Below are 124,375 nucleotides of genomic sequence, written 5' to 3'. Positions count from 1 at the left end.
GTTTATAAATTTAGACTGAGCTAAAGACAGTCTAATGTTGTTTTATAGTGAATCTATAAAAGAATTACATCAATGAAAGACTAAATCTCTTTAAAGGGGTCATATGGTGTAAACACGCGGCATCGTGCAGGATCTCCGGCTTGCAGCGTTTTACTACTGAAAAAAAGATTTACTTAAAGAAAATCATAATTAAAAAGCTTTTTGATATCAGTTCGAGTTCATAAGTTCACCTACCAATGGTATGAGAGGAACCCGGCTATCACTCTCAAACAAACAAACATTACTAGCCAATCAGAATTAAAATAGGGCAGGTCTTGGTTGCGGGAGTGGAGACGTCACGTTGGAGAGCACGTTAGCGAACAGTCGGCAGGATGGAGAGTAAGTTTATAAAGCCTGAAGCGGGAGGGGGCAGCTTTTAAGTCCATCATGACAAATATGACATACACAAATTGGAGACTGTGACATAAAGATCGATAACTTTGTATTGGTTTGACAAATCATCTAACCAGACCTCTACTTCTGCGCGTCACACACACACTCTCCTGCGATTAAGTGCAATTGAGATATCATGAATCGATTTCTAAAGTGTCTAAATCATTTTCAATCTTTTTCACAGCTTATTGCATAAACATGGTAGCTTTTGTCTGAAGTGAGCTTAAAAACGGATATCAATACATTAGTGGTTAATATGGAGAAAAATGAAAAGAGAAGCACTTACTGCTGACTCCGTAACCTTTGTAGCTTTATTTAGATTTTTTATTGTTTTCGTTTCACAGTTTTCTAGTGAAAAATTTGCAAGTAGGAATTTAAAAATGGAAAATAAATCTGCCCTCACTAATTATTATTGAAAAAATCGATCTCAAAAAGGTGATCACTCTTGCTTTTTTGAGGGCTCATTTATGCTAACCTGCTTTGACCAACTATGTGTTGTGGATGTGACTTGTGCCATATCATCACCATTTATACCTATGAAACTATGGTTTTGTGCGTTATAATTATGACCCCATTTCTTTCACGCTCAAAAACGGCATGTTACAAGTTAGTTTAAGTTAATAAGTTAAAAAAAATCCTTTTCGTTTGACAATTAGACAGTATGTGTCTACTCTAGCAACCCTGCAAAAAGAAAGTTAAATCTCAGATTTTTTTCTGCTTTAACCCCTGAAGGTGGGGGTACCTGTCAGTAGAATTGCTTTGGAATTGGAACCTGATGTTCCAAATATGCTAAGAGCAAATTTCCGTCTCATGCTTGGAGTATATGACCAATCACTATGCACTGGTAAACTGGCCAATCATAGCACACCTTGCTTTTCAGCGCGATGAGCTTTGGTTAAAAATCTGCGGGGCAAAGAGGAGATACAACCCATGCACGGTATGTGGAAAATACAGCGTTTTTAAACCTTAAATCGAGTATACACATTGCATTACATCTAAAGCAAACAATATTATTTGTTTTATCTGTGTCATATGACTCCTTTAAGAGTGTTTTACCCTCTGAGAAAATCAGGGTGCACACTTCATATAAGCCCATTGACCTCTGCGTCTGCTGGTTTAGATTAAATTAAATTAACCTTTACCAAAGAAGGAAGCACAGTACTTTCAACACGTATTTTCACTTTCATTCAGTGAATGTTATAAAAAAATAGAATTCTGTCTTTCCCTCATGTCATTCAAAACCTGTAAATTACTCTTTCTTCAGTGGAACACATCTAAAGATATTTTGAGAAATGTGGTTTTATGTGCATTCAGTGGATGTCAATTGGGTCTAATGTTGTTTGGTTTATATTGTACTGCAGAAGTCATGCAGTTTTGAAATAACATGAAACGGTGAAAGAATTTTTGACGTGGCAATACTTTCTCAAATTTTACATGCAGAGAGAACCACAATATATAACATGTTTTACTGTATGTATGTACAGTACTTACTTATGTGTCTGGCAGTATAGCTGGTGTGTGTTCGTGTATACATTTCCCAAGTGTTATTTATTTAGTTTCACATTGTCCTTCTTGTTATGGTCACCAAACACACTCTAACACCCCTGGATTGGTTTTTCTTGGTAATGTGAAAGCAATGTATACATCTCCACTGAAGCGAATCAGACTCCATTCTTTTGCTCATCTTCTTTTACCTCTCTCTTGTTTTCCTCTCGCTCTCCCTGTTGTATTGTCGTATCACCACCTCTATAACTGTAAGATTGTTGTTCCCTCACCTCCTGAGCTGTCTTTGTCTGTCTGGTGTTTGGAGGTTTCTTTATGATCATGTTTATTAAGTGAGCTTTTGCTTTTTTTAGGGACCTGCCCATTTTCAATTGGGTGACAGTGCCACCTAGATGTAAACAACTGTATTGTGATTTAAGCGCTTATACCTGTGGCGGTTAAACTGCTTCGTGAAATCATTACCTGTGATGTCCAAAAATATTTAACTTTTGCAATTGATGTGCTTGGACTCTAGTAATTGCTGATTGTGGCTATATTTGTTATATTTTTTTCATTAAATTTTTCTTTTGATCAAATCTTTATATTGTTTTTTGCCTGTATTGTACTTTATTAAGATGCAAAGGAAAATATTGGCTCTGAATTCTGATAACAATAGCATAATTGATAGCATTTTGAAGCATGTAAGTATTTCCAGTTTTTTATGTGTACTGTTTTTGAGTGAGCCAGTTTCTTGGTATGGTATACTGTATCTATTTTTAAGAAGGTTGTTGTGTCCAGGGGCGCTTTCAATAAGGAGCTTCAACCAACACCGAGTTAGAATGTGAATTCTGAGTTGTTTAAAACCGAGATGCAAAACTTTGACCATACATCAAATCGTCTCATTGTTGCTTTAATGAGGTCTTTAATGTTAGGCCTAACCCACACCAAAGATCTTGAATTTTGGCTTTTGAACAAAGTGAGATAATGTGTAAGGAAGAACATTCTGTGCATAATTTTGAATTTCATACTTGTTTTGAAATTTAGATTTTTCCTTCAGCCAGTCCAAAATTACCTTTCAGAAAACAGACTTCACTTTATGTGGAGGTGGTGCCATCCTGATCTTGTAAGTACGAACATGTGTAGGCCTACCTTCCCTTAAAGTGGATTATCCAAACACTTTACCAACAACATATAAAAGTTCTAAAAATTTGATGAAAATTACAAATATAAAGTTATATAAAACAAAACAAAAATTCAACCAACAGAAAAGTTGATTAAATTTAAATATAAGCGTTTTGTCATTTCAACTAGCTATTCATCCCACAATAGCCCACTGTATTAACCAGTTTTACTAAATGAGCAAAGCTCATTCACACCCTGAGTTCTCTTGTGGTTCACTGAGCTTTAAATGATTCACTGTTCTCTTATATTCGCTAGTTACTAAATAGTTTCAACTGTTCAAACAAATCGGTTTAAATGAAATTGCTCATCAATTGTATAAAGTTGAGCAAATCTCAACTTTGTCGTGCTGCTAGACAGGCCAGCTCTCCATTGAAATGAGTTACATCGCATCGCTTTGTTGTGTTGGGTGTCACTTGCAGTGTGATCAATGTACAGTTAGGCGGAACGAAATTAGAGGCGGCTGTGTCTAATTTTTCAATGCAGGAAAAACCCTCTCTGTGACCTTACCGCTGTACTGTAGCCTACTTTTGTCCCCCAATAAATGGAGTCAGCACGTCCGACCTCTTTGTTACCCGTGGTCACATACCGACAAACTGGGTTCTATAAATCCGTTTTGCTGTGCTGCCTGAGGAATACGGATTACACCAAAGAGGTGTGCGATTACAGAGTGTAAAATCTTTTTCCATCACTTACACACACTTGTGCACAAACCTGCCTGTACAAAACGTCACACACATCCTTTATCAAACAGGTTAAAGCCTTTAGAGACTTGACCTTCATCTTTGTTCCTAGAATAATAGAAGAAAAAAGTGTTTGAAATAAAATAAGTCTGAAAGGATGGCAGACCAGAGGACGGTTTGAGGAGCGGGACCTCTAAATGTGAGACTCCCTATGCGTGTGGTTGTCATGCGAATCATTTCAACCCCTCGTAACTACTTCTTACATGTTCTCACAAATATGAATTCCTTTGCACCGGTCTCGCATCTCTCACTGAGGAGATCGGAAGCATAAAAAGATGAGCGACAGGAGTGTATAAAGAGAGAGGACCAGTCCTGGATTTTGTGTTATGATTTATGGTGTTTTTTGTGGCCGGCAGGGTGAATAAATGATGACAGAATATTTACTTTGAAGGTGAACTAATTCCTTTAATAAATTAGGTGTGACAAACAAATAGTAAAGCTGAAATCTTTGGACGGATTGCTTCTTTTTAAGACATGCAAAGTATTTTTTTAAATATAAAGTAAATACTGAACATTTTGTTGTACTTTCAAAATTAGCTGACACTGTAAAGTATTATACAGAATTATACTGCTATTTTTCACGTATAATGTGAATACTGTCATTTTACAGAATTTTACTTTACAGATTGTAACAAGATTCAAGATATGGAAGGAAGGAGGCGGGAACCGGAAGACAGTAAAATAAAGATTTAATATGAATAATAACAGCCGGCGACCCCTCACGGCCGACCGCCGGCGAACAAAACATGAATACAAAACACAAGACCATAAATACAAACGTGAAACATGTTCGGGCCCAGTCCTCTCTCTTCGACGGTCCGGTCGCTCGTTCCCTTATATGCTCCCAATCTCCTACGTTATTCGAGCCCGGTGTGCGCACAGCTGGCGCTCATTCACAATTACTCACCGCTCGAACCACGGTCTTGCCCCGCCTACTCCACTACACAGATGTTTAATGTATTTTTTTAACACAGTATAAACAAATAAATCATATTGTAGAAAAAGACTGCAATTTTACAAGCAAAACATGTAAAACATGTAATTTTACGTGTCAGGATTGTTTTATAGTGCGGGTTTGCTGTATCTTAAATTTACCTAAAGAATGGGCCATTTTTTATTCATTCAGCAGACACTTTCATTCTAAGCGCCATATAAATGATGCATTCAACATTTTAACACTTCAGGTCCTCGTTTGTCTTTTCCGGGCAAAACATTGCCAATATCAGTGCGAATGTGCAAATTTCATGTGTCAGTGAGGATGTCTGAATCTGACACTATTGATCGCCCTGTCAGCGTTGACTGTCGAGACCGAGGTCTTTTAGCTTAAACATGTCTGGCATAAAAGCATGTTGATGTTGCACAGTTTTCCTTGGCATTGCAATCTTTTAGGTTATTACCAGACTTGTCCTACAATTTGACATGCAACAATCATAAAGGATGAAGAAAAAATGTGCAATGTGCAAATTGACAGAAATCTATTTCTTAAAGGGGTGCTGCAACGATGTGTCATGGATTCAGACTTCTTTACAATGTTAAACGTCTTCTCATCCTTAACAAAAAACGATTTTGGACGAACATATAAAACTGTTTTTCTTAGTCCTTATGGACAATTCTCCCGAAAACGTGCTGTATGATTTCGGAAGTAATCGTTCAACTGTATCTATCTTTTCTAAATTTGATCAAACTAAATACTCTTCGAAGATACGAAGTATGCAATACTATTATAAAGGGAATCAAGATTAATATGAGATTGATAGAAACCGCGTGTGTTAGGGCTGCTTTAATGTTTTTAATGTGTAGACTATTGAAAAACTGGAATTTGATGTAATTTCTTTAAGACTTTGGTGAGCAAGCAAAATATAATTTCTCCTCGGTATTGGAAACAAAAACCTAGAGAAAACCAGTACCAGTTGGTATGTACACATTTAACCATTCCAGGCATATCAACGTGTCCGCCATCTCTCATTTGTAAGTTGATTTGGATATCAGCATCTGCTGAATGAATACATGTAAATGCTGTTTGCACTGACCAAAAGCTGCTAATGAGGCTCTAAACAACAATGTGGCTCAAACGGGGGGCGGCACAGATTTTGTGCCATTCTATGAAATATAGAAATGTATCATACATTTTATGCAATCAAACATCAGAAAAAATTGACCACCAATCAAAAGTATTGATGTTCCAGCATTGTGTAACAGAATATGTTTTTGATTTAATTAAAATTCTAAGTTTTAGATTCGTAAGTTTTTATTTGGGGGGCCGCAAAGCGTTGCACAACAGTTTGAGAACAACTGCAGTATATATAGAAGGTGAATTCAAGGTATTTATTTGATCAGATTGTGAAAAAAACAAACGCTGCTTATGCAATACTTTACCAGTAGAGGTACAGAAAGCTTGGTGTAATACCATCCAACAAAGATGGTAACGAGCACAATATCCATTACAGTTTTTCTCAATTGTTTACACACAAATTCTGGTACTTGAGACACAATGACCACAACATGTAACTAATTCACCAACCCCATGAACCAATTCTGCTAAACTACAAGCACAGTTCCTTCTTTACACTCAAATTGCAGTTCTAAAACACACTTTTTTCAAAACACTACACACAATTCTCTGCTTTTGGCACAATTTTCATGCAGAAAATATCTTGTTTTCATAAGGAACACACTGCCATTCAAATATGCACACTGACTTATCACAAGGGCAAACACCCGTCACACAGATTTACAAATAGCAATCAGAGCTTTAGCATAAAAGGGCAATATGTGCGCTCTTCTGTTTTGGAGCAATGGATACCAACATTGGAAACAGAGTCAGAGCCTGAGGAGTAAGAGTAAGAGGAGGAGGACGGGGAGTACAAGTACGAGGATGAAGAAGGCCAATGACCGTAATCTCTGATGAGATCCGAGCCACTTTGGTTGATCATGTGGTCAACCATGGTCTAACAATGAGGGAGGCTGGGCGAAGAGAACAGTCACATTTGAGCAGGTACACTGTAGCATCAATCATATGGACCATGTCTTGCGCAGAAATCATCTCAGGATGAAGCAGGTCTACAGGGTGCCATTTGAATGCAATTCATAAAGAGACAAAGAATTGCGATATAACTATGTGCAAGTGAGTCCCACAATTGATGCATACTCTCAACACTGTATACAGTAAATTCTTCTGTTGTTTTGTATGTAGTGTGTGTGCAACTTTATGTTGGTCGGGAATGGGACGAACTGTGTACATTGTTTTTGCGGGACAAATAAAATACAATTTTACCGTGTATTTGTGTGTTCTGAGTATAAAAACAATATTCTCAATATTTTACAACACACTTATGTTTTTACTGTCTGCAGTAAGTGTAACACTATACCAAAAGAAGGGCTAAGTCATTATGTTGAATGGAGAAGAAGTGTTTTACATTCATCATAGTGTTTTACATTGAGCACATCAGTGTTCAGCTGGTTCTTATAAATGTCTATACATATGATGGTTTGTGTGTGTCATTTGAAAACAAACTCCCATTTTGAGAAGAAATAACATTGTTTTGAATGTAAAGTTTCATTTTGCAGGAGAATTGAGGGGTTTTAGCCATTGTGTGTGTTTTTTTGGATTTGTGTGTAGAGTTCTGAGAATATGAGGCATGCTTTCAGAAAATGTGTGTAAACAATTGAGAAAAACTTTAATAGCACTAACCCAGCTGACATCATGGAAACAATGACTAAGGAGAGAAAGAGATCGAGCTCTGCCCTGCACAGGTATTTTAACAGCTCACAGACACATATGACCCCACACATTCAATCAATGTCACATTCATTTCCTCATGCAGGCTTAAGGAAAAACTTTTTAGATTAACAGACAACACAAGATGCTCAAACAGTGAGTTTCACATGTTCTCTTTACATTGCATTTTTTGTTTTGGTAAAGGGCAAAATGTTACAATAGTGAGTCAGAGTAGATTCAAGAAAAAATGCTTTTTTGAAATAGAATGCGAAAGGGGAAACATAGGGGTTGTGATGCATCGTGATAACCTTGTGTGAAAGAAAGGTGGCTGATAAGAGACAGACATGAGTTTGGTTGGTGCGGGGCAGAGGACAATGTCTTTCCCCTGAGAAAATAAGATGTCTGAAATGGATAAGGTCTGTTCTTCAAATGAAAGAGAGAGACAGAGGGAGGGCGAGAGAGAAAGCGATAAGGCTCGAGGAAAATGTTCCAAAAGCCTGAGTGACATCCGTAACCCTGAGCTGATGACAGTGGAGGGATAATCAGGAAAAAAATGTGAAAGACAGCTGAGATGTTTCAAGATGGAATAAATACAAGCATGTTGAAAGGAGACTCCTGAACATTGAACAGAATAAAAGAGAGAGAAAATGAGGACAGAGAGCCATTGAACATGCTAAAAGAAAATTTGACCACCAAATTTAAGTTTTGGTTCCTGTTTATTTGTGAATTGACCATACAGGCTGTTGAAATGAAATTCAAAGACATTAGGGTTAGGATTTAGAGTTTTTAATAGTCATACATCCATCACCATTCAGTCCATTTACAACTTATAGATCGCGTTTCACAGATGGTTTCTGCCAATCTCATATTAAAAATCATGTTCCCCGCAATCCCATTTTTCAACCTTTAGTTAGTGTGTAATGTTGCTGTTAGAGCATAAATAACACCTGCAAAATGATAAAGCTCAAAGTTCAGTGCCAAGTAAGATATTGTCTTTAACACAATTAGCTTTCAAGGACTACAGAGAACGGCTGGATTGGACTACAGCCCTCTACTTTCTGGGTACATGATGTCACTATTCCGAGTGCTTTTAATAACCTACACCCATAGGAATACACTAAAAATGGGGCGAGGCCTTCCTTAGAAAAGAGGAAGAGCCACTGGAGTAGTGTTTCGTTATCAGAGATTGTAAACGTTTGACTGAGCTACGCGAAACTACTTTCACTTTCATCGCAGTCCTAGAGCTGGTAATAAGAATTCCGCTGCACACATTCTAAGATAACCAACGGTCAAATAACAGGTTCCATGACTTTAACATCGGCTGTGAAAGCTGTTCTGTGTTATACACTGATATTGTGTTTGTGTGTGCACACATAGCCTACCTCTAAAACACTTCTATGAAATGTCCTTTGAAGTCCTGCTTGCAAATGTCTCCTGGTCAATCTGCTTGTTTTATTATCCAACTCGGGTCCAATATAAAAAGGGAAAACTAACGCTTCTGTTATTAAGGTTAGTTTATAACATCGTGATGCTATCACGACAGACCTGGGGCCTCATGTACAAAGACTTGTGTTGAATTCATAATAAAACATTGCGTACGGACAAAGCTGTAAATGCATTTTCTCACATTAATTTCACTGTTAGTACATCCGACAGTAAGCGTGAAAGCTGCTGTACGCAACGATTTGGTGCGTACGCAGCGTTAATACATGAGGCCCCTGGTCAGCTTTACCAATCAGAGTGTTTCGGAAGGAGGGACTTTATATAGACCGGAAAAAATCCAGTCGATTTGTTAGAAGAGGGACAGCGGTGAACTATAGACCTCAAATATGTGAAATATAAAGTGTTTTTTGTAATTAGAAACATGAACAAAACATAACCAAAGCCAAAGCAAAAGACTGAGACCTTTAATCTTCACTGCATATACAGTTGTATTGCATACATTGTGTCTTCGAAGAGTATTTAGTTTGATCGACTTTATAAGAGAAACAGCTGTTCGATTTTTTCCGAAAAAAAACGAGCTGCTAGAGAGGGGACAAGGGGGGAGAGTGGGACGGAACTACAGCACAAGCAAGCAACACATCATCACATCATCCCTTCGTGTTTTGTACATTATGCACATACACGCAGATTGATATTTGAAATGCAGCTATATTTTATAATTCGGTTTAAAATCATTTCAATTTATTCAACTTACCTTACAAATTGAAGTCAGCTTTTGAACTAAACAAGCATTAATTCTGATATTCACTAGAGAAAAGACTAACTGCCAAGAGATTGTGTTTCCTCAAACCATTAGAAGTTATATGGAACATGTTATTCACATATTTAAATTATTTCACACATCGGCTCAAGAGTGTGTTAACCATCTGGGCTCTGAGATGATAACCAAGAAAGATTTATTTCTTCAATATGAGGGTATCGTCAAATTGGAATGATAATTCCCTGCAATGTTACACATGTAAGTAAACACTGTCTGTGACGTAGAGCTGAGTCTTATAATTCCCACAGATGTGTATCACGCTTCTGGGCTTTGACTTTCACCTCTGATAACTGATGGTTGGAGATGACACGCTGTGTTGTCCAGAGTGTGTGAGAGGAAAGGAAAAGGTTTCACCTTTTTACTTTCAGGTTTGTGTGTGAACATAAAAGCTCTTTACCCTGAACCCTCAGGTTGTTATGGATAAAATGATTCACAGCAGCTGGGGGTCAACACTAAAAACGCAGAATCGAAGTGTTTGGGCTGTGAGATTTGCTCCATATTAAAAAAAAATGTATTGTCATATGTTTGTGGACATATAATGTACATATTTCTTTAGTTAAGTTTTTTAATCAAGACATCTTTTATTTATACAGTATATGCACAATTAAGTCTCCAATGAATGTCATACATTTTCTACACAAAACAGCAGAAAAAACAATATTGTATTAATGTAAACAAATGTGCCTATGAAATCCTTACATGAACGTTTATACAGGTGTTTTACACATTTTAAAATAATTTTATGTATGGGATGCTTGGCATTCTCTAAAGGTATTCATTGTTTATAAAACATCTTTTTATTCTTCAGATAGACAATCAGTGTCTTATTTTCTGTTCATTGTGTACGGAAATCAACAATCAGCATGAGAATGCATATGGTGTTTTATTTGCATTGATTGTGATCCTGTATATTTGCATTAAGTCTGTCTGTGTGGAGCATTGAAAAGTATTTGATTTAACCAATACATAATTTGCACAAAAATGGTCACTTCTCTTGTACAAACACAAAACCAATGCAATTCAATGGGGACCGCCTTTGTTCGGTTACCAACATTCTTTAAAATATCTTATTTTGTGTTCTGTCGAAGAAAGAAATGACAGGAAGGTGAGTAAATGATGACAGATTTTTCATTCTTAGGTGAACTATGCCTTTTAATAAAAGTATTGTTTAAAGCTCCTTAAGCAAATCAGAGTTAATGTAGTGTATCCTAAATGCGCGTATTTGTAACAAATGAAACACCTAAATAAATGGTTTTTGGCTCTTTCCAGTAAACTGGATTTACATTATGGAAAGAAACCGTGCGGCCACATCACAGCCGATAAAAGCTTTGAAAGTCCTCCCTCCTGTTTTGGGGATTCTGTGAACACAACGTGCAAGCCTGTCAGTTGCTTTGATACACAGATATGTCATTTGTGCATATGAAAGAAAGTTAAAAAGAATTGTTTGCGTGTGCCCTTTGATGTGCATATCTGTGATCACAGCAGAACATATTTTGTTGTTTCCTGTTGTGCTGATGCTAAACTTAATATTAAATATAGAAGAATATGATATTTTGGTTTGAAACTCCCTCAGTCTTTGAGAAGGTTTGTCTGTTTGAAGTTTCAGATGAAATATCAATTATGTCGTGCTATTGTCAGCTATCTATACTGGGTTTGTGGATAATTGGATGAATGTGTTTGAACGGTGAATCTCAAAGAGATTTCCTGAAGATTAACTAATGAGTGATCTGATGGTGAAATAAGATAAAATAAAACGAACAAATAAATAAAAAACATAATGATTTTGCGGCGTGTTTGATGTGGTTACCTATTTCCCATAATCTAAATATATTGTTATTTATAGTAAATATAATATTGAAAGCATTTATAAACTTTTCCACAAAGGGATAGTGTATACATTGTTTGCCCTGTTAGTACAGAACCGAGACATAAGTCATTTTAACCTCCCCTTAACATTGTCAAACACACTCTTTGTCTTGGCAAAGGCATGATACTATTAAACTTCACATTCAATTAGATATTGTAAAGGGACACTCCAATAAATGAGAAGGGATTTTGCCCGGAGCAGTGTAGAAGTCCTATCAGGGAGCAGGGGAATGATGGGGTGAAACCGTTGGATGTCTCCCATGAAAAATTGTCATATAGTGTGTCGCTAGCTCGTATATATTATGGATGAGTGCTTAATAATGCATTGGGAGTTTTGTTTCTGAGTGAAAAGGCAGAAAATAGGCTATGTTAAATATGAAGATACGGTAATGAGGGCTAGGTGACACGTTGCCGTGGTAACAAAGGGTGGCTGGGGATGAAATCTCTTTGATGTTGATTGTGGCGTGCTCTCACGGGACGGGCCGTTTGACTGGTGACTGAGCGCAGGGGCATGGAGCGCTTGACCCTCACTGCTGTGCACTTTAAAAGGGAGCACGATGAAGGAAATGGTGCCGTTTAAAAAAATGATTATATGGGATGTAATCAGATTGATTTGGACTAGGAAATAATGGTGATCTCATTTGGATTTTCTAATGTATTTTTAAGCCTTAAAATCACAGAAGTTAGCAACTATGAATATCTTGGTTGTTCTTCATGTATCTTATTCTATTAATCTCATTCAAATATGCAAGAAAACAGCTTCCAACCTGTGAGTCCTGGATACTAAATTATTAAATGTAAATGGATGGTGATAGATTGGATGTCACAGACTGTCATATTGTTTTGATCTATTTTCTCTCCATTTCTATATATATAAATAAATATGCACCCTAATTTTGAAAGTGTTCATTAATGATTTATGTCAGTGAAAAAGAAAGTCTAAAATCAGAGCTAATGGTAGTTAATGCATGTTACTGCAGAAATTGAATGTAGCCTCTTACGTCATTCTGCAAGCCTTTCATACGTTTTTGTAAGAAATTATTAAAATAATAGTATAGATGTGTTTAACATAAATTATAAAGAGCACTCTGTTTTACCTAACCAGACAGCGCTGTTTAAAAGTATTTTAGTAGAAGTAGTGGTTGTATGTATGATCTGCGTGGCCATGCAAGTAAAAACACTAATTTGCATACAGTCTCATTTCCTTCAATCTCATTTAATCTATAAAAAAACTACTCAAGGGTTGAAAGTTGCACAGTTTGTGTGTTTAGCATTGGGGACTGTGGTCTCTCTCTCGGGTTGTTTTTGTTCCAGTCAGGTTATAATGTTGTTTATGGTTCTAAAGTGCACAAAGCTGACCTGTGTTGCCCCGGAGGTCAAAGGTGATGACCTAAGTGTTCTCGGATAGCACAGGGTAGATGGGTGTTCAATTGCGTAGTCAGCAGTATAGATTTTTTTAAATCTGTGCTTCATGCTGTGAGAGAAAGGTGCTGCTAGATCAGCAATATTTTTTCATCTGTACCCAGAATTCAATACAGAATACCTGTCTCAGATCCTTCAACACCATCCTCCTGGGCTCTGGACACTTATATAAGAGCACATTTATTATTAGTCTGGAGTAGGGGTTGGGAATCGAAAATCAATTTCAATTCGGAATCGGAATCGAAAGGTTAGTAAATCGTATTGAAATCGAAAAGAATAGGAAATTAAAATTTCAATTTCTTGTATCAATTCCTGCATGCATATTTTCAGAAATGTGCATGTGTTAACTTGTGATCTACAAATATCTCAATAAAAGCACTTATGAAAATTAACCATGTTTTAACTATAGTAAGCATACTTTAACTATAGTATTTGCATTAAAGCATAGGAAACACACATTTACCACAGTTTCATTATAGTACCTACGGTTAAACCCCGATGTAGTTAAATTAAGGTAATACAAATTGTACAAAATCAAACCATGGTTGCTACATGTTTATATACACAAAACGGTGCTCATAAATATATATAATTTTTCAAAGCAGTCAATAAGCAGGCTAAATGACCATACAGTTTGATATTAAAATGTTTTATTTCAACTGTGGAATCTAAACTGGGAATCGAGAAGAATCAAAATCGAGAAGAAAAATCAGAATTGGAATCGATAAAACAACACCCAACGCTACTCTGGAGAAAATTGTTAGAAAAACTTTGTTAGAAATGTTTGTAGTTGTATTCATCTGTTCAAGAATGCATTCCCAGCTAATATCCAGATATACTCCTGCTATGTACTTTGAAGTCTGGGATCATTTAGTTGATAGGGGTATTATTTTGTGTTCTTTTGGCCAAAAAGATTTGTATCGATGTCATGATGAATGGGTTCTGTTGATGAAAAGTAATATAAATGACAAACGGTAAACCTCTTTATGTTATGAATGTTCCTTTGAATTTAGTTCATTTTACTTTTATCTATACAGACAAAATTGGTATTGTACATTACAGTATTAGGTTTGACTATCAAAGCAAAAAACGTTTTTCAGCATAGAGAGGCAATATTTTGAATTGCAATCTGCGGAGAGCTTTACTGTGGAGAGGGAGAGACTGGGAGAGGGTCAGACTTTTTGAAAAGCCATCACATAAAACATAGACATTTCTGCTGCATTACAATCCAGAATAGATCAGATCAGAGACAGTATTTGTGATGGAATAACAGGGGAGTATATGAGCATGTGTGAGCAACACAGAGAGTTTTGTGGGGGAATGCTGTATTTACATGTTGTTTTTGTGTGTCTAAGCAACGTTTCCAGCCTTGTTCTTCATAAATATCGAACTGATTTTTGAGGAAATATACCCAGAAAACCGACGCACAATGTCTTCAGTACTCGGGCACTTTTGAGGTATAACCCAAACAGCATTTCGTCATTTTTTCTCTACGATGATACTTTCTATCACCTGAGAGATGTCTGTGGTGAGGCCACAACAACTGCACTCGGTGTACGTGTGTTGCTGTCTGTTTGATCACAGTCCCAAAAGGCTTCTATTTGGCTCACAGTTTTATTGAAAGAGAGGCTTGTTTTCCTTTTTCGTTACTTTTAATAATTCAAAGAACGCTTGTTTTTTTTTTGTGTGTGAAAAAGCTGTACTTTTACTCAGCTGAAAACCACTTACACTGTTGACCCCACTGAAAATAACGCATGATGTTTAATGGTAAATTACTGTAATTACAATCTATACAATGTCATCATATCTTCTTTTGGTCTGGTCAGGTATTTATCACACTGGACCAAGCACAGTTGTGTTGCAGTAAAAAATGTTGGTTTCACGGTCCTGGATAAAGACTCAGTAAATTGGTCGATCTCTGGAGATTTTCTTTGCACATTGCCACAAGCATCAATTATTTTTGTCTTAAGTCTTTCTGTGATATTATTCATGATTTCTCTAGCCCAGTGTTTTTAACACGGGGGCCGGGTGTGTCAGCAAACTTCCACGGGGACCTCAAAATGACTTCAAATGACTTAAAATATGCATTAAACTTTAATTATAATTAATTATATTATTTAAAGCACGTTCAATCTTTCAAGTTATGCCACTTGAATATTTAATTTGAAATATTGTTATAGGACCAACCCATTTAGTTTTAATCCTGACCTTAGTGTGAATAGAGTCAAATAAATAGATTTAAGTATTTGTATTTGTCCAAACTCCTTATCCAGCAATGTTTCTAAACAAGATCTTAAGGTTGAGTTGATGATTTTTCTTTAATTATTCAAATCAAATTTACATACTAATGATAATTACATTTAATTTATAATTTAACTCTTTTAAATGTCACACTATTTTCACACAGTATGATCACAAATGACTATGGTCAAGTCAATGTATAAAATATAGTCTTCAAGTTGTCTCAAAATAGTACTATTACTAAGGTACTATTTGATCTTCAAAGTATCTAACACTTTCATCTTAAAAGTACTAAAGAATATTTTTTGTGTATTAATTACAAAATTACTGAAATACATGAAGAGTTTGTTTCCAAGGAGATCACTCTTTTATAAAAAACATGTTTTTGTTATGTAATCATGTTTTAATTGTGTTTTATTGTGTTAGTTTATTTATCTATATAATTTATTTCTTGAGTTATTATGGCTTAAATCAAAACAAACAAAGTGCATGTTGATTGATTTTAATTGGAATACACAATCCAGACAATTAAAAACAGAGTTATCCCAAATTTTTCACATATCAGTAGTTTTTAATGCATGTTAGTCTGAAAGTATGAATAACAATTTCAGCGTTAAAATATTTACAACAGATTTATGCAGAAATGTATACAGAATGAGGCCTGTGCAATAATATATGAAAAATTAATCACTGTGGTCTAAAATCTAAATCTAAAAATAAATGTAATACTCACTTTGATACTATAAGTCTGCTATCTGATTTTTCATATACAATTTCAAGTTATACAAAATAAGATCACGATCCTTGAAAGGATGCAATATTTTAAACACTCTCGATGCTTTGTGTCTGGAATAAGAGAAGTTATTAGTTTTCTTCGCCAGTGTGCACACACTGCTTTCAGTAACATTCAATACACAATGTGCCATGTTAGTTTGGTTCTGCAGCCGGCGCTCCTTCATAAAAGCACTTTACAGAAAGGCCCATCCGCCATAGGCACTTGATTGACAGGTCCTTTATACTTCACAAGAGAGAGAACGATGAGCTTTTCCTGCAGATAGGAAAGCAAGACCCCGAAAACAGACCAAGAAGGAAGTTGCTGCTCAGTTTTGGATCGATAATATCTAAAGGGAAAAGCCCAATGGGAGGCTCTTGAGAGGAAATAGCTCAGAGGAACAGGTAATAAAAAGACAGGTAAAAGAGCTTTACACTATACAGAAATGTGTGCTTTAATAAATGTACAGAAACCCCACCTCAGCTGGGTTTGTGTTCTGTATAGAGAAGAGAAGACTTGTAACATGAACAGTTGATATATGGAAAATGATCTAATGCGATACAAATCTATGGTCATAAAATATGCATGCATATGTGAGTTACTTAATGTAGCCGAAGGATAAACTGCTTTTTAAATGGGTTTTTGTCAGTTATATGATTACTGTAAGATGATTATCACTGCTGGTCACCAGCCGGTTGAAGAATATTGAGAAGCCAAAGCTTCGCTAGGTAGCTCTATTTCTTGACACCAAAGAAGAATTGCTGTTTCATTGCAACAGTCAACATCAGTTTACAGCTGTTTGAGTTTTTGTAAGGAACTCTAGGCTATAAGCGGTTTGCTGGTCTTTTGTGACGTCTTGCTCTGTCTTTCCCATCCTTGACGGATACGAGTGACTTTGCTGTCCACGCATGGAGCGATGAGAATGAGCTTTAGTATCAGAACAACGCAGGGGACCACCAGAGACAACATGTACGCAGGGGGCATACACCACTTATATTTGGACGGTCTCAGAAATTTGTCCCAGCCATACAGAAATGTGTGAAGGGTGCAGAGCAGCAGGGTGATGTAGCCCAGTTTTGACTGTATGAAAAAAACAAAGAAATAACCAACATAGTTATTTTCTATAAGTATAATGCTTTATCATTTGTTAGTGAGTTAGTAATATATCTGTCAGTGACACTTAAATCGTCACACGTGGATGTAGTACCTGAACAAATCTAAACTCCCTCCAGTTTAGAGAGTTGCTCACAGATGGGAAAGAGGTAATTCCTAAAAGGACAAAAAGGACAAATCCGAGAATTCCCATGGAAAAGTAGGAGTCATAACGCCAGGCTGCGTTTTTGTCAAACTCATAGGTTACGTTGTCTTTAACCTGCGAAAAAAGCATTAACTTAAATTAGCAGCACACAGTGATATATTTACGTTCTTATGTGCATAATCCTTTCATAACCCTTTCAGGATTTTAATCTTATGCATTTTATAGTTCTTAAGGCATGAACAACTTTATTACACATATTTCTCAAATAGAATTTCAGTGTGGATTTCTTAAGAGGTGATATTATTTATTGTTCCCTTATTGGCTGATGTGCTACTGTGTCATGAAAATCCCTGGATATGCAAGATATTGTTTTTATATAGCTGTTAACTAAAGGGACACGAAAGGGTTAATGATGTTTGAACATGTCTAGTGACTTTTGGTGTCTTCAAAGAAGAGTTCAGCAGAAAAACAGTAGTAAATATTAACAGAACCTTGTGAACCTTCACTCTAAAAAATGCTGGGTTATTTGTTTAACCCAACAGCTGGGTTGAGCCTGTTGGGTCATTTTGTTGGGTTATTTTCTTAGTGTTGGGTCATTTTTCGAGTAACCCAAACGCTGGGTTACCAGTCGGCTCCAATTGAGTGACAGTTGAGAGAGTAAACCCCTCCCACTCCTCTACGCATCAGACAAACTTTACCTTCGCGGGCATTTTGGTCCACCTCATCTCGAAAAGCTGTTATTCGGAGAAGAAAAGGTATGTTTTACGAGTTTTTAATGTATAAAACTATTACTGTACAATAAAAATGCAAAAGTATGCAAAATTTGGCTGTTCGCATTAGGTTTGAAAGTAATCTAGCTTCGTTAGCTTTGTAGCTAGTCTGTAACGTTATGCCCACGTTGTTCTTACAGCTTTTTAATCATTTAAACTTCATTTTTGGTCAACATTTCCCTTTGAAATTTCTGACTCGTGTGAGTCATTTAGTTCAGTAACTTACGCATCTTGATATTAGTTTAAGGTCGACACGAGAGAGCGTCGTGTAAAAAGCAAACATCCAACAATTTTTTTATTTTAAATACCGCTAATGTTCGGTGAGGGAACTTAGTTTAAATAGTCTTTTAGACGAGAATGTATTTGTTAAGAACACACATACGTGATATTTATATATAAACATAACGCCTCTTTGAGAATTTGTTAAGACGCTGTCGGAGGTGTGAGCATCAGGCTGTCAGCGGTCGTGGCTCCGCTGAGAGCAGCTCTATCTCGGCCATTGCCTCGGGAGTAGCCGCTCTTATAACTTTAGTGGTTAACCGTGAGATATAATTTATTTTGGGTATATGAGACGAACAATTGTTGCTCTTTTTAGACTTCTACTTATTCCCGAGTGTGTCGAATTAGTTAAGAGTTGTGTTAACGTTTATAATATTATTTTTTTAAGACTGTATTTCACTTTCTGTACTATATCCCACTCTTCTTTTTTCCCCCACTGACAGCGTGCAGAATAACAGCTAATATTAATGGATCATTCTATTCAAGACAAAGTCAACTGGAACTTGGATGTTTTCATAACAGACTTAAAGGTAAACATTATTTAGGTAAAATGTTAATGTACTTCTTTATATGTTTATTATAATCCATTGTGCTCTGGTTAGGCCAGTTTCCTTACATTCTTCTCTCGTCTCTTTTTCTCTTTATAGATGAACAAATTGATAAAGAAACCCTCCTGCTGAACATCCACTTCCAAAAGTGCACGCCACACTGTTGTCTACAAACTCCTTGGAAAAGAATCCTCTTTAGTGAGACTGCTCCGTGGATATGTCAGGTTAAGCAGTGCTGAAACCGAAAGAACTAACGCTCTTTAAAATGTTTTGTGAGTTTATATGAAGAGGAAAGTTACGGTGTCCCTTTTTCACATCCATAACGCTTGTTTATTTCTTTTTTTATAGAAAACTTGTGCATAGACTAATGTTTTATCATATAAATGTGGTTCTATCAACAAGGGTTTAGTAAAATACTTTTTATAGTGTTTTTATGCTGCATCCATAACGCTGCAATTGCCCTAAAGCATTTTACTCGTGCCACTTTGTTAACTGTATATACATTTTTGAAGTGTTAAGTTGTCTAACTATTTATATTTACTTTAATAACTTTAATAACCTTGTTAAATGTATATGTTAAAATCTAAACTAATGTAATTTATTGAAGTTAATTTTCCTTAAATATGTATAAACATACATTTCATCAAAGTGTTTTATATGCCATTTTATTGTTCATTGAGCATAACATATTGCATGCTTTTATGAATTCCTTTTGTCTTGCATTTTGATCCTTAATAAAACTTTTGATTCTTACTGATGCCTCGAGTATTTCTCTGTGATTTTGTTATTATTATTTTTAAACATTTCGGGTTTGTTTTAAACCAGCAATGTAATTTTTAAGCAAAAGTTGATATAAATAAAACAACCCAGCATGTTGGGTCAAAGATATAACCCAACTGGCTGGGTTAAAATAACCCAACGCTGGGTTTGTCCATATTTGACCCAACGTTGGGTTACCAAAATAACCCAAATTGGGTTGTTTTAACCCAGCCTTTTTTTAGAGTGTTGTTCTTAACCGGGATGCTTGTTATTTAACCTGTATGTTCACACAGCTCTTTTTCATGTACAGTTAAAAATCCATACATTATGTCCATATCATGATGCTATAGGCATTCACATACACAAAAACACACAGAAAGTTATATTAACATTTTTCTGTCCATTATGGAGCATGACAAACATGGTCATGTATGGAAAACGAAGCATCAAATTTCACCTTTTGTCTTCCTTAGAACATCTAACAGATTTACAACATCACAGTAGTTTTTTTATTTGGGTGAGCTTATTCTTGAAAAGACTATATATATATTTGCATGTGCTTGAATTGGATATTCAAAAGTATTAAAACTCACCAGCGATATAACGTAGACATTTCTCCTGTAGGTTATGTAATATCTGATGGGAATAACTAAGGTGTAGAGAACATGTAGAAAAGCGAAGGCCAAAGCTAAAAGTCCTAGTTGCTTTCTGCACAGCATCCAGCGATCTAGCCAATCAGGGAAGCGTCGGTACTTTGTTCCGTTATAAATCTGCAAGAACCCGGCCAGTGCGCCCGGCAGGTAACACAGGGCCAGCATCACCAGGGCGACGATCGGAAAGGCCTTGTTGGCTAGCGATATCATTATACGAAAAGAAATGTCTTTGCCGTTGGTGACACCCTCGTAGATGACATCTCTTATGACCACGTAGAAAAAAATGAAAGCAGTTAGACCGATGGCGATGCGGAGAGGAAGTCTCCAGAGAGGAAAGAGTTGCAAAGGTTGATCTTCCAGCTCAGAAGCTGCTTTCAGAGAGCCTTTGTCTAGGGCAGCGAAACCAAGAGCCTGAGCAATGTCCACCACCATTTGCTTTGCATCAGCCCGGTCTCCACAGACAAGCACCTTATAAAATGACAAAATAATAAGTTTATATAGTTACAGGACTCAAAATTTAGATGATCTTTTTTATAATGTCTTGTGGAAATGAACATGTTTGTCCAAGGTTGAATGTTCAGCGTAAGTTTATAACCACTGGCTTTGGCAGAAGTTCAGGCTTCAGATTTTCATGGAAGTTTCTTGCATTAGACATATTTTGTGATCTGTGTGCATATTGTGTAAATAAAGTGTTTGCTTTCGTGTTTTGTGTTACATTTGGCATTAAGCTGACACCTTTATCCAAAGCAGCTAATGCAGGAAATAACTGATTTACTATATAGAGTGCAACAGGGATCACACAATGTACCGTATTTATGTAGGCCAACCTGGAAATTGTTACACACTGGTTCCCTCAACCAAAAGCTTTTGGATGCTCTGGTTTATGATATTTACACAGTAATCTTTACAAATTAAGACAACATTTATTGTTTTAAAGCCTAAAAATATTATCTAGACAGAACGTCACAACCAATTCAAATATGTTCCCTGATAAACAACTACTCAGTGAATGAATCCCCATTCATGTTTTTTAACAGTTGTGCTCATGTTGCATTATTTATACTATTTTTAGGCAAAATGACATGTCCCAGATAATGTGTGTAGTCATTTTGTTAGCAACCTGCCTTTAAAACACAAAGCTCTAAAAAACAAGTGGGTTATAACCGGAGCTTTTGGAGCGCAGACCGTTTTTCAGGCATTTAACCAAAAACCCATTGACTTTGACGCACTGTAATCGGTGCTAATATGCTAACTTGCTTCTGGGCTTTGCATACAAAAATAAATCATCCCTGCGGCACTCTATTAATGTAGCATCATTTCTTTCTTTCTAATGTTCTCTATTTATTCTGCAGATTGTATAGTGTACCCTAATTTTCACACAGGATCTATAAAACAATCTTTCTACATGAAGTGTTAATGTCACTTTCCCAATAACAAGAAACAAGCGTCTGTATCTTCATGTGGATTGATCTATTCTTACAACTTGCCATATTTCTTTGACGTACAAAATGCTCTCTATAACACATTACACTTATAGTTTTACAGCATTTAAATAGGCTCTGGGATTTGGATTTTTTACTTCACATCAATGTGTGGGATTAGCAAGAATGTTACAGGTTATTGTCGCAGTTGGCCTTCAAGAAAAAACAATAATCAAAACAAGAAATAATAACAAGCACACTGCTTGACCGGGTGTGACTGGTAATTTGTATTTAGACACACAAACATGTGACAGTGAACATACGCTCTAACAGAGTGATGATGATAATAATATGGTCTGTAAAAACCACCTGTGAGTTTGCTACAAAACTCTCTACTTAACTAACAGAAAGAAAGATGGCACATTTCACAGACAGTGGGCAGCTAATGGAGCCTTGAGAAATTTTTATGTATTGCTCATGTAGACAGTTATACGTCATATTTGTTTGTTTTATGATGTGCGTCGCTCAGTAGAGATTTTTTTTTTGCCTGCATGTCTTCATACAAGACTGTATTTAGCTGTTAGCACTGCATCTCGATTCATTAATTTTTAAACAGATCTCTGTTCCAAACAGCTTCTCTCTGCTTTGACCGTTGTTGCTTAAATGATTAACACATTTGCAAAATGTCACATACAGTTTTTTTTATAGCTGTGATGCTCTCACGTAATTGTAGGTAAAATTACATGATAGACTAGAAATGGATTGCTTTGTTTGCACAAACCAATTTACAGTTTGTTCTTGCACATTTATAAAAAGCAAGCAAAATTACCTGTCTGTTGGCATCCAGTCCTCCAGACTGCAGGGACCAGGCTGAAATGGTATTGAAGGCTTTGACCACGGTTGCCGCTGGAACCAGGATGCTCATGTATTCGGCATTTGATTCCGTGTACATGCCACTCCTGATATTATTGCTGATATCAACCAGCACCTTTCCATCGAGTTCGGAGGCCAGTGAGCTCAAGAATCCATAGTGATCCCTTTGTACAGCCACAAATATCACCTGAGCTTCATGAGCTGCCTCTGCATGAGTCATGACCTTTGAGCCCTTAGGCAGGAATTTTGAGTTTTTAGGGTCTCGGGATCCATAGACAACATTGTAGCCCGACTGAAGCAAACGGAGCCCTAATGAATGTCCAAAGTCACCTGTCCCAAAGATGCACACTGTCTCCTGTTTATAAGTATTTGAAGGTAGGTCCACCATTGCAACTGAGTCTGACTTCATTTCTAAAATAAATTAAAGAGGATAACAGTGAACTTACATCGTATGTTACTTTCTAATAGGGCTGTCATGATATACCGTTATTGGCAATAATCGTGATATTACTTATGGAAGCATTTTGATAGCAATGGTCAATTAAGAAGGCAATGTGCGATATGGAAATCCAATTGTAAAATGACAATGCATTTATGTATTTAAATAAACATATGTGCAACATATATGAAAATTCAATCATATTATCAATATTTGAGTTGAAAGTTCCTAGATATTTTAATGCTCTTTATGTCAAATTTAAATAGAAATTCATTCCTCGGATTGATTATATATCAATGTTTCAGATTGTCAAGCAAACCTGTGGCAAATTGATTGTTCAAATGTTATTTACCCCTCAATTTATTTATTCTCCGATATTTGAGTCCTATATTTATTTATCAGAGCATCTCATTCAACATTTACATTCTATATTAATGCTCTAACATTAACTGGCTGAACATTTGGGATTGCATTTTCATTACATACAATGGGATGAGTGTGGCAAAATTCAGTGTGAATTTTGAAAATGACCTGAAAATATATTTTGAGCTGACCCCGCCCCTTCACTCATACAGTGTCATTACGTGAGGTCAGAGGTGGCATCGCTCATTACTTGCACAACATTTTTATTTGGGTGAACTTTTTCTTTAAGCTTGATTTATTGCACATGAAGTACAAAATAAAAGAAATTTGACTAATAGCATAATATATATTGCTTTAAATGCTGTTTTTTTGTTCCACCACATGGATATTATGTAATCAAGTTTAATATAGTCTACACACAATATATTTGGCTGTGCCACTTAATTCATAGTTCACTCATAGTTATTTTTCTCCTTTAAAGTTCATGCGTTGATCACTCAATACAGCAGAAGGACGAAGTAAAACTTAAAAACGAAAAATACTGAATCAGCATGTTTGCAAAGTTCATCAGCTCAGGAAGAATATTTAAATACTCACAGGTGACGCAAAAACGCTGTTATCAGAAATTTGTGCAACAATATCCACAGGTTCCAATTGGTTGAATCAGATCCTGACTGTTGAAAAGAATGATTCAGAATAAAACTTTATTACAGAATCTCTTTGCCAATAGTTGTTGTCATATCTCTGATAGCAGTATACTGTAGCAAGGCAATATGATTTTCAAAAGTTTTTTTGTGTCTTCTTTAGGTGTAGAAGTCAGAAGTGCAGAAGTCAGGCTGTCTCTTGACTGAGTCTGTGTGTGTATGCACACAACACATGTGCAAAAGGAATTTATTCATGAGCTTCTGACCCGCCCACAGCTCGGTGGGGGTTGTGATTTTTGAAGAAGGAGGTTTGTTTAGGTAATGGATAAAGTCCAATGGGAAATTCCGAATGACTGTAACTTTGTAGCTGTTTGAGGCACAGTGTTTGCTTGAGTTAACCTTGTGTGCTTTTTGAGGTCAAAGCGTTCCTGGAACTTCGTTGTGCAACAGTGGAATAACTGTGACTGTCTTGCCAAGTGTCTCAAATCAGAGAATTTGTTCCAGGAAATGAGCATCCTGTTTTTTACTTTTCATATGTACTGCTCAAGAGTTTTTTCCTTTGTTTGTAAATTCAATATGTTTTAAAGACTTTCCAAATGCTGCATAGAAACCTATTTATCTCTAAAAGAAAAAAAATCGAAACCTGTGGTAACATGCAAAAAACTGTTCTGTTCCCAGAATCATGAAGTGCATTTATCACTCTACACCTCTCAAGATCTGTAAAGCGTTCTGGATCTGTCATCCACAAGCATTAATATTTATGAATATTTTTAATTGCAATAATAGATCAATTGACCCAGCACACCACATCGGGGCATCTGTGCTAGAGATCAGGATTAGCCATACATCACATATCTGCTCATTACACACAAACTTCTTAAATACACCAGTGCAACAGAGCTTGTAATGCAGGACTTATCTCTTTGTCTTTTATCATACCTGCTTGTGCCTACTTGCACTCTGGGCTCCCTTCTGTGTGCCTCTCCTGAATATACTGTGTGTGTGTGTGTGTGTGTGTGTGTGTGTGTGTGTGTGTGTGTGTGTGTGTGTGTGTGTGTGTGTGTGTGTGAAGAAATGCATGAAAATGCCTTCTAAATGATTGTGTTAAATGTGTTTCAAATTATTCTTTCCACCACATTCACACATTCCCAAACACATGGTTCACATTCACTCTAAAGTGTCACATGTATATAGAACTCTCAATTATATCAAAGTTGTGTAACTCAGTACATTTATATTGACACGTTTCGCTCAGTGTTACAGTTCCCGTAGACTAGTTTAACTAGTTTGTGTCAGTGTGGTTTTTTTTTGTGCTGTTTTGCCTCCTCCCGTGGTTGCACTTGCAGTTAGGACATGTGTGGCAATAGGGATTTTTATTCAGTCTTGCCTTTCAAATCAAATAAAATAAATTAAAAATAATAACAGTATGTGAGATTTACAATTAGTCATTATGAACATAAATCTAGAACGGCCTCTGCAGATATGAATTCTAACAAAAGTGAAAAAGATCATAACCTTCATTTTCCTGAAATAAATCAACCTTATTGGCTTCACAAAAAATGAAACTAGAGAAAACCAGCATAATTATCAAAAAAAAGGAATGGCCAATGATGATATTTGGGGGACATTGGCCAAAAACACATGTCAATTCCAGCTTATCAGGAAATTGCATTCTAGCAGTATTCTCTAGAGAGCAAGAAAGAAATGCATTTTACGGTCCACGATAAAACAAACTTGAGGTTAGATAAAGGATAAAGGAATAATTAGAAAGGAAAGAAGAAATTGGAAGTTTTTCCAAAACTGCACTTCTGTTTATATAAAACACATTTTAAGGCACTCTTTCTTAACCATATCTGCACACAGACACGCATTGTTTATTTGGCATTCAACCTGAAACTGAACATTTAAGATCATCCAAACTTTCCTGCAATATTTATTTTCTGCTCTCCCTCCCGTCCTGAAACTCTCTTTTGTAGAACGTCATCACTCAAATCTCGATGTCTTATGCACCCTTTATCCATTCTTGCTGTACACTTAATGACAGCAGTATTGCATATAAAAAGTGTGAAGATGGAAGGTATTTACTCATAATGGGTCTGACACAAACATTATGAAACGGCTTTACATGGGAAGAATGAGAGGAAAACGTGTTACTCTGACAGCTTGATGAACGTAGATCTCGTTTTTACACGTTGTATTTCTGGAGGAGGTACAGTATCTGGAGAATACACAGTGTGTTGTTTGAAGTGTTTACAGACTGTAATCTTCTTACATAATTCATTTAAAAAGCTGAAATAGCGTCCTTTGTTTTGATACGGTTTTGGCTCCAAGACAACAGGAATACAGAGAACAGAGTTTGGTCTTTCTGCCTGGTTTTCGGAAATTCCACATATTTATTTCCTCAGTTTGGTTTTATAACCAGTGGATATTTGTGAGAAGGCAGATGTCTGTTCCCTAGTGAGCAGCAGCGATAACAGCTGAAGCAAATCAATTTTGGTTTATAGAACACAGTATTCTGCTATAGAGGATACCAAACTCCAAATTGTGGGAGACAATCCAAAAGAACATCTGGTAACAGAAGGGAGTTTTGGTGCTGTAAAACCGGGATGGTTTTCCATTCAGAGGGCGTAATGTGTTTTTTGGGCAATTTGTTGTGTTAGAGAGGTCAGGTAACACATGGAACTCAGATTTCAGAGTTCCAGTCTTATTGCAGCCGGGACCCCCAAGTTACTTGTATGTGTGTATATTTTAACTGGCACTGTTCCAAAATCCAGTCAGCTGTCTACGGAAACAGTATTTAAAGATGTTATAGGCACATTCCTGATCTAAATAAAATGTAGGCAACTTTAAAGTGAAAGTTCACCCAAAACTGAGAATTCTTTTATCGTTTACTCAGTCATTGACCTGACATCAGACCTGTATGAACTTCATTCTTATGCACAAAAGAAGATATTTTGAAGAATGTTGCACCCATTCACTTGCAGTGGTTTTGTGTCCACCGATACAATAGAAGTGAATGGGTGCCTGCCCTGTTCAACCTGAACTTCGAGTGTGAGAAAATATGTTTAACTTAAAACTTTGCACAGTTGTACTACATGACCTAACAGAACTATTCAATTGGCAAATTATGCGATTTAAAATTAAAGATAAAAATCACGATAAAATATGAGGTGGCCATCAAGAAATAGAGAAGGAAAGACATCAAATAGACATTTACAATCAGACAAACTAAATTGTTTTTGTCTTTTCTTTTTCTTTGGCCCAAAATGTAAACAATTTATTCAATAAAACTCCTTTATAATCTTAAATGGATTAAGGCACACATCACTAGCCAAGAAGTATTGGATTTACAATACTGTAGGTATTTAGTTTTGCTTCTTTTTTAATGTATACTGTAAAACTTTTCTGTTGTTTTACAGGAGCTTTGCCAGTTACTTACTGTAGATTTGATTACTACTTAATATTTTCCTATTATACAACGGTTCTTTCTGGTTCTCCAATCTGATTGGCTGAGAGCCATGCGATAATCCACCAGGATCAGACCGGGAACTGACGGTTGAACCGCTTCACTCACAGTTTGTATCACTCTGCAACTTAACTAATGCTGTCCTTGCAACTGCGTTAAGGTCTTTGCACATACAGTCCGAAATTTTCGTATGCGTTTTATCGTATTTGGCTCTCGTTTGTACGGTGTCTCTGAATTGTTGTAAAAGGCCACTCAAAATGCTTGACTAATGCGAAAAATGCAGAAAATCAAACCAGGTTTGAATTTTTTCATAACGGATGAAAATATCAGGGGGGGTATGTTAATGTGATTGACACAATGTGAGTTCGTATTTATTTTATAACGTGCGGAAATTTTGGATGCAATTTTCGGACTAAATGTACAATGGGCTTAAAGATGCGAAATGTGAATCGGGCCTAACTGTTACGCCAGCTGGAATTCGTGGATGGAAGAAGATAGTTCCCCTGTTCCTTAAAAGGAAACTCCTATGTTGTAACTGATTTATCTAAAGACGTGCCTAAACATATTGCATTATTCGTGCTGTTTTCAATTTGAGTTCAACTTTACTTTAAATAAAATTAAAACACTTTGACTTTTGAGATTTAAAATGAGCAAGAAGAGACTGATCTCATTACTGGCATTTTATTAAAGACATTCTACCTAAGCATTTTTGTTTTGTTTTCTAGTAAAAAAAAAATCTATAATAAGAATATATAAGAAATAGAAAACTTTATGTTTAAAACAAAATTTTAAATGAAATCTACAGCAAGTTACCGGGAAATCTTCTGCAAAACTACAGCAAAGTTTTATAGTGTATGTGATCTTTATTGATCTTTATAATATTTTTTCATATTTCCATTTTTTTATTTTATATTTTGCATACAGAATAACCCAATTGCTAATGCGATTCTCCAATTGTGACATAACAAACCTAACTTGAATTGGATTAAGGGCAAAATAAACACTTTATCATTCTTACAATACAGATGTTGGCAGAAGAACATCTGACTGCTCCTGCTAGGTCTAAATGTTTGTGTGTATGCCTGTGCGAGGAGATGTGAGGTAGCATTCAAAAAAATGAAGCAATGTATGACACAGACACTACACAGACAAGACTGTGTATGCAGTGAATCTTGCCAATATGAAACAATGCCATTGTAAGTATCTACCCACACTCCATCCAGGCAGCAAAAATACCTTCCCAGCTCACACCAAAAAACACACGCTATATTATAAACTTAGCAACATATTCTTTGAAAAACGTTTCCGTGGTGGTGGGTGGTATTTGGCACAAACTATATGACAACCCCAAAGGAAGGTGCCAGTGACAGGAAGTATAATTATCACATCGACAGCAGCTCCATTATGTTGTGTTCTTCCCTTGTTATGTAATTGGTCAAATAAGATAAAGATTTCCTTTTTTTCAGAAAAGGGCTACGCAACAACAGCAGCATGACGTTTCATCCACAATATGAGTAACTTGGGAGAAGAAGAAGGTTAAATTAGTCATGACAAATCCAATTAATAAGCAAATAGGTAAAATGAAAGGGGAATTATTCAAAACCTAGTTAATTCAATTACTCAGCTTCCACTGCTAAATGCTACTGTTCTAATTCCTCTCCATTAGACTAATTATTTCTCTATCGCTCTCTCTCTCTCTCTTGCTTTCTCACTCACTTTCATTTGCATTTGTGTTTCACTCTTTCCCATCGGAATGACCCTTTACAGAAAGTTGCCGGCTTAAAAGTATTGATGTGTGCTTTATGCAATAGTGGCCAAAAGTGATGTCCTGAGGGCTTTTTCGAGCAATATTTGTTTTTAATCCCCTTCAAATTAGATTGTTGTTCCTTCTCTGGGCGCTTGACTTAGTAAGATTTGTGCATGCATTGTTAAAATTCTTCTAAAAACTGAGCTCCAGTTTTTATCCCAAATACAACTGTGCAACATGCATAAAAAATGTCTTCAGTATTCTAAAGTTGGACGTCACTTTTGGACTCTACTGTACGTGCATAAACATTTTGGACAGCAACTTATTGTTTTATAAAGGAGCTTCTTTTAAGCTTGACACTCCCAGGCTTTTCATGTTTGTGTTTTGAATCACAAACTGAACCACGGACAGTGGGTTTGCATGTTGGTCAGTTGATCTCTTCCAATATATATAAAAGTTGCATTGATGACCGGATACTTTGTTTTATTTTCTATTACCACAGGATGTTGTTTTATAATACTTTTATATATTATTTTGTCATATTACCTAAAAAGCTTAAAAAATGTGGCCCTTATTCTAAACTGCAGAGAGAAGTTTTCAACACGCCAATGTCGAAAATATGTGACGAAATAATCTCTTGTATTTGTATGGTCAAATATAAGCCTTCCTTTCCAAACCCGGATTTATCATTTATTCACTTTCTCTGCCCTATTGGTGAACACTAACATTTAGTAGCATGTAGTATAAATGGAAAAGCAGAGAAAAGCACCTCATTTACCCATTCTTGGTGCTCTGCTTAATACCTTGAGATTCTGCAGCTGCGTGTCCAGATGGAAAATTCCTAATGGACGACTGAAATGGTTCCACTTCAATCTCTCTCGAGTCCCAAAATTCTCATAATCATGATAACGTCCCCGAGGGTATTTAACAACTTGGCCCATTTTGTTGAGCAAGCCATTCATAGTGTAAAATATACTAATTTTAGCAAAACTGCAGAAAGGATTTTTTGCTCCAGTAATGATATTTGGTACCACTATTTCATACAGAGAGAAATTGTAGAAATTGTCGAATTTAAGTAATAGGGAAATCTGTATTATGAGGTACAAATTACCATGCCATTTTTGGTGAGATACAAATGAATCCAGTTTTAAATAGATGCTGTAATTGATACTAGCACTATGATTAGACTTAAATTGCTAAAACTTGGAAAAAAGACGCACACCAAGTGAACTCTTTCTATATATAGATATCTCTCTATATATATAGATATCTATATGTCATGGTTCTGAAGCCCATGTTTTATTTGGTGAGAGACAATTATGGCCCTTGCGGCCTTCTATACACTCTCTCCAGTCTCGTCTCTGTTCCTGCCCTTGCGTCTCCTCATTATTGGTCGTTAATGATTTCATGCCCTGCACCTGTATCCCTCTTAATTTGTTCCCTTATTTAATTCCCCTGTGTCTTCTGTCTTGGGTTGGATCATTTTGCTGTGTGCTGTTACCCTTGCCCCTGCCTTGTCTTGTGATGCCACGTAAGTCTAGCCTATTTAGTTAGTTGTAGTCATGTCTAGTGTTGTATTAAGTCCTGTTTCCCTAGTGTAGTCTGTCAATGTTCCTGTGTTTCCTTCCTGTTCTCACCTTGCTGTTCTTTTGTTTAACCCCAGTCTTGTTAACTTTAATGTAACGCATACACACAAACACAAACACTGGGGTGTTTAAACCTCAGTCAAGCACTTGTCATTGAAATAACATTGTGTTTGTGTAACATCCCTTCTCGTCTTTCAGCCAGGCGTCAGTGCTTTCTCCCAGTTTCACCCTGTTACCTGCAATTCCCGTGTGGCTTCATCAATCAGTCTGATGTTACAGTTTGTTTATAACGTGATGGTTGCGGGTATAGAGTTGAGAGCTATAGAGTTTTAGAGCTGTCTCATTTACCTCCTAAGAAATGTGTTCTGGATACAAAAGCTCTTCTTTTGCACATCACTTATTCATAGGGGCTACGATTACTATATACTCACTTAGAATAGCTTGTTCCTGGTGTTTCTTAATGTTTTTGATTGTTCTTCCTTTTTTTTGTATTCATATTATACAAAAAAATGCAACCTCTTACCCAACCATAAGTTATTCACTCTAACACTTTCTCTAAAAAAAACCTTTTATGTTAAACTGCGTAAAATATAAGATAATTGTATTGTTCCAAATGATGCTTTTTATTTCAATCGAAAGTTGGATTTTTTTTTTTTGGTTCACAGAACTACAAAAATTATTTGTTGACTTCATATATTGTTATTTTGAATGCATTTGGATATATTTGTGTTGTTAAAGATATAGATGTGTTCATGTTTTCTCAACAACTATGATTATCTATAATAACTCTTATAACTTTCAATTACATAACCCATATATTTCAATTCTGATGAGTCCATGCTTTAACCCAGTTTAGTTATAGTTATAATAATTAAGACGATAATTATTCTTAATTAGAAATGGTGGAAATCAAAATAATGGCCAGGAGACTATACTTAAGAATTTTCGTCCCCAAATTCTGATAAGACATTCCAGCAATCATTGAAGCTTATTATCTGTGGTGGCAGGAGGCGTAATGTCTCTTTGCCACTTTATTCTGAGAAATTCGAGACATGTAGGCATGAAAAGATTAAAAGATAATATAGCCCCTCTTCAGTAGAAATGAGCTTTAATTTAGCTAGACTAAAACTTTAACTAGCATTTTTGCTCTTTATAATACGTTTTCCTTATTAAAAAGCTATTTTAAACTCCTTTGATACTCTTGCCTCATCCACATGATTCAACACAGATGCCCCCCTCTTACAGGGGTTTCTTGCCAAACTGCACTCAGGAGGATGTCCCAGAGACTAATTGTCCCTGTAATAATCTCTGGCAGTAATTTATTAGTGATGTGCTTCATATTCATATGTGCTTCATAACCCAAGTAGATCTGCACAGTTTAAAAGCAATGATTTGACTGTAATGCGATCTGATCGCTGCAAATTTAGTTCATGTTACTTTAAATCTACAGCTTTATAAAGATATAAACAGTGGAACGGAAAGTTCAGTGACAGTCAGCACGACCTGCTGTGTAATTATGTACAGTTACAAATTTAGACACAGTAATTGCAAGATAAATGTGCGTTGAATGCAGAAATTGTGCTTGGGGCTTCTCCATCGCAGTTGTTTGGTGATTTGTAATAGCACCGTACTGTTTAATGGGGAGAGCCTTTGAAGTTGTTCATAGCGTTCCGTACAAATCTTAACCGATTTCTCTGATTGATTTTTAGCTGTCAAGTGGTTACAGTAGATGCATCAAGTGGTTTCAGTATTCTTAAAAACAACCGAACACACACACTTGAAATCAAACATTTTACCTTGAGGAGGATTTCACCTTGTTTTTTTACATTTTTCATTAATTTTGTTTTTGTTTTTGAGACGGCACTCAAGTTGACATGGAGTTGACATAAGATCTGATGACACATTATATCAGCTTTGAAAATGGTCCAAAGAGCATCTTGCATCTTTTAATGAAAGCAGGGAAATGTGACCTTTAGTATAAGGTATTTAACACGTATAAAAATAGTTCACTTGAAAATTATTTTGTGATATACTCACCCTCATGCCATCCCGGACTTCATTTTACTCTGTCAAACACAACCAAAGGTTTTATATAAAAATACCCAGCATTTTTTGTCCATATATGGTTATTTGTAACTATTCGTTCACGCAAAATTGAAAATTCTGTTGTCATTTTAAACCTGTTACTTTCGTTCTTCTGCAGAACACAAAAGTAGATATTTTGAAGAATGTTGGTATCCGAACAAAGGTGATACCCAATGACTTGCATTGGTTTCGTGTCCGTACAATAGAAGTCAATGGGAACCACCAGTGTTAGGTTACAAACATCCTTATAAATATCTTCGTATATGTGTTTCGCGGAAATGAAAGACAAACAGGTTTGAAATGACGAGAGGATGAATGAATGATGACAGAATTTTCATATTTGGGTGAACAATACCCTTAAAGGGCTGATTTTTTTTTTCCTTCTAGTCTTACACAAGTGTAATTGGGGCAAAGTTCAAAGTAGGGAGGGAAGGAGGCAGGAACCGGCAAACATTTAAAAAACTTTGATAAAAAAAAAAACAATAACACGGAAGTAAAAGGCCGGCAGCCACCTCACGGTCGACAGCCGGCTCCAAGAACATAAACACAAACTTAAACATGCCCATGCTTGTTCATCCTCTTATGCTCCCGATCTCCTCCGTGATAAATGCGGGACCGGTGTGCGCATGGATGATACCCACTATCACTCAAACCACCGGCCCCGCCTCACGGCTCTCGTCCCGCCTTCCTCGTTACAGTAATATAAATAATAGGGTTCCACATAATGTATCTGTGAAGTTTCATCTCAAAAAACACCACAGATCTTTTAATATACCATGCGCTACATGCTCACTTTTGCATTTGAGGAGAAACGCGCTGTTTTGGTGTGCGTGTCTCTTTAAGTGCAAGTGAGCTGTTAGTCTCCGCCCCCTTTTCAGCAGAAAACTAAGCCAGCGCTGTGAGCCTGTGCTTCCAGCGACAAAACAATAAAGTAGATTCAAATAAAGCGATCAAGAAACAAGGTCTCGTCTTTGTACACCAAACACATTGTTTTCGATAAGCACACCGGTTTCCCCCGTGGCCATTCACAAAGCCCCTCCGGTCCGCATTCGGGAGAGAGAACCGTGTTGCATGTTAACAAACCATACACACAGTTTCTGAAGTGAAGATACTCAAGACAAACGCATCGCTATTTCAAACTAACATCACACAGTACAATCGCATCGCTTGTTTACAAGCCACATTGCTTTCTAATAATGAACGGACAAATGTGTCACAGTGACATTTTGTCTAGTTTTAAGTTGCCGCAGGTCCCTGTGGTCTTACTTAAAAAATACCGGTGCTCACAATTATTGCAGCTTTGCCTCATTCAGTGTGAATGATTTCCATTGAAAACTAAATAAATCCATTGCTCTCTTGTCTCCCGTGAGGCTGGAAACATTGTTTTGTGTTGGTCTGTGCAGCCAACAACAGAACAGTTCGTAAGCTTTGCCACTTTTGCCATGGTGTTCGAACTTCACACATTTGAAAACAACAATGGCGGTGGCGCAATGGGTGGACACGTTCAGAACAAGGGTAGAAATATTATAATTAGAACGGCTGCTTAGGTCAGTAAGAGTGCGATTTTTGAAGCACTCGTTTTGTCACAGGCTTGTAGAGATAGGCTCACATAAAAAAAAGTTAATTTTCTGAGTGTGCAGATGCACAAGAGACCCGATTTTAGCATTTAAACATTGAAGAAGTCATCTTCATGAAATCATCCCTTTAAATATCACAACTGTTCTTGTTTGATTGGTCACAGAATCCTGAATGTTTATAGTTTTATTCTGAATATTATATATTATTGTTTCATATTGAATGAAAACATTATTTCCAAACTTTTCCGTAAATCTAAAAAGCATCCATCCATCCTTCATGGCAGCTGTTTGTGTTGTATGCAGGGGTGTAAGGGACAGCCAAAACAGTCATTAATCATGAAGGATCATAACCTAGCGTGGTAGTATCCCCACAGCAGATAAATAATATATTTTCAGGATCAGGCAATATGGCCCTCTGGATAACATCCAAAATGTTTCATATTCAGGGCTCCACAGTGTGTGGAATTGACAGGGGATGAGAGACTTCCTCTGACTGGGTACTTCTGGATGTTCTGGAGCAATGGGTCAGAGAAGGAGAGGGGGTGATGCAAACACAGTCATTGATGTAATGTGTGCGGGATGTACTTCATGTCAGAGAACTAAGTGCAACAACCAAATTCCGCAAACTTAGCCCACATGCATACACCAGGCAAACCAGATTTAAGAACTCTCTGCTGTTCTCCTGTGTAGGCGTGTATCGATTGGGAATGTATAAGTGTGTTTTTATAGAACCAATTAAGATTTCACACCTCTGCAATTTGAATTAACACATTATCTCTGTCACTGATTCTGTGCCATGATCTGACTTGAAAATATGTACAGTTATATGCATTTGTTTATTTGTGTTTAAGCACCTTGTGTGCTTAACAAGATAACTGTCATTACAATAATTTAATTGAATTTGTCTTCAAACAATGTCCAACACTATATACACATACATTATTTAAAAAAAATCACTATGTATACAAATATCTTACGATACTATACCAGCTGAAGATACCATGTAGTATCAGGATGCTGTTTCCTGTTAATAATTGAAATCTAGAAAATAAACAAGATTTTTATTAATACACAGATCTACATTAAATATTTTGTATTTACTATAGTAAACTGTATTATAATATACACAACAGTATTTTGTAGTATTGGCTATAGTAATTGAATAAATTGTAGCAAATACTGTTGCATTATTGCTTACTACAATAAACTTTACTAAAATTATTTAATGTTGGTTAAACAATAAAATCCACATATATTTACATTTGAAAAGTTGGAAAAAAAACAATACATCCATGGTAAAAAGTTTCAAAGACTTAAATGTGACATTTATACAGTGTCACAAGAGGTACTATAACAAAATCTTTGGGGTAAGTTTTTAAATCTGATAATAAAAAACCAACCGATGTGACAGTAAGGGCTCGTAGTTGAGGAAACACATACAGTACATTTGTTAAATACACATGTGAATTGGTTCACGTGTGGCCCTTGAAAACAAGGTCAAATCAAGTGTACGTGAATTTGATAGCAGTAGATATTTAAAACACAGCAATCTCATACTCTTTGATTTCAGAAGGTCAGCAGTAAAATATATAATGCTTTTTCTTTTATGCAGTCTTAAAAAAGACTTTGCATGGGTGTAAGCGAGGTCTGCTGTATTCTGACCTAAACTTTATGTGTTTTTACTGAGTGTCACTGGGTCTGCAATAAAATAACACACGCACAGATTCTCTCACACACAGTCGCCTTATTGGATGTATAACCTGAGGTTGTCTCTCACACAGAAGTGGTTTTCTGTAATAAAATTCCCAGTCGGAGTCAGGGCACATGAAGCCATCGAGAATAAACTCAACTGGAATCCCAGCCTTTCATCTGGAGCTTCACTCTTCTCTGTGTGTTGTTCGTGTTTCTGTCTCTATTTAATGATTTTCGCAGGTCTGTAGTTGTGTTATCATCTGCTGTTAATGGATGATACTATGTCTCTCTATATTCGAATTAAACAAAATTAGACTCATTAACAGTCTTTTGTCAAAGAGATGTACATTTTCACCTAACTAAAAGTATGTACAGCCATCATAAAAGGAGTAGTTCACCTAAAATGGAAACCCATGTGTAATTTCAAACCTGGCTTTCTTTATACGACAATTGTGCATTAAAACGCAAAATAGCACCATGAAAGTATCATAAAAGTAGTCAGTGTTACCTAAACTCAAGTCAATTCCTATTTTTACTTATTATACATATGACGTGCTTTAACTTTATCATAAAGTAACTAAAAATATTTAATGTTAGTTGATTCCTGTCATGCTTTCATGCTCTCTCTCTCTCTCTCTCTTTCTCTTTTGCTGTCTTTCTTACACTATCAGCATGAACAGCCAATAAATTTAGTATGCCGTAATTGTGCAGAAAACCCAACAATAAATTTCTCTTACATTTACATTTAGATTGCAGAATATTTCATTTCTCTACACCTCCACAGACTTAGTTTCCAGTCATTGCTTTGGTGTGTTTGAATTTAAATATACGCAATAAATGGTTGTGGCTCCTTCTTTTCGCCCTCTATATGTGTGTATATGTACTGTATGCGCATGTGTTGGCACTTTACTGTATTATAACATGCCAGGCTTGTGCCTTGGACTCGCATGGAAGCTACTGAAGGAGCAGAGGAATACGGGCCAAAAAAGTTCTGTTTAATATTTCATAATTTCATCAGGATATATGAAAAAGAGAGAGAGAACAGATAGAGTGTAGAGTTTCAGATTTGATGCGTGTATGTGTAGGAGAGACTGAGAACCCAGCTTGGGGCAAAACTAGGAAAGATTAGATATCCAGTAACTCAGGAACACAATTCAAAGAGCTTTTTTCTTTTAAATTACAGGCAACGCTTCTCTTTATAATGATGGCATGAGGGTCTTTTCATAATGGGAAATAATATTTGCCTCCCCTCTATTTGAAATAAACACAAAAGAATTTGTACCTTGGAGATAATGGCACATCAGCAGTTCCGCATGCTCCAAAAGCACGCTGTAACTCTAACTACTACTGTGCATAGTGATAACACATTTGTGTTTTATATTCGCATAAAGGAATAGTTCTGTTAAGCCCTGAGTGACATCACCGTTTCATTTGTTGGCATTGTTTCATTGGTACAGTTCTGCTTGATTGTTCCCGAAACAAAATTGCTGTTGACTGGAAAGAAGGTACAATCAACGTCCCTGGGAAAAAAAGAAAAACAGTCCACATAGCCATAGATTTTGCTGTGGTTGTCAGAGTCATGGTTCCATAAAGACCATTACATCACATACAGCAAATGTACTCTGATATATTAAAGTGTTACATTTGCATTAACACGTTTAATAAATGCTTTTTGTCCAGGTTAACTTACAGAGGTAATTTGATATATGACACCACTATCAAATATTCTGATCTACTGGGAACAATTACAAAAATTCAAAGTGCTTACTTTTAAAAACAAATCAAATAGAGATACATAGAAAAAATATGCATTAGCTCGATAATACCACTTGTGCCCATTTAAGGGAACATAATGATCAATTACTCTAACCTGATGGTGAAGTCCAGTCTATTGAACTCAAAACCTGTGCTGACTTGCATCTACACCCCAGACCCCCTGCCAAAGTCTTATTACCCTCAAGTACACTGAATCGCTCCTGCGCAGCTCTCTAATTTCAGCACCACACTCAGCGGACAGCGCCAGTCAACTCTCCACGCGCAGAAATCACATTTCCAATTAATTAATTTGACACGTCAATCAGTTTATTTGAAATGCATTTGCTCACCAGGTGCTTAATAGGCCATTACAGGAGCGGACCATATCAAATGAATACGTCTCACGCCCAGAAAATCTCGCGTTTAAAGATAACGTAAAGTGCAAGTTTAGCACAGTTCGCAGAGCATTGCGTAAAACACACAGGACTGTAGGTTACGTGCACTTTAAATCGCTTTGGATGAAATCGTCTGCCAAATGCACCAAAATGTGCATTACTGTACATTGTGCAGTGTGAAGGACTGAAGGTGTATTTTCTTATGCTGGCTAAACTGCCCACGTTCTGTTGAAAGCATCATTACTCTCTCTCAAATCCCTCCACCAGAGAGAGAGCGGGAGAGAGAGTGAAGGAAACCTCAGCCTTACGCTCATTTGGTCTCCGCGCAGAGCGCAGATTGTTGCAGCGCAGGGATGTGGGATCTTCCATCAGATTTCCAGTGAGTTGAGGAGCATTCTTGGGAGAGTTGACACAGAAGACTAAGAACTTTCAACGAGACGGACTGAAAGTATCACATACCGATTGTTTTTCCAACACTCATGACTTTTAAACACGACATGACCTCAGTGATGTTTTCTGTATCGCGGTTAAAAAGCATTGAACATTTGAGTGGTTATATTTCAGACATCCTCGCAACATCACGTCCCGCTCCGATACCGGCGTTTGAGCTGTCAGACGGGTGAGCGGGTGTTTGTGTCTTTTTGTAAAGAAACATAAAGTGTCGGACAATACAACCGCCGACAGTTAGTATTTCACAAACAATACGATGAGATAATCTCAGTGGATATCGCAACTCCATCTAGTGCATCGATCGGACTGGCTTTCGAGCTTTTTTAAGCCAACATTTTCAAGTCCTCCGGCGACTTCCTGACGGTTCGAGCTCTGAGTGATCATCCTCAAAGCAACTTGCTCGTCTGCTCATCCCTGGAGCCAGCTCATGGGTGACGCTGCACCGGATGGCGTGCTACTACCTTGTGATCAGCTCCACGCACCTCAGCAATGGCCACTACCGGAGCATCAAAGGAGTTTTCCGGGGTCCGCTGTGCAAAAGCACCGGAGGCGAATCACCGGTAATGTGTTCAATCGCACTGCTGACGCCAATGCTTTTTAATTGCAAAAAAACGTAACGCGTATGTATCTTCATCGGTTACATTCTTACATGCTTTTTGAGTAGTGCAATGATGTTTTTGTTCGAAATGACTCTTAAAGTGGACATAGTAGTTTTGGATGAAGTGGGAAGATTGTTTCACGGGTGAATAGGATCAGATTGAGTTCACGAAGCTAATAGAGCATTCGCACAATTTTCACAAGCTGTAATTTACATGTAAAAATCACTTTTAGGAAGATTTTTTACCGTTTATTAATATTTATTAGTTAGTTAGTTAATGCCAAACAAGTTGATCATGTTAGTTTACTCTGCGTAAATTTGACTTTAAAAATGTACTTGTAAATTAATATGAACTAAGTTAAATAAATGTATTATGTAATGTTAGTTCTTGTTAGACAATGCATTGATCTTTATTGTGAAGTGTTACCAGTGATATGGAGCATGTTTATATTGCAGACAGACCCCCTAACAAAGAATGATGTGAGGTTATGCTCTGCAAAGCTCATAGCTTGTTCAGACAAGTGCTCTAAACTAAGACTTTGAGCCGTATTGTTAACTTTGACCTTAAGCACTACTATGACACTCTTGGGCACTGAAATAAATACTTAAAGAGGGAACCGCTCACTCACTGCAGGTCAGGGTCTGAACAAATCAGTTGCAACTGTTCCAGGATGAGCGTCTATGTGCTCATCTCTTAGTTATTCCAACAGTACATGGTGTAGGGATGCACATAGATAGGTAATGCGTTGGGGATCCTTGGCTTGCTTCACTGGTGATTTTAACATTTATATTTTGTTGATTTATTTTCTTATTATTTGTTGTTATTTGTTGTGAGGTTCTAAAATCTAGGAAATATGGAAATGAAAGTAAACTGTATATGTATAAGTGAAACCCGCTGCAAAATCAAGGTGCTTTAAAGGTTATTCACAGCGATGCAGTAAGAGAACCATTTTTGGTTTCACAAAGAACCATTCAGTCTAGGGTTTTAAAGAGCCTTTTTTTTCACCTTTTTATAACCCAACGAACCTTTTTTCGCCACAAAGAGCCTTGAACAGAAAGGTTGTCTGGATGCTAAAGGTTATTTATAGAACCATTTAGACAAAAGAGGTTTTTCTGTGGCATCGTGAGCACCTTTTTTGTATATAAAGTATATCAAGTTAAATATACACAGATTATGTCCCAATCAATTTAGAAATATTGGATTACGACAAGTAGATTAATGTTTAAGAGTCAAATCACGATCTTTGTAAACAAGTTTTCCTTTTGGTGCTGGTACAGTCAGTTTAAATAATGGCAAACAGTACCAAGAGATACAACAAGGTATGAAAAATTGCTGAGAAACATTTTTGTTTTGCTCTGGCATTTTTCTCATTCAGACTCTATTGTCTTCTCTGCCAGCAACATTCTCTCCTCTACTTTCACATGCTTAATTTCGACCAAGCTTGTGCATGTGCATACTCTATATTTGTGTTTGTCCACATTTTATATTTAATCCAGACATTTTCCTGTCGAGAAAATCATGTCATAATATAGACAGTCAATCAAAAACACACCCTAATATCCAAATCTGACTTATTCCTCTTTTACTTTGTAAGTAGTTGGTATAAGAAAGTATGTAAGTGTGTACTTGTTTGTGTTCTGTGTGTGAGTGTTTGCTTTCTGCACGACCCGAGCCCCACAGGACGGACAGGCAATGCAGGCTGATTGGAATGAAGCTGGGCTTCTGGTGATGGTTTTGATGGGTAATTTCAGAGCAGCTGTTGTGAAAGGTGCATTTGCTCCATCTTAAATCAGAGTGCCATGTTCACTCTAACTCTACCCCCCCCCCCACACACACACACTGAGACTAGCCTACTGACTTCAGAATGACATGCTCGGTTTTCTCAGCTGCTATGACTGACAGCCTCCATTGTCTTACATCACATCCCACCCATTAATTATCTTTTGTTTATGTTGCAAAGCCATGCTTTCAATATGTCAGATATGCAATAAATCATTTTGGCTATTCCAACAGTCTTTTACCTTACCTAAACATGTTCTTGTTGTATATTGACAGTGTGGTACATATGCAACATTTAGACTGCCAGTTCTGACTCTGGTGCTTTGTGTAAAAAGATAAAGAGCTTTTGAGGCCAACAGCGAGCTATGTGGGAACCGTTCTCATTTACCAGAACAAAGACACACGTTGGTTTATAGTAGTAGGAAATGCGCCCTGATATTATGGAGGATGAAGCATATGTGGAACTGAGACCTCACATATGTTTTCTATTTTTCTTATTGTTAGTTTGTTTACTTGTTTCCAATATTTTTTATTTTTTTCCAGCAGACAAACATCCCCCTAGATATGCGAAAGTTAAGTGCTTGTTGTTCCCCAGTCCAGCACTAGAGGGCACCTCACTGGTGCAGAGTTGCCCGTTTTTTTGTCTGAAGGGGTTAATTCAGGTTCTTTCTCCTCGCAACTAGCACGCAGATAACTGTCCTTAATGTTATGGGAGATTTTGTACAGAAACTGATCAGAAAAACCATTAAATCAGAAAAACAGCAACATCTTCCAGTGTCTTGTGGCGTATCCCTAAGACACAAACAAAACCTTACCAAAATGTTCACCATCAGTGTCTCGTGTTCAACTCATTGAACTGGAATGAGTCCCAGAGTACTTATTTAGAATCAGCAGCAGTCAACACCTGTTCATATGCCCTGCGGTTCACCCTGCACCATCACGTTTGTCTTACGGGGCTGCATCATCGCTCCATGTGGAGAAGCTCCAACAGATCTTAAGCTGAACTCGCTCAGTATCTGGGTTATTTCCTCTTCACTCCACCCAGGATGTTGTGTGGATGTTTGATGTCTGGATTCGGCAGGGACCCAGTTTGCATTCCAAACTGCCATCTCATACCACGATTACAAACACGCATGCACTGAAGAGAGGCATATTTTAAGAGTGTGTGAGATAGACACAGCGTGTTTGCAAGGGCAATGAGTTTGAATTAGATTGAACATCGCAGCTATTGCGTTAGAGTGAAGTAGCTTGTCAGATTGTATTGGGTGCAGTTGAGATAGAGTATTAGATACTTCCTCAAGATTCTGATATCTGTTATAGCTATATGGGGGCGTGTTTTAGAACATATTTGAAAATAATTATTTATTTTTGAGGGCAGATTGTTCAGTTTTGTACAGTAGAAGACAAATTTGTTGCTAAAATTCAAAAAATATTTTTTGTATCATAGTCTATGATTATATAAAGCAACAGCTAATACCACTACTGAATTATGCTTCTAAAAAAATGACCAAAGACTTATTTTGATTGTTGTAGTAAAATACTTAAATACATGAATTTGAAGTGATGTTCACCCTAAAATGAAAATTTTGTCATCATCTACTCACCCTCGTGTCATTTCAAACCTGTGTGACTTTCTTTCTTCTGCAGTAAAAAAAAGAAGATATTGAAGAAAGTCAATGGGTTACCAATATTCTTTGACAGCTATACACATTTGAAATGACGAGAGGGTGCAATTTTCATTTTCGAGTGACCTATCCCTTTATCAAAATCATTTGTTACCCTGGACAACAAAACCAGTCTTGAGGAGCACAGGAACGTTTTTAGTAATTGCCAAAAATACATTGCAGAGGTAAAAATTACAGATTTTTCTTTTTTGCCAATAAACATTAGGATATTAAGTAAAGATCATGTTCCATGAAGATATTTAATAAATTTCCTACCGTTAATGTATAAAAACGTTTTTTGTGAGTGGATGGCCTGCTACAGTGCCTCGGAATAAAAACTTCAAAGGTGATTTTCTCAATATTTAGCTTTTTTGCACCCTCAGATTCCAGCTTTGTAAACAGTTGTTGTTCCGCCAGATAGCGTCCTATCCTAACAAACCATATATCAATAGAAAGCTTATTTCTTCAGCTTTCATATGATGTAAAAATCTCAATTTCGATGAATTGACCCTTAAGACTGGTATTGTCGTCCAGGGTCAGATTTGTAATTTTAAAATTCACTTTTACGTTCATCTCTGAGTGTTGTGCTTCTTATGCCTGGTCTGGTGAAATAACAGAAAGTAGATTGGAGCAGTCAATCAGATGATGTTTTACCTGATCCACCCAGATGACCTTTAATGAATCGGTCAGAAAATGTCAAGCTCTTTTGAAAACCAATACCTCATTTGTTAGCAAAGCTATTTCATTGCTTATCTACAGGAACGATTTCTGTTAATTGTTACTGCTACTTAAACATTGTTGAACTGCTGCCAGTCAACTTATGTGAAGCAACTTAATGGCCTTTATAGTTAATAGTTGCCAAGGAACGTGCTATCAGTGATGCTGCAACTTTCATTTGACACGCTGCCAAAATTAATAAATAAACAAGGAGCAGGTGTTCCTATGGTTCTGGGTGCAGTGCTCAGGGCTGTTGCTCAACACACTAGCACACACACTCCATCTCCACACAGTTTCACATTTTATTAACCTCTTCTTTCTTTTTTTTTCTCTCATTCATACATTTGTTTAAAAAAATCAGCTATTTGACCCAACCACAAGTTAAAGGTCCAGTGTATGAAATTTAGAAGCATCTAGTGTTGAGGTTGCAATTTGCAACCAACGGCTTACTCCACCCCTCCCTTTCGAAGCACTACGGTGGCTGACACAGGACTAAGATGTCGTCACGTTTTTGCTTCTTTGCCGAAGGAGATAGCATTTTTAGATCAGTTTGTCCGTTTAGGGCTACTATAGAAACAACATGACGAATTCCATGTAAAGGGACCCGGGCTCTATGTATATAGTAATAGCTCATTCAAAGGTAATTAAAACATAAAGCTTCGTTATGTAAGGTCTTTATACACCTCTGAACACATGTGTGTTATATTGCATTTCAGTCAATAGATCCTGCAAAAAATTACACATTGTACCTTTTTTAGATGTTCATGAACGTCGGCATGTCCTTTATATTCGTACAGTGAACCAGCTTTTATATCTCACATATAGGAATTGATTCTGCAGCTCAGTGATAAAACAGACATCAGATAGAAACCTTGCATACAGAGATTTGAGACCTTTTGGCAGCAGTAGTCATCAGGTATATGCTTAATAATAAAGTTTAAGGGGTTATGCTGTAACTTTATTGGTTCTCTCTCTCTCTCTCTCTCTCTCTCTCTCTCTCAGTGGCGTATTAATGATTACAGTAGTTGTGATAATCGGTGGCTACTGCTGTACTTAGCTCAGCTCTTTTTGAGCAGGGTTAGCTCTGTTGCTGCACTAATGGTCTGTTGCAGACATCGTTTAATATTCAGCCCCAGGCCTGGCCACGGCCATCCACAGCGTTTGCCTGTCTGAAACTCTTTGTGTTTGGGTCCTGACGTTAACAGAGCCGAGGAACTCTAATCACACAGGAAAGGCTAATGAATCACTCTCTCTTTTTGGCTTACTGTGCAGAAACATAAACACAAGCAAACACACCAAGATTCAGGTAGCGCGCCGATGCACCTGTACTTTTAAACACATTATGGAGACATTTTCACACGACACACAACTCATTAATGTGCCTTTAAATGCTTTGTGAGAGCAAAGAGGGGATCTTACACTGATAGACACATTCTGTAGGCCGGCATCAGCTCAGGGAACAATCCCTTGGCTCTGAAATGTTTGTGCTTTTTTATATAAATTAAAGAAATCTTGACATGGCGTAGGAAGATATAACAATAGAAGAGAATCCACATTGTTTTCCAGCTGCAGGCAGAATTGGATGTTCATTAATGGCACTGACTTATTGTAGTTATGCTATTGAATTAATAGTAAGGTGAGGTGAAAGATGGAACGCACAAGTACACGAGAGAGAGAGAGTGCCTCAGGCTGACATTGCTTAAAGTATCTCACTGCTCAAAAGCCTCTTTTTAGTGAGTCGAGACAAAGGGAATGAGAGAACGCGCTGGGTGCAGGAAAACGGCTTACACACATGAGTCTGAATGACTTGAGAATTTTTAGAAGATGTTTGAAAGCTATTTGTCCGGGCACTCAAAGGCCATTCTAATCAGAAGGAATGATTGTTAATGGGCTGTAAGTGTTTCCAAATGGCTCTAGAGGAGAGATTATATGAGCGTGCGAGCGGGAGAGAGGGAGTACAACATTCATGTTTATCTCTAAGGTGACTCTTCCATTCTGGGAAAATCTTTTCCGAGGAACATCTGTTAATAATAGGCTTCATTTGATGAATAAATTTGATGCTGACAAACAAGACATCCAAACACAGATTATCATTAATTTATCTCAATCCGCCAAAAACATTGTGTTAGAGTGATAATGATGAAAAACAGAGGGAAAAATGACTTAGAAAATGACAGGGTAGTTATTTTGTGGGTATGTTTGAAATCGTGTGTTGTTGTATTGTTTTATTGTTGTGTGTTTGTAGTAACTCCTCGGTGGAGTGAGGTGGGGAGGCAGATTGTCTCAGTTACCACCGTGGGTCTGTTGTCATGGGGATAACATTGCCAGAAGTGAAGGTTGCGGTTCTCTCGATAAACCAGATTTTTGATAACAAATGATTTAGGATAAGCATGAGTGAAGTAAAATCACAAATGAGATCTCTGTTATGTCTCCATTATTTCTCCTAAATGCCAGTCTCCTGCTGTTGCGATGCTGAGAAAAAGTTACTAGTCATCTGACTTGTCCGGCTTTCGGAAAAGATCTTGACAATGTCTCAAAACCTGCGTTCAAAAGTCAATTATTTGAGCCCCAAAACTTCCCCTGAACCCAAAAGTCTCCAGGACAAAAGCCCATGAATTGTATTCATTTTATAGCTGTGTTCTCTTACCATATGACAACAGTTGCTTCATTTATGTCTTATTTTATTGCACATTAGGAACTGTAGAAAAAAAACATGAGAGACATTTAGGCTGATACTTAAAACATAACTGCAAACATCAAGTCTCTCGTGTTATAAAAAAGCAACTAGAGGGTAATAAAACGTCCCTCTGGGTAACGCTGTGTGGTGCTGGAGTATATGGAGAGCAGGACAGGTTTTGCCTATGTTGTGAAGACCAGTCAATGGTCCCAATGAGGAAAACTGCTTAATAAACACACCTAATTTTGTCTTAATGGTTTCTGTGAGGGCTATGATTAGGACACTTAAAATACCATTAGCACAGTATAAAAACAATGGAAAGTCTTCGCCATAATAGAAAAACAAATGTGTCTGTGTTTTTTTTGTCCTGTGATGATGACCGTAAACAAGAATGAAAGGCTGTTATTACCTGGCGGCCATGCGTCATGTGTCAGACAAATGCAGGTCACTGACCCGTCTAAATCAAAAACACATGCAGGTTAACTGCTTTAGATTGTTTGGATCACGGGGCATCAGAACAAAACGTGTGCAAGATGCATGATGTGTGCATTTTCAGTCAACAATCCGATAGTACACTGAATTTGCATGATTTCTCTCCTGTACCTTTATCCCTGAAGAAGTGTGTTGTCAGGAATGTATTCTTGCAGTTGTTTTTGAGATCTAGTAACTCAAAAGAACAGACATCCGTTTAATGCCAGGACAAGGTGAACAGGCTTTAAGCCACGCAATAACACAAAATGAACACATTAAAAGAGAGAGAGGTTTTTATGTGCATTATCCTTTCTGTGACTGTCAATAGTTGATGGACTAAAAGATTTCATTGTGTGTGTTTGTGTGTCTGTCCGTTCTAAGTGTGTGTGTGTTTGTCTATGTGCGTGTTCATTCAATGGAAACAAAAACAGAAAAGCGAGAAGTTGAGGAATACAGTGATGGAACAACAAGCAGGCCCATTTTAATTCAGCTGATAAGACTGTAACAGGGTAAATTTAATACAGCGAAAACAAAATAATATCCCTCTGAAATTTTGAGAGATGGGGGGGGGCACTTTCTCTGTTTTTCTTACTACCCAAACAGTACAATGAGCTGCTTAATGATGAAATTATTCATGCTTTTCCCATTCTCGTCTTTATTACAGACACTAAAATAAGCCACGCTTCAATTTGCTGGGCCAATACCAAACATTTCAAACTCTGCTCTGTCTCCCTAGACAATACTTTATAGCAGTTGGTTTTACACTTTCTTTCAGTATTACACAGACACAGGCAGGCAGACAGACAGACAGACATACATGTTTCTAAGGAAACCTGTTTTCCTCACAACATATTTTAAAAGCCATAAGTATGTGTTGACAACATCAATTGTTGCATTTCCACAGCAACCACCAAAAAGCTTACAGGCTGATCCTATAGGCAGTCTAATCAAACACTGCCATCATCCTGCACTTATCACCTTATCACCGCTCCGCAGTTCACAAACCAGCCTGTATAACTCTGTGTTTGGTAATCAGTGGCATGACCTCAAGTCTGGAGGCGCTCAGACACAGTTAATAAGTTAAGCAATTTTACAGAAATTTGTCTACATTCTATTTCTACAAAGGCCAGGAAAGAGTGTAAAGAACATTTTCTGTGAAATTGCTTAAAGGGTTAATTCAATTTATTTGCATAGCGGTTTTCACAATGTGCATTGTTCCAAAGCAGCTTTACAGGAGAAAATACGAAAAACTGAAAAACACAGAAAGGTAAAACACACCACAGTGAATGGTGTCTATAGACCAATCAAGATCATTCTAATAAATAATATGTAATGAATAAATACAGTTTCCCGGTGAGCATGCCAACACTGCCCTACTATGACGAGGAACACAAACTCCAATGATGAATAAATGCAGGGAAAAAAAAAGCTTGGGAGAAACCAGGATCAGCCGGGAGGGCCAGATCTCCTCTGACGTGTCATAGCTGCACTCAGTGACCCCGATCAAAAGCCACTGAGCAAACGTCCATGAAGAACAGGCAGAGCCCACCAGCCACGACCCAGGAACCCCCACCCGACGAAACCGTGCAGGTCCAACCCGGTCCATTCCGCAATCGACACCAGACAACAAACAAACAACCAGGGAATACTGGCATAATGAAACTTTAGTCTGTCTGTTAGTCTGTCATCAGTTATTCACCCTTATGTCATTCAAACCTATATGATTTTCTTTCTTCAGTAGAACACAAAAAAATCAATTTTAAAGTACCAATGTGTTGTTTTTTAGAGGATCTAGTGACAGAAATGCAATACCATATACACAACTATGTGTTTGGAGGTGTATAAAGACGTGTTATGTTTTTCACAGCTTAGAATGACAGATTTCTATCTACATACAGCGTGGATCCCCTTACATAATTTTGTTGACATGTCGCCATGTTGTTTCTACAGTTGGTCTGAACAGATGAACTGCTCTGTAAATATGTTATCTCTTTCGGACGAAGGAAAGAAAATGTGACTACATCTTAACCCTCTCTTGGCCTCTATTGAGCTTCGAAAGGGCTTGAGTGAGCCATTGGTTGCAATTCGCAAACTCACCACTAGATGCCGCCAAAAAATAAACTGTCGGAGCAAAAAATCTGTTCTATCTAAAAGCGAATGTTTACCCAGACCTGTCTAAAATGCCTTGTGTAACCACACCCCCTCAAATCTATGTTAGTTCATGGTATGATTTGACTAAGACTGCCCAAATGTATACTCAAAAGGAAGGTGGACGTACCTGTCAGTACAATTGCTTTGGAACCCGATCTTCCAAATATGCTAAGAGGCGTTACATTTCCATCATATGCTTGCAGTATTTGACCAATCACTACGCACTGTTTAACTGGCCAATCATAGCTCACCTCGCTGTTCAGAGCGTTGCGCTTTGTAAAAAATCTGCGCGTTTCAGAGAGGCACGCAAATAGAAGATACAAACATGCACTGTAATTGGAAAGTATAGCGGGTTTTTTTAACCTTAAATCATGTATACACATTGCATTACATTTAAAACAAACGTTAATATTAGTTGTAGCCGTGTCATATGACCCCATTAATATGTATGAAAATAACAGAGATGACAGGGACAGAGGGAGTCAGAGAACTATCCTGATGTCATGCTGCTAAGTGAGCGCCTGTATTGATCAAATCAAAACACACTCAAGCAGTCTCTTAGGAAATATCCTGCTGGTGTTTATTGCATTAGTGAACAGGGTTGCCTATAAACAGTGCACCCAACCACACACACGTTTCAGAAGTAATGTGTACGTGTTTGTCGATTATGGACTGTATTATTAGCTCTTCACACTGTGTTATTAAACTCATTCAGTCAGTATACAACTATATAACTTGGAATTTTGATCTCCTGGAGAGATTTCATGCATGACTACAGCTCATGCTTTGCTTGTTTGCTCCTGTCTCCTGTCCTGTCTGCCTTTCTCAGACAGGAATGTTGGAATACTGATGAAAGTCTTATTGTTTATTTGTATGTGTGGCTATGTGGCGCTTGGCCGTAATCACAGCTTAGCCTGATCAACATGATGAGAAAGAATTCTATTATAGCACAAAAAGGTAAACACAGGTATTCATTTCTTTGGCCCCTTACTAACCCCTCTGAAACGCTTCACCCCCCCTCTTCTCAAGTACACAAAAGGGCCAAAAAACTAGCTTAGTGTTTTAAGAATTTGTCCTAGTTGTTATTTAAATGAATTATTGTTAAATTTTAAAGGAGAGGTGTGTAATCATTATTGTTTAAAATAAATAAATAATGCCAGTCCAATACGCTCTGTGAAGGTGTCAAGACATTGCTCTATTGATACAATGCAGAGGGGCCGACAAGGATGCATCTCATGTTGTACTGTAACAAATACTGTTTGCAGTGAGCATAATCTTTGTTTACAGAATAACACACTAAAGTCTGAATATGTCAAGCTTTATTTTTACAAGACAAGAGTCGCCCCTGTGTTATGTAATGCAGTACACTAACAGCAGTGTGCAGTATAATGCCGGACGACTACTGTATATAAGCAGGGTTTTGTCCAATGCATGAATGAATACCGTGTCAACTTGTTCTGAAATTGATTAGTTGACGTTTGATACTCTTAATGTATTCAATTATAATTGATTTATGATTAACATCCCTGGTTCTGCTTGGAATTACAACACTGCCTTGTTTTGTCGTGATTTAATTTAAAGTGCCGTGTAGTTTATAGTTGATGCAGTTAATATGGATTGAAATATATTTGACATTGTATTTTTGCTTTAGCTCCATTTGATAAAACCGCATTCACTGTACGTCTGCTATGACTGTAAGCTTATTCGACTATCATCAGTTTCTCAATGGGGTTCAATATTTGTATTTTTCCTGAAACATTTTCATCCCTGTTAGTACTTTAATTATGATATTGTTTCAATGGATGGTGTTATTTCCCTCCAGCTTCATTAGTACATTAGCAGTTCACAGAGTGATACATTACTTACAGTTTTTATCCATGCTGACTCGAAGGCATCCACTGGACTACAATGCACAGCTTCGAGCACTGTCAAATTCATGAGGTCAAGGTTACAATGACAGCAGCATCCTGGGGGGTGCGTGATATTTGCATGTGTTTTATGTATTCAGTTCTGTCCTCATTTCCAAGTCAATTTAATTGTTTATTTAAGATCATCTATATATTTGGACTAAGGTCAATAGACAAGGGCAGACAGGAAGAGCCAGTATCTGACCATGAGAATGATCGACTATGAAGGACTTCTCTCTCTGGCAACGCCTGTGTGAGAAATGAGCAGAATTTATTATTTACAGTATATATCATATATTTCTAACACAATTATGTCAAAAGTAAAAAATTATCCAAAACAGAATAAAATGTTTTGGTTTCTTTACAAATGAAGAAATGTCAAATAAGAATGAGCTTAGGTGTTAGCTCTTATTAGAAATTTTAAAAAGTATGTTTTGGTGCCTCCCTTTGTGTATTCCCTTTAGGTTTTTCGCATAACCCCATTTTTCCCCCCATGATGTTGACTTCAAAACAGATACTCCTAACTTGTAAAGTGTTAATATTGGCAAAGGAACCTTTCTTAATCACGTTCCATTAATGTATCACAGTGTATCAGAGAAAGTTTGTTTCAGATGTCATTTGGGGCAATTGATTGTCTCTTGTTTACTGCCTTGAGTGGATTCAGATAACATCCTGTTTGTGTAAACATATTGCTGAAATGTGGTGGGGGGGGTGTTGGGTTGGGGGGATTCTTTGATCTGAAAACCATAAATAACAGGGATAATGAGGTAAAAAACATTTAAAATCATTCACAGATTCATATGTTGAATAAGATCTTCACAATATCTGTGGTCTTTAATAATGTCTGTGTCAACACATCTGAGGTCGAATGTTGACTCAGTTCTATGTGGCTGCCTCTGGAAATGTGACTGCTTATTTAATATGTTTAATTACATAGAAATGAAAAATTTACATCATTCAGTTGCATTAATTTTGTGTGCAAAATGCCTTAGGCTAGTTGTAAATGTATCAGACACTTTATGTGCTTGCATGTGTGTGCATAATGAGTATGTCTGTTGGTGTGTGTGTGTCTATGTACATTAAGCTAAAAATAAGAAGTCTTCACCAGAATGCCCAAATTGTTTAGTGGTCCCCATCTACTTTCAATGAATAAAAAAGTATGTTATTTCAATAAATCCCTTCTTCTGTGCTCAGATATGAGGGTTTATGGGAGTAAATGGCAGACTTTTCATTTTTAGGTGAAAAACCTTGTTTAGCATGCCAAGTTGAAGAATCTTTGATGAGCTCCCTTTAGTCTAATGAACGTGAGCATTTGCTGTGCTGTGTTGATTGGATCTCTTCATGTGGACGTGTGTGTTTGTGAACATTTTGTCTGATTAGCTATTCTGTTACACACAATATAGTCATCAGGCTCACACAAATAAACCCAAACAGAGTCATTAAAACCAAACGCGCGTGATTGAGTTTGTGTGTGAGACTGTGCATACAGACCAGCTGGTTTCTCTATGTTGTTTTAAGAACCAGCAGAAGAGGTCCTATTTTCCCGTGTATGTTGCCCTCGGCGAAATACCAGAAAAACAGTAAAATCCACTCCCAGACCTGTCTGTTTCTCTGACACACACACACACACACATGCGCAGGTACCAATATTCTTTAGTTGACCTTAGTTGCAGTGGGTATTCAGCCCAAAACCACATAAAACAGCAGTTTGGGTAAAACTACCCTCAATGCATTAGTGCATCGGCTCTTCAATCATCTGATAAGTCTCTGAGCTGCCCTCGTATGCAGCGCTTTTTCATTAAGATGAATAACCTGGCACAAAAAGCCCAGTTGCCATCCACATTAAGTACAGAATTATTCTCTCCTTCACACATGGTTTGTAGAAGCAATATTTTAAGGGGACAGGCACCACATTGCAAAGGCACCTATTGTGTGTCGCTTAGCTTAATTTTAATTTTTTGTTCTTTTTTTCTTTGTCTGCCTGAGAGCGACTTATAGAGCGTAACTACAGGGTAAACGGTTGTAAAAATTTGGTACAATACGGACATTTTTAAGTCTCTCTCTCTCAAACCTTCTAGCACCACCAACAGTTTCATAATATTATTTTCATCATTTTGAACCAATTTTCTTCAAACTTCTGCACAGTTTATCTTGAATTAAATGGCTCAGATCATCTCTTAACCAAGCCTTACAAACATTCATGTAGTTCATGTGTTCTTCAATTTATTTCTCTCTAAACCTATATTTACGTAATTCTAGCTCTTGAGGTGACTGTCTCTTGAACACTAGCTGGCAAGTATCACAAAAAGATATGCCCCCCAGCCAGGTATGTCCCACACATTCACTAATTTTTCAAAGCGTTAACCACCAGTGCGCTTGGCCCCGTAATTGTGCTTGCAGCTATATCTTTCTGTCTCTCTATTTCACTTGTTCTCCTAACCTAATAACCTATTTTCAGATCTGCTTACATTGTGTTCTTTAACTTGTGATAAAGTTCTGGTAAACTTGAATCACTTCTTTTTAAACTGAATTTCAGAATGTGTTTCATCTCAACTGTTCTTGATCATACACAAGCGAGGAGGAGATATCTGTTCTCACACCCTCTAAAATACAGCACTTATAATCATTCTCTGCCCCCTCACATCCATTAGTAATGCCTGAGCATCCTGACTGATGAGATGCTCTGTTCGTCAGGTCTGGGAATACTCCATCACACAGGGTGGGTGGCTGTCATTACCATAGATTACACGCTCCCGTTCCCTTTACCTATGCATGCGCGTGTGGAGGTGTTTGTATTCAGAGCTGTGGGTTTGTTTACTCATTGGCCCTCTGTGAGGATTCCATGCTGATCTGCTCTGAGATGTTGCGAGATAATGTGTGAATAACGGGGTTGCACTCCTCGGTGCCGTTTTCTAGATCCGACAAAATCGCTCTGACTCATTGGGGCAGATGTCAGTTATATAATTTCATTTGAGATCTAAGTCATATCATGATGTGACTCCGCATCCCCCGCCTCTACGTTTGTCTGTGGCAGAATAATAACCAGAAAATCGGTAAAACCTTCATTTCTCACGCTTAGACACCTGAGTCATATTTAGACCTGCTGTATGTCGAAACAATCAAATGAAATTATTATATGTTCTTGTTACATAAACAGTCTATGGCAGTACGTGATTTAAATCAACACGAGGTTAGGACCTGTAGGGCAGTGTGTATCATTAGCACCAGTGCCACAATCACAAATTGAGGCTGTGATGTGAGCTATTCTGTTTTACTGTCAGATAGCTTCTCTGTAGCAGTGTTTTCTAGTTGCAGTTTCTACTGCAGGGTACTCTGCATGCCTGTCAAGCTTGTGAATTGCTTTCAAATTCTGCTGATCTCCACATTATGTGTACGTTTTTAGAAATCTGCTTGAGTGTGGGCGTAGGTGTGCCCTGCCAGTATTGACTAATACCCTGTTGTTGCACAATACACACTCATTTGCTGCAAGAGCTGGCCAATAAATTCTAATTATGTTTATATTCACTGGTCTTGTATAAGGATTGTAGGAGCTGACACAGTCATATTGAAAGAGGAAAATGAAGTTGACAGAGTCAAGACTCCAATTTAAAGCAAGCTGATGTACAAATGATGTGAAAATGCAAAAGAGTTGCATGGCCCAAGGTTTTCAGTATTTGCAAATTCACTCCTAACACTCCTATCCAGACGTGGTGCATCAAAGCAACAAGATATTTTGTCAATAGATGGTTTCATTGGACGCACACGCTGGCTGTCAGTGTTTGGTTATTATATAACAATTTATTTTACATTTCATCTATATTCATTTATATTAATATTTGATTGTATTTCAATTGTATTTCATACTCTACAGTTATTGATTCCTTGCAGAGGTCTACCGGACGTTAAGTTTGAGCCACATAACGTTTGTTTATGTTGTTACCGCTGAAATTGTTTATACGTTTTTTTGGGAAATGAAACGCGACATTCAAATGCCTGTCCCAAACAGCTCTGTAAGCTAGCGCCACATTACTAAATGAATACACAAAATGCTGCTCACAACCAGAGGTGGGCCGAGTAGCCGAACGCTTTACTCAAGTAAAAGTCACTATTTTAAAAATTACGAGGAGTGAGTAATCTGCCGCTTCATATGTTTCAGAGATCGTGCTGCGAACTGAACAAATCATTTGAACTGATTCGTGAACCTATTCAAACGGTTTTGCCCATTGTTCAATTTACACTTTCAAAAGAATCGACCCAAAAGAATCAATCACTCGGGAATGCCCATAAAAAGAGACAACAACCTTGAAATAAACAACGCATTTTATAATGCATATTTTAAATGAAGGCAGTGTAACGAAGTAAAAGATTTTCTATTAGAAATATACTCAAGTAAATTTAACGTAGTAAATGTAGTGCATTACTACCCACCTCTGCTCACAACGTCACAGCGCTGTGGTTTTGGACTGTATGTCCAAGTCAAATTCCACGTATGTCTGAATTATTTTAAAACGCTATCGCAGCTTCGCTCAAAACGCACAAGTTAAATATAAATGCGCAGATTAAAATAGTTGTCTGTTTTTGCAGCTGATTTTGTGCTGCATGCCAAGATTATTAGGCCCATATCCCTGTGCTTTTAAAAACACCTGCTTGGTGGAAATTAAACATAGTATGTTTCTGTAACTCTCAAGTTTGAACTATTTGAGACTTTTATTTTAATCAGAGAGATAGGCTACAAAATCCTTATATATCCTCTTGTGAAATGTCAATACGATGAGTTTATGAAGGGGAAACAGATCAGGCTAGACAACACTGGTGAGCCAGTTTATGATGCTGACAAACATAAAAGCGATGATGAGGATGGCGTAGAATCACTAATCATTAGGTGTACGCGTGTGTGAGAAAGAGAAGTAAAGTGAATGAGATAGGGGAAGTTGAGTAGGCACACATACTGTACGCATGCAATTTCCATTTAATCAGAAAACATATTTTATGTCGTTGGTGCGATAGATAATTTTTGAGGTTACCTTATTTTAATTTGAATCCAAAATGTATTACAATTTTATACCTACCAAAAATACGGTAAAACACCTGAAGAATATGTAGACTGAATATTTTTCGACAAGCTAATTCACAAAAAAAAGATGTCGTAACTGCATTTAAAACATTCAAAGCAATTAAAAAAACCAGCATTCAACATTTTTATATACTGCTGTCGTCCTTCTGAAACCTGGTATCTCCATATTTCTTGGAATTATTATTAGTCACCCTTTATGTTTGTCACTGGGTTTTGCAAATGTCTAACCAATAAAAAGTATTAAAAAGTTCTTGTCCACTTTAACAACACAGTATTTCATCTTTCAGAAAGGACAGTGTTTTGTTCCATTTCCTGAAAATCTGTTTGGACATCCGAGGTTATGGAAGGACAACGGCAATATGCTATTTGTGTCTCAGTGTGACATTGTTGGTACAGTGCGATCACAACAAATATGATTCCCGTAATTCTAAATCCAACAGGCAGCTTACAATATCATTTCTGTATTTTCTTTGATATATCAATCAGTCCTACCACTGAAGATAGACCGTCTCTATAAAAAAGAGATTCATAAATGAGAACACCAGTGAGCTATTTATGAATGCTCATTGTCATCAAGTATATCTGCAGACTCTATGGATGTTCTCCTCGATATCTTTAATGCAAAAGTTAAAAATGCTATCGATGCCATTGCTCCAGTAAAGGTCAAGGCGATAACTGGCAGGCATAAAGGACCCTGGAGAAACACACCAGCAGTACAAAGCATGAAAACAACATGCAGAAAAGCTGAGCGTATGTGGCAAAAAAACTAAATTGAAGTTCACTATAACATCTATAAAGACAGTCTGCATGCCTTCAATGTTGACTTAGGCAAAGCTAGACAGAAATTTTTCTCTAACATTATAAACTGCAAAATAAATAACACTCTTTTTGCAACTGTAGAGAGACTAACAAATCCCCCTAGTCAAGTTTCGAGGGAAATGCTGTCTGATGACAAATGTAATGAGTTTGCAACTTTTTTCCTTCAAAAGATCAGTAATATCAGAATGGAAATCAGCAAAACTCCATGCGGCAGTCAGGTCAGTCTGACTCCAGTACATCAGAAATTAGTAACTTTGTCTGAATTTCAGACAATTGATCTCAAAACCCTGGAGGAAACGGTACAGCATCTTAAGGAGTCAACTTGCAGCCTTGACACACTTCCCACATCCTTTTTAAAAAGAGTGTTTAACTGTTTGGAAGCAAACCTCCTAAAAATAGTTAATGCCTCACTGCTCCCAGGAACTTTCCCAGAGTCCCTAAAAAAGGCAGTTGTCAAACCTCTTCTAAAAAAGAGCAATCTAGACAAAACCTTACTGTCTTACTACAGACCAAAATCAAATCTTCCTTTTATTGGCAAGATCATTGAAAAGGTTGTCTTCAATCAGCTGTCCAAATTCTTGAACTTAAATGGCGACCTGGACAATTATCAGTCTGGTTTCTGTCAGCATCATAGCACAGAGACAGTGCTCATAAAGATAATTAATGATATTCGATTGAATTCTGATTCAGGCAAAATATCAGTTCTGGTTTTACTAGATCTCAGTACTACATTTGACCCAGTAGATCACACCATGCTCCTACATAGACTGGAAAACTGGGTAGGGCTTTCTGGGTTGGTACATAAATGGTTTGGGTCACACTTTGAAGGGAGAGGTTACTATGTGAACATAGGCAACCGTAAATCTGACTGGACACCCATGACTTCTGGTGTTCCACAGGGCTCAATTCTTGCTCCGCTCCTCTTTAATTTGTATATGCTCCCACTTGGCCAAATAATGAAAAAGTACCAAATTGCCTACCACAGCTATGCAGATGACACTCAAATCTACCTAGCCCTCTCACCCAATGACTACAGGCCTATTGACTCTCTTTGCCAATGCATTGATGAAATTAACAGCTGGATGTGTCAAAACTTCCTTCAGATAAATAAAAACAAAACTGAAGTCATTGTTTTTGGTAACAAGGATGAAACTAACAAGGTAAACACATACCTTGACTTAAGAGGTCTAAAGACACAAAGCAAGGTAAAAAATCTTGGGGTCATTTTGGAGTCCAACCTTTGTTTCAGCAGTCATGTCAAAGCAATAAGCAGATCAGCCTACTACCATCTCAGAAACATAGCCAGAATCAGATGTTTTGTCTCAAGCCAAGATTTAGAGAAACTAGTCCATGCTTTCATCACCAGCAGGGTGGATAACTGTAATGGACTCCTTACAGGTCTTCCCAAAAAGACCATCAGACAGCTGCAGCTCAAACAGAACGCTGCTGCCAGGATTCTGACCAGAACCAAAAAATCTGAGTATATCACTCAGGTCCTTACACTGGTTACCAGTTACTTTTAGAATCAACTTAATAATAATAATCACATTATTATTAATTGTCTATAAATCACTTAATGGTCTAGGACCTAAATACATCTCAGATATGCTCATTGAATATAAACCAAACAGACTTCTCAGATCATCAGCATCAAGTCAGTTAGAGATAACAAGGGTTCACTCAAAACAGGGCGAGTCATCGTTTAGCCATAACGCCACCCGTAGCTGGAATCTGCTTCCAGAAGACATCAGACGTTCACCAACAGTAGATACTTTTAAATCCAGATTAAAAATACACTTGTTTAGCTGTGCATTCACAACCTGAGCACTGTGCTGGTTTACATCAACTGCACTTCTATTTCTAATTTATTTTTATATATACACTCACATTTTTAATCAATTTTATTGCTGTTTTATTGTTTCTTAAAATCTAAAGTATTTGTTATCTTAAATCGTTTGCATTTTAAAGATACGTTTTATTTCTTTCTGTCAATCATTTTATGTAAAGCACTTTGAATTGCCCTTGTGTATGAAATGTGCTATATAAATAAACTTGCCTTGCCTTGCCTTAAATAAGCCCCAAAGAACATTACAGCCAACTCCCCATTATTTCTGTTTCCGCTAAGCACAGGCCTCTTTAAAGTGTGTAAGATTCTTTTCACAACTGACCACCTGAATAGGGAGGTAGTAGACATGGACATGCTTATGTGTGTATATCCTTGTGTAAATGCCACTTCAATGTATGGTTGCCAGTCTATATCTGTACGTATTTGTTGTCTGCATGGGCGTAAGATTTTAGTGCTTGGCATCATGCCAACTCTTGATGTTGCGTTTCTATCTCTGTCTCTCTCTCTCTTTAATACATTTGTGATGTTTCTTTGGAGCTCAGAGGGAGGAATTGACACCTTTGATGCATTAGCAGGCAGAGAGCTATGAAGCCCCAGATGAATCTCTAAAAGCTTGAGGATGAGTCTGTAGTGTACAAGCGCATTATGAGTACACAGGAGGCCCTGCTCTGCGTCATGCCTTGTTCACAATTCTCCTGACCACACTAAAACTGCAATTTCACTGGCATTAGCATTGGTGCTTCATTTCTCTTATTCCCAGCATCAGATTTATGGCCGGTCTCAACCCCTCTATTTTACAGTATTCACGCAAAAGAAAACCACTGATCGAAAATGACACCAAATAGATGAAAATATATCTCTAGTGAGAGCGTGGGGTTTTACTAAATAGGATACAAATTGATGTTTCATTCCACTTTTTAAAGCATTAGAGGCACAAATCTAGTATGTTATTTGCTCTAGTTTTTTGAAGCTGTGTCACCCACAAAGTAATGTGATTTGGACCCTTTTTATGTCATTGCGGTAAAACACACAATTTGGAGTGTTGCCTGCATTTATCACAGCCATTTTTGATGGATACTTCACCCAAAAATATAAATTCTGTTATCGGTTACTCACCCCGAGCTGTTCCAATTCTGTAAAAGATGTCTTTGTTCTGATGAACACAGAGACATATATTTGTGAAAATAATTAATACCTAACAGTTCTTGGACCCCGTTGACAACCACAGTATAGGAACAATTACTTAACTTTTTGTTTTGTTTTGTTGAACATAAAATAAGATATTTAAAAAAATGTAGGAAATCAAACAGTTCTGGGGCACTTTTGACTACCATTGTCATTTTCCTATGGTAGTCAATGGGGTCAATAACGGTTTGGTCACACGCATTTGTCCAAATATCCTTCTCTGTGTTCAACCAAACAAAGAAATTGATACAGGTTTGGAACAACTTGAGAGTGAGTAATTCATGATTTTTTGGCGTGAATTATCCCTTTAACCCTGTTATTGCCAAGTTACTGTAAGAATAATGATCAAATATATTTGTGTAATTGTGAAAAATATGAGCTAAAATTCTTGCATTATTGCATTTATGCATAGTATTTATTTGGTATTTATAAATGTTGTCTATATGATTTGCATTTAGACAACTCTGTACGACGGTGTCAAAACTGCAAAGTGGTTCATATTTAGTTTGACCTCCTGAGGTTGACTATCAACAATTTCTGAAGGCTATAAGCACCTTCTTTTCCTGACCAAAGGATTCATTTTTGAAAAGTGTCAGGGTCTATTTCGTACCCCATTCATGTAAAGTGCTGTATAATATAAAAGTGTGTGTGTGCGCTCGCACACCTGTGTTTGATTTACTGTGATTTAGTAGATGTGTGAGGTGACAAGAGAAGGAAACCTCAACAGACTGGAAAGATTGAAAAATGGATGTCTAAAGATGAAAAATGCAATCTGTACAGGTGCGTGCCCCTGTGGATCTTATGCAAAGAAAACAATTTGCACCCTGGCATGTGCTGAGCAAAGGTCCAGCACCATCAGGTTTATAGCTAGTGTGTATGTGTGTGCAGAGCCGTTGAAAAACAGAGTTGCGACACACTGTGATCACGACGCCGCGTGGTCACTTGGTTCATAGAGCTCTCAATAGTTCCAAACGGTCAGTCTGTTTGAATGGGTTTAAGCAGGAGAGAGAGTGGATCCAGGAAGGGCTGCTGTTTATATATACACAGACAAACACCCTTGAAGGCAGTTCCTTGGCATGGCCATGAAAACGTAAGAGAACGAAGTGGACATAAATAACAGGAACTCAAGGTTGCGAGCGCCGTGCCCGTGTTCAACTTTGTTTGTATCACAACCAGAAACAGGCAGACAGCGTGGCGGAAGGTTAGCACCAGACAGCATGGATTTTAGCGCTGTATCGTGTTTCGACATCACGCCGATCAATTCTGAAGCCCACGCGAGAGATTCGCCCCTGGACCAGCAGTGGGCAGTTTGTCTCTGATTAGAGGCGTCGGCTGTCACTCGATTGGTCAGAATGGCTTTCCTGACAGGCTGAGGAAGACAAACACTGCCATGAATCCGCTGCGTTTGTCAGTCATGTGAGAAATTGGCATCTGAACAGCAAGATAAAACATTCATCTTTTCACTGCATGCTTTTCTCTGTGCTCATACCTTCAGCCTGCACAAACATCCGCCCAATTGGCTTTTTCTTCCCTACGCGTTGCTGAGGTCGCATAGGTTTATTTTTCTTAATGATGGCACGCATGCTTTCAATGTAAACAACTTCAGCGTTCTACAGGTATGTTAGTAAAAGCTTCTTTAGATCAAAACAAAGCTTTTATATTGAAAAGATATTTCATCATTCAAATCACAGCCACATTTATTGCTTCCAAAGGTGTTTTTGGAATCATGGCCAATTAAACATGAAATACGATTGCACACATTGCCCATCATCAGTCTGATCTGGGAAGGCTTCTTCATTTAATTCTTTCTTTCTCTGCTTTCACTTACCCACGTCAGTTCTGTTCTGAGCTGTAGTCTGCTCAAATCGGCTCCCTCAAAGGTGATAATTACACTACGCTTAATAAATACCACAAGGCAATTACTTTTAGAGAAGACGTATATAAATTATCAGGCCGTAAATTTGTTTATTACTCTTCGGCGGTCGTTTTAACTTGACTTTCATATAGATTAGAACACACTGAAGGTTTCGAAAATCTAAATATAATTTCCATTGAGACTGTTGGAGTCGGTAACAGCGTTGCAAATTAAGTCCAAATGAAGCTGGCGCCAAATGTTGTTTTAAAAAAAGAAGCATATTTGATTGATCATTTTATTAACTAGGGTTACCTTGGTTGTGCTTGAGAAATGCTTACTGTTTTTGTGTCTCCCACTACAATATAAAAAGGTGCAAATATTTTTTTTGTTGTGTTAAGCAATTTAAAGTGATAGGCTACACTCAATGCTGTTTATTTCAAAACAGTGTTGGGTCAAAAATAGACAAACCCAACCCTTAGGTTATAAATTAACATATGATGCGATTTCAACCCAAAATGATGGGTTGTTTCAACCATTGTTGGGTGGAATAAACCATTTTCTGGGTTAATTTAACTTAACGGTTGAGTTTATCGATTTTTGACCCAATTCTGGGTTGAAATAACCCACATTTTTTTACAGTGTATTTCACCCAAAAGCGGAATTTGTTTATTATTTTCTCACCCTCGTTTCAAACCTGCATGATGTTCTTTCTCCTGCAGAACACGAAAGAAGATATTTTGAAGAATGTTGGTAACCAAACAATGGCGGTACCCATTCACTTCTATTGTATGGACACAAAACCAATGCAAGTCAATGGGTGCAGCCGATGTTGGTTAAAAGCATTCTTTAAAACATCTTCTTTTGTGGTCTGCAGAAGTCATGCATGTTTGAAATCACAAGAGGAGGGTGAATAAATGGTGACAGAACTTTAATTTTTGCTTAAACTATCCCTTTAAGAAATGTTACATTTTTGGTAATTGGGAAAAATTAGGGTCATGAGCAAAATGTGGGACGCTGTCACATTTTTTGGTAACATTGAAATGGCTGAAGAGCAAAGTTAACAGAAGGACGTTCTTGTCAGCTTGAGTGGTGTTGGCTATAAAATCGGGGCTGTCATAAACTGCCGTGCCGGGGTTTAAGTCACTGTGGACATTGTCATTGAGCAGCTGTGGGAGGGAGTTAACCTGCTTTAGATGTAAGTGAGGTGTTGCGTGGGCAGATAAGATCTTCTCTCTCAGCTTTGAGCGTATTCAGTTTAATTCTCACCTCTGTGTATCAATGGAAGACATTGATATGAATTAGCCTCGATGAGCTGTGTATGCTATTTGGGGGCACACACAGATTGTGATTATCTGGATAGTAACAGATGTTCGGTCAACGTGCCCGCTTGAACACGGAGGTGCAGGTATCAGCTTTTAGCAGATGCGAACGTGCTACGATAAAGCGAGCATCTGGTTTGTATTCAAGATTACACGTTGATGAAAATTGTGCTTGAAAGTTTTGTTTTAGAGAACAAGACCTGAGTTTTGAGAAAAAATATATTCTGTTACATTTGTTACATATATTCTGTGAACACTCAAGCTCGAAGCTAACACGTGTGTATACTTTCAGTCTTCACTGATTCTTATGTATACCACACGAAAGACTTTCTGGGAAAACCATTACAAAATTACATACCAAATACATAGGAAAGAGAGAGAAGTGTTTGCATGCAAAATGAGAGCAGTACACGTTTAAGGATCAAGAGACAGGTGCTGAAATAGAGACTATTACTCTTCATGTGAAAGAAAAAAGAAAAGAGGGGCCACTATAGTTGTCAGTGCTAGACAGGCCTCACAAAAGCACAGCGCACACGTAGGCTATATGCTCTGCTTCGACATGTCTCCTCTGTGCCATCACACTCTCTCACTCACATATATCACAAAAGATTGTGCCGATGAAACGAAAGGCAAATGATGGCTTTAACTGGCTCAGTGTGAGACCGGGTGTGATTTCCCCAGCCACATTCTCCTTTTATCCACACTCTGTATTGCTATTATCTTCAGATTCATTTTTTTTTCTCTTTCTTCGCTGACAATAATTCAGTTCAATTGTACTTTTTGGACAGCCTTGCAAAAAAGCACTGTGTGGGTTCTGTTGTACAATGATGGTATCAGATAACAATTCTGTAGTACTGAGGTTCATGAACTTCTGTATGACATTTATAATTGAACTTTAAAGAAAACAATAATACAAGACATTATGCCAGCAAATAAACAACAACAAAAACAAAAGTTTAGATTTTGCGATATTATTTTTTGCGAACACAATTTGATTACTGAATAAAAATGTATGTTTAAAAAACAATTTGGCGTTTGCATTCAGGAATTTCACCTCAATCCCATATTTCAGAATCGTAATGTCAAACTTAAGAAAAGAGACCAAAGTTGCTGTGGGAAAATGGTTGAAGGTAACAAAAGACCTGGTTGAAATAATCGTCTAAATCATGTTAATGAAAGGTTTGAGCTAAACATGAGGTGAAGGAAAGAAAGACTTGCTGTGGCACACTCATTAAAATAAGAAGTGTACCATAGAAGAACCTTTTGGTTCCATAAAGAACCTTCAACATCTAACCCTAAACCCTAAAGAACTGAAAATAGAAGGCGCCATAGACCAACTCAAACCTAGTCTAAAGTCAACGGCGCAATATTTTTTTGTTATTTAAAGAGAGTTTTTGTAGAAAATGTACCTCTGGGCATCCAAAATGCGCTTTCACTTTACACAAACATGCCAAATAAAAAAATAAATGGAGTACACGTAAAATATGATTATTGTGGACATAAAGATAAAAATCCGGCTTGTCCTAGATGCCTTTCCTCTCTGGAGAAGTGTCCAGTCTTTGCTCGTGAAAAGTCCGCCGTGTAAATAGCGAATCTGCCATGGCTCGAGTGCAACTGGCTCTTAAAGGGAATGAGAGATGAGACTCTAATTGGTTTATTGCACATTACGCCCAAAAACCACCCATTACTCAATGAGAGAATCGGGACAACCCGTTAAGATCATGTGCCCGGGCGTGCCAACCGTTTTCCCGTCGTTAAACTAGGAAAAACTGGATTTGGACACACCCTGAGTGCACTTGCACCCTACACTTTAGACCATGTTTTTAGATCGTGAAAATAGGGCCCTTAAAGTTGAAGTGTGTTATCGTTGCAGCTTGAGTTTGTGATTGAAGAAACCCTCTCCCCTCCATCTCCCATTATTGGTTTAACCCGTGGTGTTGCGACGTTTTTTCATGGACCACTCAAACGGATCGCAATTGATTACCCATAGCACTGCAGAAATTACACCATTTAATTTTAACTACATATTCCAAGTGCTTAATATAAGAGAGAGTATGAACATTAGAGGCCATTTCAGGTGTAATTATGGCTTTGGTTTACTCGGCTCTACTACTGTATGTGTAATACAATGAGTTTTTAACGCTACACTGATGCTTTTTTTTAATAGTAGCAAATAATAAAAAACTTGGTTTTGAAAAAGGTTGGGGTGATAAAATCTCACCCCACAATACTGCTCAAAACACATATATTCTAAACAGGGATGTATAGAAAAGCTTCATATTATTGAGAAATTACATTCTTTGTTTAGATAGGCCATGTGCATTTACCAAGACACAGAGAGAGCTCTACAATAAAATAACAGGGGAAAAAAACAAATCTGGGTCACTTCATACTACCTGTCTAAATGTAGCTTTATATCCCAAGGGGGGTTAGAGGGCAGACTGATAGAGTGATGAAAGAGAAAATAAAATGAAGGCAGTGTATTCATTTAGAACCAGCTGTCCAAGAGCCTCTCAGTGTTGCTTAAAGCAAAAACTTCTTTGCAATGAATCAGAGTGGACTATTTTGATGATCTACAATGTCTGTATACACGACAGTTAATACAGTCAATGTATATGTGCTGTACTGTATACAGTATATTGTGTATGTTAAACACTTTATGTGCTACATAAGCTGTGGCCCTTTATCTGTGCATTAAGTGTTTAGACAGTTGGAGGTTGTAGATCTTTGTCATCAAACGCTTTGTTCATGACACTAATCACGCTTTGCTGGTTCCAAAGGAGCCTTCATGTTTACTGGGCCTACAGTGTGTCATAAGAGAGAGAGTCTCTTGAGTCCTGGACTATATAACTGCTGCGTATCATTCGTTTGTTTGCGGCTCATTTCCCAGTCTCCTAAGGGCTCTGCTTTTAGTGTAAGCGCCTCTGTTTACAGGCTATATACTTCGCTGGGCTGTTGTTCACTGAGACTGAATTATTGCCTGTTGCAGTAGCTTTTCATTTGAAAAGTTGTGTGGAATGGTATTATTTTGAGCTGACGGAGTAAGTTCTTGATGATGTACAGGCAGGTGAATTCATTTTTTAAATCACTAGGTGTTCGTAATGGGCTTTAGAGTAATCAATCTCTTTCTCACAAGTATAAGACAGCACATTGATATTTTAATGGAAATTGTCTTTTAAAGTGTGTGTGTATCTGTGTGTGAATGAGATTAGTCATATAAGGTTGTAAGGTATTATTATTTAATGATGTATGACCCACTTTGACAGCTTGTAATAGGTTTTCAACAAATGAACTTTCTTCTCAAATCCATAATGGTTGCGTGAGAGATGCAACACCATTATAATACTTTCCGTTGTTTTCCTTTAAATGTCTTTCTGTCTTCTTTTCTTGTGCTTCAGATCAACAGAAACTCTTCAATCAGAGGAAGTGTTCAGAGCAGTGTGAATGTTAGGTTTAGGGGCGGGGTTAGGGGAGGGGCTTAAAATTCACATCATACATATAAGCCACCTCGTAAAATAGTTACGAATTCCGGTGCAATCAAAACAGGAGAAAGGAGGACATTGGATTATAATGATTTGCTGTAACCTGTTAACATAATTTATCAAATTCATTTTATTTTTTTATTTTTATTTCAGGATGTTGATAAGATAAACAGTAGTTAAACGTATATCATAATAAAGCTCTTTAAAATATTTTTGATCAATTACTTCTTCCCAACAGTATGAAAAAATACAACATTGACACATTTGGTATCTTAATGACTTGAATATTTAGTAATGTTTTCTATTGCTATCCATGACCACAACAGAGCTAATAATCATAAAATGTTGATGTTTTTCTGTCCCAACACTCTTAAACAGTTTGTTAAATCAAAATTAAGTAAAACAAATTTTCCAAATGCGTTCCCACCAATTACTAATGAATCGATTTGCACAAGTAAATTACATACAAAGTATCTATTTGCGAGAATGCAAATAGACGCAAACTCACGCCACCCGATTCACATCATTTGTGTTCCCCAGCGCAAGTTTGTGCATATTCACATATTTGCATTGCATTTCAACTCGAGTGAGAAATCTGCACAAAGAGCTCATTGACACATACTGTTTGATACATCCGGACACCTGAAAACACTCAATGTCACGCAATGTCTTTCACATCACTCGCACAAAATTAACAAACTATTCCGACGAGTAATAAAGAGCCAGGCCTCCTTCAAAAATAGTCATGATCATGTCACTTGATGTCAAATTCCAACAACCAGCCTCCCAATTAATATTTCAACCTATAGCATCCGCCGTTTCCATATTCATCCGCACGTGCTTCTCGCTTCATATATGAATCCATTCGTGCAGTTTAAGACATTAAACATTCATTGTAATGAATAGAGGAAGCGATCGTTCTCCTAGGGCCCTTTCATCATCTTCAATACAGTCTCGCTTACATCACCCTCAAATGTATGACAAGAAGACATGTTTTACATGCGGCAGCGACTGTTCTCCGCTTCACTTTGTCCTCATCTCACTATACCAAATATTTGAACCCGGTTTCATTCAGGGAATGTGGATCTGATGAGCTGTCACGAAGATATCAGAGGAGCGTCAGTTTGAGTTACAGGAGATCATACAATCCCCGGCCTTTGTGTGAGAATGGGATCATGCCTCATATACACTTTCTGACTCACTCCTGCCATTTGCTGTGACATTAAGCATAAAGACTTCCACTTCAATCTGTTAATGCACATCTTCTCTGCAGAGTCTGGTGGTGCTGGCGCTGTGATGATTTATCAGTTGTATGATCTTCGGGCTGATTGACTCTAAGTGGGAAAGATAATCTAATGGGATCTGAAAGTTATTGCTTCGTGTAACTGTAAAAATCAGCCTAATAGCATGCGTGCCAAAAGAAACTGGCAACATCTGTTTGGTTCCCTGTTCTTACATGATGTAACAGCGTGTAGTAACATGCTGGGTTATAGCTGGATTTCTTTTTCTGGGAATGATTCTGTTCTCTCTAAAGGAACAATTGTCTTGATATTTATTAATTTCATCTCATTGGTTCTTGCGTGTCGCATGAAGAACCATGTATATTGGATGTAAGGGGACCCGCGGTGTATGTAGATAGAAATAGCTCATTCAAAGGTATCAAAAACATAACTCTACAACATGTAAGGTCTTTTCACACCTATGAAGACTTAGTTATGTATATGATATTGCATTTCTGTACATTTGATGTAAATCCTTCAGCGTAACGCATGCCAAAGCAACACAAACAACATGTGGAAGGAAACAGTGCTATCGGCAGGTGCAGTTCATTTTAGTGAGTTTTACCCATGGCTTCTGTCTTTTATAGGCGCCTGTTATAGCAGCCCACCTGTCTGTCACTCCATCTCTAGAGTCTCACCGACTGCCCTGCAGTAATCTAAAACAGACAGATTCTGTTATTCCTGCTCTCATCCTTTCCAGCTCCGTCTAACAACCAAAGCACAACACAACTTTCCAGCCTGCAAGCCAGTCACACGCTCTGAGACCTGCAAAAACATCCGAACTGCTTTCATATTCCCGGCATTCCGAACCATCCAGCAGGGAGCTGGGATTCTGCTCCGGGGCATCGCCTCAGTGCTCGAATCCTCTCTGAAACCCCAAAGCCTCTGAGCTCAACGGCAAAACATCATCCCACACAGTGTCACAGTTCATAAAGCTAGGATTCACACACTTTAACTTAATAGATGAATGTCATCGCACCAAAGAAACAAAGCAAGTCTCATGTGAAAAGAAATAATCTAATTTCAGTATTTGTTTTTAAGACTACTAACCATCTGGTCTTAACGTCACTTTTATTTGTATTTGTGAAGTCAGTATCCTTGCAGATTAACAACATGAGTTAAGACTATTCTTTGTTTATGTTTTATATGCTCGATCATTTAAAACAGACTTGAAAAACTTGAAGAATTGTGTTGGGAAGGCATGCTTGAGCTTTTTCTTTAAATTGAAAGCCTTTTGGTTTGATATGAGGTAAATATCTAATGGCATTACGTTCATACATTTTTAAGCGTGGCTTAGTAGTTTTAAGGGCACTGTATGTTTGATCATATTGTTTGAGTACATTCTGCCTGTCTGTTTCTCCCTGTCTACAGTTTCTATGTATGCCGCTTACATAATTCAAAGGCACCTTTTTTTGAAAGTCTAAGTTGCTTGCAAAATGCATGTGTATGCATTAGTCTGATTGTTAGAACAAGAGTGCAGCAGGGTGAGGGGTTGCGGTATGGTCGAGATTGTCAAGCGAGTTCATCGTAATGTGACGATAATGCGAGTTGAGGGCCAGCTCCCTGAGGGACACTGGGCTTCGGGAAAGACAGACCGGTGCTTAGATCACCGCTCCCATGCTAATGTCTGCTATGTGTGCCTGAGCAAGCCAACGCTCGCCTGGGGAGGAAGCTCAACACACTGTGCCCGCTCGCCAAAATAAACAAAGGGCAAATAATTTAGAGGATTGTAGTTAATGGTTGGAATGCAGGATTTCAGTATTTGGTCCTATGTGAATTGGTAGTACGTTTGCTAATACTATGTGTGATAATGTGATGTGTGCTTGTGAGAGGAATATCAAATTCAATTATGTTAGCTTTGTATAATCTGTTAAATTGAGCCAAATTAATTGTTTTTTTAATTAGTTTGTTATGCTCTTGAAAAGGTATTTAATAATGTGGAATCGGCTGTATTTTTTTTTTGTAAAAATTGACTTTAAATGTGTTATTAGTGGTTTTATTATAATTATATTTATTATGAGAGGAAAATTCATTTAAATTTAAATTAGATATGTGCAATCTGTTAAATTGAAATAAATTGATTGTTTTTTAATCGTTTATAGTCTGTGATGTTCTTGAAAAAGAATTGGCTTTATATAAAAATAAATAAATACAAATATATTTATTTTATCCAGATATTAAAGTAAATTTAGATATAATATAGATTGTAAACTTTTGATAATATCTCACCATTTCCTCACCTTTGAATCATAAAGGGTTCTATCTGCAGTTTTGAGATAATGAGCTTTTGCGTCCCCAAATTCAGATAACGTAAATATGTTACGAATATCTGAATAACTCAATTTTGATAATAATGTCGGATAGAACCTTATAATTCCAAGGTGACGATTGATAATATTTATTCAAAACTTGAATATCACTGTGAAGACCAGAAAATCTCTCATAAAACTCATTTTAATACTTTTTATTTGTTTGCAACGCTGGGGGTCTCACGTTAATCACGTTTAGTTCCTTGGCACAGGCTCACTTATATAAATGCTGTTTCCACAGCAACATACACATCTCACGTCATTAACCTCCTGACATTTTTTGGTTTAAATATGTTCGTGACCTCAAGGTGAGACGCACACCTGATCATTCTCTCATCGCTAGAATTCAGAGGCTTAGTCATCTCCAGACTGACAGCGAGAAGCTATTGGCTGATGACAAATGCAATCCTCCACTTTAACAGCATGTCAATAGAAAGCGCTGATAATCAGAGAGGCTGACGAATCGGCGGTGCAGTGCCCTGGAAATTCATTATCATTGGTTTAGAAGGTACATAAACAGCATATGGTGGGGAGGCAGAAAACATGTGCGAGGGGTAAATTACCTTGTAATGGTTCCCGTGGCGGAGGAAAACCTCTACCCGTCTGATATGCCAGCCAGCCTATTTTCTCAATCTGCTGATTTAAATAGAACAAAAGGATTGCTATGGCCCGCTCATGTTTTCTGTGTTCTGCTTTATTCTCTGTAATGGCCGTTGCGGAGAAAAGCGAAAGGGGAGAGATGGTTCTAGAGAAATTGATGTGTTCTCATCGGTTTTTACATTTCTGAGTGATCCATTAGACGTACACAAAGCACGCCATCTGCTCACGCTAACCGGAGCGGAGTCTGACAAATGACTGTTTGTCATTAAAGACTGACATTCAAGTAGTTTTACAGGCTCCAATAACAGCAACCCTCATTAAAAGACCATAGATAGTTAAAGGTAATTAACCAACTCTCACAAGTTTCACAAATATGAATCACTTTTTAATATTCAGACTGCAAAAGCGCCAATACCTTTTCAATTGTCAGAGTTGAAATCCAATACGGGGGCCATGTGTTTGTGTATAAGCTTTACCAGACACTAAATCATCAGCTTCATTTTTACTCTCCAGTAAAAGCTGCCTGTTTACTTTCTTAAAGGGATAGTTAACCCATAAATAAAAATTCTGTCATCGTTTGAAACCTGTGTCCATACAATGGAAGTCAATGGGGGCTAATGTCTTTAAAATCATCTTTTGGGATCAGCAGAAGAAAGTCACACATGTTTGAAATGACATGTGGGTTAGGAAATGATGAAAGAATTCAAATGTTTTGGGCGAACTATCCCTTAAATATCCTCACCTCAGTTGTACTAGAAACAGGTCAAGCTATTTGTCCGACAGCTGGCTAGTTCTTGTGTAGAATGTTCAGCTTAAGCTGTTAGACAGGGTTTTAATGATACAACCCTTCTGGAGAAGTTTTTTAAATCTTTAAATTCATCTCTTTTACAGCACCACCACTAAAATGATATACAATACTGTAGAAGAGTAGGCGGGGCGAGACCGTGGTTCGAGACCGGTGAGTAATTGTGAATTAGCGCCAGCTGTGCGCACACCGGGAACTTGTGTTATGTTTGTATTGGTATTTATATTTATGTTTTGTTCGCCGGCGGTCGTCCGTGAGGGGCCGCCGGCTGTTATATTACTTTATTAAATGTTTAAAATGTCTTCCGGTTCCCGACTCCTTCCTTCCCTTTTATGGAGATTTATTACAAATACATTCTAGGTGGGCGCATTTGGCCCTCGCTTCACATTTCAGGCGATTTTTTGTTCGTCACATTTGGAAGACGACACATGAGGGTAAATATAGTCTTGCTTTTTTGCCCGAGACCCTTGCATTCGATTCACCATGTTGTGCTCCATCAATCTGTATTTGACCCGGCTGCAAGAAAACACAGGGCTAAATTTGTGTGGTTGAAGCAACTCACGGACTAGTCGGTTTAGGAGACATGTCGTTTTACACTAGCGGTTGAACGAACTAGGCGACATGAATATTCTGACACGACCTTTAAAGCTTGCGAGTTTGACACTGTACCTTTAAGAAAAGACTGTTCCAAGAGAGCTGCGCTCGGGACGGATGTCATTCCGTGTGTTGACTTGTTGTACATGTAAGGGAACTTTGATCTGTACACACGCTTCAGTAACATTAAGGCTATTGTACAGATCCACCTGCTGCTCTTTTACTGCATAGCCCCACTACCACCTACCTTGCGCTTTAAAATAGGTTTATTTTAGTTAAGTTGTTGTTGCTCTTGTGCAATAGATGAACAACAGTTTATTTGTATTTGGATACTATATATTTAGTTGCTGTTTTGCGCCATTTTTTGCGCATTTTTTGCACACACCCATAAAATCCTGCTGCAAAACATTAATTCCCTCTTACTTTATTTATTAATGACGTCATCGACTAGTCCACACCAACGCGACTTTTATCCCATAATAGTCGGCTTAGAAAAATCTGAGGACTTTCAACCCCTTTTTACACCTCCCTAATTTCAATATCACAAGTATCTTTTCAGGATGGCAGGGCAGTAGAAAGGCTCGTAAGCCTGTCCGCCTTGTGTAAACATTTCACACATCAGGGGAAGATTGTTGGTGATCGGTTGACACAGCTCTGATCTCTGGCCCACTCCGCTGTCCTGTCTTTGCTGCGAGGGCCCCTGCGACGAGCCTGTCTCTCACATGATAAATTGCATGGTAATGACTTCCCATCATGCAGCAGCCGCACTCTCCAACGACTGATGGTTCGGCTCTCTTTGCGCAGTGGCAGATGAACTTCTCCAGAATGCAGAGCATGCACGACCCGTCTTTGCTCGTTTCCTATTTTTCTCTCTTTCTCGCTTAAGAACACGCTTTTTCTCAGCCTCCGCTGATCAATACGCATCCATCCATCTCCCTCACCCTTTCATGGTTTCTCCCTGGCTTTCTAAATAATTGAGACCAAGGTTGACCCTTGTCCTGTGGGACATCTGTTATAAAAGCCAAAGCAAACCTGAGAGTGACTGTAGGAAAAAAGGAATGTGATTGATTATGAATAGCAGGTCATGAGAATTTAAGCTTGTATTTCTGCACGGCCGAAGATTGAGTCACTTTATGTAGTGTGGACAGGAGAACAGAATGCAACACACACCGCGAGCACCAAGCCAGACACCAACCCAAGTGAAGCTGAAGATGGATGTATTGTGACATGATCTAAGAATGAGGGTAAAATAGACATGAAAACCTTGAAGGGGTTGACAGCAGAAGAGCTTTAGAAATAATATAATTATATAGATTTATATTATGTTATAATGCTGAAGATGGACAGCCAGGTGGATCATAGTCATTCTTTCCCCTTTTGTACTCGCTGCTTAATTCATCCCAGTACAGTTCAGTATGTGTTATTTCATCGGTATGAGTAGATCTTATTAAAGTGCTCAAGAAGGGTTTGAACATCTTGAATAAACACATTTGTACACTCATCTAGTACAATTTATTTCCATTGGTCTCTAATCTGCTGTATTTTATATTCTAATCTACTCTGTGGGTTTTTGTGTACTCTTCGTTTGCCTTGTATATATAATTCTTGAATAGTAACCAATCTGTGGATTCTAAGCTAACAAAAAGCATTTCTTAAATGACCACGTTGTCCTTGAGCAAGGCACTTAAACGCAGGTTTGTTCCACCGTCCCTGGAGTAGATCTGTAAAACCTGCATAAACAAATTTCACAAGTCCTGATAGTTTTGTCATCCGTTGCTTTGCGCACTCCTACTCACAGATTTTCTGCCGTACTCTTCTTTAGTTTATTTCATCTGTGATGGATTGTGCACGGGGAACGGTAGAGAAAATGGTCCCGTTATAATAAACCTGAAAAATGGTGCATGGAACCCTTCTGCTCACAGAACTGGCTATTTTTCCCTCTTTTATTTATTTATTTTTTGTTCAATGCATGCAATTAAAACCAGGTTTATGGATGGGTTTTGCACTTTGTTACAGGTCTAAAACAAACAGTGCAGAATTGCTAGTTGCACGCACCTCCAAAGCACACAGAAGGTGGTTTATCACAAAAAAAAGCTTTTGACGGTACTTTACTGAAGTTGTAAAAATCGTTGGCTTTGCTGCTTAAAAAAATATTACGTCTAAAGAGGCTCAAGAAACTACTTTAAAGGTGCTGTGTGTAATTTTTTAGAGGATGCATTTACAGAAATGCAATATCATATACATAACTATGTCTTCATAGGTGTATAAATACCTTGCATAATGAAGCGTTATGTTTTCATTACCTTAGAATGAGCGATAAGGATCCCTTGCATGGAATTCGCCATGTTGTTTCTACAGTAGCCTTAAATGCACAAACTGCTCTACAGAATGCGTTTCGTAAATATGTTATCATCTTCGGCAAAGGAGCAAAATGACATCTTATTTCCGTGTCAGCCGCCGTAGTGTTTGAAAGTGCTACGAAACCTCTCCACTAGATGCTGCTATATTTCGTACACTGGACCTTTAACCAAAGTAGAAAACGGCTTTGTTTTATGTCTTCTACCAAAAATAATTTCCACCTCATTACTTTATTATGGCATTGCTCTTATGGATTGTTAGCAGTTCTAGTGGGATATGCAATACATTTTGGATAATGCATGATCACTGAGAGAAAATACACATATAATAAATTCCTTATAAAAATTAAAAATCAGCTCATGCTAAATGTTTGTGTTTACAAAACATCAGTTTGATTTAAACCGTTTAGAACCTTTAAAAAAATAAAACACACTTAACATTGTTAACATGCTCTTAATGGTTGTCAGGTTACTGAGCATTATCATGGAAGAAGCAGCGTCGAGAGAAATGCTCATGCAGTAAATGTTAAGAGGAAGGAACTATTCACATGCAGATATGTAGACATTACTTGAAGATGACAGCGGTATTCACTAGCTAAATAAATCTCTTCCAAATTTGTGCTGCTCAGCACTTACTGTAGCTGTTCAGAATGGCACAAAAGAAGAAGAAATTAGACATCTGAGGACTATAATCGTAATGCCAACGATTAATCTGCTCCTGTCTCCCGTGCAACAACTGCTAACTTGAGCATTCCACGCAAACGGCAGTCTAGCTTAGGCTTGCGACTATAAAAGCGTGACATTGTTATGACATTACAGTTTAATGTAGCTATTCCACACATTTGCTATGCTGCTTCATATGGAGCACACTTCATTACGTTTAATTTAACAGGGCATAAAAATTCAACAATTGAAAAGACATTTTGTTACATTTTAATGAGCGATGCAAAAATATATAAATAACTCTAAAGCCTCTTACAGCAAGTTTATTATGCCAGATATACTAGTCGTAAGGCTAACAACAGTACTCTGTGTAACCAATGTATTTCCCATTTTTTACCAACAAGATCACTCATTGGGACCACAGGGCGTTGACAGCATCATTTCATATTTTTGTCAATGAATTCATTTCCTCTCTAAGTGCTCGGCCTAATAGCATCTGTTAGCAGTCGCAGTTGCATGGGAAAATAGAGTGGTGATGATGGAGGATGGTGGTTAAGAATTGTGATGTTTGGAGCATGAGGCCTCCCCGGGACTTAATGTGTCATTATCCCAGCTTGTAGAGAAATCCCCCCAATCGACCTGGGGCTAAGAAGCTGATGTTAAAGACAAAAATGCCTTTAAACTGCATGTTTAAGCACCAGGGCCTCATTTATCAACAGTGCGCAGAAAAGGTTCTATATTTTGTTCTACAAATGAAATTTAGAACGTGTCTAAGTACAAACAAATCTGTATTTATTAAACATGCACACATGGTTCTTACGTACACCAGTAAGTATTCATTGTTGATGAATCCCACATGTTTTAACGCGCCCCATTGAAACATATATGGTGACGAAACCACCCTTGGTAAATCAATCGAATGTACTCTGTGCTATCACTAAACAGATCACTTTGCGCAATGAATGTTCGCTCGATCTGGTTTTTATTGTTAATTTCATAATTATTTATTTTACAATTAAAATGTTCGAAAAGAATCCGAATCTTTAGGTCTTTTTTGGTGGAATTGCAATGTTGTTATGACTTTATATTATTTAGCGATGTAGTAATAGAAAAGCAATACGATTTTTATTTACGGCATTTTTGTAATAATGATTAATATGCAAACCTCTTTCTGTTCTTTTCAGTTTGTCTGAATGTTTTAGATTTTTTTCTTATATTGTTCTGTTACATGTATCTTTAGATTGTGCTTTCAATATAAGAAGGTTCCAGCAAAGTGAGATCAGCCATGACACTATAACTATATTTCAAAGGATTTCCCTTCTGTCTTCAGTAGCTTCTCACACCAATAATACAATTGTCTAGCTTGAAGTATGAATTTACTAATTGACTATTTGCAAAATGAAGGACACAGGAAACACAAGGTGGCACTTTCTTTTTGTAGTATCATCTTTCTACCACTAGATTTTTTGCGTGAGCATGCTCGGAGATGTGCTTATATTTACACACAATTCTACGTATACTGTAAGCAAAAGTTTGTAGATCCCTGTGGTGAGGAAGGCGGGATGGGAGCTGGGAGGCCGACAGTCGGCCGTGAGGTGGCTGCCGGCATTTTACTTCCGTGTCATTGTTTGTTTATTTTGATTAAATTTTATTTAAATGTTCGCCAATTCCCGCCTCCTTCCTTCCATTTATTGAACCTTGTTACAATCCCAAACTTTGCGTAAAACTGTTCTTACGCACTTACTACGCACACATTTGTGCAAACGCAACATTGATAAATGAGGCCCCAGGACATTTTAAATCAGTATCAGTCATTACTAGTTGCCGACAGTAGACTAAGAAATCTAAAAACTAAGGAATTACTTATTTTGTCAGAGAGACACTTCAGGACAAAGACCTGTAATACAGGTAACGTTATGTGACACCTAAAAATACAATTTTGAACAATCTTGTGTGTCTTTTGTTGGAAGGCCACCTACTCTTCACACGGCAGATAATAAAAATGTCTTTCTGGGTGCATCTACGTGACACTTGTTGTTGCTGAAGTGCGTAAGAATGCTTTCCTCCTTGTGATTCTTCAGAGAATCTTTAGTCCTAAAGGTTTTTATATGCGCTAACTCTGCAGAGCAATTAGTTTTGAAATGAAGCGTCGAGATTTTGAAGCATTATAAAGCCAAGTTATGAATAGCTCACTCTTCTCCAACTGTGAACACCCACTACACCTGTATTGATATAGTGCTTTTCACACACGCGGAGGATGCTGAAGGTTTAATGCAGGAATGTAGTGTCAGCTGCCATTATTTAAAAGGAAGCCTTCATTTATTAGGCTCCTTTTTACCTTGGAATAGGCCGCTTTGTTTCTTACACCGCGTCTACACAGGACACGACTGGCCCGACATGACACAACAAAAAACATTAGAACCCATTATAATTTTTAATTTTGTCCACGCTGGATGTTGCGGTACGCGACAAGCCCACTAAGAACAAGCAGGTTGACATGTCGCATCCCGCCTGAGGTGTTAGAAAAGGCAGAGATTTGAAATAATGCAGGTGTGACTTTGAACAAACTGTGTCAGAAACTGTTATCCAATATTTGAAAGCTTTCATGTAGTGTATTGACAGAAAATGTTCAATATTTCAAATAGAACCATTTTATTGATAGAGCGCATGCACCAGTAACAGAATGTTCTTCTAGAGGCCAACAGACAATACCATAGCAGAACCATTTACTCTGGTAATTCATTTACTTACCCTCAACCCTCGTTCCAAATGTGTAATCTGCCATTTTATCTTTTCCTACTATGGTAGTCAATGGTGGCCAAGAACTTTGGTTACAAGCATTCTTCTAAATATCTTCCTCTATGTTCATCAAAACAAAGATATTTTTAAAGATTTGCAACAACTTGAGGGTGACAAAATGAAGACAAAAATTTGTGGGTGTACTGTCTCTTTAAAAAACATTTTGTGCAACAGACATTTTCTCTGGATGTTTGTAGAACCACAGCCTCACAGAGAACCTTCCAGAACCTTCTTAGTGTTTTTCTAACTTTATAATGGTGAGTTACAGTAAATAACAAGTTTCACATGTTAGGAAACTCCAAGTAATCTCTTAAATGCTGGAAGCACCGTCTGTTCTCCCAATTGCTTTTGTTCCCTTGGAGAGTGCAGTTAAGTGGAAATTAAGGTTAAAAATATGGCAGAGCTATTAAAATGCCTATTTGTAAGTGATCCTTTAGGAAAGTGATACCTTCCTAAGGACAAAACTTTAAACGGTATAAATTACCACCATTGGCACCAGACAGACATTCTGTGTTCCTAAAATACACCTGTAGTTTCCTTTCACAAACAACAAAGGCGCATCTCTATTGGTTCCATACGGCATGTTTGTGACCACTATTACAGTATTGTGTTTGCTTCGAGTTCACAAAGGGCCAATTTCACTGTCTGTTTATCATCTGTCTTTCAACTCTTTATTATCGACCTCAGAGAGCGATGGCACACTCGACCACCCAGAACTCACGGGTAGGGTACATGCTTTCACACAACGCACGCTCACGCGTTTAATATGCTCTGGTGCCGTTGGTGCGGCGATGATTTAGAATAGCGTATAAACCCGGGCTAAGTGGACTCCCGGGTGGGGATATTGTCTTTCCCTGGCGTCACACTGGCCTTGTTTTCTCAGAGTATAATAATATCTAATGATGATGAGTCTTGATTACCGCTGCAGAGAGTAGCGGCCTACTGAAGCATAGAGGAAAAAGCAATTTAGCCTAGCACAAAATCTGTCTCCCGCAGAGACCATCACCATAGTAGACCACGCTGAATCATTAAAGTTCTTTCAGGGTGTGAATCCTAATAACACCGGCTCCGCCACCTGTGCATGTGCACGCTCTGTCCGGGCAGGACAGATCTAATCTAAAATCAGACACCCAGATTAGATTGTTCTCATTTGCTCGAGCTCTGTGTCAGATGGTGTCGCTTAATCACAAAGCCATTTTCGATCCCCAGCTGCTGTTTTTTAGCATGTTTGCATCTACTTACAAACAGAGTGAACAGAGTGAGTTAAAAGAACTGTTCAGGTCGTACTCTTGATGCTGGGATAGGCTCTAGCCCTCTATGAACCCTGCAGAGTAAACGCGGGTTCTTTGTACAAAAGAAGTGTCAGGAATCGTGAGCACTTAAAGGGAAACTTACTCACCTTTGAAATGTTCCAAATCTGTATAAATATCTTTGTTCTGATGAACACAGAGAAAGATATTTGGAAGAATGCTAATAACCAAACAGATCTTGCCCCCCAATTGTAAATTTACTTTATCTTTTTTTGATCTGTTGAACACAAAAAAAGACATTTTGAAGAATGTAGGACAGCAAACTGTTCTGGGGCACTTTTGACTACAATTGCATTTTTTCCTACTATGTTAGTGAATGGGGGGCAAAATCTGTCTTGTTGTAATCATTCTTCCAAATATCTTTATCTGTGTTCATCAGAACAAATTTGGAACAACTCGAAGTGAGTAATTATGGCAGAATTTTCATTTTTGGGTGAAGTATCTGTTTAAAACATGACCTGTAAATGATTCATGTTGTTCATGTTATCATGCATTTGGTATCTCTTCAATCTTATAAACTATTGCTTCTCTGTCCACTATTTTAATTGTCTTGGTATGAAAACAGCAAGAAACATCAATATGGGAAACATCAGATTTTTACCTGAAAATACATCCTGTTTGTCAGCAGATGTTCAGTCGCTTTGGCCAGGTGTCCAGCAATCGTATGGCTGTTATTACACTCTAAAAAAGATTTGGTCATTTCAACCCATTCTTGGGTCATAAATGGACAAACGCAACTGTTGGATTAAATTAACCCAGGGTTTTCCTTGACCTATCAATGGGTTAAAAACAAAGCAGCATTTGGGTTGAAACAACCCAGCATAGCTTAGTTTGTAACCCAACAGATAGGGTTGTCTATTTTTGACCTAGCGTTAGGGTGAAATAACCCAACATTTTTTTAGAGTGTAGGTGACCTCCAGCACTGCAATCGTTGTTAGTGTGAACGCCCATTAACAGAAGGTTCAGGCTTAGTGCCGCTGTCTATGGTGCTGACCTCTTTTACTACATCTGTGCGGTGCTGAAAAGACAGCACTCAGAAAAAGGAACATAAGGGCAAGATGCTTGCTTGTACGGAAGCAATTGAAGAAGTATCTTTAAATATATTGTCACTGTTGGGCCAAAACATCAGATCTTCAAAACAGCTATTTTTTAGGGACTGTATTTTGTAAACCCAATTTAAAAAAGCTCTTTGTAATACTTGATATTTTTTATTATTTTCAAACCTGATACAGACAAGCATTAAGGGTGACCAATAGTAATAATTAATGAAAGAAAATCTCAAAATATGGAGATATGGGATTTATGCCTGACATTGATGAATTTGATCAAAGGTATCATTAAAGTGACAGTACACCTAAAAATAAAAATTCTATGGTCATCATTCACTCACCCTTTTGTCATTTCAAACCTATATGACTTTCTTTCCTCCGCAGAACACAAAAAAGATATTTTAAAGAATGTTGTTTACTGGCCCCATTCACTTGCATAGTTTTTGTGTCTATACAATAGAGCAGAAAGGTTGCCATTGCGATTCGGTTATCAAGTCCAGTTCATGGGGACTTTTCATCTTCCTGCTGATTTCTGCTATTTTCCTAGTGCTTGCATGTCAGGAACTAAAGACGGTTTCATTGGACGGAAATATTAAGCATCATGCAGTAAAGATCCGATGTGTTTGGATAGGAAAGCCACAGAAAATATCAAGCATCAGAGAGCAAATGAATGTTGAGGGGAGACATGGGAGTAAATACGTGTTTGTGTTATGAGAAGGATCGTAGAACATTTCTGTCAATCAGGTCCCATTTCCTGTCCAGCTGCCATGCGATTATGCCGAAGCACTTAAAGAGCCGAGCGCGCTCTCAGTGTCAGAGTACACATGACAGCACCGGCAAGCAAATCATCATTTTACTCCAACCAAAGTAATTAGACTTGAAAGGTTTCATTTGTACAGGAACACGAAGGCACGCTCACGCAAACATCTTGACACATCTTCAAACAAACATTCCGCAAAGCGAGCAGAGTGGCAAGTGGAGACCAAATGATGAAACAGACCGTGTATGATGAACATATGCCAGCACAACCACACATTCAAGATGAACTTGTGTAATTGCCATTATTGAGTAGGAAGAGGTCTGTATGTTGACCATTTGTTGAACTGTTTATTTATATTATTCGTTACTATTTGATTCGTCAAAACCACACTATTTAACAGATTTGTTATTACCCCTCCTGTTATCCTAGGGGTCAATTTGACCCTATTCAATGTTTAACGTATGTAAATACATGATTGACATAATTTTTTTGCTTCAGAATAAATGACTTTTCCTTATTTAATGGGGACAACTCAGTAAACCCAAAATTAACATGACTATATTATCTGACACAAACCTTTTTAATGCCTTTACTAATATTAACAAATACAACATTCTTATAAAGTGCTACTTATATTGCATAGTTGAGAACAGTTTTACAAAAAGTCAAATCTAAGAAGTCTAGTTCATTCAAACAAAGGGTTTTCAAAGCTTTCAATATTCACTTCAAGTAATGTTCCTGTAGGCCTATTGGTAGAGCTTTCCGCTGGCAAACCCAAAGATTCATGGGCTCGATCCCAGCGAACACCCATGCTAAGATTGCTTTAGTCGGATACAAGCATTTGCAAAATGCATACATACTTGCAAATAGAAAGTCTACACAACAAAGCTCATGAGTTTGTATTGGTGGCATGTGTGGTATTGTTGTTTTTTATTGCTGCAGACATTTGCATTGGAAAAACGGATGTTGCATTTGTTCTCCGCTACACAAAAGCCAGTGCCCATTTATTTGTTTAATAGGTTGTCTCACCCCCCTTTGGTATCAGTGAAATATGATAGAAACAAATTCGAGTGATTTAATGCCTGAACTACCGAGAACATTGCAGACAGTTTGAGCTCCATTTCCGAAGGTACGGTTCTCAGCTACTAAAAGCCTCGGCAATGAATGCTTTTAAAATGTTCATGCTGATTCTAAACTCTGTGATTTGTTTTGACAGGAAGAGGGGGGCACTAAAAAAGTTAACCCAGATTTGGCTCTTCTCCTCTGGGGCAGCATTTGCCTGAGGCTTGGCTCTTAGTTCTCACCGTGGAGAAACCACAAAAAGATATCTTGACAGCTCAGATGATTCACTGCCTGAAAAACAAGTCGTGTTTGTTGCTCATTTGATACTGTATCATTTGTGAAGAGAGTTCTTTTCCTCTCTTGTCTGGATATTCATCTCGGATGGTTACGGAGGCACGTGTACTTTTCTACACATCATTATCAATCTTTTATACTCAGCAGAGGCAAGAAATTAATCAGAATTCCTATTAATTAGGAGCACATATTGTGCTCCTATAAAAGGAATCGAGAGAGAGAGAGAGAGAGAGAGATCCAGCTGATTTTATTCCAGGTGAGTAATAAGCCATTTGATGATGGCAGGTCCTGTGCTGTCTTTTAACCGGTGAAGCAGCCCACTAATTTAATCATTTTGACCAGATTAAATCTATTGGCCTGATCCCTGTCATCACTGCTGGTTGGATTACCTTCTTATTTAGAATGATCATAAACAGGTCGGCAGATATAGTAATTCACGTGATAAATGAGGCAGTAGCATCCGCTCTCATATCCCTCTATACATACAGTATTACACACTGGCAGACTTGTGTGTGTTTGCGTCTATGTAGGATTATTGTGTCTTCTTTATTCTCCTTTTGTTATATACTGGGTTTCTTTATTCACTTTCATCAGCAATATGCAGCTCAGCGACACAAAGGTCAGCAATAAAACCTTCAGCCACTTAGAGATTAGCATTAGGAATATCTGCCAAAGAAAGATCAGCAGTAAGACGGCAGAGATCAGCAAATGTGAGCAAGATTTGACTGTCAGCCATAGAAACTCCGGTTATAAATATCATCATCCATAAACAACATCAGCGCACAAGAAGAATAAGTAGTCCTATAGTAGGAATGACAGAACATCAAGCGTTTGGGCAGCAGGGATTGTCTTGACAGCTAGACATCACTTATCACAACAGATGACAGAGTTTGTATTCAGGATAGATAGACCTGCTGAGTCTGTCTATGATCGCTCTGTTCACACTCAGACAGTGATTTCCACATTTGTTCTCATTTATGACTCTGACACGTTTCTCATTTTTGCCTCTCAGTTACGGTGTTATTCTCTTTCATTCCTTTGTAGTAGCACTAATAAGCAAATGGCTAATGCAAATGTCAACCTTAAAGGTGCTTATTTTTGAGAGGATCTATTGACAGATATGAAATATAATATACATAACTGTGTCTTCAGAGGTGTATAAAGACCTAACATAATGAAGCATTATGTTTTTAATACCTTAGAATGAGCTATCTCTATCTACATACACCGTGGGTCCCCTTGCATGGAATTCGCCATGTTGTTTCTACAGTAGCCCTAAAAGGACAAACTGCTCTACAGAGCGTGTTACATAAATACGTTATTTTCTTTCAGCAAAGAAGCCAAAATGTGACAACATCTTAGTCCTGTGTTAGCCACTGTAGTGCCTGTCTCAAGGGCGAAGGCTGGAGTGAGACGTTAGTTGCAATTCGTCACACATGCCGCTAAATTTCATACACTGGACCCACATTAATTTTTGTATTCAAAACGCTTGGATAGACTGATATTTTTCTGATGTCTGGACTCTATAATTATGGGTTAGTAAAATATAAACAGATGGTTCAATATATATTTCAAACATTCACTCAGAATTTATATATAAGTTTTAACGGAAAAAGTCACATCCATAATGCTGTAATTGGCAAAATATGGTCTCGTACCTTGCAAAAAAGTTTAGTTCTGGTTTTACCATCATAGCACTGATTCCTGTGCCTTGTGTAGACCAGCATACCAGCTTCAGAGACATTAGCAGGGAAAGTCAAAAGTCTAGTTTAGCGTCACTTAATATACATTTTCTCGATCATCTCTGTGTTATTTTAAGAAACCTATTTTTCACACGGACAGTTTTAATTACTAACAGGAGGTAAATTGAAGAGGAGCAAAGCTCTGGGGTTATGGTCACCATTCAAAGGTCCGGCGGAGATGACAGAGCGTGTATGGAAGGTCGTGTGGTTGGATGAAATCAGCTACAACCATCTGGCTTCACTTACAAATGCTCTGTAAAGCTCTCGACTCCTGTCGGCACCAGTTGTGCTGAAATCTGGCCAAATACGTGAGTTTGCTGTTGTGGTAAACTGCTGATCTGTATCCTATATATTTGTTTGTGTGTGTGTTTAATGCATTATTACATTCTGATATGAGGAGTGGAAGGTCAATCTCAAGTGAGCTTGTTGTACACATACGCACACACACAAACACACTGTGACGCCCCTGTAAGGCAGATTAAGCTGGTGAATAATTGGCTCATTTCCCGCGTCTCGGTTTTCTCCTCAGCAATTGATCGCCCCAAACAAAGACACTGCGCACCCTCAGCTATAGTTAGAAACATCAGGGGATGTGTACGTGTGAGATGCTCCTCTGTTTTTGTTGTGTTTATGCTGTATTTTTATGTGTCGCTTGATTCATTTGGAGTCTTTGTATGCGTGTGTATGTTTGAGTGGGTGCCTGTGCTGGCAGGGTGCTGGCCTGTGAAGCCCATCTGGGTGTACGTTAGTGCAGTAGTCATCAGTCTGCCTGTAGCTGGGGCCAGATGGTCGTGCCTTTGCAAGCCACTCAGTAAGTACATCACAGATCCAGGCATGTGGGCCAGTCGCTCCACTACGTCTTACTTGAACACACTCTGTCTCTCTTTGGCTCGCTCTCGTCTCCCATCTCTCTCTTTCTGTCTCTCTCCTCGTGTATCATTGTGATAGTGATTCATTAGTACATTAAAGAAAGCACTTACTTTTCCACAGTATGAACACATTGTACTTACTGTACACAATACTGTCGCCAGACTCTAAAGAGAAGAAACTTTTAAAAGGTGAATAAAGTAATTCCATATGATTCCGAAATTTACGTAAGGAACATACTGAAATTTAATCTTATTATTCACAGACAATCTTGCCCTCGCCACACTGTGGAGTTTGCAGTGAACTATTCCATTAGCATTTTTTTATATGAAGAAATTACTAAATAAATGTAAATACCAGAGAGAGATTGAGGATACACTGTAAAAAATTTCCAGTATAAAAATAGTAATATTCCAGCAGATGGGGAGCCAGAAAAACGTAAAATAATGAAACAGTAAACGTAAAATAGTTTGTCATTTTAACAATTAACTGTAATTTTTTATCACGAAAATACATGAAAATTCTGCTAAATAAAACAATGAAATTCCATAAAATTATTTTTTTCTCCAGGCCAGACTCGAATTTGCAACAGGTCTTATAACTGCACCACATCTCCGAACTCTTTTACTTTGTGCTTCTCTTTTTTTCCTGACATTATGTCTTTCTCTTCTCTGACTCTGCTCATGCTTGCACTTTTCAATCTTCTTTTTAAAAAGCCTTGTCATACATGGCGGCACCCAAACCGTCCTCTCTCATCCATAGTCTTAGCTTTCAGAATGAGATTACATCAGATTCGGTAGAAACGACAGAAAGCTACGGAGAATAAATCCAGTCGGGGTACAACCAGTCTCCGCTTTGATCCGATCTTAAGATAATGCCTTTTTAGTTTTTCAGGTAAATGCATTCATGGAGATGATAATGTATATGGTTTGGGCAAATGCTGTCTGGACGATTCGGCTACACAAACAAACACGTGCAAACACAGAGCAACACAAACTCGCAGAGAGGCAAATTAACAGGGAAATTAGGGGGCAATTCTGGGCCCTCACCACTTAACCCAAAGCCAATGAAAGAGAGAAAGAGAGAGCAAAGGGCCGAACCTGCTGTCCATGATGAAACAAGCCAGTGGAATTTAATTTCCCTCCGGTCAAGAGATGCCAATAAACACTATTGAATCCTGTTCCTGCCCTGACATGATAGGAATTTAATTTGAGACCCACAGGGATCCTTCTCTCTCTCTCTGTGTGTGTGTCCGCTTCACTGGAACACTGCCCCTCTCTCTGTTCTGGGTGTTTGTACGGGCAGTAAAAGAAGGAAGGAAAATGATTGAAATTCCTAGTCCGCAGTCGAGAACACACACACCCACAAACACCACCACCACACGCGTTGGAAGGAATCTCACAACGCTGCCCTTCAGACACGCTTGCATAGAAACTTCGGCGATGTAGCCTTGATTCAACCCGTTCAAAGTTCCAGAAAATGTTCTGCTCTGTTAAGATCTTGCGGCAAAAGTCCAGCATACCGATCTGAAGTGCTGCTCTGTACTTGTGTTGAGATATCGACGAGGAACCCGGGAGCGTCACGCACTAATTTGTTTGGAGCCCTAGGCAAGAGGAGACATGGCCGAAGGAGAGTGAAAAACACCTTTTGTCAACTTTAGTAGTTCTTTTAAAAGTGTGCTCATTTCAAGATGTGTAGTGGGATGATTTTTTTAGCCTGCAAGGAGATCCTTCATACATTTTAAGCATGAGGTTGCATTTAAAATCCCCTTGGCTCAAAAGTCTGACAGGGCATGTGGCTCTAAATTTGTATGGGCATTATTCTTCTGAGCCCGATGAAAAGTAGTAGAAGATGCCAACGGGGATTCGCTATGAGCTGGAAGAGAAGGTTTCAGTGGAAGGGATAAAATGAGTTCCTGTGGTTTTTAGGAGTAGGAGTGTGGACGTCTATTAGAGCGGGGATCTGAGACGTTTCCTTGATCTACACACACCAGTCGGTCTTGTTCTGTGTTGAGACTCTCTGTAGGGATGAAGATACAGATATTTTAAATGATTGGTCTTTATATGCATCCTTTGCTTTACTTAGAATCCTTTTCATAAAGTTTGAGAAGCGTTACTAATGTGACCTTTTCTTGTCAAAGAATGTTAGCGTTCTGTCATTTACATAATCTCTTTGCCTATCTTGGAACACTGTTAAAATTAGTTTTACAGATTTTCCGCATAAATGGTAAAAAAAAAATTACTGTTATTTTACAGTGAAAAGACCACAAATTTACAAGAAAAACAGAGGGAAAGTGTAATTTTACTGGATAACCCGATATTTTACGGTTTACTTTTGGCGCCCCAGAACTTTTCAGTTTTTTTTAACAAGATTTCTTTTTTTACAGTTTATTTTTTAAATAAATATGGTCAAAACTTAAAATTACAGAACAAGACAACACATTTACCAGAAAATGTCCAGCTTTTTTTACAGAATTATTTTACACTGTACTAACACAAAACGTAAACTTAAAACTAACAGAAAGTCTTGAAGAAATGTTTCACCAATTGTTTACTTGCCACAGAACTGAAACGAAAAATGGTACCAAAAATACCTTTAAACAGGCAAAGAGATTTTTCTTATTGAAAAAGGAAGTGTCAAAGTCTTCAACAGCCTTTAGCGCACATGACATAATTTGCTACATTTGCTGCTCAAAAGTAGGAAGTATTGGGGTCGTTTTTCCTCTAGAATATTTTACTAGACGCTAAGAATGAGTGCAGTATGAGTCATTTTCACAGAAGAGAAAGACTGAAATGTACATGTTTCACCTAAAGTGAATTTGTCCGAAATTGTTTCATTTTAAGGACACTAGCTTTTAAATAGCCCAGTATATAGCACAACAGTCATGTCATTTATGAACGGCTTTTTATGTCACCATGCTACATAATGATTCTTCACCAGATTTTCCATTTGTGGTTTATTGGAAATAAATAATAGCTTGGAGGTTGGAACTACATTAGGGTGAGTTCATAGTTTTCGGTGAACTGTGAATTTAAAGGTGCTCCGTAGTATGTATGTGCTCCAAGTGGTCCATGTGTTTGCCTTGTGTTTGATGAGGAGAAAGTGAGTTTGTTTTAAATCTGTAAACTTGGTCACCTGGCACCTTTGTTCAATATGCTGTACGTGAGTGCTGTTAGGATCAGTGAGCAAAAAATCTCTCTCCCTCTCTCGTCATTTCCCCCTTTCTTTCTCAAGATTCAAACAGAGGCTTTACATTGCCAGAAATTCTTATGTTTGCAGGCTTATGCATGTTTCAGTTGTATTCTTCAGTGGTGGTTCTCTTTGACTGCTATAGCTTTCTTACTCAAGGCAGGACTTGACAGACTTCATAGTCACATTTGGAGAAAAGAATAAGGTTTAAGCTTATGTTTACTCTGAACAGAAGCGTAATAGAGAGAACAACCCCTTACCTCCACTCACAGAGACCCTCTCTCTTTCTCTTTCTCTCCTCCTCTTTTATAGAGATTGAAACATGCAGTATCAAGCTTTTGAATCACTCTCCTTCCTCCGTTCAGCCCACGACAACTTAATTAAATATTCTTTTTCTTCGCCTCCATCCACCCTCACTTTTCTTCATTACATGTTCAAAGCCAGCTGTCATTGCACTTTATTATCGGCACTTAGTGCTCAATGTAGTCGGCCAGCGTGAATAACTTTCTAGGAAATGCTTAGAATTAAGGTATGTTATTCTTTAGTAATGTTCTTTGGTTGTGAGATTGTGTTTATCTTAGGTATTGACGGACAAAGTGTAATACGTAATATTACAGGGTTTTAAGCCGCTGGACAAAAGTGGAGAGCAGAAGGCAAGGCTTTTAAAGCCAAGCGAGGAAACTCTGAAAATAGTGACCCATTCTTGATTGAGAACTTGAAGAGAGTTCAGAGAAGTCAGCAGAGTGAGGTCACACATTACCCACATATTACTCAGACTCTTGGCCATACACTTTTATCTAAATGGGTTACATACTAATAAAAATATCAGGTTTAATCCCATGTGATTGTTTTCAATAGGATAGCCAATATTAAATATTTTTATCTGTGACCAGAAACAACTTAAAATATTCCAATTTGTAAAAACAATGAACTTCGGCGAGGCATAGAATACACAAGCTGTCAGCTGACATTGCATTTGGCTTTTTATTCTGGCATTCAATTTCATTTGAGTTAAATTAGTGTGTTTGTTTGTGTTGTGAATGTCTGTTTAATAGCCTGGCCTCTCATTTAATCAGCATACTGATCATGTCTTTCATTAAAACTCAATGAAAGTCCATTTGTAAATGCTTGTCAATTGAAAGACGACACGATTAACTTCAAAACAATAACATAATTTATATTTTCCAGTCTGCGGATAAAATTCAATAAGAGAGAAATGTAAAGTACGAGAAGGAAAGAAACCCAAAGCCTGAGATTGTAGCACCAAATTGTTTAAATTTAAAGTGTTCGTGACTCCTCAGACAGCAGCATTAAGGATATAACCTACAAATGCTCTGTCAATTTACTTGCGTGTGCTCTTGAAAACAGTTGCATTTCAAATAAATTAAGCGGCATACAAAGCTGATGCAGTAGATTGGTATGCAAACATGCACATTTTTCACACAAATAAAAGCATGTTTACTACTGATTCTGTAAAACTCGATTGCAGAGTTCGATGCATGATCTGGTAATGAAATGAACGTTGGTTGGAGATACCCAACCTCCTTCAGTTCAGCTGTCGATGTGACCAGTAGTGCAAAGAAAGTAATATACAAGCTTCGATACACCCGAGCTGCGCTGATGTCACGTGGTCTTTTTCAGCCAATAATTAGGCCATTGACTGCCTAATGAAAACTTGAGGCAGCTCAACGCTTTAATTATTTGATAAGATTTCATCATTGCTGTTGAATGTAAACAATGTTATTGAACTTGGAGAATCTAATAGAGATGGGTAACAAACTATGACTCATTTCAGTCTGTGTTCGTCCCTGAATTGGGTGCTGGCAATAGAGAGAGAGGTTGTGATTTTTTTCCATGGCTGAATATATTCAATTCAATTTTATTTATATAGCGCTTTACACAATTTTCATTGTTGCAAAGCAGCTTTACACATCATAATACAAATTTTGTAAAAATAACACTGGGGGGAATTAAAGAAACGTTCTGTGTTAAGTTTTTCTTTTTGCGATGTTCACAATTTTCATTGTTGCAAAGCAGATTTACATACATTATAATAAAACATTTAATAAAAATAATACTGGGGCAAAAATTTAAGAGAATATACGGTGTCAATAGACATGGTACTTTTGCGAGTTTTCTCTATGTAATGTACGTTGAAGTCAGTGCATTGATATATAGCAAAATATATACTAATACCTATATTAGTATTAATATATACTAAGTGCCATTGGTGCATGACAGCCATCGAAGCCCAGCTACATGGCAAGTGTTCATGAGACCTGCAAACGTTCTGGTCTTTTGCAACCCCGCATCTGAGCGTTTCTGGCATGGGTGGTATGTCCGGGACACGTGCTTCTAATTTTGATTCAAGACGCATCCAAAAGCAATTAAGAGTTAACATCTGTTGTTTTGAGTCTCAGGGACGGGGCGCGTGTAAAAATGACAGATGTACAGAGTGGCTCTTCTGAGCACTATCTCTCTCTATCGTTTTACTCCACCAAACATCTATGAGACTGTATTTAGTGTAGCGTTAGGTTGGGGGCAAGTGATACGTTTTGAAAGTCTGTTTTAAACCCCTGGGGATCCATAAAATTGAAGTGAGTCTGTGAATATGTGCGTGTACTATTTTGAATGTCTATGGGGATGTCCTCCTCAATATTATTATGTAATTTATACTGGTCACTAGAAGTTTGATCAAATATTTTCATCAAGTATTAGTTGGTGTGCATGTGTGTGTGTTTTATGTATGAGTTAATTACAGAACCTAACTATGCTTGTATCCCCAACTTGAGTCTTCTAAGATATTTTATAGCATTTGTAGTTTTCATGGTATTTAATAATAATAAATAGTTCTCCGAAGGGTTTAAAAGACCTGACTGCTTGTCAATGACAGAACCCATTCATTGTTTTATTAACCTCAAATGTTCTGTCAGTCACAAGGTGTAGCCACTTAGGGGTTGGCAGTCGATCATTATGCAAAATGTTCTTTTAGTTTGACATCTCGTGTACGACATTGTCTGTGCTGCTGACAGATGAACTTTGGCACTGTTGAACAGAACGGCCCCAGATTCCCTGATGGGCCTATTAGAAGCATCACCTTGTTTAAAATCCTCTCCCACTCATAGCAGGGGCCATGGTGTCATGAATTTTGAAAAAGAACCCAATTGGAGGCAGCGTTGGACTTTTTTAGTAATAAAATATATAACTCAAAACAAAAGCCCACGTAAAACATTAACGACAAAGGGAATTATCAAGTAGACAACAGGAGCACAGACTAAATAGACTAGATGAATACAACACTAGACAAATAACTACACTGACTGCACTTGACCCAACGATCAAAGGCATAAACAATACTCTCTGTATCAGAGATATGTCACTTAACAAACTAGCACAGGACAGAAAACACAAGGGAATTATATAGGGAGACTTACAAAGGAAGACAATGGGCAGGTGTGGGTAATGGGACACAGGTGGAAAGCTATACAAGGAACGAGAGGGGCAGGGCCAAAGACGAGACCGGAGAGAATGCATATTTAGTCATGATCAACAATAATATGTTCCTCTCCACACGAAACAAAAGGCTTTGTCATGACTCTGCCACAAGACCAAGAAAAACATGACATGATGAGACAGAATCATGACACCATGGGATGTAGCACAAGGAGGAAGCACAAGATCAGTATTATCTTCACAATTAATTGGACTTTTCCTAGAAAGAACATTTTACTCATTTATTTTAGTTAGCTGCTGTCTTAACTCCCTTCAGTTCACACCATGTCAGCTGTGCGTGTGTTCTTTTTCAACATACATTATGAGGACAAAAAGTGCCGCATGTACAAACATGACTTTGTTAAACTGAAAGACACCCCAATGGTACTCATGGATTAACAAACATGAAACCCATTAATGTTTTAAAATGAAACGACTGTTAGTATAAAAGTAGATATGACAAAAGAGAGAATAGAAAATATCATTAGCTCATTCTAAAAACTATTTCGTCAATGGGAATTGATAGGGGGAATTGCGTGTGGGTATCATCAGATACTGTCATGAGTAAGTGTGAGTAAGTTCATTTTTTAGAGAAGTGAAGTGTTTATGAGATTTTCTATATTGGTGTCATAATAATCATGCATTGATAATGATACCTGTGTGTGTGTGTGTGGGGGGGTTAGACTAGCGGAGTGAGGATTAAGAGTGTAAAGTGAGGGCATTTTGGTCTTTAAGGTTTAGGGTAAGGGTCAGGCTGTGAGTTTGTATGGTTGATGTAAGTCCCTTGAGGTCTGTATAAGCAGACTTTTGATACCGAAATTATACCAGAAACCTTTGATGTTACTGGCTAGCTGAATTTTATTTGAAGTTTGCAACAGAGCAGGAATTGACATTCCTAGAGGGAACGACTCAGTTTTTATGTGTGCGTGTGCACTAATGGTAAATTTTGTACGTGGTCATCCATCAATCTCATTTCTGAGCAACTTTAATAGTCACAGAGACTTTAGACTGTGTGTTGTGTGTGTGTTTTGTGCCTGTGCACATGATACAATCTTTAAACAAAACACAAGGCCAAGAATATATTGAGTAATTGAAAATGTTGTCATGATTAAAAGGCTCAAAATGGCATATGTTGGGTGCACATAAAATCTTGACTAAAATGATTAGAATTATAATACTCATTTATTTTGATTAAAATTAGCGTTTAAACATTCCCAGTATGATCTGTAGATTTTTCAATGAATCTACTTATTATAAATGATTGAGCTTTTTATGTGCAACAACTCATTTCTTACTGTTTGTACTCTTACACAATTTAATCTTTAATATTATTATCATCCTTAGGACAGGACATTATGAAGGTCACACTTTGTTCAAGAGAGCATATTTCAGTTCATTTTACAATCATTGCATCTGTGTGCCTAACTAATGCTCTCTCTCTCTCTCTCTCTCTCTCTTTATCTCTCTCTTCATAGGACTACATTGAAAAGGAGAAAGCTATTACCAAAGCCTTGGGGGATTTAAAGGCTAATTTCTATTGTGAACTTTGTGACAAGCAGTACCATAAACATCAGGAGTTTGACAACCACATCAACTCCTATGACCACGCACACAAACAGGTAACAGTCAAACAGCTATACTTATATTTATTTATTTATTTATAAATAAATGGTCAGTGTGACTTGGATGTGTTCACAACAAACCATATCATAAAATGAGAAATGATAAAATAAAAGCCTCTAACCTTAACATTTGATTAGTTGATAGAAAAGTTGTTCCAGGAGTAACACGGATAGTGATATGCAACATATGGTTGGTCAAACACTCACTGCTTGAACATCAGATAAGAAGTTGTTCACTTTTGTTTTTCCCTGATGATCTCAGAGGGGGGAGAGATCTGTTTAGAATAAAGAAGCGAAAGCTAAAAATCTGCTAATGGAATTGATCGGGAGAATGTTGGGTGGAGCAGTAAAAGTGTGGAGGAGGTGCGGAGCGTCTGGTGATGTGCTCGCTGGTGCCGTGCCAGGATGTCACACTGAAGTATGGTGCCCATCTGTGTGGCATCTGAGATTGAACATGTTGCCTGTTGTTTTCAGCAGCAGACTACACTCTTTTTCAGGAATATCAAACTTCTACAGGGTCACGGTCATTCAGAATTCCAACACTATTTCTAGAATGAATAAAATGAAGCATGATTTTGTTACAGAAACTGTAGTAAGAATGTTTCTAGCAAATTGATTTAACCATTTGAATTACTATAGTTTTCTTATTATGGTGAGCCCACAGTATATTTTTGATTACTTTCAGTTTTTTATGTAATATTGTAAGAAAAATCCAAAATCAGAGTAGCTCTAATGGAAGTGCAACATTTACTGCGGACTACCCCTGATTCCATCTGACCATCCGGACTTAGAATGATAAACAATGGCACATGGACCGATTAAAACATTACTCATTCATCACAAGCCGCATCATTAGAGCTCCGTCAAAAAGTGTAACCTTCAAAACTATTTCGCTAATGCAACATTTTACGCAGTAGCAGTTACACGAAAGCCAAGAGTGATGCTGTGTCTGTGACTTTCTCTAAACGGATGCTTGGTGACGGTTAAACCAGAGAGTGAGAGAAAAGTAATTACAAATGTTGTTGCTATGAATTTCATCTCTGCACAAACACAGTGTAGCTCTGATAAAGCTGCGCCTGACTGCACACATGTTCACTGTGCAGATGTGTCTGTTTCTGTTAGTCAGAGTCAATGAGTCTGAGATGACTGCCGCCATCCGTCATAGTCTATAATCAATCACCAGATTTTCAGTAGTGTTTCACGTCAGCACTTTGTCACAGAGATATTAGCGTGTCATTCATGTTTCTAGATTAATGAATTGTGACCAAATGCCTTTTTTTCGCACGTATTAGGTCGGGATTTATTATCTCAGAGTATAATGTAATAATTACTGGTTTAGACAGAGACTTCTTCAGATAGCCTTTTGTTGACTTCATTCTCAAGTGGTTCTTGATTTTTTTGAACTAATACTAAAATGATTTACATTATGATTATAGTAATTTACTCCTAAACCAAACCAAAGAAACTATTTGTTTTAGTTGTGTGTCAAGGACAGCACATTTCTCTGTGACTGAAAACAAATTTGGTGGTAATTTATGTTTCATTAACGGGAAAGTCAATTCTGCCATCTTTACTCACCCTCTTGTCAATTCAAACCTGTATGACTTTCTTCTGCAGAACACAAAAGAAGATATTTTGAAGAATGTTTGTTACCGAACAACAACCCTTTGACTTGCTCTGGATTTTTGTCCATACAGTAAATGGGCAACGGTGTTGTTCGTTCACAAACATACTTCAAAATACCGTTTTTTGTGTTGTACTACATGTTATGACTCTCCAGGTGAGACATGGCGTGAGAACCCAAGTGCAGGCAGAGACAAGGCGGATGAAGGTGTTAACAAAGATATTTATTAACAATAAATCAAACAAAAAACCCACGATGGGGTAAAACAGGACAGTGATATATATATAACTTTAACGATAAACAAGGACACTGACTAACTTAACTAAGAAAACAAACACTTGATATAAACACTACAAAAACTGAACTTACTAAATACGAAGGGAACAACAGCATAAGACAAAGTATGGGGAACAGCTCGGACGAGGACCAGGTATCACAAACAGGTACAGGTACAATGCACGAGCACAGGACAATGAAACATGAGGACTCTTTATAGGGGAGACAGACAAAGGATCGTTAACGAGCAACAGGTGCTGGGGATTGGCACTAAGGAGAGGCTGACGAGGGACGAGATGTAGGGAACAATGACGAGACACGAGAAAGATCACTCAATCTCACACAAAACCATAGGTTATGCCATGATGCCACTCAAACAACAAGAAATAAACATGGCATGATAGTGGAATCATGACATAAGCCCCCCCTTTAATGAGCACCTCCAGGTGTTCATCAAGGGGTCACTAACGAGACAAGACTGACTGGGAAACAGACAAAAACCAGACAGACAAGGTGAACATGACAAGAGGCATACACGACATAATCACAAATGGGTTGGGGTGAGACAACAGAAATAACAAACAAGGGAGGGGGGGTGGGGGCAGACAAGAAAACGTGGGAAGTCCAGAAGGGGTAGGGCTGGGTGGGGATGTACCAGCCCTTGGGGACGCGCCAGGGCGCGGAGCCCCAGGAGGCTTGACAGGGGTTGTCCTGGGGGGAACTGTCCTAGTCCCCTGCAGGACTGTAGGGCTGGACCAGGGTTGGAAGATCGGCTGGGCAGCATGACTTGACGGCGGCTGGGCAGCATGACTTGACGGCGGCTGGGCAGCATGACTTGACGGCGGCTGGGCAGCATGACTTGACGGCGGCTGGGCAGCATGACTTGACGGCGGCTGGGCAGCATGACTTGACGGCGGCTGGGCAGCATGACTTGACGGCGGCTGGGCAGCATGACTTGACGGCGGCTGGGCAGCATGACTTGACGGCGGCTGGGCAGCATGACTTGACGGCGGCTGGGCAGCATGACTTGACGGCGGCTGGGCAGCATGACTTGACGGCGGCTGGGCAGCATGACTTGACGGCGGCTGGGCAGCATGACTTGACGGCGGCTGGGCAGCATGACTTGACGGCGGCTGGGCAGCATGACTTGACGGCGGCTGGGCAGCATGACTTGACGGCGGCTGGGCAGCATGACTTGACGGCGGCTGGGCAGCATGACTTGACGGCGGCTGGGCAGCATGACTTGACGGCGGCTGGGCAGCATGACTTGACGGCGGCTGGGCAGCATGACTTGACGGTCTCCTCTGGACCGGGCTTGGTGCCGGCTGCTGGGCAGCGACCTCTGGCGGCTGCTGGGCAGCGACCTCTGGCGGCTGCTGGGCAGCGACCTCTGGCGGCTGCTGGGCAGCGACCTCTGGCGGCTGCTGGGCAGCGACCTCTGGCGGCTGCTGGGCAGCGACCTCTGGCGGCTGCTGGGCAGCGACCTCTGGCGGCTGCTGGGCAGCGACCTCTGGCGGCTGCTGGGCAGCGACCTCTGGCGGCTGCTGGGCAGCGACCTCTGGCGGCTGCTGGGCAGCGACCTCTGGCGGCTGCTGGGCAGCGACCTCTGGCGGCTGCTGGGCAGCGACCTCTGGCGGCTGCTGGGCAGCGACCTCTGGCGGCTGCTGGGCAGCGACCTCTGGCGGCTGCTGGGCAGCGACCTCTGGCGGCTGCTGGGCAGCGACCTCTGGCGGCTGCTGGGCAGCGACCTCTGGCGGCTGCTGGGCAGCGACCTCTGGCGGCTGCTGGGCAGCGACCTCTGGCGGCTGCTGGGCAGCGACCTCTGGCGGCTGCTGGGCAGCGACCTCTGGCGGCTGCTGGGCAGCGACCTCTGGCGGCTGCTGGGCAGCGACCTCTGGCGGCTGCTGGGCAGCGACCTCTGGCGGCTGCTGGGCAGCGACCTCCACCGGACTCGGGACCACAGGACTCGGGACCACAGGACTCGGGACCACAGGACTCGGGACCCCCTGGTTCCCGGCTGACCTCCGCTGTCTCTTCTTTCTCAGCCGAGCCACCCGTCTGGTGGTCGGCTGAAGGAAGGAGGTAAAGGGCAAAGCCGGTTCCGGGTTGGAGGCCTCAGAGGAAGACCCTGAGGAAGTTCTCCTCCCCCGCTTGCCACGGAGACCAGTCGGTGGTGGTGAAGCTGATGCGGTTGAGACGGAGGGCACAGTGATGCCCACAACCCCGACCTGCAGGGTACGACCCTCTGGAATAGCAGCCAGCGGAGATGGATAGCAGGATTGTACTGGGACCCTGGACTCGGACCTGTTCGTGGCATACCGCCACACGACATCGAAGTCCAGCGGTCTCAGCATCCTCATCTCCGCCGGCGACAGAGGATCCCTGAGGCCGCGGCTGAACAACACCGCTAGCTCCGCCTCACCAAAGACCACCTCCTCTGCGGCATCCAGGAACCTCTCTACGTAGGTCCCCAGATCACCATCTCCTTGGCGGATACCGCAGAGGTGGCGTGCCTGGCGGGACCGCAAGCAGTTCACCTTGGCTGCCTGCTGGGTTCTGTTTGGCTCGTGCATTCTGTTATGACTCTCCAGGTGAGACATGGCGTGAGAACCCAAGTGCAGGCAGAGACAAGGCGGATGAAGGTGTTAACAAAGATATTTATTAACAATAAATCAAACAAAAAACCCACGATGGGGTAAAACAGGACAGTGATATATATATAACTTTAACGATAAACAAGGACACTGACTAACTTAACTAAGAAAACAAACACTTGATATAAACACTACAAAAACTGAACTTACTAAATACGAAGGGAACAACAGCATAAGACAAAGTATGGGGAACAGCTCGGACGAGGACCAGGTATCACAAACAGGTACAGGTACAATGCACGAGCACAGGACAATGAAACATGAGGACTCTTTATAGGGGAGACAGACAAAGGATCGTTAACGAGCAACAGGTGCTGGGGATTGGCACTAAGGAGAGGCTGACGAGGGACGAGATGTAGGGAACAATGACGAGACACGAGAAAGATCACTCAATCTCACACAAAACCATAGGTTATGCCATGATGCCACTCAAACAACAAGAAATAAACATGGCATGATAGTGGAATCATGACACTACAGGTCCATACAGGTTTGCAATGACAAGAGGGTGAGTAAATGATGACTGAATTTCTGAACTATCGCTTTAAAGTCAATTCAAAACAATATTGCATATTGCAAATATCGCAAATATATTCCCTTAGGTTTTTAGATCTATGGCCTAGTGCTTAGCACACTACTGGAGAGAGAGACGGGTTCAAATTCAACATGGCTCTTGTCTCATTGCCATTCCCCCTCTCTCTTTCCTCCTCATATCCTTTATGTGTTTTATAAAAAATTGGCAAAAAGAATTTACACTGCACAACAAATATGTATTTTTTTATGAATTGCCCACTCTAGCAGATCAGATGCTTCTTTACCTCCAACGGAGAAGTTCTTACAGTTAAGGGCACTGAAAAGGCAATAAACGGTCCTTTTTAGTTTCTCCTGCAGGCGGTAAGAGTGTTTCATTAGAGAGGGTTTGTATATTCTACTGGGTGAAATGTGCATGCCGCAAGGTTGACGCGTGCTGCTGGGGTGTCACCAAAGGAAAGCGGGTTCCCATATCTCTCTAAAACACACAGTCTGGCTATACTCCCTGCTCCTGGAGAACACAAAATCCCAACATACTTACAGTATGTGTTTGTGTCCATTGATGTGCCACACAACTGGATAAGAAGTTTGATATAATTCATCTTCAAGAGCAAAACAACCTTAAGGAGAGAGCTATGCAAATCAGCTACTGTAGCTGTCCTTAGTCCACCTAAAGAGTATTGAAGTATAAGTGAGGTCTACAGCAAGTCCACATAGAGCCCATGCATGTAGTTAGATCTGCAGATTAGAGCAGAATTGGAACTTTGGAAATCACCCTTGTGTGTTCATTCCAACATATTTTACCTATAATTTAATGTGACTTTTAATTATGTATGAAAGCGATATCTATAATACTTGGTTGCTGGTATGTCTTAGCATTTTTTGCTCGGCAACTGCTATTAAGGTTCTGTGAATGAAGGAAATTCATTGTGTTAAATTTTAAAAGTTCAGAGGCCAACAATGCTTTTTGGAGAAATGGCTGTACCTCTCAGCAGGGCACACTAACTAGCCAAATCTTGAGCTTTCAACACGTTTTTCCATGGTACCATTAAACTTTGTGCAGAAAACCCTAATGCCCAAGGAGGCTGTCAGAATTGACAGCCATCATAAATTGCCAAAAGACATGGAAAAAGAGCGACCAGCTTTCAGCAGAACGACGTAAAGCTAGAGCTATCACGTGTGTAGCCTATATGAAAGAGATGAGAGAGAAAAATCCACGGCAAAATATTAGCCGGAAACTGTCAAGAGGACATTATTAAGCGTTTCCACCAGAGACTCAGAGCAGAATCTGGAGGGAATCCCCCGCTAGACTTCATGTTCCTGCGGTGGATTTCGGGCGATAGAGCCCTACAGATATGAGGTTGGAGATAATCTATATTTAATAACCCGCCGTTATGGAGGTGGGAGTGCAGAGGAAGGATTCAGTCAGATCTAAAGGAGCCCAAGCTAAGTCATGTCTGTGATTCTATAAAAAGCGCAGCAGGCTGCTTAACGTTTAAAAAATAGCCGAGAGATATGTGAGAGTGTGTGAGCGTAAGGTCTATCCTCCGGGCATTTAGTGGTGCGGGTGTCCGCCGGGAGTTTCACGAAGAAGTGAATGTATTTTTAATGCTGCACAAATAGATCATTTGTCCTTCTATGAACAATTCCAGTTTGGGTGTGCACTCAGAAAGTGTTTCTAGAAAACCCCAAGAAGAAAATTAAAAAGTAGCGGCTGCTTTTGTGAACAGAAGCTGTGAGTTAGTGGATAGCCTGAAATGAATGAATAGATAACAGTTATACAGGAACGAGGGGATAAAGTCTAATTGCACAAAACTTCATTTGCAGCAGATGGAGGATTTGTAAGATTCCTTATGAACTTTTAAAAGCCTTGGGGTATTGAAAACTGCTCTGTTATGTAAACAGTCACTTTAGATGTTCCAGTCATTACTCGAAGCCGCATTGAGAGCGTCTGATAAGACAATAATAGAATCTTTGCTAAGGGCTCCCTGCATCTTCCGGCACGTCAATATGCACTTTTTGTAAGTAAAATGAATTGCATTTATACAACTATTGTGTTGTAATGTTCTTTTCTACCAAGTACTCCCCAGCAAGTTAAATCTAGCGTAGTATTGACATAACATCGTCTTTTCCATCCTTCACACTCACACACACACTTTCTCTAACAAAAGGCCAGAATCTTTTAGCCTGTGTGTGCATGTAGAGCCGATACTGAAGCTGTGGCTTCTCTGTGGATGAAAGCATCCCTGAAAGCTCCTTATTGCACCTTCCTGCAATCTCCGGTTCCAAATCTCCTCTCTACCCTCACATGCACGCACATCCCCTCAGCTTCAAAGCTTTTGCTCTCCTGATCCTCTCAGGCACCTTATGCCCTGACTCATTACAGCGTTCAAACATACACACAACACACATAAATGTCGCACGTCACCTAACCCGACAGCCTGTCATCTTAAAGGCCGCTGAGGAGAGTCTCTGGAGACAGCTTTGCCCCCGCGGCTCACGGCATCAACACGTGAGCTCTCTGCTCTGTGCATGTCGCACAGCGGTGAATGAAGGAAATGTGTTCGGATTATCTCTCTCTGAACGTGCAGATTGGGGAGAGGATAATCCACACGTTGACATTTTCCTCCTGGGGAGAATTAGAGTGATGGTTTATGATCAACGTTTAAGGAGAGACACCGGTCTCCAGTTCTTTTTTACTCAAGGATTAGACAGTTCCCCCGCTTTCCGCTGTCAAAAGGAGATTGGGGAAGGTGCATCGTGCGAAACGGTGCTTAGCAATCTTTAGTTTGAATTCCAAATGGCTAGATAGGTGTTTCCCGTCCGTGAGGTTTTATCATATTTCAAAGAATTTTATTAAATGTCTTTCCGAGCAAAATGCTCTCGCTCTGCATAAAACTGTCCATAGAGATGGCACACAGAGAGAGAGTTTTTCATTTTCTTTTCAAGTAACTGCCCGAGGCTTATCGCTGCCTCTCCGCACCAGCTGCAGTTGGCCACAGAATCAGCAGTGATGAGATTAGGATGAGTGCGATTGGCAGAGACTCCCAGTGTGTGTCTGCGCTGAAGGTGGCGTAGTACAGGTGACAGGTTTTTCATCCGTCCGGAATGGATTTAGAGATCAGAGAATGTGCTGAATTGATGCCACTGAGCAGAGCAGAGTTAAGGCGTAGCTATTAATGACATTGATGTCTGTCTTCATTGCATGGTTAAACACCTAAAGCCCTTTGCATACGCACACTGAATGCTGAATAAAACTGATACGGCAACTGCAACACTAGAGACAGGATTACCAATAGATATTTGTTATGCAATATAAAGACACTTTTAACCCACTTTTTATTTTCTTGTATTGCAATTAACAATAAGACTTGAACTTTTCTCTTGCAAGAAATATATTTCCTGTTCACAGTTGTGCACCACATTTCTTCCGACTTCTTTTTGTATCTGCAGGCAGAGGAGGTTTGAGTGTTAGCAAACTGACCCGTTCAATGACAAAGACAAAGTAAAGAACTTGTTTTGTGGGCTGCCGGAAGATCCGGAGACAGGCACTGACTGTACTATGGGTTGAGTGGGAGAATGAGGAACCGGCGTGCCGCTCTCTCTGTAGACTGCCAGGATGAGTAGGTTCTTATTGTCTTCTGCCCTTGTCAAACGCCTGGAGCTCTCCAGGGTCTCGGCAGCCCAGCTGAGGCTCTATTCATCTCCACCTGCCACATCCCGATAAAGGTACAAGAGAGCACAGTGTTAAAAAAAGAAACAGAGTTAGAAAGGGAGAGAGGGAGATATGACTCATTTTGAAAGCATCAGAGGACTGGCTATACCTGAGGGGAGAAACAGACAGATGGAACGATGTTGGACAACTTGCACACACACAGGTAGACGTGCTCAGACACAGGTGTGCAGTCTATTCCGTTTCAATGCTTCATTATGCAGAAGATATTCTTAGTGTTTTTTATCTGTGTTTGTGTGTGTGTGTGTGTGTGTGTGTGTGTGAGAGAGAGAGAAAGTGAGGGGGGGCAGAAAATCCCACCTGTTTGTTGTGTCAGATTCTAGAATAGGAAGCAGCCTGACTGCTGTTGTTCACCTGTGCTCAGTGGTTCATGAGGTCCAGAGAGACCTGTCACAATACAGCAAATTAAACCAGGGAACTAGAGCATACAGGACGACCACACACAAACTTTAATCATATGCAGATACAGGTGGTTTTAGTTAAGTCAGAGTAGAGCAACTAAAACTACAGACTTGTAGACAGAAAAAATACAACAAAATGGAACAAGCATGCCAAATGAATGTTTTGTAACATCCCATTTACTGCATCTCTTGTAAAAATAGTGTAAAAAATAATTATATCTGGTGAAATGTTGGAAAGGAATATGTTTAGGAATATACATACCTTCAAAAATAGGTTGTGTAATCGTGTAAATCCGAATAGTTTTTTTCGTAAGAGGGGGGCGGCGTCTACTCTCGAGTGTCTGAAACATCTTTGGTCCAGAACCTATTTGTTTGGCTAACCAAAATCAAGATAACAGCTAACAGCGTCGTCTTTTTTGGCACTTTGGCCATCCACAATCACACATACTTAACGTCATGTTTGCGTCTGTGAAAAGCATTGCTGAAAGGAACGAACGCAAAGTGTCTGTCAAAGAGAAAATGGCATTGATATTTATTATTCAGTTCGCCCGTGGGATCGAAACAGGTATGTTATGAGAGACAGTCGTCAATCTTCTAAAGCTCTGCCCTTCTAAGTCACTTAGGTGCGATTGATATTCGTCTGAAGTTACAGTCGCAGAAGCTGTACTTTGCAGATGATATTTAATAATTGTTGTAGAGACCGATCAGTTCGACAAAATGTAGAGAAATTAAGATCATTTTAGAGCATTGGGATCGTGAGACAAGGGGTATTTTTGTGAAAATCTCAAATTCGACCAAAATCCATAGTTTTCATAATAACATGATGTGTTGAATAGCATAACACAAAGTGTTAATAATAACACAGCCTTTTTTAGAGTGTAGAAACCACAGAAATTATAACAGATTTATTACAATACCATTATAAACCATTAAAACCATCACAAAATCCTTTTCTGAAGTGTGTTTTGGGCCTTGTTTCATTGGATTTAATGGTGTTCTTTTACTATTAGTTCCCATCGCCAGATAACATCCACCAATTCAACGCATTACCCATAGAGATCTTGAGAGACCATTATAGTTTTCATTAAAACGGATACAATTGCCACAAAAAACATTAAACAAACAGTTCACACAAAAAATAAAATTCTGTCCGTGTCTTCATTTATTCAACCTTGAGTTGATCCAAATCTGTATAAATTTCTTTGTCCTGAAGAACACAGAGAAAGATATTTGGAAGAATGCTTGTAACCAGATTGCTTGTAACAATTCTTGGTCACCATTGTCAACCATTTTACGAAAATGTGCTTTATAAATTTCTTTATAAGAGAAGATATTTCTTCATTGTCAAAAGGGTGCCCAATAGTGGCCAAGAACAGTTTGGTTACATAGAATGTTTGCATCAGCTTAATTATTTACAAAATAATAATAAACCTGTTTTACATTCTAAAAAAATGAAAATAAGAATTTCCCTTTCGTTCTGGAACTTCTGAAGTATGCAAAATACGAGTTTAACTATTCCTTCTGAAGCAAGATCTCCAATAGTTACATAATTGAACAAGGCGGCTAAGATTGCCATCGATGCCTGTAAAGAAGACAGCTGTCTCTATGACCTGATCTATACTGAATGGACAAACCACATTGACGCTTCAAATTTGTGCTGAAGTAGCAGACAGAAAGCCAGCACTTACTGGAGCTGTTTCTAGTGAAATGTTACAAGGTGACACTTTTACGTCTGGGCTCTGCAAGGTGGACTGAGATGTTTCAGCCAATTAGGGAGCAGTTTGCTCATGTCTCAGTGCTAAAATGGCAAATCGGCAAATATCTAAGTTCACAGTTGGTGTCAGTTGTCAAACTAGATTTCACAGTGAAATTGCGCCTGCGTTTGTGTTACTGTGATAGAATGCTGCTTAATGCTCAGGTTATATGTTGTTTGTGTAGGACATTACTCATTCTTCTGGCAAGTAAAGCGTGGGACAGTGCAGTCATGACTCAACTCTGTTTTCAAACCACATTTTTCATAAGACCCTTGCGCAAGGTTGTGATATTTTGTACAAATTGACGTGAACTCTAGACAAGACAATATATTAAGGCAGTATCTCTGCCAGGACTCTGTCTGAATATATGTTCCTTAATATGAAAGTGCGTAGGAGAGACTGGTGTGGCGGCGAGCAGGTTAGATGTTAATGTATGCAGTAGACTAGAGTAAGTATGGAAACTTCACCCAAGGAAATAAAGTTGATGTTTCGTCTAACTAAAACTTAACTAACATCTCATTGATAGATAATATAGATAAATTATAGTGGTATTTACATTTGAAAGTTTAAAGATGAATGAAAACAGGACAATATGCGTTATCAAGGTAATACAAATATCAGCAGATGTACTATGTCTATGTATAATTAATATGATGATTGGTCTATACATGATGGCTACTAAATAAGTTAAATAATACATTGGAAATTTTATTTTAGCTATTACTTTATAAGCATGTACTTCTAAATTACTGCACCATTAATCAGGTGCTAATTGCACAGCATGTGTTGAAGAAGCTTGACATCCAGTGACACTTTCTGAAAAATATGAAAATCAGCCGCAATGGAAAAACATGAAACAGCAGTCAAGCAGTAAATATTTCAGCACCACAGATGCCAGTCTAAACAATAACCTGGTGGCATATTAACGAGAGGAGATACAACGGAGAACGAAACAAAATAGGCGAAACAATTAGCAACATTTTAAACAGCAGTGTGCTCACTTGCCAGCATCAACATAAATGATCTTGGACGAGTGGTAAGGCCTCCCCCACACACAACACAATAGAAAAGACACAGGATCACAGTACCAAAGAAAACATGCATTATTTCTGAAACACAGAGACACATTCACAAACGTATATGCACCTCGGCAAAACCCTGTGGATTAAAAATAATGATCTTGGCTACGCGACTCAAACAGAGTTATAGGAATGCCACGATGAAACATGCGGATTCTACATACCAGCTAATGCTGTGCATTTAGAGGTCTTGTTTTTCCGTTTTTTTTCTTCTCTTTCAATCATCTATTTATTTGTTTGTTCAAGCATGAGCTTGTTTGTTCTTACTGCCCTGAACAGCATTTAGAAATGAGACAAGCATAAAGGATGCTAACAGTACCTACAGTGATTCCATGCACCACCAAGAAACAAGCCTGGTTTCTGCTTTCTTACTAACCATGGAAAGAAAAGCTGATGAAAAACGTATGTGCAGTTTGCAGTTTTGAAGTGTTTAAAATGCCTCTCACATCGGTCTATTATATATACAAGTCTATCATTTTATTATAAATATATATCATTTATTTAAATAACTACATTCAAATGTTAAACAAATATTATATATATTCTTTTGGTTCTGTTGTGTTAAAAAACTGAAACAGGAAGTTTTTCTGGACCAGCGTTGTTTACGTCTTTTATAGTGGTCTATAAGAGTCCAAATAGCCTTTCTAACAGTGTAGTAAAAAGACACATCAGTAATGCACTAAAGGGTCTATCCTTAGATGACACACACGGACAAAACTCTGTTTTCCTACATTGATTAACTCATCAGCGTACATTAGCACACAGCCAAATTGATTTAATGGACTTGAGGTCAGAGGTCACTCAGAGCATCTCTACACCTCTTGCTCTCATAATGCAACTCGGTGTTCAAGTGTTTGTTTGCAATGTGAGGTCAGTGACTGATTCAGCACTAGATTTCTAGTTTTATAATATGCAAAAAGAAATAGAAAATCATTCTATTCTATTATGTTTATATGAAAGGTTTTGGAATCTTCAAGTTCCTTTGGTCAGTTAAAGCGTGTAAGTTTTAGGACATTCGTTTGTTTGTTATATAATTATATTTTTCGGTGGAGGATTCAAACGTTCTTTTGTTCTTCGGCTTCTGTCAGTTATTCATGAGGCAGATGATGAATTTGAAATTTCAAATGATGTTCTAAAAGGAGAAAAAATAGGGCAACATGAATATGAAAATATTCCAAGCTAATTATGAGAGAGACATTTAGACATGCTCATCAACATCTGATCATCCGATGTGCTTTATCTGTCACAGAAGCCGCAGAATGAGTTTAATAGCATAAACACATTATTCCATCATAGACGTTATATTGTTTCCGGGCTGTGAAAAAAGATTGATAGGGAGAAAGAAGAGCTTTCCAAAGTACCATTTGATGAGAAATTTGGAATTGCTCATTTTTTAAAGGCACAAAATGTAGCATTTTCTGCGCCTTTCATCTTGAATAGTAAAAACACTTAGAGAGATGGGGAGAAATATACTTGGTTAGAAATGGAAAGTCAAACTTTTAAAATGCCTTTGGAATATCCACAGCAGTTTTTTTCAAGTACCTGAGTGATGTCATTAGGTCAGCTCATCTAGCAGTCATGTATTAGTGAGGGTCTTCTGGATAAAACTTCATTTTGGTTTAATTTTCTGCCTTAATTATGATAAGAACATGTAAAAATCTAGAAATGTCTTATCTCTTATTTTCTTTCAGTCATACATTATTTATTTTTATATTTTAACATTTCATGTGTGCTAGTGTGACTGCCACAAAGTGAATCAAAAAAATATTTTATTAGGGATTTGCTAATTCCAGATCTCACTTTCTCTCTCCCACATCCCTTATGTGTCATTAGGCAGAAAATCATGTTCATCGAATTATAAATTATATTATGATTATAAATTAAAGACATTCACACAATATTACATCAGTAATGTCTTTACTGCATTAAAAATGACTAGAATTTTTATTTTACTCACTAGAATAAGACTTTATGGCATAGGTTGGAAGTTATATTAATTTTCATATATATTTATTAGCATTCAAAATGTGGGATTAATTATGATTTTTCCACTGTGAAGCTCCCTGCCTCCTTGAAGCCACATCATTTATACGTTTTGGTTTGTAAACTCAACACCCTGTGTTGGGAGTTAGCTTGCTAGCTTCTCGCAGATACACAGTTATTTTCCTGTCAGGCTTGTCACCATGCAGAAGATAGGAACTGTCCTCCTTCTGGCACTCTCCCACCCAACATTTCTCAGTATGTAATGTTTGTGTGATCATAAAATGAAAGCGTTTTGAAAACGAAGGTGCTTTAGGTTTATGACATTCACCATTGGCAGCTCATAGCACATTTTAGCCGAGGACAATAAAAGACAACAGTAGGTTTTTTCTTACTTTAACGTGTAAATGTGTTTTATTACAATAGTAAATGAAACACCTGTGCACTTGCAGTAAGAAGAGAACACGGGATCCCTGAAGGAGGCAGGGTCGGTTGGGGTGGCTGAAACATCTTCATTGCTGAGACAAAATGGCTTGCTTTTTTATTTCCCTTCTGAGCGAAGTCAAAAGCGTTTGGCTGTGTTCAAGTGACTTCTCTATTCACGTCCGCCGAACAAATCTAGACGCTGCTGACACTTTTATTGTTTTGTGATTGTGGTTTGGCTTTGCTGCTTTTCTGTTGACTTTGTTTCGATCTTTTTCTCCTCTGCCCTTAAGGGATGAAGTGATAAATAGACAGGCATCCAGTGGTGTGGTCTGTGCCTTTTATGTGGAGAATTGATGGGAGATCTATTAACGGCTGTTGTAGAAAGAGTTGGCTGTACTCGGCAATGACCACAGATGATATTTGCAGAATTGGATATTGACATATTGAGCATATTTTTCCTAATGGAGTCAAAGGGTCACTAAGAACTCATTCTAAATGAAACTTCAGAGTTCACCGTGCATTTCAAGCTTTCGTTATTTTCCAGCTGGTTTGTTCGGGATATTGCATTGTAATTTTTCTCTTGTTATATTTTCAACAACAGCTTTAATTAAAATCATTTAATTATCATCGTGGTTGCATTTCGTCTCAGACAACATTAAAAAACTCTTTGTCAACAATCAATTTTGTTGACTTTAACTCTGCCTTTGCTTGTTTTTTCTCACAGAGGCTGAAAGAGTTGAAGCAGAGAGAATTTGCACGAAACGTTTCCTCCAAGTCCTGGAAAGATGAGAGAAAGCAGAAAAGAGATCTGAAACGTTTGCACCAGCTCGCTCAGCGGAAGCAGAGTAAAAGGTACAATTATACTCTATATATCCATAATCTCGCTCAATCTGTTCTTATTGTAAGTCATGCAGTGCGGTAAATGTATCCTTTTTATAATGCAGCCATCTTAAAGGGTCATATCTTAAGGACTCTCCCTTGATCATATGAGATCAAAGAACTTGTTGTACTATAAAACTCTTTTTTAGTTGGTGAACAGTTTAGCATCCACATTTACATGATGATTCATAATCAAAAACTTCAGAGGGTTTGGTGATCATGTCACAAAGCAATCTGTTCTTTTTTTCATCATTATAGCCATGAAAGTGGTATTTCCTAAAGGACTATTTAAACAAGCCTAGAGAAAGAGTAGAAAATTGCATAAAAACATTATATGTGGCCTCAAGGGAAAAAAATACTATCATATAAGAAACATAATTTGAGTCTTTTGACATTTATTGAGAGTTATTGCTACCCACATTCCATAAGAATTTTATTTTATATTACATCTTATCTCTATTGACAAACTGTCTAATTACAGTGTTTTGTGTTCTTGCCAACAGTGACGACAGAAAAGTTCCAAAGTTAAGATCTACGATCAAAGATCCGGATCAAGTTAAAACCTCCTCCAATGGAAGTTGCAAGTTTCACACTGAGCCACCTGCACCCTCAGCTCCCATCTCACAGACGCTTCATTAAAGGGTTTGTCCTCCTCTCGTGTGCTCGCACATCAGCAACCCTACCATGAAAAAACACACTCCTCACCACCGAAGACCTTAGCAGGACACCGGAACCCCAGGGCAGGGGTCTCGTTCTGTTTCTCCAGGCGAGCTCAGCTGAAGCTTGACTCGTGTGCATCTGTGTTTAGCGATGGGCTCGAAGAGGCAAACGACTCCCTTGAGCTCCAGCGCCACAGGCAGCGACGTGCCTTGGAGGCCCTCTGGTCCTGCTCGAGCTCACCGAGGACCCCCTGTAATGAAGACACCGATCCATCACACAATCCTCCAGCTTTGGTCTGGGCAGATGGGGACTCTCAAAAAACGCAAATGGAAGCACAAACGGAACATGTGGAGAGCCTTGAAATTCAGCTGAACTGCAGCACAAGTGAACCAGGAAAGCTGATTTGTCCTGACACACACGGTCCTGGATCAAACGAGGGGACAGCTGGTTCAGAGGACAGATTGGTTGATAGGGGGCAGAGACCCAGGGCAAAGGGGGCTTATGGGGGATCAGAGGAGAAAGAATGCCCCAGCCCTAGTGTTTACACAGATGGACAGGAGACCATGGCCCAAAGCCAACTCCTGACACACAAATACTCACTCCCACATACTGAGAAAAACAGCAAAGAGGATATTATGCAGAACGGAGAAAAGGGAACGGAAAACATCCACCTGGTTTGCGAGGATGAAAATACAGATTGGAGCAGCAAGGCTCCGGATTCTTTCCTAAACGTGCTCAGCAAGGAGGGCAATACACTAAAATGGCCTTCTGAACTTGTGCAGTATACCTCAGACGAACAACGCATATCTTACAGCTGTAATCCGCTCGGCTGCGTTTTCAAACACAGGGAGGGCAAAGAAAAGAGCACAAAGCCCGTGGATATGGAGTTCCGTGTTGAAAGACTCGCAGGCCACAATGACAGAGCCAAGTCACAAACACAGAATGTTCCAGGAGATAAATTAGGCATTTTAAAACCAAAGAGACCCAAACACATGAGAAAGGGGAAAACTCGTAGGCGTAAATTAGATGCTGTCAGGAGCCGGCAAGCACTCAAAACTTGCTCACAAACAGAAGCCAGAGGACACTTTGAATTCCAAAGCGCCCCAGCCGACACGTCACAACACAAGCAACCACGCGCCGAGAGGAGGCACAAGCTTGGGAAGAGGAGATCAGTGAGAGATGAGACTTCAAATGAAAGTGACACCCCAGAGCACAGCCTGAAAAGCATTATCGTAAGCTCGCTTTCCGCCCCGGCACGTAAAAGGAAGAAATGTCAAACGGTGAGGCGGTTGGTGCCCGCGCTGCATTTGGGGAGGGGGAGGCCTTTTCCATATTCTCTTCACTACACAACAGGAAGAGAAAATTATCGTTGGAATGACAACACTTATGAGTCTAAGAGGGACGCTGCCTCGACTCCCAACAGTGACAAATCCGGGTCATGGAGTGGACTGTCAGACATGACCTCGGATGGAGAATGGCCTGTGTACCACCCGAGGAGACGTTCCACATCACCAAGGTCAAAGCCTTGGAGAAAGGAACATGGGAGGCTCAAATCATGCATTAGAAATTCCTCTCAAAATATTCCTTATCACAGCTACAGGCACATTTCTGACAGCCTGTGCAGAGATTTCAGAGATTTCGAGCATGCGGGAGACTGCTGGGATTACACAGACTTATGCATCTACGATAAACGGAAATATTCAGCAGTTTATAACAACCCAGATCAGAATGAGAAATACAACATCAGATGGCACAAAAGATTCGTTGAGGAGCATAGAAACAAAGAGCACAGAATTCAAGACAATAGCAGGCTGTTTTATAGAGTTTATGACAGTCCTGATCCTCAAGATGATATCAGGGACTGGTGGTCTGAAAATCTCAGTCCTGTTACAAGGAGGCACAGGGAGAGAGAAGAATATTCCTGGTCGAGTCCAGAGAGAAGCCAAGACAGTTGGTATAACAAACCAGCGTCCATTCGTAGCCCCAGTTTGACTAGTAGCACTAGCGTCTCTGATGTTAGTGGAGAATGGATGCATCATTCCAGACCATCTCCTTCTAGACAGAGCCAAAAACACAATCATTCTGGGGAAAGATTAGTCAAGACCAAGTTTTCTCATTCTCCTCTTAGAAAGGAAACTCATTCACCTTCATTAGCACCAAGTAAAATTGCAGCTCAGCCAAATTCTTTAAAATCAAGTTCATGGCAGGGCGATATTACACAAAAATCTTCAGACCAGTTGGTTGAGAATGAAGTTAAAGTAAAGAAGGCGAATGGTGCCCTTCCTTTAATAGGTAAATTCCCCTCGATTAAGAAAGGAGCGAAAAAAATGGGGATTAATAAAGAAGCAAGTGGCAGTACTGGCAACCATTTTCAAACAACAACAAATCCACAAGTTACACCTCAAAAAGCTTCACTTCAGCACACAGAAGAACAAAATTCCAAAGCAGAAGCTTGTACGGCTCCGAAGCGAGACAGCTTTGCCTCACAAAAACATGACATTACAGACCAAGAAAACGACAAAGTGGAAACAGAAGGGATCCACTGTGCAAGATGCATCACTCCTCCCCTTTCCGAGCAACCAATCACCTTTACAGAAGAAGAGATTGAAAAGTACAAACTACTCCAACTTCAGGCCCAGCAGCACATGCAGCAACAGCACCTTCAGGAGCAACAGGAAATCGAACAAACATCTGTGGACATGAGCCACATACCAACTCAAGAACCGGCCAATCAGAACACACCGTCAGCTTGTCTACCATACTCTTTACTCCAGCCCTCTCCCTCTTCCCCCGTTACCCTCCTTCCCCTTCATCCTTCCCTGTCTCAGCCCCACTTTTCTCCCACGCTTCCCGCTGCGTTCTTTCCGGCACCTCCCGCCACTGTCCTGGCAGCTCACCCCCTACACCTGATCCCAGCCTCAGCCCTTCACCCCGTTCACCCTCATCATCATATTCGTGGGTTGGCATTTCGACCCCTTCCGCCCGGGGCTCTACTCCCCACAATGCTCAGTCCAATACCGATGGCTGCCACGGCTGCAGCCGGTACTTTGCAAATTCACCCCCTACTTCACTCCCTGTTCCACAGTCAGGATCTTCAGCGACGGACTAGCTAGTTTTGTTTAGTCTACGAATGGAAAAGTATTTTTGACATTAAGTGGGTCGTCATTAGTTTTTCCTCCCAGCCAAAGTTCTCGTTGAGTAGTGATATGTTATTTCATCTATGTGTTGAAGTGCTGACCGACTCAAAGATTGGGGTCAATTGGACGTTGATTACTGTTCTGCGCTTCACACACCTCGTATTACAGAGCTGAACCTCTCTGGTACTCAGCGCACTGTGAATTATCAGCCCTTTCAGCGGATTGCTGAAAAAGACTATAACATGAAGTCAAATGAGAACATTAATGCATTCTTCAATTAGTAATATGTATAATCTGCATATTTTTACAGTTATCCTGCCAAGCGAGTTATATAAAGGGTATTATTTATCTAGGCCTGAGGCTCAGGGTGAAACTGACTAAGCAGAGTGTACATGAGAAAACAGTTTTCATTAAAGTTTAGAGTATGCAAAATGAGAAGATTATAGAGCATGCGAGTCTTTGGGTGACTGAATTGAAAACCTAAACGTTTCACCCCGTTAATTTTTTTGTGCTGTTAAGTAGAGTAGAGTCCGTTTGGATACTGACTAGCTCAGCTGTTTGTGTGGACATGCAATAATGTTTTACAATCTATTCAAAATGTAATATCTTGAACTGTATTTATGTATTCATACTTTGTACCGTAAGATCAAATAACATGCACTTGATCGTTTCATACTGTACATGTTTATGGCACTTTTTATTCACTCTTATTTTGGTAGAGCTGTACATACATTCATCTGTATGATAATGTCATAATAAATTAAATGTCATTTAAGGAAATTAAAGTTTTGTCATTACTTGTGATTTAACGGTCTAGATTTGCACTCTAGGCTTTACGGCTTGGGACCTTTACACTTGAGAAGAGAGGAAAGAGCTATTGGCATTTGCCTAGAGGGGGTTTGTGGCTCAACTGGCATTTACCATTTCAAACCCTCATGAAAACGTCAAAAAACGTCTCAAAAACGGAATGTTAAAACACATTTGTTTCAAATGAGCAGCGCTTCTCTGTTCAGATCTGAGGGACTGGGACTTTGTGTTAATGATGCTTCTCATTGCCAGCAGTGGCCCAAAAACACAACTGTGCATTTGTGCTAATTAACTCTCTCCGGTACGAGTCGTCTGCTCCGGCAAGCATGAGCTCAGCTCTGCAGTCTCTCACTGGCACTTAATGGATTGGTGATTCATATCTCCAAACTAAAAATGTGTTGAGCATGTACGGAATGACGCAAGGAAAGTTAGGGTTCTGTTGGATGAGCACCTTGAGAGAAAATTCTGTCATCATTTATACACCCTCCTGTCATTTCAAACCTGTATGACTTTCTTTCTTCGGCAGAACACAAAGAAGATATTTTAACACTCTTGGACACTTCGGTCCAAAAACATTTTGTAATGTAAAAAATCTAAGCTTCAACAGAATAAGATGACATCGAACAGTTTTGTCATATTAGCTCTGTGAACACACAAAAATAATTATGGACATGTTTCGTGTATGTTAAAGAGTCACAAAAAGTAGTCACACTTAGGTCCTTTGCCATCGAAAATTACAGACATAGGAAATTAATGGAAAATATGAAAACTCTTTTGGTAAGAGTGGTGCTTTTGGTGGTTCAAACTACGAATCGGCCACTGTGCAGATAAAAAGTGCACAGCAATCAAGGGGTGACACACTAAAATATTAAGAGTGCAAAATAGTCACACACACATTCAAAAAAATGAACTGATAAGGTTGCAATAACCAAATTTTGAGAATATGTCTCATAAAATCAATAAATGAAATAAAAATGCAATCTCTCTCAGACACACACATGCACAGATACACACACACCCACACACAGGAACTTAGAAGTTACACCATGCCAATACACATTTTATTACAACCAGATGGCACTAATCTGCAGTTACCGCCTGGTTACAGGAGCCAAGTGTAACGCCTAAATGAAGAGGCCCAGTAAACTGAATGAAATTCGATAAATTGCTAAATGTTTGTATGTGTTTGAGTTATCACTATCCCTTCCATGTGTTCCTTTTATAACAACATTCTTATCTTTGGCTGTTATCATAATGCAAAACTTGGTACTTATCAAACCAAAAATATCTAAAAGTTGAAAAAATGTTGAAAACATAAAAAAAATTAAGATTGTCTAAAAGTACATTTGAATCAACAAATCCTAAGTCATATCTGAACAACTATGGAATTCACAAACTAGAGGGCTATACTGGAACCTGGTTACTCCATAACAAATGCCACTACACGTTTCAGCTTTCTGTTCAACCAGAATCCTCTAATCAAAAATTGTCAAAAAAATTGATTATAATAGCCTGGTCTCTGTTTTGACCTAAAATTTATTGAAAAATTCTTTTAAAAATATATTTAAAATAAATGTAAGTGGGTAAAATGTGTAATACTTATTGCAGAAATGTTTAGCCTGGTTAAGTACTTTCAAGTACTTTCAAATTCTCTAAAAATGCGTAATAAAAAAGAAGAACATGTAAATTTAAATTAAATTTAAAATTTAGAAAAAGTTCCGGTCACTTTTGACCACAAAGGAGTCAAATGTGGCCCCAAAACGGAGAGTCCCAGAGGGTTAAAGAATGTTGGTCACTAAACATCTGGGTTAAAATAAAGAACCACAACGAGATAACACTAAACAACCACTTGAATTAGTTTCTACAATAGAAGTGAATTGATAACCGCCGTTATTTGGTTACCAACATTCTTTAAAATATCTTCTTTTGTGTTTTGCAGAACTCATAGTCATACAGGTTTTAAATGACAAGAGGGTGAGTAAATGATGACAGAATCATTCATTTTGGTGTGAATTATCCATTTAAGATGACGTAATTTAGTGTGCACTAAGAGAAAAACAAAATTCACATTTTAGTTTGTTTACAAACTTGAAAGAGAATTTAGAACAAGATAAACAGATTGACAGCACAAAACATTGAGAGGAAATTATGTAAGTGGTCACAGTTTGCTTCCTCTCTGACTCAGCCTGTGTCTTATTGAATTAGAGTGTATTGACAGTCATCTGAGGATTCAATAGATTTTTCATGACCTCTGTGAGGATCCAGGCATATGCCCCGCATGCCGGGTTACCTTTAGGGAGTGTCATATGAGGAGCAGTGTATGGACCGGTTGGCCTCCCGTGCCCTAAATACAGCCTCTCAGCTGGCAAGCTCGCTGCCGCTTGCAAGCGCTCCGCAGGACAGCACATCAAACAGACTGTATGAAATAGAGAGCGGGATAATTAGCAGATGTTACAGAATAAACTCACTCTTCAGCCATTTCACTTAATGCTTAATACAGAATTTCAAACTCAACGGAGATGATAGGCATAAACATTAAATTAGATGAGAAACTGATGAGATATGTTGGTCAGAGATGAGAGTATAACAAATGAAACAAACAAACAGTTCCAGACTTCTAGCATTACTTTTAGACGATTATTTATAAGGATAGTTACCCCCCAAATGAATATTCTGTCATCATTTACTCAACCTCTTGTCGTTTCAAACTTGAATGACTTTCTTTCTTCTGCAGAACACAAAAGAAGATATTCTGAAGAAAGTTGATAACTGTTGGTATTGAAAAAGCGCTATCTTTGTATTGACACAGAACCAATGCAAGTGAATGGTTGCCGATTAACAACCTCTTCAAAATATCTTATTTTGTGTTCTGTGGAAGAAAGAAAGTCAGGTTTGAAATGACAAGAGTGTAAAGGAATTTGGCGTGAATTATCACTTTAATAAACATAAACTCTCTTAGTATAGAAATCTATAGAAATCTTTAAATCGTATACATTAATATCAAACATGTTGTGTCACAAAAAGACATAAACCGTTCTAGTGAGTAACACTGCTAATATTATATGAGCAGCCACCGATGATGAGATATTTAGGCTTGAATTTCTTCTATGCAGATTGTGTGCAAATTGCATGTGTGTGGCGCTTCATGAAGTCTATGCACACTGTGATTTTGCTGTCAGAGACAAATTTCGCAACTTTTGAAGTGTGTTTTTGTTACAGGCCTAATCGGTAGTCTTTGATCCTATGGTGTGACATGTTCACAGATGTCTGATTAATCTTAACCTCCAGCAAAGTTCTGACAGCGTGAGACATTTTTGGTCACAGTCCTGCTGCCTGACTGCTCTGACACCGACCGTATAATAAAGAACCAGAAACAACGCAGATATTCATGTGAAAGCAAAATTTTCTTTCATAACTCATGTCATTCCAAACCTGTATGACTTTTTGGTCACACTTCAGTATAGGGGGCAATTCTCACTACAAACCATTAACTATGACTTTTCTCCCAATAAAATCTTCCTTTGTTGCTTATTAATAGTTAGTAAGTTAGTTGTTAACTTTAGGTATTGGGTAGGTAGGGATGTATAGTACGGTCATGCAGAATATGTGTTTTATACGTACTAATAAACAGTCACTATGACAATGATAGGCATGCTAATAACAACTATAGTTAAAAGTGAGAATTGCCGCCTAAATGTTACTAACTTTTTTCACTTTATGGACACAAAACCAATACGTTATTTCTCGAAATATCTTCTTGTGTTGCACAGAATAAAGAGTCATGAAGAGGTTTTAAACAACATGTGGGTGAATAAATGATGACACTTTTTTGTTTTTGGTTGAACTGTCCCTTTAAGGATCCAAATGTTTATCAGTGTTCTTTATAGGCTCCTGCTAAAGTAAAAATACCATCAACGTCAAGCCTTTATTTCAGTCCCCTGCCAGCCCCTTCATTCACAGTTGGCAGATACATACCTTCTTTATTACACCCCTGAAGTCAGCAGCCACTGTTTTCAACTCTACACGTCCCCCCCGCAGGGTCTCTCAGAGCCTGTTTAGCATGTATCAAAGCTGTGGGACTTCATCTTCTCCACTGTTAAATGCCCAGTATGGGGCAGGCAGTGTACATATCTTCATTCTTTATTCTTCTATTCTCATCTTCCACTGCGTCCTCTGGAGATAATGGCTTACAGACGCCACCCACCACATTCAATCGTAATGTTATCTGTCGAGAGCAGCGTGGTTCTACCTCTTATTGCTCGAGCTGTCTAAGATGATTCAGTGATTGAAATTTGCTTTGGCAAGCCTTGATATTTCCTCATAATGTCCAGACAAAGCAGACAGAAAGACAGAGCTGGTCTCATGAAGCGGACTACCTGTAGGTTTTTAAAGGATGGAGTAACAAGCAAATCGCCTTTTGTTTTGGAGGCTCAACGCTTTGGATGATCGCTGAATGCTGAACCTTCTTTTGTTTACCTGTTGAAAACACTTCAGCTTAAAAAAGCTCCCGTAGCACACTTAGTAGAGCATGACATGAGCTGCGCCAAGATCACACGCTTGATTCCAAGGGAATGCACAGACTGAAAGAAGATTTATTGAATGCTCTGAAAGGTGTGTTGGATAGAAATTTAATGTTGCCAAATGTGCAAATGAAATACGGCAAGAACAAATGTTTTCTGGATGGCATACTGACACGGCTCTTACTAACCACACCCAAAGGCCGTTTTTCATCTGAGCCTTGTAAAAATCTGTTATGATATCATTTCTCAGTTCCTTTGCTGAAAACGACTGCAATGGTAACATTTTGATGTTTTTAGATTTTAATATTTCGATCTAAATTTAGTTTTTCCGCTGTAAAAAAAACGAATTTTACAGAATGTTATTGTTTCATTTGACAGAATTTTCTCGTATTTTTGAAATGCAGTTTCTGACAGGTCATGTAAGGAAAGCTACCTATAGAAATATGACGGTATCACAGCTTCTGTTTTAAAATTCATTCAGCTAACAGGAGCTTATCGCGTTTACCCTCCTCCATCCCCAGCTTCACCTCGAATTTTCAATCTGGCCTTGACTTCTGTTATTCCTTTTCATCAGTCTCAGTTACTTTACATAATGTGTTGCACTTAAATGTCATTCAAAATGTATGATGTATGTTTGTTCTGTTCTGTTTTGTGTTTCAAGTTTTATGTTTTTTTAAAGTGTAGTGGACAAGAGGGTGAAGTTGGTACACAGCATCGCCCTGACTTAAAGCCCAACTCTCATAACAGTTTCTTATTTTCATTTTCTAGCAGTCACCAACGAAATATACGCCATAGTTGCTGATACACATCCACTAACCAACAGATGCCATTTTGATTAGTTTATTAAAAAACCTCCAACAATGGTTCATGTTTGGAAAAAAAGGTACATCCCCAACCCCTACAACCGCCCTGTGTGTCGCTGACTCACTGTTCAATCAGAAAACAAATCAATATGCTTTATTAAAACAGTATAAAAGCCAAAGCGCACCTGTTCATGGGCTCTTTAAACCAGTCAAAACCCATAATGCTCAGCCTCACCACCAAACAGCAGAGAGATTCTCCAGGCCCTGTGCGAGTAATCGTCTTCTGCGCCTGCAAAATTAAAGTTAGATCAGGTAGAGCCTGTTTTTGATCCAGCTTTAAATGCCTTCACTCGACCGTGAAACGATACTGATCTGATTATTCCTCTTCTCCTTCATGTAAACTTTCCATTTCTTCCGCTTCTTTCTTCATCATACCTTCCCCTGGGTGCTTGACTCAGACGGCGAGAACATATAAAGAGGAATGCAATATAGAGTTGTCTGTCTTTCTTGGATTTCTATCCCAATCGTCTGGATTAGAAACCACTCTTTCATTGCACATTGATGCATTTTATCCAGAGAGACTTGCATTCAGTTTTTACATTGTTGAGTATGTGCATTTCCAGGAAATCAAACCCATTATGATACAGTTGCTCAAATCTAATTTGAAATAGATTCATGTTTTGACTGTCACACTAAACACGTCTACTTTTATCTTTTATTAGCCACCACAACGTTAAATTAAAACCATGTATTGCCTTTCAATGAGTGAATGCAGGAGAAACTGTAATTTAAACATTTTTGAACGATGGTTATTTGATATGTTGTCTGGTGTATGATTTGACTCCATCGCCTAAATGCGCCTCTTTTATTTACATTCTACAGTATATACACTCATTTCTAGACGTGTGTTCTAATTACACTTTAAATATTGATTAAACACAAAGAACAATAGCTTATTAATATTAAGAAGTATTGTTTTGACAGTCATTTCTCAGTTGAATGCTTTGTTGAAAATATGAGACCCAGTCTGTGAAAACCAGGCTAAAGTCTAAACCTCTGAGTATGAGATAGGAGCATCTAAGTTTGATTCCACCAATAATGTGACTACAATTTCATTTTTTGACAAGGCCTCACTAAGTGAATTTTAAAGATATTCAAAGTTATATTTTCATAGAATGTTCTTTACATTATGTAGGATGATTTTATGTAGAAAACAGTCCAAGGCAAACAGACTGGGTCACATACTGTAAAGTTGCACTACAGTTGCATGTGTTGATTATGCACTTGATTCTTTTCTATTTGACTGCTGCATTCTGCATTCGTCTGCTTTCATGTTCTACTCTCATTCCCAAAATCCTTTTCTGAGAGTGCCAAAATGTATTTGAATAAAATATCTAGATTTGTATTCCTGGGGTTTCGGGTAGACTTTGCCCTGGAGCGTTCACAGCTCATAAAACAGTTTTCATGATGCCACATTTGGTCCACTTCTCCTGTGGTTCTGAAAGTGATTCTCTGCTGTGCTTTAAATGTCAGTTAAACTATGAAAATCTATGAAATCACCAAATGCTCGGACGTGATTTCACTCCCCCGTGTCACCTGAATTCATGCTTACATTCAAAAACCCCTTCAGTAGTGCTGAGATCCCAAACTGAGAGCTAGTTTAGTGAGGTCATGCAACAAAAAGAAATTAAAGATGTTAAAGGAACAGCCAAACCAAAAGGAATTTGCTGTCTTCGTTTAGTCACCTTCAAGTTGTTCCAAATCTGAATAAATGTATCTCTTCTAAAGAACGCAGGGAAGGCCATTTGGAAGAATGCGTTTTACCAATAAACAGATCTTGGCCACCATTGACTATAGGAGGAGAAATTGCTTAATAAATATCTTTGTTGTGTTGAACACAAAATAAGATATTTCGAAGAATGTTGGAATGGAAGCAGTTCTGGGGCACTTTTGACTATCAATTTTCCTACTCTGTTATATTGTGGTCAAGAACTGCTAGGTTAAAACACATTCGTCCAAATGTCTTTCTCTGTGTTCATCAGAACAAATAAATGTATACAGATTTGGGAAAACTTGAGGGTGAGTAAATGATGACAGAACTGTTACTTTACAGAAGATGGTAATTGATAAATTATTATTAATAGTCACCCTTGTTTCACACTCTTTTTTATCATATGTTTCACACTTTAAGTGAACTATTAGACACGTATAAAGTTGTGAGTCACACGAATTTAGCCCAAATGTGCGGTTCTTACATAAGCTTTAAATTTCTTATATCTTTGTAGTACACAAGTTATTCATCTCAGGCCCGTGTTTCTGCGGTTCGTTCTTCGACAAAGAGAGATTTTGGGTGAACTCAAGTGGTAAGAGCCTTATCTCAAGGCGCCATGCATAAAAAAGAACCATCTCTCACCTTGCAAGAGCACTGCATCATGAAGAGAGCTGCTCAGTAGTGTATACACGACTACAGCCTGGGGTTCGAGCCAGCTGGCTAAAACAGGCCAAATTAGGAATGTTCGCTTTAGTTATTCAGAGCAGCGATGACGATCAAAGAGACCCACTCAATGGGCAAAACCTGCTCTGTCTGTGTGCGTATGTGTGTGTGTTTTGTGTGGGGTACGTATGGAAAATATAAGAGAAAAGAAAGCGCTCACAAGAAACGTCCTCCTTAGGATCGTCTGGAACAAGCTGTATCATTGTAGATATGCTTTTGAAGCTCATTCGTTTGCTGCATTCATTGAGATCTTGGAGCCTGAACTCTGTTAGTGCCGCTGTAAGTGAGGCTTTCTTAGGCCAACTAAAGCGAATACACGTCGGCTGATACATATTCATACCTGTGAGCTTCCCTCATGAGACAAAGAAAGGCTTCTGAACCCGTGTCTCGCTGATCTGCTTTAAAGTTTCAGACAACTTCAAACTGTGACACATTACAAAACTTCCAGAGAAAATGAGAAAGTCAGGAAAAATGTCTGCCCGTCTTCATATATCAACGGAAATAAAGATGCTGGCATGTGAGAAAGAGAGAAGATCAGTAATCCAGCTGGGTTGCTGATCAGAGCGGGTCAGAAGATTTGGAAGATGTTCTCACTAATCAAATTGAATGAGTGGTTTTGACAGCATGAGTCTGACAGCTCCTCGCTCAAAGAGAAAGAATAATGCAGAAGAGATTGAAGGCGGTCTGTGAGAGAGATAAGGAACATTCAAAATGTGTTACTGAACGAGAAAATGTTCAATTATTATAGTTTTAGTGTTGCTAATAATACAAGTATGTTAGAGAGATGGATTAAAGAGATAGTTTGTCATTTTTACATATTGGACAAAAAAAATTAAGGATTAGCACCTGCTAAAGTTTTATAACTACACCACCTGGGCTTGAAATCATAAAAAAGACATTTTAGCTCACAGAATATTTTTTTAATTTGTTCATTTATTGTTTTGTTTATTTATTTGTTATATTATTATTAGTATTAATATTATTAATTTGCATTATATTGGATGTTTACCAATGGCTATTCTTTTGGGCTCTTAGAAACGTGAACTAGTTTTTTCTTTCTGCTGCTTTTTTGATATCTCAACTTATTATGACCTATAGTTGCCTCTGCGCTTCAAACTTGAAAGAGAAAACATTTAAAATAGTTGACATTTTAATTTAAAGGTCAAGTTTATGAAATTTAGCGGCAGGTAGTGGTGAGGTTGCAAATTGCACCCAACGGCTCACTCCACCCCTCAATTTTGAAGCACTACTGTGGCTGACACATATAAAGATGTCGTCATGTTTTTGCTTCTTTCCCGAAGGAGATAACATATTAACCAAACACGGTCTGTTGAACAGTTTGTCCATTTAGGGTACTGTAGAAACAACATGGCAAATTAAATGCAAGGGGACTATAGAATTCTTTTTGTGCCAATAAAAATGAACGCAAACTTTAAAAACTAACAAAAATATACAATGAGAAAGAAGAAAAACACTTTGATGATGAAAACAATAAACTCAAAATGTCAAGTACAAAAACTTACAACACAGAAAACCGCATGCAGATCGTTCTTCAGGGAGCTGTTAATCCAAAATCCTGCCCACACGTGAGATTTGTGTAAGAAAGCGCACGAAACTTGAGAAGCGGAAACGAAAACTCGAAAGCGCAAGGGAATTCAAGCACGGAATCATAAACCATAATTGGCAAAAACAAAACTTTAAAAATTGCTAAAATCAACCAACATTTTTCCAATTGAGTTAATTGTTTTTCTTCTTTCTTGTTGTATAATTTTGTTCGATTTTTTTAATTTTGCGTTAATTTTTATAAAAAAAATACAAATAGAAATCCATAGGGGACCCACGGTGTGTCTAGATAGAAATTGCTCATTCTAAGGTAATAAAAACATAACGCTTTATTATGTAAGGTATGCACCCATGAAGACATAGTTATGTATATTATATTACATTTATGTCAAAAGATCCTCCAAAGAATTACACACTGATCTTTAAAATGATATAAAAAGCACAATTGTGTTTCTTATTGTAATCAAAGTTTCCTACATAATAAGGTTACTTTTGTTTTGCATCAAACCATCATCTTCACCAACCCCCTCACTTCTCATTCAGATGACATTGGCATCCTAACAAGGACTCTGATCGGTGACTTGGTTTGAACCACCAATCAGAATTTTACCTACTGAGCTACGTTGGATGTGAGAGAATAGCTGTTAGCGTGTGTTTGCGTGTGCGCACATTCACCCCTGATTAGTCTGATGGAGACCCCGGGGAGCTAATCAAAATGAAAAAGAAACCGAATGAGGGAATGTCAGAGACAGAAAACAGAGAGAGAGAATGTTGTAATCAGAGTTTTTATTTGGGTTGATGGTGTGTGTAAATCATGCCCCGGCCGAGCTCCAGGAGCATCAATGGAAAGACCTGGTGATCAGAACAGTGAGTGAATGCCTTAAGTGGATGTTTCTGCTAGGGGGTCCTGCCTTGCGACAGATATGGAACATTAGGCACAGCTCCTGAACAAACAGGGCCTGTGGGGTGCTTAGGTTTGTTTTCTTGTTTTCATGGGCACCTGCTTCAGAACAAATACAGCCCAAAGTCCTGGCCCTTAAAGATTTTCACAAAACAAAAGACTGTCTTACTTTCAACATGAGAGTTAAAGAGTTTCTCTTTAATTTGTTCCTTTTACAAAACTGAAAATATGTTTTTTTCCTGGAATGTTTGACAATGAGCTAATATTTCAGCTCAATAACGTAGCCTGCAGGCAGATCAGTGGGTTATGCCGCAGTAAAGCTTTGCAAAACTCAATTTTCACTGACAAACAAAACAGAGAATCGATTCTGAGGAAAATAACACATCTGGCAGTATTTAGTTACACGGCGAGTGATCAAGTTTTTCACCTTGAGGCTGTTTCACGAAATTAAAGACCAGACATGGGGGTTTAAAATGAATGTTTTGACAAAGCTGCCAGTGAATTTATTAACTTACAGTTTATATATTTTCCACCAGGAGTGAGTTTTCTATTATTTAAAAAATTGGTCCAATGGACAACCTGTTTAGCTAAGATGTTTATCACAAACATTAAAGTGATAGTTCACCCAAAAATTAAAAATCGTTTAATTTCAAATGGAGTTCTTCCGCAGAACGTAAAAGAAGATATTTTGAAGAATATTGGTAACCGAAAAACGGGGGTACCCAATCTCTTCAATTCTATGGACAAAAAACACTTGAGAAGCGGAAACGAAAACTCAGAAAGCGCAAGGGAATTCAAGCAGGGAATCATAAACCATAATTGGCAAAAACAAAACTTAAAAAATTGTTACGAAAATCAACCCACATTTTTCCAGTTGAGTTAATTGTTTTTTTCTTGTTGTATATTTTTGTTCTTTTTTAAATTTGCGTTCATCTT

At 38.5% G+C, this 124,375-nt stretch overlaps 2 protein-coding genes across 2 annotated transcripts; one reads left to right on the top strand and one right to left on the bottom strand.

Annotated features, from left to right (window-relative positions):
• Positions 1-15,832: 15,832 nt before the first annotated feature.
• On the bottom strand, positions 15,833-24,356 carry steap4 (STEAP family member 4). Its single transcript, XM_056762124.1, has 5 exons — positions 24,079-24,356; positions 22,636-23,090; positions 20,326-20,853; positions 17,326-17,490; positions 15,833-17,198 (listed from the first exon to the last, which is right to left on the bottom strand). Exons 2-5 carry the CDS (start codon positions 23,086-23,088, stop codon positions 16,938-16,940), a joined length of 1,407 nt encoding a protein of 468 aa, XP_056618102.1. The 5' UTR covers positions 23,089-23,090; positions 24,079-24,356; the 3' UTR covers positions 15,833-16,937.
• Positions 24,357-39,110: 14,754 nt separating this feature from the next.
• On the top strand, positions 39,111-113,033 carry LOC130432648 (zinc finger protein 804B). The gene is given in 5 exon segments (XM_056762123.1): positions 39,111-39,438; positions 93,071-93,214; positions 108,400-108,527; positions 109,058-109,173; positions 109,176-113,033. Coding segments are annotated over 5 exon segments (3,654 nt in total). The 5' UTR covers positions 39,111-39,324; the 3' UTR covers positions 112,328-113,033.
• Positions 113,034-124,375: the final 11,342 nt, after the last annotated feature.

This window comes from Triplophysa dalaica, chromosome 12 (genome assembly GCF_015846415.1).
Source record: "Triplophysa dalaica isolate WHDGS20190420 chromosome 12, ASM1584641v1, whole genome shotgun sequence".
In the NCBI taxonomy this organism is placed as follows: Eukaryota; Metazoa; Chordata; class Actinopteri; order Cypriniformes; family Nemacheilidae; genus Triplophysa; species Triplophysa dalaica.
This window is presented reverse-complemented; position numbering and strand designations above follow the sequence as displayed.

What these genes read in the sequence shown, in the direction of transcription:
- steap4 (XM_056762124.1), bottom strand. Translation starts at nt 23,088, where the DNA reads ATGAAGTCAGACTCAGTTGCAATGGTGGACCTACCTTCAAATACTTAT. An exon ending in ATGTCTACGTTATATCGCTG is followed by an intron (nt 17,491 to 20,325) that starts GTGAGTTTTAAT and finishes CTTTTTTCGCAG; the next exon opens with GTTAAAGACAACGTAACCTA. An exon ending in GGGAGTTTAGATTTGTTCAG is followed by an intron (nt 17,199 to 17,325) that starts GTACTACATCCA and finishes TTTTTCATACAG; the next exon opens with TCAAAACTGGGCTACATCAC.